At 40.1% G+C, this 127,524-nt stretch overlaps 9 protein-coding genes across 13 annotated transcripts; 4 read left to right on the top strand and 5 right to left on the bottom strand.

Annotated features, from left to right (window-relative positions):
- The first annotated feature begins 14,325 nt into the window (after nucleotides 1-14,325).
- Nucleotides 14,326-22,120, top strand: tspan13b (tetraspanin 13b). The gene is made up of 6 exons (XM_046844341.1): nucleotides 14,326-14,611; nucleotides 16,902-17,069; nucleotides 17,259-17,339; nucleotides 18,266-18,379; nucleotides 20,525-20,635; nucleotides 21,209-22,120. Exons 1-6 carry the CDS (start codon nucleotides 14,549-14,551, stop codon nucleotides 21,281-21,283), a joined length of 612 nt encoding a protein of 203 aa, XP_046700297.1. The 5' UTR covers nucleotides 14,326-14,548; the 3' UTR covers nucleotides 21,284-22,120.
- Nucleotides 22,121-24,694: 2,574 nt separating this feature from the next.
- Nucleotides 24,695-26,472, bottom strand: agr2 (anterior gradient 2). Its single transcript, XM_046844342.1, has 8 exons — nucleotides 26,335-26,472; nucleotides 26,092-26,230; nucleotides 25,940-26,003; nucleotides 25,582-25,634; nucleotides 25,376-25,452; nucleotides 25,230-25,293; nucleotides 25,067-25,150; nucleotides 24,695-24,983 (listed from the first exon to the last, which is right to left on the bottom strand). The coding sequence occupies exons 2-8, from the start codon at nucleotides 26,219-26,221 to the stop codon at nucleotides 24,934-24,936; spliced, it is 522 nt and encodes a 173-aa protein (XP_046700298.1). The 5' UTR covers nucleotides 26,222-26,230; nucleotides 26,335-26,472; the 3' UTR covers nucleotides 24,695-24,933.
- Nucleotides 26,473-33,351: 6,879 nt separating this feature from the next.
- On the bottom strand, nucleotides 33,352-42,639 carry ppp1r10 (protein phosphatase 1, regulatory subunit 10). Its single transcript, XM_046844339.1, is given in 20 exon segments — nucleotides 33,352-33,555; nucleotides 33,658-33,702; nucleotides 33,705-34,016; nucleotides 34,330-34,465; nucleotides 34,563-34,775; nucleotides 34,904-34,979; nucleotides 35,066-35,312; nucleotides 35,405-35,545; nucleotides 35,973-36,132; nucleotides 36,264-36,367; nucleotides 36,450-36,553; nucleotides 36,666-36,771; nucleotides 36,886-37,017; nucleotides 37,163-37,249; nucleotides 37,342-37,393; nucleotides 37,483-37,618; nucleotides 37,704-37,790; nucleotides 38,166-38,278; nucleotides 42,011-42,320; nucleotides 42,506-42,639. Coding segments are annotated over 18 exon segments (2,370 nt in total). The 5' UTR covers nucleotides 38,273-38,278; nucleotides 42,011-42,320; nucleotides 42,506-42,639; the 3' UTR covers nucleotides 33,352-33,430.
- Nucleotides 42,640-45,644: 3,005 nt separating this feature from the next.
- mrps18b (mitochondrial ribosomal protein S18B) lies at nucleotides 45,645-49,850 on the top strand. Its single transcript, XM_046844340.1, has 7 exons — nucleotides 45,645-45,764; nucleotides 45,951-46,113; nucleotides 46,197-46,294; nucleotides 47,464-47,532; nucleotides 47,626-47,692; nucleotides 47,777-47,836; nucleotides 48,743-49,850. The coding sequence occupies exons 1-7, from the start codon at nucleotides 45,684-45,686 to the stop codon at nucleotides 48,937-48,939; spliced, it is 735 nt and encodes a 244-aa protein (XP_046700296.1). The 5' UTR covers nucleotides 45,645-45,683; the 3' UTR covers nucleotides 48,940-49,850.
- abcf1 (ATP-binding cassette, sub-family F (GCN20), member 1) lies at nucleotides 49,849-70,174 on the bottom strand. 2 transcript variants are annotated; one of them, XM_046844335.1, is made up of 27 exons: nucleotides 69,974-70,172; nucleotides 69,581-69,627; nucleotides 69,357-69,434; nucleotides 68,537-68,660; nucleotides 68,390-68,427; nucleotides 66,402-66,509; nucleotides 66,127-66,177; nucleotides 65,726-65,824; nucleotides 65,364-65,426; nucleotides 65,206-65,277; nucleotides 65,017-65,112; nucleotides 64,812-64,934; nucleotides 64,181-64,281; nucleotides 63,516-63,601; nucleotides 63,290-63,429; nucleotides 62,568-62,716; nucleotides 62,077-62,160; nucleotides 55,453-55,577; nucleotides 54,544-54,656; nucleotides 54,264-54,435; nucleotides 53,945-54,019; nucleotides 53,773-53,843; nucleotides 52,587-52,619; nucleotides 51,752-51,920; nucleotides 51,600-51,664; nucleotides 51,411-51,483; nucleotides 49,849-50,505 (listed from the first exon to the last, which is right to left on the bottom strand). In XM_046844335.1, the coding sequence occupies exons 1-27, from the start codon at nucleotides 70,029-70,031 to the stop codon at nucleotides 50,339-50,341; spliced, it is 2,580 nt and encodes an 859-aa protein (XP_046700291.1). In that variant the 5' UTR covers nucleotides 70,032-70,172; the 3' UTR covers nucleotides 49,849-50,338. The 2 variants fall into 2 exon arrangements, with proteins under 2 accessions (XP_046700291.1, XP_046700292.1); XM_046844336.1 differs by lacking the exon at nucleotides 66,127-66,177 and having other exon boundaries at nucleotides 69,974-70,174.
- Nucleotides 70,175-71,006: 832 nt separating this feature from the next.
- On the top strand, nucleotides 71,007-79,248 carry c29h6orf136 (chromosome 29 C6orf136 homolog). Its single transcript, XM_046844005.1, is given in 8 exon segments — nucleotides 71,007-71,159; nucleotides 71,770-71,972; nucleotides 72,603-73,235; nucleotides 74,499-74,587; nucleotides 75,039-75,061; nucleotides 75,064-75,238; nucleotides 75,346-75,415; nucleotides 77,429-79,248. Coding segments are annotated over 7 exon segments (1,233 nt in total). The 5' UTR covers nucleotides 71,007-71,159; nucleotides 71,770-71,873; the 3' UTR covers nucleotides 77,573-79,248.
- bag6l (BCL2 associated athanogene 6, like) lies at nucleotides 79,244-95,472 on the bottom strand. 4 transcript variants are annotated; one of them, XM_046844000.1, is made up of 25 exons: nucleotides 95,317-95,472; nucleotides 94,864-94,948; nucleotides 91,863-91,980; nucleotides 91,455-91,699; nucleotides 91,161-91,232; nucleotides 90,769-90,891; nucleotides 90,520-90,680; nucleotides 89,568-89,697; nucleotides 89,271-89,474; nucleotides 88,964-89,180; nucleotides 88,705-88,764; nucleotides 87,646-87,947; nucleotides 86,804-86,879; nucleotides 85,846-86,141; nucleotides 85,494-85,776; nucleotides 84,463-84,632; nucleotides 83,956-84,009; nucleotides 83,767-83,869; nucleotides 82,807-82,931; nucleotides 82,317-82,451; nucleotides 82,164-82,232; nucleotides 81,879-82,079; nucleotides 81,689-81,796; nucleotides 81,365-81,523; nucleotides 79,244-80,023 (listed from the first exon to the last, which is right to left on the bottom strand). In XM_046844000.1, the coding sequence occupies exons 2-25, from the start codon at nucleotides 94,939-94,941 to the stop codon at nucleotides 79,907-79,909; spliced, it is 3,606 nt and encodes a 1,201-aa protein (XP_046699956.1). In that variant the 5' UTR covers nucleotides 94,942-94,948; nucleotides 95,317-95,472; the 3' UTR covers nucleotides 79,244-79,906. The 4 variants fall into 4 exon arrangements, with proteins under 4 accessions (XP_046699956.1, XP_046699958.1, XP_046699959.1 ...); XM_046844002.1 differs by having other exon boundaries at nucleotides 81,377-81,523; XM_046844003.1 differs by lacking the exon at nucleotides 88,705-88,764.
- Nucleotides 95,473-97,891: 2,419 nt separating this feature from the next.
- On the top strand, nucleotides 97,892-102,600 carry tdp2b (tyrosyl-DNA phosphodiesterase 2b). The gene is made up of 7 exons (XM_046843648.1): nucleotides 97,892-98,152; nucleotides 98,336-98,490; nucleotides 99,076-99,234; nucleotides 99,546-99,637; nucleotides 99,714-99,832; nucleotides 99,913-100,083; nucleotides 101,892-102,600. The coding sequence occupies exons 1-7, from the start codon at nucleotides 98,039-98,041 to the stop codon at nucleotides 102,165-102,167; spliced, it is 1,086 nt and encodes a 361-aa protein (XP_046699604.1). The 5' UTR covers nucleotides 97,892-98,038; the 3' UTR covers nucleotides 102,168-102,600.
- A 10,010-nt stretch (nucleotides 102,601-112,610) lies between these two features.
- tmem64 (transmembrane protein 64) lies at nucleotides 112,611-123,673 on the bottom strand. Its single transcript, XM_046844303.1, has 3 exons — nucleotides 122,303-123,673; nucleotides 113,396-113,551; nucleotides 112,611-113,212 (listed from the first exon to the last, which is right to left on the bottom strand). Exons 1-3 carry the CDS (start codon nucleotides 123,005-123,007, stop codon nucleotides 113,027-113,029), a joined length of 1,047 nt encoding a protein of 348 aa, XP_046700259.1. The 5' UTR covers nucleotides 123,008-123,673; the 3' UTR covers nucleotides 112,611-113,026.
- Nucleotides 123,674-127,524: the final 3,851 nt, after the last annotated feature.

Below are 127,524 nucleotides of genomic sequence, written 5' to 3'. Positions count from 1 at the left end.
ATCATTTGCTGTATTTATAACCTCCATTCTTCTGTTGGATGTTCTAGTAGGTTTACTAAGTATGTCTACTCAGATTTTTGGAGCCTAAGTGATGATACACTGGATGTGATACCATACATGGACGAAAGTAGTGGGACACCTCACTTCTTCCAGCTTTTTTTCCCCAAACGTTATTTTTTTCCTTCACCTAAACTAGGAGACCCAAACCTATTCCATCATGACAATACCCCTGTGCACGAAGCCATCGCCATGTAGATTTTGAGTGACCTTCTATAGAGCTCTATAATTTAATTTAATATAATTCAATTTTATTGTAGCGTGCTTTTAACAATGGACATTGTCCCAAAGCAGCTTTACAGAGATAAAGATTATATAATGTTAAATGTAAAAGTTTGTTCCCTATACGTTTGAGCCAATAGCGACTGTGGCAAGGAAAAACTCCCTGAGATGAAGAGAAACCTTGAGAGGAACCAGACTCAAAAAGGAACCCCTCCTCATCCGGGTTGCACCGAATGTCCATTAATTACAGCTCCATCATTGTTGAGGTGAGCTGTTCAGTGATTGGTGCTGAAATGCAGAACCATTCATGCAACCTGTGGTCCTAAGCCATTGTAGTAACGTGGGTTTGGAGTTTACGTGGGTTTGGAGTGGATAATCTTCTGCTCTATAGCTCTTTAACCCTACTGAACACAGAAGAGTGGAGGTTATTATTAAAGCAAATGAAGACTAAATGTGGAATGGGATTTTTAAAAAGCACAGAGGTTTCAGAAGTTTTCAAATTTGTGTCTATATATTTTATAAATATGTTTGCATGCCTTTGTGGTATATAAAACCACAGGGGTTTTGGGGGACGTTGGTGTCTGACTGATTTGATTTAGGAATGTTCTCATCATGTGGCCCCAGTGAAGAGAGCTTCAGAAATCCGGTCTTTAATTTGTTCTAGGTTTTACATGCAGGTAGTTGGGTTGAAAGAGGCAGATGTAGAAGACAGATGTATGGAGACTGATGATCCGCTGTGGCGACCCCTAATGGGAGAAGCCGAAAGAAGAAGAAGAAGAATTTGTTCTAGGTTTTGATTTCATCGCATGCCCACAGGCGTCATGCGTTCGGAGAGACAAACCGAAACAATTACACAGACATACTAACGATGTGGGAATGATCACAAAGAGCAATTTGTACACACACACACACACACACACACACACTTTCTCTCACACACATCCTCCCTCGGTGAGAGCAAGGAAAGGAAGCCAGCCTCTTCGGCTACCTTTTTTTTGATCAGTGCTCTACAGAGCTGCACCACTGGGCTCTGATTTCGGACTCAAAACTGTAATGATGGAGAAAAGGTGGAAAAGGTGGAGCTGGGCACCGCAGGCTCAGAGGACCTGAGATTGTCAATCATTGTAATGATCTACAAAAAAAACCACAAAGAAGATCTACAGAAAATAGCATGCAGAGGCATTACATCATTGGCAAATGCTAATAAAATGTGCAAGCTGCAGGACAGGACCCACTGGAATTTCCCAAAACGGTTCCTCAATGGTTCTTTGTAAAGGTAAAGGTTCTGAGATTTTGAAAAAAAATTAATAGGATGCTTCTTCTTTTTTATCTTTAGGAGTCAGTTTGTCTTGGTAGTCCTGGGTGGTGGTGGATTCAAAACCTGTCTCAAGAACACTAGACATAAAACGGAAGCCAATGTCTGTAGAGTACACTTATTCACTTCTAGGGAAAGACAATGCAATAATGCAAAATGTTTATGGAAGAAAGGAGAAAACCAGAGAGAACACAGAAACATCTAAATCTCCACCCAGACTTCCAGCTAAGAATCAAACCAGGCAGCCCGGGGGGTTACGAAGTGGCAGCGGTACCCATATTTTAATGAAAACCATCCAACCGCAAATGAGCCATAAGATTAAAACCACTATACCACTATCATGGAGGTTCATCTTGTGCCACCAAAAGCACAAAAGCGCTACAGTAGGATCAGGTCAAATGGGTTCATCTCTGCTCCCAATGAATATCGAGGTTTTGGTGCCTAGGGGTCATTTTTGGTTTGTTTAGTGGAAGTCTCTCAGAGCCTTACTACTACACATCAACGACTGAATAATATAGGCCATATGTACAAACGTGTGCGGACGCCTGACCATAAGACTGGTATGAGCTTTTTGATTGTGCGCCCATTTCACATTTAGTCCCCGATTGCCGTTATCATGACCTCCATTCACCTGTGAAGATGTTCGACCAGTTTTGTTTGTTTGGAGATTTGGGCTTACTTAACATAAAACATAAGGGTGTTAGTAAAGTCAGGTCCTGATGTAGGTGAGTTGAAGAGGCCTGGCGTGCAGTCATCCCTCCAATTCATTCTATAGGGTTATAGAGCTCTATAGCATTCAACTAAACATCTACCATTTCATCTCATGTAACAGTAAGCAACCACCTCCATCCTCCAGCCAATCAGAATCCTGTATTTAGACTGCCCATGCTATACTGATGAACTAGGATTCCACCCACCAACAGGTGCCATGATGAAGAGATAATTACTATTATTCACTTCACGGCTCATACTGTTATAATGGAATAATGTTATGCCTGATCAGTGTAAATCACTTTCTGAAAACTTGCAGACTTTCCACAGAATGCTGCATTGTTTTCTCGGAATAAATAGACGGATAAACGGACCGATTCCTAATTTGTAGCTCAGTCATAACGGGAAGTGATTTGTTTCGCACACGTTTAGCATTTAAGCTATGTATGGATGAAAAGATCGTATGACGTGCCGTTCGAGAGAGAAATTTGCTCTGGGATGAGATTAAATACTTCTCGGATGCTATTTTCCGAGAAAACAAATTTCTTTCATAAAAGCGTATTCAATTTCCAGTCTGCAGTGATCGCATGCTACAAATGGCAGTGGAAAGAGAAAGAAAATCGAATATGTTCCTGGAATTCTTTTGATTTTCGCTTTAAAAACGCATTGCTGCACAGTGATATATTGGGGTAATAAGTATCACTTTCATATACTGCTGCTTTTCCCAAATGTTCCTCGCCCCAGGATGCCTTCAGGAGCAATAATCGTTTCTGACGCTTCTCCACGGTGCATCATTGTTCCCAAACGTGCCTTCCTGGAACCTAACATTGGGGTCAAGCCCTGAAATTGACTGTCTTACCTAATCCTTCCGTTCTGACCTTTCCGTTGGTGCAGCTGCCTCCGGCTGAACCACTGAGTCTCACTGATGTTACTTTGGAAGATGATGTAGACAAGCAGAGCGGCTGAGAATCTTCTCCCTACGCTATCCATTAGCACAGCGCCAAGTCGCTACTCAGCAAACGAGCTGCTTTTCTCTTTAGTTAATTTCAATTTGCACAAGCTTCACTCGACGTGCGCTGATTGGCATTCGTGTCACTTTTTCCACGTGTCCTTCTCTGCGTCTCTGGGCAGCCTGCCAGTGCGTTAAGAGCCCTTTTTTTAATTACCCACGAATCAAAATTAGCTCTTTTTAAATCCTCTCTAACTCCCAGCGATCTATCAATCATTGCAGAGTAGACGTTTAAACAAGTCCAAGGTCTGTGACATTATAGTTCCATAGCTACTCTAGAGAGGTGCTCGATGTTTAGCGTGCTAAAGGTGCTAATTAGCACTGGCAAGTCGAGCGTGCTGGGCCAAAATCTGTAAATCTGTCCTGGAGGGAGTAGAAGTATGATGGAATTCTACAAGGCAAAGAGAGATTAGCTTTAAAAAAAAAACCCAGGACAGAGCACGGAGACGTTGGGCAGCGCTTGATGGTAATCGTTTGTCAGGCGTTTAACAAGAGATTTGAGGACTTGACAGCTTGACCTTGAGTGTGTTTATCACAGACAAGCGCTGCCTCGATGGCGCATACACACGTTTATGCATGCTGTGTGTTCAGAGGACAGGCGAGTAAGGAGGCTGCAGGAATCTAGGATTTAAGATCACACGCAAATAAGGGTTGTAAAAAGGCAGAAGATTTCCGGGACATTTAAGTTCCCTGCTATAGGTTGACCTGCAATTTTGTAAAGTCCCAGTTTATTCACATTTATTCACTTTAATTCCCATGTAAGGTTTTCAGTTTTGAGAATTGCAACCCTACACACAAATATACACACCTATTTATCCAGTGGTCTCCTGGACATTGCGAGGGTTACGTTCTAAGACCCCCACGAAAATCCGAAAGTTTCGAAAATCCACAAATTTTGGACGAACCCTCGCAGCCCCTTTGGAACCTTGGTGAATTCGTCTAGACCAGGGGTCACCAACATGGTACCACATGAGTAGCCCGTGGGCCTTTTCTAAAAAATAGCTGTTTCCTACTTTGTTAAATCATGGTTGATAATTATTATGAAAGATCATCAACATGATCAGTGTCTTCACATAGATGAATATCATTAATTATTAATAATAACCTAATAAAAGCAAATTTGTTATTTCAGATCAAACTGAAAACTGTGTGTATTAAATGTGTATACCTTCATATTAATCGGTACCCAAGAAGTAGCTCTCAGTTTCAAAAAGGTTGGTGACCCCTGGTCTGGACATTATGTCACTTTAATACAATAATGTGTTTTTTACATAATACTTTACTAAATACATAAAATACATAAAATGTTATTTCAAACGTTCCTGAATATTCGGTCCCAAAAAATCCGCAACTTGCTGTGAGTCAGGTTCCAAATGAGAACCCTCGAATTTGCCGAACCGCGAATTATCAGGGGTTGACTATATATATATATATATATATATATATATATATATATATATATATATATATATATATAAGTGTATATACTGTATATATGTTTGTCACCTTAATACACTATAAACCTGGAGTAGGAAAAGTATTAGCTTTTTGTAAAATAAATATATTACGAAAAGCCTATACTCTCCTTTGTGTTCCAGCTTTGCCATTATTCATGCTCTAGCCATCTTAAAAAATGCAGCTGTTAGTGGCGGAGGAAACCTTTTAGAGCCACACACAATCACTCTGCTCCACATTGCAAACGAACAACCTAGAAGCTTCTCAAACGCAGCCACGTAAACGAGCAAATGTTCTCACAGGAGGCCAGGCAGAGCCTCATAATGCGCCATAAAAAAAAAAAAAAAGAACACAACACCCAAGAGAGCCCGAGACGAGATCACACCGAAATAGTTCTTCTCGAACTCCGGCAGCAGTAATGGGCCGACGAGCTCGCTGCGCACGCCGGATCACGGCTCAGACACGAGCTAAGTGCACGGGGAGGGTTAGTCACCATGCAGCTGGATCATTACACACTGCTCCATTTTCCTTTTAATATTTGAAGGGGATTCTGGTTTTAGTATCTCGGACACACCATTCATACAAAGAGAACATTTTTACTTTGCGAGATAGAGACTTTATCTCATCAGTCAAAAAAAGACCATTTAAAGGCTCTTTCTCGACACCAAATTGTTTCTTTAGATGATTTGTACAGTATGACATGACGGTATGAGGATAGAGGAGAGGGGGGAAAAGTGAGCAAAAATAAATTAATAAATACATTAATTCGTTCTTCTAAAACTAATGTACATTTACCTTAAGGAAAAAAACACAAATGTATAGTGTTGTAACATATGCACCATATCTACAAAAGTATTCGGACGCCTGACTTTCACAGCCATATATTCCCAAACTCTTACCTCAAAGTTGGAAGGGCACAACTGTAAGATGTCTCTGGATGCTGTAGGAAGAATTTTTCCCTTCACTTGAACCTGCTCCTTCAAGACAATTCATCCTGATTGGCCCGCTATAGAGCTCTATAACCCCACTGAACTCCTTTGAGATAAATTGGAACGCTCACTGCACCCCAGGCCTCCTTATCGGAAGTACATCAGTACCTGACATTTCTAACACCATAGTGGCCATCATAACCCAAAATTTAGTGGAACATCTTCCCAGAAGACTGGAGGTTATTATAACAGCAAATTAAATAGACGTAGAACCAGCAATGGCTCTTGACCATAGTTTGGGTGTGCCCACTCTGGCAACCCAGTTTTATCTGTCAAGTGCTATGTTTCTCCTCTGAGCTTGGGGCAGAGAAACTCCTGCCCCACTAGGTCTAAGTGCTTGTTAGTCCCATTGTATTGTTCAGAGCGTTACAACAGGTTCAACAATAACTCTGTGGAGCTAAACGAGGCAGGCCGAATGGTGCCTCACGATTGACTGCACAGCATCTAGAAAGGCAAGCAAATCACTGGAACACTCACTTATATCTGTCAAACATCATTACCGTTAGTCGATAAAAAGGAGGTAAATAGTATTTCATTCTGTATTGATTGATTTGATACCGGGGAGAATGTAATGGAGGACGAGTTACGAAGAACTGACAGGAGATAAAAATAGAAACCAAGTAAATCATGATCGTGGAGCTCGAATTGTGCACAGGAGCAGTGTCATGCTGGAACAGATTTGGGTCCCAGAGTTTAGTTAAAGGAAAGAATTTCATGCTACCACATCAAAAAGACATTCTATACAACTGTGTGCCTCCAACTTTGCGCTAACAGTTTGGGAAAGATTCACATATGAATGGAAGTCGGGAGCCCCGAAACGTTTGCACCTATAGTGTACTCTAGTCCGGTGTTGGGCACGCCCCTCTAGTGGAGAATAAAGACATGACAAGTGGGGTGTAATGAACGGCAGAATTTCTATCATCTTCATTTATGATTGTTTTTGTTTAAAATAAATTCCATACACTAAAAAGCATCCAAAAAACAAACAATTAAGCCGTTAATGCAAGTAAATTAAAACAGTTAGTGTGCACTTTTAATTTTCTCTATTTTTGATGCTGTTTTAATGCTATTGATTATTGATATTTTAATAAATTTCAAATTTTTAATCTTGATATTATCTCATGATGGAGTGCAGGTAAAAAGATCCACCCCCGCTACATTGGGGAATGGCGGAAAAAGGTTTGAGAACCACTAGTCGCGTGTTACAGGCGTGAAATCATTACTTCATTTTGCTGTATAGTAAGCGTGAGTGCTAAGCAGGGAGACCTTTGTTCTCACTCGCCTCGCTAATTGGAAGAATAATGCACAGGAGGCGTATCAGCAGCGAAATATAATTAAGAGTGGAAGCGAGATGACAAAAATAGAGTCGGATGAAGAGTCAGAGTAAGGCGTGTGAGACACGGTGGAGGAAGATGAAAGAAAAGGAGCGGTAGAGTAGGAAAGGAGGAAGGGCACAACACGAATTTCTTTATAAAATTCTTCAGACGGTGGCCTGCTAGTCTGCAGTAGATTCTCTGCTGTTATTGCTAGCCTTACAAAACAAATCGAACATTTCCGGAACATTGGCGCTGACTCAGCCACCAATAATGGGTTTATAATCACGTGGTTTATCAACAATGCACCTACAATGCTGAATCATTTCCTTGAAAGTCCAGCGATGAAACAAAGGTCAGTTTTAAACATTTTGATGTGTGTGATATCTCGTTTTTTATCGATTCTCTCAGTAGCATTTCTTTTCAATTTCAAATTCGAATTCTATTTGTCACATACATACATACAAAGTATGACACGCAGTGAAATGCATGTTACGACTGTAACATTTAAACATGAAAAAAGCAATAAAATATATAAAGTATAGATTCAATAATATTCGCAATACAATTCGTACAAACAGCATTGGATTTCGTTTAAAAGCCTGTAGTTTTTTCAAACTCCGTAGTTCATCTCTCAGAAGTAAATATTTGTGTCAATACACATCTCAATGGCATCAAAAGTCATTTTTTGATTGTTAGCAAAGAAGATCGTCAAATCGTTTAGTCGCGTTTCAGCATGATGGCGCACGCTTTCAGTAGTTCCTGATGTAAACTACCGTTCGGATTCCAATGATTGAAAATGCACCAATGTAAACGTTACTGTATGTAAGATATCGCATGCAGGATTCACACTTTTACTATACTGTACTAGCGTTCGTTCGTTTCCTGCTTGTTCGTGCTCGCCAAACGAAGGTTTAAGAGATTGACCTGTTTTAGAGAACTAGTTGATCATTGGTTGATCTTGATTCCATACACTACCCTTTTACATATTGATGAATTTAGAATTGATCAATTGCCATATTATGACAACTGGATTCATTATTTTGCATTCGTATTCAATGAACTGATGCCCAGATGTTTTGTAGATGTACATGGCAAGTACTGGCATGACTCTGAGCCCTTTCCTGTTTGCAGTAGTGATGGACAGGTTGACAGACAATTGTAGTTTGTATAACAGCTAGTGTTTGTGTTTCAAACAAAATATTGATGATATTTATGGTTCCAAGGTCTCTTCTCAGGTCAGGTGATGTGCCAATTCATGCTCCATAAACCACCCATAAATACAGATAATCAGGCATTAATGGATTACCTGCAGAGACACCGCAGGTAATCCTGTAAGTCTAACCCTAACTCCAAACTTTAAAACCACACAACACTGTACTTATCCAGCCTGAAACAAATTCAACACCATCGACTTTTAGGTCTGTCTTTGGCTGGTCAGACTTTCCCACATGGATTTTTTGTTCTGCAATTAAAGGGGTACTTGACCATGTTCCCTGCTTCCACTGTGACTTTTCGAAGGCTGAGATTTCAAATCGCACCACCGCCACTGCAAAAGCCTTGAACAAAACCCTGATGTCTCGATTGTCCATTTGTGTGCTTGGGTTTTATTTTGCCTCGCGTCCTTGTAAATGTCTTCCTTTGACAAATAGGCCGTCTTTATAACCGCAGAATAAAGCGACAGTCCCATTGAGGCCAAGTGATGTCTTTTGGAATTGGAAAATATCACAAAAATAATCCTCCCCCTTGCAATTGGAGGATTCTATGCCCTTTATCTAGGGCCTCTTTTTTTATTAATTTGGACCCCATTTCTTCAGATCCTCATTACTTTTCCGTTGTGCCTGGGGAACCATGAGAACAGACAATACGCCTCCATTTTGCAATTATTTTCAGAAACACAGAACAATCCAGAACAATGCTCCGTTTGTGTAATTTGAGAAACCATGTGAGGGGTATACTTTTTTTAGGCCACCCGTTCTGAGCCGGAGATATAAATTACGATGAAGCACTGCCCTCTAGTGGTGAGAGTAAACAAACCCTGACATAAATATGAATTTATGTTCATTCTGGCATGAGTTGTTTGTAGGATGAGCCAGCAGGTAGAAGACCCTTTATTAGCACATGTACCCAATATAACAACAAATTTAGAATTCACATATAAGCATATAATGTTTCCACAGCTGAGCATGGTTCCATGTGTATCGTCCCCAGAGGTGGGAAGTAACAAAGTACAAATACTTTTACGAATAATTTTCAGACAACTCTTTACTTTTACTCATTACATTTTTACACAAATATCTGTATTTTTTACTGTACTTTTAAAGTAACCGGCTCGTTACTTTAGTTTTAATCCATTGATTTGGTGAAATATCAAATTTTTCTTTTCACTTCAAAATAATTTGAATTTTGACAGCCAAATTTATATATATATATATATATATATATATATATATATATATATATATATATATATATATATATATATATGGCTGTCAAAATTCAAATTATTTTAAACGGCACTAAATGTTATTAACGCGCTAAGGCGAAATTAAAACCTCCAGCAAAACATACACTTATTCACGACGTCCCTTCTTTACTTAGATATAAAATAAATAAATAAACTCCACCGAAAATTATTTTAATCAGTAAACTTTTGTTTCATTTTTGTGCCAAGTCTCAAATCAAACACCAAATCCGCCATGTTTTACACAATTAATCCTCTAGGTGGCGTTTTGTGGGGTTTTCCCTCATAATGGCAAAACGAACTTAAATTACTTTCTTTATTGATCGTACAGATAAAAACAATACATCATTTAAATCTGTAAAATGTCTTTAATTATATATATATATATATATATATATATATATATATATATATATATATATATATATATATATATATATATATATAAAAGCTTCTTGACTTGACTTGAAGAGGTGCACTTTCTCCGGTATCACCTCATTAACTGTCCGTGTGGAAACATAGCATAAGCCCTTGACAGAGGTGGGAAGTAACGGAGTACAAATACTTCGTTACTGTACTTAAGTAGATTTTTCTGGTATCAGTACTTTACTTCACTATTTATTTTTCAGACCACTTTTTACTTTTACTAATTACATTTTTACAGAAATATCTGTACTTTTTACTTCTTACATTTTCAAAACCGGCTCATTACTTTACTTTTAATCCATTGATTTGGTGAAATATATTTTTTATTTTCACTGCGCGCTGATTTCAGCCGAACAACCGATTTCCTGTTACTGCGCGTCTTTTTCAATCCGCTGGTGTATAAAGTCCTGACTCTCACTCTTTACGAAGATAAGAATCAGCAGGGCAGAAGGCAGTAAGAAGTTTGGGGTTAATGTGGATGAGACAGAGGGAGTCAGTGATGGAAACATGACTGAGAACAGACACATTCATGATCATCATCATTTTTTCTCAGTTTAATCAGTACTTCAACTTTTACCCGAGTATTTTAAAACATGAGTATCTGTACTTCTACTTAAGTAATGGATGTGTGTACTTTTGCCACCTGCTGTAAATGGTTTCACATGGATGGTTCCACACTCTGTGCAGCTGAAAATGGTTCAACATGGATGGTTCCCTATCTGTGCAGCTTAAAAAGGTTTTACGTGGATGGTTCCACACTGTGCAGCTGCGACTGGTTCCACATAGATGGTTCCACACTCTGTGCAACCGAGGATGGTTCCACATGGATGGTGCCACACTCTGTTCAGATGCGACAGGTTCCACATGGATGGTTCCACACTGTTTGCAGCTGAGACTGGTTCCACATGGATGGTTCCACACTGTTTGCAGCTGAGACTGGTTCCACATGGATGATTCCACACTCTGTTTAGATGTGACTGGTTTCACATTGATGGTTCCAGACTGTGTGCAGCTGTGACTGGTTCCAAATGGATGGTTCCACACTCTGTTCAGCTGAGAATGGTTCCACATGGATGTTTCCCTATTTGTGCAGCTGAAAAGGTTCCACGTGGATGGTTCCACACTCTGTGCAGCTGCGTCTGGTTCCAGATAGATGGTTCCACACTCTGTTTACCTAAAAATTGCTCCACATGGATGATTCCACACTCTGTGCAACCAAGGATGGTTCCAGATGGATGGTTCCACACTCTGTTCAGATGCGACTGGTTCCACATGGATGATTCCACACTCTGCGCAACCGAGGATGGTTCCACATGGATGGTTCCACACTCTGTGCAGCTGCGACTGGTTCTAAATGGATGGTTCCACACTCTGTTCAGATGCGACTGGTTCCACATGGATGATTCCACACTCTCTGCAACCGAGGATGGTTCCACATGGATGGTTCCACACTCTGTGCAGCTGCGACTGGTTCCACATAGATGGTTCCACACTCTGTTCAGCTGAAAATGGTTCCACATGGATGATTCCACACTCTGTGCAACCGAGGATGGTTTTACATGGATGGTTCCACACTCTGTTCAGATGCGACTGGTTCCACATAGATGGTTCCACACTCTGTGCAGCTGAGAATGGGTCCACATGGATAGTTCCACATGGATGGTTTCACACCCTGTGCAGCTGCAACTGGTTCCACATAGATGGTTTGACGCTTTTTATGGCTGAAAACAGTTCCACATGAATGGTTCTACACCCTGTGTGGATAAGAATGATTCCACATAAATGGTTCTACCCTCAGTGTGGCTAAGAACAGTTCCACATCCATGGTCCCCAATCTATGCAGCTAAAATGGTTCCACATGGATGGTTCCCTATCTGTGCAGCTGAAAAGGTTTCATGTGGATGGTTCCACACTCTGTGCAGCTGCAACTGGTTCCACATGGATGGTTTGACGCTCTGTGTGGATGAGAATGGTTCCACATCAATGGTTCTACACTCTGTGCGGCTGAGGATGGTTCCACATAGATGGAAAGTTGCACACTCTGTGTGGCTGAGAATGGTTCTACGTGGATGATTTCACACTTTGTGCAGGTGAGGATAGTTCCACAAGACCAGCCTAAAGATCCAATGAAGTTACTGAGCAACTCAAGGGCCATGAGGATGAATTTGGACTGTAGTTAATATCAAAACTATGCTACATTGGCTTAGAACTGCAATTTGCATGAACAGTTTTAAAATTTAAGCACCGATCACTGAACAGCACACCTCAGAAATGGTGGAACTGTATTGAATGGGTGTTTTGTGCCAACCAGATGAGGATTGGTTCCCTTTTGGAGTCTGGTTCCTCTCAAGGATACTTCCTCATACCATCTCAGGGAGGTTTTCCTTGCCACTTTTGCTACTGGTCCACCTATAAGGAACAAACTTATAGGTATTAAACTTCCAAACTCTATAACCTCTTTGGGACGATGTAGATTATTGAAACCGCAATATGAATGAAACTGAATTGAAATTAAATTAATTGAATTGATTTGAATTGAATTGAATTGAATTAATAAACCTGGTTCTGACCAATCAGACCGAGAATGCAAAAGTGCTTTGTTTGAACTGGAATAAATCCGATCCAGAACCTTCGACTGGCCGTAAACATTTCATTTAAGAGTTGCATTTGTGATATAATCCCACACTGAAGGGTTATATATAGCAGCCCATCATCAGCTATATATAACAGCAATCCTGCACCAGAGATGCCTCACTCTGGATGCTAAGCAATGAGAGCAACTAGCAACGTCATACGAAAAAAACTGACCAATCAGCTTACACGTACACTCCCTCCTCCAAGCAGGGTGGCCACGTTGAAGGAAAACCCTTCGATGGGTTTCAAGGTCTTAAAAAGGCATTAGTTTGTCGTATTTAGGCATTATGCACTATAAGACTAAAGTTTTGGACCACCTGACTTTTCCAGACATGTCTGCTTCTCCCCTAAATTGTTCCTACAAAGTTGAAGGCACACAATGGCATAGGATGTCTGTGAATGTGGTAGCACAAAATGTTCCCTTCACTAGAACTAGGAGACCCAGACCTGTTCCAGCTTGACCTTGTCGCAAAGCCAGCTCCAGGAAGATATGGTTTACATGGGTTGGAGTGAAAGATCTTCTGCTATAAAGCTCGGATCTCAACCCTATTGAACACCTTTTGAGATGAATTGGAATGCTGAATGAACCCCAGTCCTCCTCAATTAGTACCGGACTTTACACACTGAATGAGCACAAATTTCAGAAACACCCTCTAAAATCTAGTGAAACATATTCTCAGAAAATGGAGGTTATTATAACAGCAAATGTGGAGTAAATGAAGAATGGGATTTTGAGAAAACCATACCATACTTATGGTCTATACAGCCTATGGTTACCCTAGCATACCGATGGTAATACTAAGCATATTAATATACAATTTAGAAATAATTAAACTGACCCCTGTAGATCAAATCTAATTTTGACCCACTGTAGAAATAAGGAAAGTAAGGAATTTTATGCATGGATATCCCCCAAGTTGAGTGACACAAACACTGGCTGTTATACTAACTATAACCGTCCATCAACCTGTCCTTTACCAAACAGGAAAGGGCTCAGAGTCGTTCCTTGATGCAGTCCAACCTTCACCTTGAACCAGTCTGTCGTTCCTACTGCAGACTGTATGACACATTATAATATTATTATATTTATGATTAACATTCAAATGATTGATTAGTTGGAAACTAGTTGTCATGAATGCAGGTGTCCAAAACGCCAAACGCCAATTATCTAAATTAGGATACAATTAAGATATTTGGTATTTTATTATAAAATACATCTTAATGTATCTTTGCCCAACCCTGTATGTATATTATATATACATATTTAAGTGTTCTTTTTAGGCTTGAGAGAAAAACACCTGCTTTAGACAATGTTTTTGTTGATGTCATTGAGACCATGAGACCATGAGCTCCCATCTTTGGACCCTTGAGCAAGGCCCTTAACCCAGGGGACGCCGTATCATGGCTGACCCTGCGCTCTGACCCCAGCTTCCTAAAATTGCTGGGATATGCGAAGAAAATAATTTGATTGTGCTGTAATGTATTTGTGACCAAAAAGCTTTAGATCTTTTTCATTTTGTTCTTCAAAGTGGTCTATGAAGTTGAACTCCGGAACCATTTATAATAATACATTTGGGTTCAAAATCCTTCGTCATGACTCAAACCCCAGTAACCTCAATTGTCCACACACACACACACACACACACACACACACACACACACACACACACAATATTTCAAATATTGATGATTAACTCAGCATTTCACTGGTGGGTCGCTCCCTACCAGGAGGTGCGGTTGGTTTTTTCGAGGATCTGGCAACCCATAGCCATTCATCTGCACGCACAGCGTTTTACCAGCAGTTGCGTTTTTATCCATTCATCCTGCTCGTCTGGACGGGGTTTTTTCCGTTGGAAAGTTGTAGTGGAAGTTAATGTAACTGTGGTTGCATAGAAGGATTATTTATAAGGGATTTTTTTAAGGAAAAACAAATAAAAGAAATCATCCAGGGAGATGGGCTGCGCCGGATTCACCTGCTCCAAGAATTCCCTCTGCGCCCTCAACATCCTCTATGTGGTAAGTAGCAAACACACAGCAACCATATGGACGCGTTTTTTTCCCCTCACTTTAGATTTATATAAACAATAAATTAAAATTTCGACTCGTTTTTGAGCTGGAACATTGGAAAATAATACCCCTTTGTCCGAACAACACGCTTGAATGAATTATTCAGGAGAATTTCCGAAGGCTAGTCAGCAGGCTCTGGTTTCACGGTGCCTGGTTCTCTAATCTGAGGTAAAATTAATAAATAAATAACTAATAAATAAAAAATAAATACCAAGTGTTCAAGCATATTGTCTTTGAAGCGACACTAGATTGTAATAATTTAAAATAGTATTTAAAATCTACTCTAATATTTGAGTTTATAATACTGCACGTCACCATGGCAACCTTGAGATTAAGTGCCCACTATCTAGTGTGGTAGTACACGGTTTGGAACAAAGCCCAGTTTCCTCGTTCAGTCTGACTTTTAACACTCCACATTTAGTCTCCATCTGCTCTTATAATGTCCTCCAGTCTTCTGGGTGGATGGACCACCTGATTCTGTGGTATTTCAGAAGAAATGGCATCACTAAATCCTGGTCCTGATGCAGGTGAGGTAAGGAGGCCTGGGCTGCAGTCAGTGTTGTGATTTATCCCAAAGGTTTTTAATAAGGTTAGAGATTTAAAGCAGGCCTCTCAAGATCTTCCAACACATGTAAAGCATATCTTCATGGGAGCTGGTTTTGGGCAATGGTTCTCCGAGTTTGAGTGAAGGGAATATGCTGCCGTAACATCCATGTGCTGCCATATTCTGCTGCCATAGACACTAACTTTTTCCATAGACATTCACGTGCTGCCATGGACATACTACTCTAAATTTTCTACCATGGACATCCATATGCTGCCATAGGAATGCCGCCATTGACATCTGTGTGCTGCCATAGACATGCTGCAATAGGCATCCATAATGCTGCCACAAGCAACTGCCATAGATATATGCTGCTATAAAATCCATATGCTGCCATAGACATCTTCCCAAAACATATGCATGCTGTCCTATGTATGCTGCCATAGGCATCCATGTGCTGCCATAAAATCCATATGCATGTTGACATATATTCAATATGCTGCCATGGACATCCACATGCTGCCATAGACATTTTGCCGCATCCAGAACCACTTTTGGCTGGAAAAGTTTGGCGTTTAAATACTTTTGTTTATATATAAAGTGTATGTAGTCACATTTGCGTCCAGTATTTCTTTCGTTGTTTACTATTGTTTATGACAAGCTGCTTGTCACATGTTTGAGAGCATTTTACAGCTGTCCTCAGACACCGGGTCAATAACGTTTTATCTTCTCATTATAATTTTATGGTTTGTCACTTCCAGGAAAACAACAAGGTTTTGATGACTCATCCCATACTAGTTTTGCCTTCATCCAATCAAATGCTCTCAGCTAAGCCAATGTCCCGCCCCCAACCCAGTGATTGACATGTCTTAGGTAAAGTTCAGACTCAGCAGCTTATTCTTTGCTGCAATAAAGTGTGTACTCTTTTTGTGAAGAAGAAATTGTGTAGCAAAATAGTACACAAGCACTGGGACACACAACCACGTCATGGATTGTACATATTAAATTCTTCGGGAGAAATGTTTAATCCCTATTTCTTTTTGAGACACTTGTTCCTATAAAGAAACTATTTTTATATATATTGTTAAAAAAAAAGAAAAAAGGTAGATTAAGAGTAGATCATCTCGGGTGGCGTGGGTTGGGCGGTGTTTCAGCATTACAACTGGGATTGTTCCTGTTCATGAATTACTGTCCATGTTCTTCTTGCTCATATGGGGTTCCTGAAGCCTCCAGAAAAACCTGCAGATTAAGATAACTTGCACCTCCGAGGCAACAAGTGTGAATTGTGTCTTGTGATGGACTGGTGGTCCATCCAGGTCATATTCCATGTGCTTGTTGAACGTGTCATTCGGCATTTAGTCCCCCAGTGTCTGCTTTGATAATCTTCAATAGTCTGGGATGATGTTCCACTAGATTTTGGAGTGTACTTGCAGTGTTCCCGTTCATCCCAAAAGGTGGAAAAGTCTCTGTAAATTTTGCTGATTTTGTAAATTTAGCCCCTTACAAAGAAATGAACAGTCTAGAATTTAGGTTTATTCGAACAGAAGAGAAGGAATATCTGAAAAATCCAGAAAAAACGAATAAGTTAATATTATATTTAGTACGAGATCAAATACTTATTTCACTCGATCAAATACAAATGATTATTATTATTATTATTCTCTGCCTTCATCCATTTCGTCTGTCTTCCTGCAGATGGTGAGCATGCTGATGATCGGCATTGCCGCCTGGGGAAAATGGTTTGGCCTGGTCTCGAGTTTCCAGGTGGTAGGCGGCATCATCGGCATCGGGGTCTTTCTGTTCCTCGTTGCTTTGGCCGGACTCATCGGCGCCATAAAGCACCACCAAGTCCTTCTCTTCTTCGTATCCTTTTCAGTTTGCCTAGAGACACGTCAGATCACGTCGGGTCACGTCAGGTCTGGATAGCAGCAAGCATTTTTTATGTTTATTTAGCATTATGGAAAAATACAGACATACTGTACGCGCTTCCCGAAGAATATTCCTCTTGCCATGTGGTTATAATCTTCTCTCACGCTCCTTAATGACTCTCAGTACATGATCATCCTGTTCCTGGTGTTTGTGGTGCAGTTCTCGGTGTCCAGTGCGTGCCTGGCCATTAACAAAGAGCAGCAGGTAAAGTCTGATCACATCATAACACCCATCGGGAGTTTACCAAAGGCTCGAGCGGCTCTCGGAGGGTCACGCGGATCTTAACGCGGATTTTAATGGGATGGGAAAACGAAGTGGCACTCCGCTTGATCAGCATATACTGATCAGTAATATAAAACAGCGCGTCTGGAAAGTGTTCACAGCGCTTCCCTTTTTTTTTTCCCACGTTTTGTTGTTGGTTAATACATTTGCCAAGATTTTAAACACATTTTTCACGTTGTCATTTTGGGGTATTGTTTTTAGAATTTAAAGGAAAATATTGAATTTAATCCATTTTGAAACAAAGCTGTGGAAAAAGTGAAGCTCCACGCCAGTCTTTCAGCAAATGTTATGTTTCAGCAAATGTTCAACACAAATCTATTAATTGAATGAATTGAATTAATTTAATGAGTCAAACACTCTATTCAAATGACAATGAGCCCAAAACCTTTTCAATTACTTTACGTGCAAATAATTAAATTCAGTTCAATAAGGCAACGGGCGTTGTGACAAGTTCGAGTCAGGAGTTTATTCCATCGTTTTTTCATCTCAAAATGTTCTGCTTGCTGTTGAATTGTATGTTCATGCTGTAAACATCACCAAGCAGCGATCAAAGCAAGTTAAAACCAGAGCGTGTGCTCTTCCCTGATTGGTGGCTTGCTGTGTTTTTGACCAGTTAAGTTTTTATCGACTCATAAATAAAAAGGAACACAGAAAATTTACTTTTTCCGACATGAAAGACGTCTATCCAGATGTTCTCCATGGCCATATATTTGTAACGCCTGCAAAATTCAATCAAATCCATGTCTGATTCACGTATTGCAATTCTCCTTTCAGTGGAACTGACAGAAAAGTACAGGAATAAGGTCCTAAATGGACACTTAAATGTCGTCGTGTGTGTATGTGTGCAGAATGAGCTGCTGGAGGTGGGCTGGAACAACTCGCAGACCACACAAAAGGACGTGGAGAAGAGCCTGAACTGCTGCGGGTTCTCTCACGTGGAAGTCAACGTCACTTGTCCTGCTGTAATTACCTCTTTCTCTCTCGTGTTTTCTATTTCTCACACATGCAGGTTTTTGTATCTTTCTGGGAACCTTCTATTAGCTGAATCATTACTGTAGTTTATTAATGCAGAGTCTACGCTTACAGCAGTTCATTACAAAGAAGAGAATATAAAAAAGTATGTGTGTATATATATATATATATATATATATATATATATATATATATATATATATATATATATATATATTTCGTTTATTTATTCTGAAGACCATGCATCGGTTGTACTGACGTTACACTATACAATGTTTGTAAAGAAAATTATTTCTAAGGAAATTTATTTTTGGTCCCCACAAAGGACTACACGTGTGATATTCTCGTACACATACCAGGCATCTGTTCTGTCTTAGATGATGTTCCAGGGCTCTTAATACGTTCTGACATCATTAATCTAACATAAATAGACTAAAAAAAAAAAAAAACAGAACAGAAAAATAAACAAAATATATACAGTACAGACCAAAAGTTTGGACACACCTTCTCATTCAAAGAGTTTTCTTTATTTTCATGACTATGAAAATTGTAGATTCACACTGAAGGCATCAAAACTATGAATTAACACGTGTGGAATTATATATGGAATTATATACATAACAAAAAAGTGTGAAACAACTGAAAAATGTCATATTCTAGGTTCTTCAAAGTAGCCACCTTTTGCTTTGATTACTGCTTTGCACACTCTTGGCATTCTCTTGATGAGCTTCAAGAGGTAGTCACCTGAAATGGTCTTCCAACAGTCTTGAAGGAGTTCCCCGAGAGATGCTTGGCACTTGTTGGCCCTTTTGCCTTCACTCTGTGGTCCAGCTCACCCCTAAACCATCTCGATTGGGTTCAGGTCCGGTGACTGTGGAGGCCAGGTCATCTGGCGCAGCACCCCATCACTCTCCTTCTTGGTCAAATAGCCCTTGATGCCTTCAGTGTGACTCTACAATTTTCATAGTCATGAAAATAAAGAAAACTCTTTGAATGAGAAGGTGTGTCCAAACTTTAGGTCTGTACTGTATATATATATATGTTATTTATTTATAGATTTACTTCTAAATAGTCCATGTTGATCACCAGAACAAAACACTTTCTTGTTATTTGTAAAGACCAGGACTTATTTTTTTTGTTTAGTTTTTACTTTAAATAGGTATTAAATGCGAGGTCAATGGCTGTGTTTATCATCAGTATATTTGTGCCCTGGAGCTGTTTATGAAAGTCCACAATGTTTAGACTTGTTTTACTTTAGTAACCTTGCTTTTTACTGATAAATGGGTTCTCTAGGACCTCAAAGAACGACAAGAGAAAGCATACGTCCCAGTAGGCACACACGGATTACAATTTTCTTTCAGATGAAGTTCTCTGGAGAAGAGAGCTGAGGATGGCTCCACATCAACAACTTAAAGACCTTTGAGGTTACTGCAGAGGGTTAAACAAGACAGATTCAGATTGTAATTCATATAAAAAGTTTGCCGCAGTGGCTTCAGGCGTCACACTTGAGAACCTCAGCAATGATTGAGCGATAATGAATGGTGTCACCCAGATGAGGGCGGTTTCTCTTTTGCGCCTGGTTCCTCTCAAGGTTCAACTAAATGTTGCTCTACTTCTTCTTAATGAAGTCTCGGGCAGTTTTTTCTTACCACTGTCACCATTGGTCATTACCAATAATAAACCTTGGGACTGGTTTTTAATATTGGACATTGGATATTGTCCCAAACGAGCGAGCCAGTGGCGGATGTGGCAAGGAAGAAACCTCAAGAGGAACCTGACTCAAAAGGAAACCCGTCCTCATCTGGGTTGCACCGAATGCCCATTCGTTTACGGTTCCATCATTGGTAAAGTGACTCAAGTTTTTTTATGCAAAGCCACTTACAGTTATACAATTACAAAAGTTCCATAATTTATCCCATTATTCCCCTTGCACATGTGTCCAGCTTGGATCATCCTCCAAAATGTTCATCCTCTAGACTCTGGATGAACATTTGATGAACATTTTAATAATTTATTATCCTGGAATATTTATATAGTTATGACTGTACTGTCAAATCACTTTTCACTACTACTTTCCCAAATATGTCTTCCTTTTATATATATATAATGATGTATTTGTTTCGTTCCTCATGCAGGCGTGTTTCGCTCATTCCACGTGTGACACGTGTGCAGCAAAGATCCTGGAGCACGTCGGGGAGGTTCTGCGCATCGTCGGAGGGATCGGCCTTTTCTTCAGCTTCACCGAGGTACCACTGAACTTTTAACGTACAGTAGGTCGAAAAAGTTCAACAATTTTGTGGCAATATACAACTGCAAAATACACTATGGACAGAAGTGTTGGAGAATTTCTCAGAAGAGTGTGTTTTTTTTTTCCTGTGAGTGTTTTGGCAAAATTGTGGAAGTAATAAGTAATGTCAGTAATAAGGTCATGTCCACACCAATACGTTTTCGTTTCGGGAAACGCTCCTAAACTAAAGTGCTGACGCGGACGCATTTTCCTGTAAGAGAGAAATGCCATCAGCCAATCAGCTTTAAGCAGGCGTTTCACATGATTAGCATTGAGCTGTTGCCAAAAATCCTGATAAGTTTGTTCATCTTTTAGTGTCTTTATTGTAAAATGAAAATGTGTCACTGGAGGCAGGATGTGAAAATTGTTATTTGTGTTCCTTTATTGCTAATTTATTGTTTTGTATTGTCAAACAATATAGTTATTAAGACCTGAGTTTGCACCCTTAAAAATCTGTATTAGTAGAAATATAAAATGTAAATGCACATGTTTGTATGTTTTATTTATTTATTTATTTATTTATTGTTTTTAGATCCTGGGGGTGTGGCTAACCTACCGATACAGGAACCAGAAAGATCCGCGGGCTAATCCCAGCGCCTTCCTGTAAACCCCCAGCGCTGGACACGGCAAACTTCCTGTCCTCCATCCTGCAAACTCCTCTAACCACTGGACTTCTTACTAGAGCTCTGTACACCACCAGAAGTGTGTCTTTTCGCTTCCTCCAAAGCAGAAACTAGGGCTCGTTCTTGCCGCTGCGTGTGATGATCGTTTGGAAAGAGTGCAGTGTTTTCCGAGGCAAAAAAAAAAAAAAACAATAATCGTGTATATATTGTATCATGAAGCTGATTATTTTCTTTTATTATTATTATTTTTAATTGAGCTACAACTACTTCAACCGAAGGAAAAGCTTCGTTTGTTCGATAGTTAAGGGCTAAAAAAAAATTCCTATGTCCTTTCAAAAATTATAAAAAGACCAAACCTGGAGAAAAGCACTCCGATCCATGCCAAATGAAAAGAAAAAAAAAAAAGCCAGACTGATCATGAATGCAATAAATCGATGATATTTTGATTTATATTCCGATATCATGATTTTGATTAATATACATTTTAATAATTCTGCATGACCAAAAAAATAAACCTTAAAATGAACATAATTTTTTGGGAAAAAATAAGAACCGCATGTTTTTTTTATTATTATTTTTTTCTTTTTATTCATAATCCATGCAGCACTGATATGGCCACGTGTAAAGTTTTAAAGCTCTTGGTTTCGTAGCTCTAGCAGCCGATCGCTAATTTGTAAGTGCGCGTTCGTGTGGTTTCGGCTTTTTCGCGCATGAACATTTCACTGTAGCGTACATCCATATTCTACGGTTCTGTGAACTACGCCTTCATCCATTATGGAAAAACTTCTAGATATAAAATGTGTTTGCGTGTGTGTGTGTGTGTGTGTGTGTATAAAAAAAAAAAAAAAAAAAGAAGAATAAAAGGCAGGTATGCCACATTTCTGTTGTCTGGGTTTTTTTTTCCAGCCTAATTGCAGGGTTTATAGAAAGCAGTAGAACGAAACATTTCCTGTTCTCAGGGATTGTTTTTTTTTGTTTGTTTCCTCCACCACCAAAACCTATGAGAAAAATGCAGGAATCGCTAAAGAACAAAACTTGCTTTCGTAAGCAGGTTACCAAGCAACAGGATTTCCTGAAGGAAAAAAAAAACCACCACTTCACCGGTTTCACACTCACCCCGCCTTAAAGCTGAGGGGGCTTCCTTTAACTCCCTTTAGCTTCAGGCAAACCACTCAAGCATGATGCACTTCCTGGAGCTATGCTTTCATTCAGCAGCTTTTCCATAAAATGGGTACAAAATGGTGTCTTGAGCCCTAAAATCAGTCACTGAAATAATCAACCAGTGGCATTTATATTAAATTGGATCAATTCTCTGAGTAATTTCTTCTTGGTGTGTGTTGTACACAATCTGTGATTTATTCTACAAGCACTGAACATTACATTAAAATCCACCTCAAAGACCATTACAGGGCTCCATTTACACCCAGGGTCCAAGTTACCGGAACCATGAAACGTCTTTTGGACAGGTATATAGAGATATCACTGTAGCACTAATTTTATAAACGTGCGAATAATGTCTTCATGTTTGACCCTTTTTTTACAACAATAAATCAATAAATATAAAAAAGAGGCAAAATGAAAACCTTCAGAGAAACACATTTATTCACGATGTCCTTTTTTGCTCAGCTATAAAAAAATTACAATAAACAAGTGAAAAATAATTTTGACCAAGTCTCAATCACCACCAAAATCCTCCATGATGAACACATCTGGCAATCCAAACCGTCCGTGTGGAAACATAGCAAATGTTCTGCTTTAGTGTCCTGAAGACTTATGTCATTTAAAACACCATAATTACATTATTTAACCATAAACATTTTTTTTACTACATAAAAAACATTTACAAGAATATTTTGTGTCAGTAATAATAAACAGCCATCAAAACCAGACAGTTTCAACAAAACCAGACGTTCCTTTTTCTCCATGAAGATGCAGCTCTACCTCTGCCATGTTAATCTGTATTCTATGCGACTTTCAGGACACGCCTCCCTCTCCGTAGCGTTCACATAGCAGCAGTGGTGCTGCGAGAACGCCCTCGAGAAGCAGATTAGCGCAAAGAAATCAAGCTACATCTCAAATATTGGTCACAAATCATTGTTTACTTTCTATATATCATTCAAAACGACGCATCGAGATGCGGATCAGTAAATTACCATCCCCAAAACACCAACCAGTTCATGAGAATATTTTCAAAATGAAACGGATCCACGGTGTATTAAAGTCACGAAACTCGGAAAACTGACATCAAAAGTTTTTTGTTCTGAATGAAAGAAAATGAAATGGACACCTGACCATAAGATTATGTTCTACTTGAAAATATCCTATTCCACACTTTCCTATTCTGGGAATGTTCCAGTAGATTTTGGAGCTCATTGAGCTGGTTAGTAAAGTCAGATAGGTGAAGGCTTGTGGTGCAGTCAGAGTTTCAGTTCATCCCAAAAGTGTTCAATAGAGTTGGAGCGCTACAGCAGGCAACTCAAGATCTTCCATATCTGTTTTATCTAAGGGCATCATCATTCTGGAGCAGGCTTGGGTCTTCTAGTTCGAGTGAAGGGAAAATTTCATGACTCACATATGGCTGGAAAAGTTCTGACAAAAAAATAATCTTCAAATAAAATCTCTGCTAATTTGCTTAGTGATTGTTATCCAAAGTGTTTGGTTTCATACATATGTAAAGCAGGATGGTTAGCTGTTGATCCGGTAGTGAGATTGACACATTCCAGGATTAGTTACAGGATCTCAAATAGTTCATGACTGGTTTTAGCCTGTAAAATCAGTTTCAGGAATCTTTCCAATCGAACCAAAATCGGTGGCTAATTCCCCGTTAATCACATTTGTTTGCTAATATTTGCCAAAGCTTCCCTTTCCTTCATTCTCGATGCAGGAAAATGGAGATTATATATTCATTTCATAATTATGGTACGTTTATTTTTAACCTGTTCTTTTTTTTGTAGTCTAACCTACATTTATAAGCTCTTATAACGTTTCCAATGCATGTCTGTGGTGCCGAATGAAATTTGTTGATAGCGTACCGTTTGTTGAACATGTGCCCATTTTACATTCAGTCCCCATTTGCAGTTTGTATAACCCCCACTCTTCAGGGAAGACGTTCTAGTAGATGCTGGAGGTCACGTGTTATGGAGACTAGCGCCCCAATCCTAATCTTCTTCTTCTTTCGGCTGCTTCCATTAGGGGGCGCCACAGCGGATCATCCGTCTCCATACCACCCTGTCCTCTACATCTGCCTCTTTCACACCAACTACCTTCATGTCTTCCCTCAGCACATCCATGAACCTCCTCCTTGGCCTTCCTCTTTTAGCGAGGCCGCTTATTCGAGTGTTTGCGTTCGAGGCTCGCGTTCATTAAAATGACAAATAAAAACCAGCAGCAGCATGTTTTCCTGCAATTTTCCCTTCTTTATTTATTCAAAACAAATGCAGTACATTGGATGAAAAAGCCGGCGGCTGACAGGCACAAAACAACATACACCCAAAAACAATGAGTTCAAACATTTACAGTGCGTTTTTTGTTTTTGTTTGGTTTTTTTTTTTTACAGAATTAAAACCGAAGAATTATGAATTCTAATGATGAGTGACGATCCGCTCCAGGATGGAAAACATCACAGGGTTGTAGTTTACAACTCGGTTTTCAGGAGCTTCTTTGCTCTGAGCATGTTGTTCAGCACTGTTCAGGAGGAAATGAAAATGTCATTAGGGGGTGGATTTAAAAAATCTCCATTCTGAAGTTATTAGAACGAGTCCACTTACAGAGTTTCATGTCGTTAGGCTCGTAGGCGTACATGCGGTTGGAGTAGCGACCAGTGATGTCAGCACGAACAGTCATTGAAGGATCTGGAGGAAAAGAAAATGGTTATTTTTGGGAGAAGAAATATTTTTTCAAACTGTCGTCATTCAGGTAGAACCTACTCACCGACAAAGATGATCCTGGGAACGTACTGGCCATCAGGAGACAGATGCTTATCTGTGGTTTCATACTGTAATATACACACACAGATTTGACATCAGTTTCATCCTTTCACCCATAAAGCGGTTCACGTTAAACAATAAAACACTCACCACCAGGTTCAGGAGGATGAAGTCATCGTCAGCGATTTTCTGGATCTCTTTGTCTTCAGCAAAAGCTTTCTTCAGGGCTGGTGAAGGAACAGAGCAAATATTTGCTTACCTAACATTTGGCGAAGAGGTTGACCCGGCGCAAATAACCGCTTTAAACATTAACGCAATAGGAAATTCCTGAAGAGCAGGATTATGTCAAAGCTTACCCTGGCTGTGTGGGCACTCGTCCAAGTGGAGGATGACTATCAGGGGCTTGTTCCTGAAGGGAAAAAAGGATTTGCTGTTAAAAAATGTGGGTCCACCTGGATTTAAAATGAAATCGTTCATAGTGGTTAATGGCTTCGTTTCAGCAAATATTAATTGGACAATGAAGTTAATTCCAATTTGTAAAAAAAAAAAAAAAAATCTCATCCTGGATGTCCCATGAGATCTTTTCTAGAATCTGCCTCAACCGACTCCTACCAACACGCTTAGACAATCAGGTAAATTCCAGCACCTCATTTCTAGTCTGAGTAAAGAACCGGTTGAGAAACTCTATTTCAATGCAAGCTAAACATTTCTTACTGTGAGCGTGCCAAGAAGAGAGCCTCCTCGTAGGTCTGAGCCCAGATCAGCTGATCACCCCATCCTGAGAAAGCGAAAATTTTGAGTTACACAAAAAATAAAGAGATGATAAATCCAGACTATTTTACACGATGCAAAAAATCCTTACTAACCTCTGGACAGAGTCTGAGGGATACGTTTCTCCTTCTTGACTGCGTGCTTTTCAGTGCTTTTCTCCGGTTTCGCCATGGTGGTGGCCACGACCACCAGCACCAAGATTGCTGACACTAGTCCTTTAATCATCTTCACAGACTGCTCAAAAGGAGATCAATCCAGTATTAGAAAAGGAGGAAAGTCTCCTCTAACAAAGAGAGGTCTTGAAAGAGAAGAAAAAAAGAAGGGAAAGTCTCTCTCACCTGTTCTCAGGTTTCCCTTTTAGAGTGGTATGAGTGAGTATCTGTGTGTTCAGTCCCTCAGTCCTGCTGTGGTGTCTGTGGTCACCTGGGCTGCCTTTATACACCTGTGCACCTGCAAGCCCCGCCTCTTTTCTCCTTCATTTCTTTAACTATTCCTTTCCATCCTAAAAGAGTTCCTGTTTGCACTCATAATCCCCCTTAAATCCCCCTCGGGGTGCCTTTCTAAACATCAACACAATGCAAATTTTAAACAAAACGATTTATTCAAGGGTTTGCGTTCACATATTTTGAAATTGTATTGATTTGATTAGATTTGGCTCGGATCCAAGGCCAGGTCAGCAGCATGGTATTGAAACTAGGCAAAGCCTTTAATGATTAGGCTTTTTGTGATTGGCTCAGCTCGCAAACGTGATGTCAGGCTTGCGTTAATCCGCTTTCACTACCGGTGACAAACATCATGACGTGTTATTCGGAGTGAGGAAAAACAAAGCACCCTAAGGAACAAAGTCGTGTCATCAAATAGTATTGAAGAAAATGTATTTAATATGATGTGATATAGGAATTGAATATAGGACGTAATTATCATGTGACCTCTTTGAGTGTTTAAAGGCTCTGGCATGGTGGATCTGGTGTTGGATCTGTGATGATCTCAAATGTCCAGCTATTCTATAACTGTATAAGACTGTAGAAAGGACATTACTTATAATCTTGGTTCTTCATCTCCACTGTTCTGTATTGTTTTAAAGACTATAATCACACTCTTAAACTCACCCAGATGAGGATGGATTCCCTTTTTGATTCTGGTTCCTCTCAAGGTTTCTTCTTCATAACGTCTAAGGGATTTTTTCCTTGTCACATTTCGCTGCTCATCAGGGGCCACCTTAACTCACCTTAAGCGCTATAGAAATAAACTTGATCAGTGATGGAAAAAATATTTCCATTTCATTTTATTAAATTGCATTAAATGAAACCAACATGGCTACCATTCCATATGGAATTCCACACCATGCATTTCTCGTTGGAACCGACTTCACCATATGACAAGACGATGACCCGTAGCGTACATCCAAGCTCTGTAGAGAGCAAACAATCAGTTAGAGCCTACCTATCTATCCATCTATCCATCTATCTATCTATCTATCTATCTATCTATCTATCTATCTATCTATCTATCTATCTATCTATCATGGAATGGCCTGCCCATTCACCGCACTTAAATCCTATCTGAATGCTCTGGGATGAACTGGATCATTAAGAAATCTCCAGGGTGTAAAGCTGTTATTCATTCAGTGTGTCTCAAAAACCATAAAAGACCAGATGTTTCTAAACCTTCAGAGGCACTGAATATTTCTAAATTGTGGTAAAAACATGGATGAATCGATGCTGAGAAGCTCAGAAGGGCAAAACTTGATCAATTCGAACAAATCAAATCATGAAATGCGTTAATAATTGATTTATTATTCATTCAAATCCAATATTAGTTATTATTTAAAATATTCAGATGCAATGCAAATGAGAAACGGTATTATTATATACACAGTCAACTCTTTTTTGGAAATATATTTTACAACCATTTAAAGGACGCAATCCTGAACTGACGCTGTAATAAATGCTGTAGTCATTCTACAGGTGTCCTACAGAAAGTAGAGAGTTTGGGGCCGTTTTTTTTTCTTCTCCGATTTTGAATTATTGAAGTCAATATTGTTTTATTTATATATTTCTTTCAGATTTTCGCTGGAACTCCTATCTTAGCACAGTTGTTTGTTTTCCTGGTTAGAACCCGAATCAGAGGAAGGAAGAGGCTTTTCTGGCTGTTAATCTTCCAGCACTTAGAATTCCATTGTAGCACGAGATCCTTCACGTCTCCGCTCGCGTCTAACCGTTTCTCTTCCAGGCTCTGCTCAAGCTTGAGGTCTGGGTGTGTTTTATGTACACAGCCTTTTTTTTTTTTTAAAGTGCTTGTGTCCGTGCTACACAACTGAAATCCTCTATCTGAGCTTGCCCTCGAGGAGGAAGCTGGCTGATCGTTAACACGCTTTTTGGAGCACTGACGTGTCTGTAACTGACTCGTAGCCAATCCTTTAATGACACGTACGGTCAGCGTTGCAGTTTTGTTTGCTACGTATAAACTTTACACACACGTCAGGAGTATTTTCTGTAAGAAGAAATAATCCGAAAGGTGAAAAGTAAAATCTTGGAAATAATTATATGGACAGAAGAAATGGGACACCCGTCTTTTTCCAGCCGTATGTTCTTCTTCTTCAAGATGTTTGCATAAATTTGGAGGAACAATATCGTATGGGATGTTGCGTGAAATTTCCCTTCCGTTTGGATTGTGAGACCCAAACCTGCTCAAAGAAGATATGTCTTACATGGGTTGGAGTGGAACATCTTCACCTTCTATAGAGCTCTATGACCATATTGAGACAAATTGAAATGCTGACTGCTGACCCCAGGCCTCCTCACCTCACCTACATCGATACCACCATCTCCAAAACCTAGTGGAACATCCTAATGTGGACTGAATGTGGAACGATCATATGGTCAGGTGTCCAAAAACTTGTGGCAAAAAAATCACAAGTTTGGATCCAAACATTTTGTAAAAAAAAAAAAAAAAAAAAACTAAATGAATAATAATTCAAATTTAAATGGAGATTTTCAATGGTGCAGAAACAAAGTGTTGGTAAAATCCTCTAAATACTCTCCAGGTTCTCCCTTTTCTTACTACCAACACCTACAGCCTAAAGATCCATGAAGATCCATGAAGTCACTGAGAACTCAAAAACTTTAAGGATGGATTTGGATTGTAATTAATATTACCAGTTCAATTCAATACATTTTTATTTGTATTGCACTTTTAACAATGAACATTGTCTCAAAGCAGCTTTACACAGATAATGTGGTGATAAAAAATTGATATGTTCTTTATAAGTGTAAGTTTGTCCCTGATGAACAAGACGGTGGCGACTGTGTCAAGGAAAAACTCCCCGAGACGGCATAAGGAAGAAACCTTGAGAGGGAAACCCCCATCTGGGTTGCACCGAATGTCCATTTATTACATATAAATGACAGTTTAATGTTAACTACAGTCCAAATCCATCCTCAAAGCTCTCGTTCTTACTCCGGAATTTCATTGAACCACCCAAGGCGTTGAAGAGAAACTGTCCCCAGCTGCACGGAGTGGCCTCAAATCGAAGAGAACACTATCCAAAGGCAGGTCTGGACGACACGGGAAGATCCGCTTTACTACAATGACTCAGGACGCAACAGTTTTCCATTTAAGCGCCTATTAAAATAATGGAACTGAAATGATGGACATTTAGACGATGAGGTTCCCTTTTAAGTCTGGTTCCTCTCAAGGTTCTTCTCAAGGTTTTAGTGTTTTTTCCTTTGCCACGGTCTCCTCTGTTTTGCTCATTATAGAAATTAATGTACAATTATAAGGAATAAACATTTAGGCAATAAATGTACAACTTTGTCTACAGCTTTATTTGTGTGAAAGTGAATTGGATGCCTGGATTATCGTGTCTATGTGATAGACTCGCATCTCATCCAGAGTACGTTCCTGACTCACGGCCAACGTTCCTCAAATCCACCACGATCCCAACTGAAGACCAACAAAAGAATCTTGCTTTCTAGTTTTTTGGGGAAAAAAAATCTAGCCATCCCTGTGGACGTCCTCTAAAGTCGCCATCTTGAAGGGGAACAATGCTGGGGATTGAGGGCCGATTCAAAGCCTGGGATAATGGCGGTCCGATCAATGGCGTCTTTGTTCAGGGATCTCCGGGCTTCTTCTCCAGAGAAACCAAATGCACGATGTGCTTGGCATCATGGGGAGAAAAAATGTATAGCTGAAGTTTGATTAACACACAACAATCAATAATATAAATTTTGTATTTTATATTAATTTTAAGTTTTTAAGTTAAGCATTAGAGTCTTTTTTCCACACAATTAAGCATAAATGTACATTCAGGAAGTCTTTAGGATATCAGAAGGATATCAGGCATGTGTGAATGGGTGTGTGTCTTCAAACCCTGTCGCTCGTGTCAATATTTGCGTCTTAGGGCGGAGTGTTGAGGCCACTCCTGTTCACACACACACACACACACACACACATACACACACGCCCTGAGAACACGGATATGCCTGCTAGGAAGTCAGACGCATCAACGGATGCAACCACATTCGGTCACAGCGACAGGATTACGAGGCCTGGCTCAAACAAAACAAACAAACAAACAAACAAACAAACAACTTTTTATCCATTTTTAGTTTGATCTGGTGATAAAAAGTCATAAAGCAGTCATTTCTTTACCATTCACTCACATTTATGTTTAGGGACCACCATAGTGGCAAGTCATGCAGGACAAAATATTAGAATTGAAACAGATAGCATTATGTATAGTCTTAATACCTTATATTTATTAATATTTTTTTAATTCAGTGTCATTCCCATAGACATTTCCTTTTCAATAATCTTTCGATCATTTGGGTTGGGTTGCCAGGTATACGTTAGAACGCTGATCAGTTGCAGTTTCAAGTGCCTCGTATTAAGAAAAATGCAAGCGCGTTTGGAACATCATCTGGGATTGGGTAAAGGTGCATCAGAGACTTTGGAAAGGGTGAGGAAAGCTTGTGGAGAAGCTCCGCTATCATCCGCAGGAGTATACCGATGGGACAAGGCCTTCAAGGAAGGAACGAGAAGTCAAATCAAAAGTCAAATCAGTGGTCATTTTATTTATTTATTTTTTATTCACATGAAATTGACTGGTCAAACTGAATCAAAGATTTTACCTGGAAGTCCTTGGTCACTCAATTTCAAATTTTTTTTTTACGTGTAACTAGTCAACTTAAAACTTAACAGCATGATTGAAGTAACATTATCTTTATTGGTAATTTAAAAAAAAACATCTGGATAAGGAACGTCATTTTTACAGCCCCTGGCTTCTGGCAACTTTTTCATATTCCCAAAACATGAATCCTGGTTTATAAAGACACCATTTTTGTAGTTTGGGTAAAAGAGCCATTTCCACGAATGCTATAAAGAATGGAAAAATCTTGCGTACACTCACAAGGTGCACACTTCGAAGTAGACAATGTTAATTGTAGAACATCGGTTTCTTTCCTTCAGGACACAATTTTGTATTAAACGCATTCGTTTTAATCTCGTGAAGCTGCATTTGATGCACGGAAAACTCAGATTTATTTTTTAGAACATTTATTAATACACGTAGAAAAAAAACCTTTACAGATTTGAGATTCGCTAATAAATGTATATCTTCGTAATGTACAGGAAAACACAAACCTCTAGAATATAAACCAAACCTCGTCGATATAGAGGTAAAAAAAAAAAAAAAAAGATTTCAGATTTTTACAAAAATTAAAAAATGAAAAGAAAACAACAATGAAGTCCCACAAGAGACACAAAGGCCAATGTTTTCACAGAAAACACTAGAGTTGGCCCAGAGAGTGGTTCAGAGCCTCGGGCTCAGTTTAGCACTGGCCTACGAGCGAATACGTGACTTAGCAGGACTCGTCACAGCTTGAGGGGGTGTGACTGCATGGATATACACACACACACACACACACACACACACACACACACACACACAGAATGAAATGACTAGGTATGAATCATCATAATCGCACACCTGATTGTGAAAATCTGTCTTTTTTGAACAATTTTTAAACGTTAATAGGGAACATTATTATGTTAAGCCATACACACTTTGTGTGTGTGTGTGTGTGTGTGTGTGTGTGGATCCAGCTTCATATGAGCCAGGCAGACGTTGAAATTAAAATGGAGAGGTCCTAGAATACCACAGGTCACAGCGGAGAGGCACTGTGTGTAACCTAGAAAAATAATAAAGCGCGTTTTCTCCTCGTCAATTAAAAGAACAAACAAAACACGGGAACACATTCACACTTCCATGGTTCTGTAGTGCGGAACTTAATAGTTTCGAGAGAGGGAAAAAAAAAAAAGTACCACCAACGCAAATGCGACGCAGTGTAACATGAAAAGGAAGCTGCAACAGTGGTCATCAAAAACAGTGGCACGTTCTTCAGCAGAGTTAAATCAGTGTCCTTCATATGACCACAAAAAAAACAAAAAAATAAAAAGACCGGATATCTACACGTGATCTGAACACTGAGTTAGTTTTTTTGTTTTTAAGCATATTTACACAGAAAGAGCCTATTTACACACAATCACCAGAGGCTGTAGGTTTCTCTCAGGAATAAAGTCTGTGCGTTTTTCATTTCCGTAGACGCGGACGAGAAGAAATCGTGTCTTTCTTGTCGTCTTTTGATCGGGCAGCTGTAAACACTGACGAGGAATCAGACGGTATAGAAGGGGGGGGGGGGGGATTTATGCGCTCTACCGCCCTCTAGTGCAAGAAAGCGGTAGGATCGCGACCAGTCTTGACAAAGGGGCTGCTCTGAGTTCATTAATGCCCGTGCTGGGGGGGTAGAGGAGGACCGTTCACTCCCGGGTGATAAAAAGCGCAGTTGTTTTCATATCTGCAGTTCCCTTTCATCATGAAATGGCGACACACGGGTCTTTTGGACATGTCTGATGAGGAAAAAAAGAGGGAAATATAAATATATTATACGTTCAATATAAATTAAATCAATAACAAAGAAAAAAAAAAGTACCACCAACGCAAATGCGACGCAGTGTAACATGAAAAGGAAGCTGCAACAGTGGTCATCAAAAACAGTGGCACGTTCTTCAGCAGAGTTAAATCAGTGTCCTTCATATGACCACAAAAAACAAAAAATAAAAAGACCGGATATCTACACGTGATCTGAACACTGAGTTAGTTTTTTGTTTTAAGCATATTTACACAGAAAGAGCCTATTTACACACAATCACCAGAGGCTGTAGGTTTCTCTCAGGAATAAAGTCTGTGCGTTTTCATTTCCGTGACGCGGACGAGAAGAAATCGTGTCTTTCTTGTCGTCTTTGATCGGGCAGCTGTAAACACTGACGAGGAATCAGACGGTATAGAAGGGGATTTATGCGCTCTACCGCCCTCTAGTGCAAGAAAGCGGTAGGATCGCGACCAGTCTTGACAAAGGGGCTGCTCTGAGTTCATTAATGCCCGTGCTGGGGGGGTAGAGGAGGACCGTTCACTCCCGGGTGATAAAAAGCGCAGTTGTTTTCATATCTGCAGTTCCCTTTCATCATGAAATGGCGACACACGGGTCTTTTGGACATGTCTGATGAGAAAAAAAGAGGGAAATATAAATATATTATACGTTCAATATAAATTAAATCAATAACAAAGAAAAAAAAAAAAGTAAAGCAGAACATAATCTTACCACCCATGTTGTTGTGCCCACCGCGTGGTCCTCCTCGTCCTCCCGGCCTCTGAATCCTTGATCTCCGCCTCTTCCTCTCCCGCGGTGGAAATGGCCACCCCGGTGTGGTCCTCCGCGCATAGAGTCGTCTCCCCAGTAGTTTCCGTTGTCCCCTCCTCTGCCCTGAGGTCCGGGGGGAGGGCCCATCATGCGTGGACCTCCTCCGCCGAACGGGGGGCCGTGCCCGTGAGGAGGGGGAGGGGGGCCGAAGTGAGGACCGCCGGGCGGCTTGTTCGGTGGGAATCCGCCGTTCATGGGCATCGGCATGTTCATGTTGTTGTTGTTCATGTTGGGGCCGTGGCCGAGCAGACCTGCGTTCACTATTAATAAGACAAACATAATACAAATAAATATGCGATGGAGAGTCTCTACTGGGTTTCTGGCGGTCGAATTTAAGGCTTTTTAAGACCATAAAAAAGGTTATTTAAACCGATATCGCATCAGAAATCACACAAATATGTTCCGTAAAGTCCGTTTTACATCTGAGGCACGGTTTCAGAGACGTTTGTGTCAATAACTGCATGTTTGTATAATACAGCAAATTATATTTGGACTAGTTAAAGAAAGAACTAAAACACAATGGAAGCAAACAAACAAACAAAACACGCCAGGGTTTAATCTGAATCTGCTTACTGGGTGGTGGGTTTCCCTGTTGGTTCTGGTTCTGGTTCTGATTCTGCTGCAGAGATCCCAAAAGCTGCTTGATCTTGTCAGAGAAATCGGGCTGCTTAATGAGGTCCTCCGCTGACTGATTAGATCCATGAGCACCCTGAAAAGAAAGAAAAAAAAACCCCATCAAGGACAAATCGATGAATTATCGGCCACCAGAGACAAACAGGCGGATGAGGGGATGTTCGGAAACGCACCATGATGGAGCTGAGGAGTTCTTGGACGTTCATCGCTGGATTGTTGGGAGGTGGAGTGTTGCTCTGTGCTTGAGGGCTGCGACCGCTGTTCATACTGACCATGAGATTAGCGAGGACAGGAGGCAGTTTGGAGCCCTCCTGGGCTGCCTGGGGGGGACACGACGCAGGAATATCTGAGGTTTCCATGTAGCTGTCATCAGTCATCGCACATTCCTGAACCGTCAAAGAGACAGAGGGCATTCAGAGTTAAATAATTAATCGGCAAACAAAAGATCTACAAAAAAAAATCTATTTTACACCAAAAAGAGGCACAAATTAAAAGGCTTCAATTTAAAAAGTACCTCATCCAGAGGAATGAGACGTGGCGGCATTGGCTCATAAGACTCAGGGTCTGGCTCATGTGGACTGTCTGGGACACTAAACAAAAAGACAGGGACAAATTTAGACAATAATAATCATTTAAAAATAAAATCATGAGACATTTCCACATGAAGGACACTCACCTCTCCTTGTTGAGGAAGATCTCCTGGAGGATGCCCATCTCTCGGTCCCTCTGGGTCATCTTCTCACTGCTGTTGGACCCTGGAGTGACCAAACAACCGGATAGGGTGAGAGGTCTCGGGGGCGTCCAGGGCACCCGCTCTTCCATGGTGTCGTGTGAGAGTCGACGGGCCATCTCGAACGTGTGCCGGTCCATCATCAGCTCACGCTTGGCTGCTTCACCGAAGTCCTTAATCTTATTGACGTTTACTGAGGAAGGAAAGACGCGAGTTATCGGCTGCTTTTATTTGAATTCGTGAACAGGAGCGATACAGGCGGAGACGGGGGCGAGACGGGCTTACCTCTCTCGGTCTCGTCTAGATCGAAGTAAAAATATTCCTTGAGCTGCTCTTCTTCAGCCCAGCGAACGCTCTTCTTTTTCTTGCCTTTCTTCGTCAGGCTTTCTTCCTCTCCGCGTGGCTCTGAAAGTGCGTTAGGTTTGTCTGTGTGAGAGAAAGGGGGGGGAACATTTTTTTTAATGGAGCGAGTTACAAAAAGATCTCCACAATTCGGTCACGTTCAGTTACACTCGTTTAGGGTTGCAAAAGCTTTTCGAGACTGGAAGCCTTTCAAGGGAATTAACGAGAAAGACTGGAAATAAACTGGGAATAGAATTTCAGTTGAATTTCTACCCTGCACATTCATCGATCAGGGTTATTGAGGCCACGCCCCCTACACCTCCCCCCCACGTGCATTCCTCCATAACACAACACATCATTTCTTAAATCCTGCACACGAAATAACAGTTCATATACATTTCTCCGTGGAAAGTTTCTGGACATTTTACACCCCTTTGCAATTCTGTACCCGCTATTAACTGGAAATCCTTGTAATAAGCCTCTGTGATGTGAGCACGGTCGGTGAACTTACCGGTGTCCATAGCCTCGGGGTCCTCAGTGGGGACAGGCGTCCCTGGCTGCTCCAGGTCTTGGGGCTCATGTGGAGGAGTGTGAGATGCAGGAGCCTCAGGGGAAGAAGGCTTGGCCTGGGTGCTTGAGTACGACTGTGGCTTGCTTTCAAACGGACATGGCTGTGGAGAGAGAAAAAAAAAGGTAGTAAAATACATAAAATTCTGCAGTTTAATTTGATTTCGCTTCAAAAAATAAATAATAAATTTACAAAAAAAAAAAAAAAAAAACAAAGAAGGAAACATGATTCTACCTTGTTTGAGGTAGGCGAGGCCGCCTTTGGTTTCTTTTTCTTGATCTTGATTCCAGGCACAGGAGCAGAATTGAGGGCGTCCAGAAAGCCCAGACTCTCCATAGCTAACAGAAGAGACAAAACCAGTTAAACAGGTTATAATAATTATAATAGAGCGTGCATGAGACGCCATAAAGGTATGCTTACGTTGTGGAGGAATAAGCTTGACTTTGATTTCTTTGGCTGAATTGGGGGTGATGTTGAGAGGCTTGTACTTTTTCTCCACAGGCGGCGCGTCTGATGCAGCAGAACTGGAAGGGGCGACAGGACAAGGGATTCAAATTTTAACCATATCACCAGCAGGGGGCAGCAGATGTAACATGTTGACGTGTAAGGAATGTAAATGCAGGGCAGAAAACTTACCTCGGCCTCTTAAGGACAGCAGGTTTGATGTTGTATTTGTCTCCAAGCTGGGGGACTACAGGGACTTTTTTCGTAGGGACGGGTGTTGGAGTCTCTACTTCCAAACCTGTTTGATACAAGATACACAAATTAAATAACAAACTTTAGAACATCACAAAAGAAGAAAAAAAAAGCATATTAAACGAATGCAAAAAAAAAATAAAAAAGCCGGGATACAGACCTGTGGAGCGGATCTTCGCATGACTGGGTGCATGGGCCTTTGGTTTTTCTCGTTTCCTCTCCTCTTCTGTCACTTTCTCACTAGTCTTTACCTCAGGACGCACTTTGATATCCTCCTTCTTACGTTTTTTGTCTGAAAAACATTAACGATAAACATTGGAGGATCCCATAAAGGAAAATACACTTGTATGTTATGACACAATGGTTGAGAATGAAACGTGACGGGGTGTTGAGATCCCCACCATGGATGAGATGAAGGAAGTGGAAGGCTGCGTTACCGTTGGGCGAGGCGCCGCTGGCGACGCTCTGGGATCGGATGATGGCCATCCAACCTTCGACGAGTACCAAGGCGAGCTTTCTCAAATCTGCGAGAACAAACCCGACGGTTAGAACTGTGCAAACGAGGGAAAAACCTCCACAGAGTGGATTGTGGGACTGGGAATTGTTACACTCTTACCTTCAGTCTCTCCGCTCTTGCTCAGATGCTTGACCAGCTTCGCTGTGTTGTTCTAGGATGAGGATAAAAATATTGATTAGAAAATACTTCAAAATGCGTTCATGTAATTAGAAGTGGCAGGAGCTTGAAATAAAGTTCTACCTGTTTGAGATGGTCCACTGTGAGAGGCAATTTTTGCAGAGTAAGCAGAATAAGCTGTAACATCGGGGTATTGGTGGTGGTCTTGGCATAAGTCAACCAAGAATTCAGCAACTTATAGCCACCAACACGGATAAATCTGTGAAGCAGTAAAAATGTAGTTTCATTCGTTTAGAGTACAAAACTGTAGCTATGCATACACGTGTAGAAATAGACATACGTACCGATTAAGGATGTCATGTGACTTGGTCTGCAGTAGGATATTCAGATACATGCACCTGCTGACCATTTTATGGGAGGCCTTCATGAGACTGCACACACAGAAAAAAGGGAGCAATCGTGAGTTTGGCAAATTTGGCCTCTTTCAATCCAACCACCTGCATGTCCCTAAACCTCCTCCTTGGGCTTCCGCTTTCCCCCATACTCATCATTCTTCTCCAGAGGTTTCCCTGTGCCCCTTTTTGCACGTAACCAAACAAAAACGTCCCCTATACCCAACTCAATCCTAATCCAGTCCATCCTCGTCCCTTACAGCATATTCAACTCTGCCTCCTGTCTCTAAACCCTAAAACATAGCAGGTCTCGCCACAGCCTTTCACTCTTACACATACCCTTCTATCATAAATCAGATAGGGATAACCGAGTTAAAACAATTAAATAAATAAATATACTTGTTCAAGTCTCACCTGAATACTTTGGGAACGCCCTCCAGGCTTCGGAGCTCACCATCCTTCCCCAATAGGTTCTCCACTCCTTTCAGCACCTCCCTGGGGTCCACTGGGCAAACTGCCATTGCAGCCTACACACAGGCAGAGAGAGAGAGAGAGAGAGAGAGAGAGAGAGAGAGAGAGAGAGAGAGAGAGAGAATAAGTGACACTTGTGCAGTGACTGAAGCTACACAATAGCTGTTACTGTTGAGTAGAAGCGTAATAAGTGAATCACTTAGGCTTAACCCTAAAGATTGGAAGATGATTTAGAGAGCTCATTGGAACACAACATACTACGCACAAGGCCTGAAATCGACTTTTCATGCTTTACTACAAACTATAACCACTGAAATGCCCAATATAATGATACTGCCTATCAGGAACTTCCAGTCGGCTGGCGTTCTTGTTCCATCGGACCACAAACGCATAGTTTTAAACCTAGTCGAAATGCAAGGAGCTGACTGCTGAGCTCGACTGTACGGTTTCATCACAGCAACAGACCTCAGGCCAAAGTCAATCTCTGATCTAGCAGACACCACAACGATGAAACGCTGATGGGACAAGCTGGGTCATGTGGCCCAAAATCGGCATGACACTTTCCATAAGGTGGTTCGTGAATTTGACTGCTCGAAAATGAAAGCGCTGGCATTTGAATGTAAAAAAAAAGGCACGCAAAAAAGACACACAAAAGCTCCGAGCAACACTGGGTTTGTTTTGGACAATTACAAACAACAAAAACACAATAGTCCATTTGAAAGTCAAACAACTTGAGTGAAATGGAGAAAACGGAGGTGTAATGAACATCACAAACAAAATGACTGCACTAAAATATGATTTCTTTTTGGCAAATTACACTGCTTTTATATATATATATTTATATGATTAAAATATACTTGCATATCATTAAAAACTGCATGTTCTAGGCCTTCGAGAGAGGTAGTGTCTAATACAAAACCCTTGTGTTATTATTGTTCATAACATGCAACATATTTACTGGGGTACAAACTTTGCCTGTGTATTATTACATCCTTCCTCCAACACGTGACCCACCTGCTTTCCTTATCATGAGGGTGTATGTAAATATTTGAAAGCAAAAGCAGACCTGATTCCTGACATGATTATTTTTCTGAGCCTAGTTAAAACTAAAACTAAAATCTTATTTGCGAATTTATTTCATTGCATTTCGGTTACAGAAGAGTTTAGAAAATGACAAGTACTCAAAATAAAAAATGCTTGGAGAAAAATGTGGAGAGAAAAAGAAAAAAAAAAAGCTAAAAACACTGAACAACAGTTTTATTGTTAGTCAGCTGATTTTACTGGACCTGTGATTACTGTGATACTCGTTGAGAGTCACTTCGATTGCACAGATATACTCAGAATACTTGAGTTCTGATCTCTTTCAGGAAGCTTTTGTGGAAAATTGATCATGTTTGGTTGAAAAAAAAAATACAAGTCAAAAAGAGAACTGAAATGGAAATAAGTCAAGTCAAACACAGTGCATTAGTCATTAGGATGTGAAATACACACTGTTTCTGAAGTAAGTAGAAATAAAAACTGGTTAAGGTGAACATCTAATGCTATCTATATTACTACACTTGTATAAAAAAATACTTAATTAAATTGTAATGTGTGTTTGTTTGTGTATATATGTATATTATATATACATATACACACACACACACACACACACACACACACCTTATTAGGGACTCATCATATACATTCATTTACATACATATATTTTTTAAGTAAAACACTTTATGGATTTCAATGTAACAGCTGCATTATGATCAAGACTGTAAAAAAAAAATTATCTATATACTACAGTGATGCCAAGAAGTCAAAATTGTTGATTAATCAATCAATGGAGGTGATTGATGATGTTTACAAGTAGATGGAACAATGAAATCATTCCTTTTACTTAATGACATGAAATTATATGTGAATAAAAAGAAAAAAGGGGGGAAAAAAGACCACCAAAACGTTACTAATCATTAAAAACATTTTATAAAACGTGTATGAGTAATAAAGTATTTGCAAATATATATAAATATATTAAAACATATCAATAAAACAAAACTGTCTATATGAGAAAATCATGCCTCTGTTTTTTTTTTCTCTCGGGGAAGCAGTCGAATGGGCGGGGCGTTGGGCGGAGCAATCGCGCTCTCGCACCGCCCACTCCGCGTTGTCAGGCTTTAAGAGTCTCCTTCGGCCGTTCAGTGTAAAGCAGAACCCAAAGATTTCCGAACACACACACACTTTTTTTTTCTTACACTGCACAATACAAAAACTACACCGGGCTCCATATTAGACAACGACAAAAGGCCTTGTATATAAATAAAACCTATGAGGTAAAGATCAGTATTAAACTTTAGCATGCAAGAAAACACGTGTGTGCTCTAATAATGAATGTATACTATTTTTTTTTTCCGAGTGGCATGAAGGGATTTAAAAAAATAATAAGTACATGAGGAAAATCATGTTGTGTCTTACCCGGAAAAGTGTTGTTGGAGTTTAATTTTTCAGTATCGACCTCCGTTACACGGTACAATACACACTCCTGAAAATGTCACAACTGTTACACAGAGTAAACAAAGCCGGCACGTACTAACAGCTAAACGAGGGGGCCTGAGAATAGAAAGTTTTTATGACGGTAGATTTTGTGGTAATGGCAACCCATTACAGTACATCTCAGAAGCTAAATAAAGGAATGAAAAGAGAAAGTTATGAGGATCGCTATAATCCCTGATTACCACAAATAGGGATGATCTATAATTTAGGTCATTTCTAATAGTATAATAAAGATTAAAAATAAATAAATTGAACATCCAGTAAGAAATCTGCGTGGCATTTTTAAAAAGTAAACTACATTGTGTTTAAAATGTCTATAAAATTATATATATATATATTAATTTATATAGGTGTACATATATAAATAAATATATATACACACATTATATATATATATATATATATATATATATATATATGAAGCCCTGCTGTGGATCTCGCCATGTGTCTGGGTGAAGCCCCGCCCCCTTTCTTCCTTTAACTCTTCGTGGAGAAGGGGCGCATGGGCGCCATCTTGAATTCAACAAACAACCCTTTTCAAAAGGTCCTATTTATAATTAATTCGCCCGGAACTCATTTACACTCGCGAGAAAATCCTAAATTAGGCAAAAAGGACTACTCCGTGAATCGATTCTGGATTTTAAAAACTCAAACAAAAAACACCCTCCAAGGACCCGAACGCGAGCTGCCGCCATTATGCCACACACAAAAAAACGACAACCTGTCCGCCATTTTTAAAGCAAAACTGACAAAAGAAAAGGGGATTAAAACAAAACAAAAAAAAACCCTCGTCATTCCGCAGCTAAAAATTTTCCTAAACCGTATATTTATATGGTTTATTTGACCCGTAGCTACAAAAAATAAAGAACCAAGCCAAAATAATCACATCAATTTATACATCCACAGGCGTCACCGTGTGCAATCTTTATGGGCAGATTGCGCTGAAGTGTCCCAATGAGCTCTCTGTCCCTGTTTTTCAACCAAATTTTGGACCACATCCTGCTGTATGCTGCGGCAATCTTTATGAACAGATTGCTTATGAGAAGCGATCGCTAGCTTTACATTTATTATATATATAGATTATGAATTAAGAGTATAAATCCGTCTCACACACACAAAGAGAAGCAGGGCGTTTGCTGCCTTTGCGGTGTGAGCTCATCCGCTAACCAGCTAACTTCCCTCGCTTGTATCATTAAGACATGTAAAACCGGTTAATTTCGATTCAAATCGGTTTGAAAGGAAACACTTACTATTTATAATTCTCCTCTGCGTCTCGGGTACCTAATTTTTTTTTGTGCTTAAGAGCAATTTTTTTCTTTAAAGACAGTTCAAACTGTCATCATTATTTGACTGAAAATGACTTTTGGATGGGAAATGATGTGGCTAGAATGCTAGCTTTTTCCTTCTTGAATAAATCTGGAGCAAAAAAAGAATAGTAAAAAATAGAAAAAGTCAAATGTCCGTTAATCGAGTAGAGAAAAACATTTTTTTAGGGGATTTTTTGGTCTTGGAAAAAAAAATCCTCGACGTCAAGAGCTTCAATTGAGAGTCGCTTGATACCTGAAACAAAGCACAAAGAACAAACGTCGATTAAGAAAACAAACATTATGTTAGAAATGGGGTGATGTTTAGAAGAAAGAAAGGGGGAAAAAATCAAATTAAGTTGAAATAAAACTAATCCCGTAGGTATTTATAAATATATTTTTTTAAAAATTGTAGTCGCATTCTCCAACTTCGACACTTACCTCAGACAAGTCCAGGAATGAACGAGAAGGGTGGGGAACGGGTTTTATATACCGATGACGTCATCGGGCTTTTGGCGCATGCGCCACAGCTCCCGGGCCGAAGTGAGCATGCGCCAAAAAGCCCCATGACGCTTGAAACGGTCGACCTTTTGTTCGTCAAGGACATTCGTCCCCACCCCCCATCATGGCCCCTGTTCCTTTATATAACAGGAAAACAACAGAGGGAAATACATACAAAGAGCAAGAGAACAGAATCAGTATACTTTTATCTGAGTTCAGTTTTAGCATTCGTCACTTTTAACATTGGGCAATGTTTCAAAGCTGCTATGCAAATGTAACTAAATTATGAATATTCATTACTGTTATAAATCAGTCCATATAAGTTTATCCCTATTGAGTATGACAGTGGCAAACAAAAATGTCTTAAACTGGTATGAGGAAAGAACCATTAAAGGAACCGGGAGTCATCATCCAAAACACTGAATATCCATTCAGTACAGTTCCATCATTGTTAAAGTTATCAAGTGTTCCCTGATCAATGCTTGAATGCAAAAGCAGTTCACAGTTTCTTGTATTCCTCAGACATTGTAACCGCCTGTCCAAATCCGTCTTCATGGTTCTTGTGGTGCTAAGTAACTTTATGTATCAGTGGTACCACAGGAAGATGTTTAAGAATATTATGGAGGAATGGGGTAACAGGGAGAGAGAGAAAACCAGTATGTATACTCATTGTTCTCTTAAAGTTAGAACACTATGCAGAATAATCAGGGTGAAAATAAAGACTCCAGCAGGAATTGATATGACACCATAACTATACCCTGAGTTCAATGATTATAGTGTGATTTCTAGTAGAATCAGTATATCTAAGACGCAAATGATGATTGCAATATATACAATTACGCACGAACATGCCAAGCGAGAGAGTGGGTAAGAGTCTGATGGTCTCTGATATTGTAACGAAGGCCATGGCTGTACCAGTAATTACTGGCTTGGAATATATACACATATAACGTTTTTCACGTATCTGTAATCTTACTGAAGTATTTCCATTTGGGGAGACTTTAACCTGATTACATTTGAAAGTCAAATATTGAACTTTTTTCTCAGCTATATTTTGCGAAATCAGTCGTTCCTTTTTATTTATGAGTGGATAAAAACTTAACTGGTCAAACATGCAGCAAGCCACCAATCAGGATCAGGTGTCTTGGTGGTATCTACTTATAACAAACATGCAGTTCAGCATAAGTTCAACAGCAAGCAGAACATTTTAAGAGGAATAAATGATGGAAGAAATTCTAACTTGCCTTATTTCTAAGAATTACATGGTGTTAAAGTATGGAATGGAAGCCATGTTGGTTCAGTATTCCTTTCACCCAGACTGGGCAAGCCATACCATGATCTATTTGCTCTCGGGGGAGTGGTAGTTTAGTGGCTAAGGTGCTGGGTTGCTGAGAACCATGTTACTTTAACACCATGTAATTCTTACAAATAAGGCCATGGATGTTGTGGCAAGGTGAGCAGCCATTTACACTCTCCACCTCTGAAGTGTGTGCTACCCTGGGCAGTGTGAATGCACAGAAAGCAGCCGGCCCTGATGGCATCCCTGGCCGTGTATTTAGAGCATACGTGGAGCAGCTGGCTGAGGTCTTCATGAACATCTTCAATCCGTCCTTGATCCAAGCAACTGTCCCAAACTGCTTTAAGTCTGCTACCATCGTGCCAGTGCCAAAATACTCCGCTGCTACAGAACTGGGTGTCTTTCGTCCGGTCACATTTACCCCTGTCATTTCAAAGTGCTTCGAAAAGACTGGTCCTCACCCACCTCAAAGCCTGTCTGCCACCAACTCTGGATCCATACCAATTTGCCTTTCGCCCGAGTAGTACGCCATTTCCACGGTACTTAATTCTGTCCTGACCCACCTCGACAACCCCTGACACTTATGCCAGGATGTTGTTTGTTGTTTTCAGCTCAGCTTTTAACACCGTTAGCCCCTTCAAGCTAATCATGAAGCTGAAACAGCTTGACATCAGCACACATCTCTTCAACTGGACCACATTCTGTCCGACTGAACTCCATCACCTCCTCCAGTCTCACCCTCAGCATTGGGGTTCCTCAGGGATGTGTATTGTCTCCTCTTCTATATCCCCCTTTCACCATGACTGCGTACCTGCCTATGCCCTAAACAGCATCGTTAAGTTTGCAGATGACAGAGGTAAAGAGTCTTGTGGCAAAAATGATAATAGGAACATTATAGCCATAATAAATGATGGTACATTGGATACATTTGAGGCAAAAAAAAAAAAGTTTGTACTTTTACTCAAGTGAAAGTTTAAAGAGCTTTTACTGGAGTAATATTTTACTTAATGTATATCTATTTTAACTCATGTATATGGTTTGTGTATTTTGTCCACCACTGCAGATGTGAGAAGTGTTAATATGGCGTTTTTAATATTTTACATTGTGTCTGTTAAATCGGCATACCCACAGTTCAACGATTAAAGTGTGATCATTACTAAAACAAGTAAATCTGAAACACAAATGATGATTACAATCATTACAAATTGTTGGATGTTCACAATAACACTGTGTGCCATATGCATTTTTATTTGAAATAATGTAACAGGATGTAGCAAGAATGGTCGCAGATAAAAAAAAGGTTTTAACAAATAACAAATTGAGTATTAAATGCAGGTGCATCTCAATAAATTAGAATATTAATAAAAAGTTGATTTATTTTAGTCATTCAAAACATACAAAAACTGATAACAAATGTGAGTAAATATACAGTAAATGAACATCTTTTCCAGAAGGCCGATAATTAAACTAAACTAAAAATGATTTAATTTTATTGTTTATTTTATTGGTAACAGTATATATATATATATATATATATATATATATATATATATATATATATATATATATATGATGTGATTGTATAATTTTTTTTTAGGAAAAAAAAAAAAAAAATATATATATATATATATATATATATATATATATATATATATATATATATATATATACTGTTACTACTGTTATTGTAGAATTTTTCATAGAATAAAACAAGTTATACTGTTACTACTGTTATTGTATATATTTGTATATATTTGCGTTACCGTGTGCGCGCGTGCGCGTTACTTCCTGTGTTCAACTTCCGGCTCGTTTGAAGACAAAATGGCGGCGTCCTTGCAGAGCATCGTGAGAGCGGTTTCTCGTGTTTCTCCTACTGTTTTGCAAAGAACTCATCGAGCTCAGGTTTGTCTTTTTTTACAGAAAAAAAATGGTTGCAACACGTAAATCAAGCTTTGTGTAGCGGTTGTAATGTTGATCCATGTTTTTTTTTTTTTTTTAGATCCAATTGTGAAAAACAGTCTACAGACACTGACAGCTGGGACAATTACACAATGTCTTACATATATATTTATTTTTTCCCCTTTCCAGACAATACGCAATGGAGTTAGAGTTCTGTTTGTTAGTCCGGTCCTGAGACACTTTTCTAATTCTGCTCATTTGGCATGTGATGGAGTTGGTGCTCGAGCATCTGAGGCTTTAGAGTCCCAGTCACGTTACAAAGAAATCCCATGGGAATACCTGGAAAGTGAAGGTACAGAGGAACCTGGTGTTTTGGTAACACAGTGTGTACGTTTTCAGTTTGAACAACTTTGTCTCACTTTTTTCTCACTTCAGAGTACATTGAACGCTATGGATCCCGACTTGTTTGGTCAGACTACAGAAGGAACCATAAAGGTGGAATACCTCCCCAGAAGACCAGGAAAACCTGCATAGTATGTATTTTAATGCACTCTGAGCTCCTGTAACGTTGCACCAAAAGAAAGGCTTTAAGGAAGCACTAAAGTCTGTTTACACTTATTCACCACCATTATCTTCTTACTGAGTCTGCGCTTTGGGGTTTCCACTTTTATTGTTGTGCTCCATCCATCCATCCATCCACCCATCTGCACTTTACACATCATCCATCCATCCATCCATCGGCAAATTACACATCCATCCAAAATTCACACATCCATCCAAAATTCACCCATCTATCCGCAATTTACACATCCATCCACAATTCACAGGTCCGTCCATTTGCAATTCACACATCTGTAAAATCAACTTAAACACATTTATAGTCATCATATAAAAGTGTTTATTCCAGCATCCTAAGTAAAGTTTACTCCCTACAGAGACAAAACTATAACTTGGTGCAAAAGAACAGGCAGATATCGCTGCTAAGCCCTCAAAAATTTTAGTCACTGACTTTCCACACAAACTAATAATAAACCCCATAATCGAAATGGACTGATCTAAATGGAACGGAACCAGTGCTAATAACAAGCTCCATCAAATCAACCCGGTTATAAACGAAAGACAAATTAATGAACTTCCGGTTGGAATCCTGACGCGACCGGATTGTATATTTAAGACGCCGTATCGGACGCCCATGGAGGAGCACTTTTCTGTTAAAGAAAAAGTTCTGTTCTGCAGGAAGATGCAGCTCTACCTCTGCCATGTTAATCTGTATTGTGACATGTCATCTTTAGGCAGCAACAGATTAGTGAGGAGAAATCGATCTACATAGAAAATATTGGTCACAAATGACTGGTCACTTTCTAAGTAATAAAAGTAAAGCGCATCTACTATCAATTAATGTATAAATAAATCGTGTTTTTGTTTTTTACCAATGCAAATATGCAAATATCTATTTAAATATGCATAATTTATAACTTCGCCTTGAAGAACTACATTCGTGAGCATGATGAGGTTGATAAAGTTCGCCCAGGGTGAGATGCGACTGGGAGTGTGTGTGTGTGTGTGCGCGTGTGTGTGCCAGAGAGAGAAGGAGGCGTGTCTTCTTTATAGACGCTTTGTAAAACTTTCCTTTTATTCAATTTATTAATAGAGACTTAAAAATATTTTGTAGTGTAAATTTTTTCCTTTGATGTTGCCACAGCGAGGGGAGAAGATTTGCGGCAACCCCTGTCCAATCTGCCGGGATCAGAATATAATCATCCACTATCAGGTTTGTACATCGGACATGTGTTGTTATTTTTGCTTTTTGATTTTATACACTAAAAAAAAAAAAGGGTTACAAATTCAATCCTTGTCTTTGTAGAATGTGAAGCTGTTGCAGCAGTTTATTAGCCCTCACACAGGCATGTTGTACGATTCCACTAGGACCGGTGAGCTCACACGCTCCTCTTATTACAATTGCATTCCTGTGCAAATCAAGTCGTCATTTTATTGATTTGTTGATTTTCCTTCAGGCGTATGCAGGAAGCAACAAAAACAACTCGCCATTGCAATCGAGACGGCAAGAGACCACGGTGAGACACACGTTGGCTCGTTTCTATTGTCCACCTTTTTTGGTTTTATTGAATATCAGATTTAAGCAGCTTTTACACTGTACTTAATTACATTTTTGATTCAGTAGATGTTTTACTCCACTGTATTTGAATTGATGAGCGTTATTTATTACATTTCATGTGAAAGGTAGATGGTCATTAAGGCTCAGCGCTCAGAATCAGGAGCTTTTTTGTGTTTTCACTTACAAGGAATTTGTTTTGATGATTGAGATAAATTGTGTGTGTGTGTGTGTGTGTGTGTATATATATATATATATATATATATATATATATATATATATATATATATATATATATATATATATATATATATAAAATTAATTAATTATTCTCATGGTTCTATGACTTTATTCTCGTAATCTGAGACTTAAAAACATTTTTTTTTTTTAAGGTGCCACTAAAATGCCTGCGCACATTTCGGACCAAAAAGCAGCTCGAATAAATTCCACTTTGAGAACCAGCTTTTGTTGAGGTTGAAAGAAGAAAAAAGAAATAAAAAATCGCCTCCGAGACTGAAGCATCAATTCCCTCAGCTCTAAATATTTACTTTTACTTTATCTAAATGATTTAATTGTATTTGTCCATTGAATATTGATTGCTCTTCTACTTTGACATGAAACTGTAATTTTGTTAGAAGATCCCTTTCCGAGAGATTGCGTTACTTGTTTGATCTTGGTTTCATTTTGGCGTGTTGAAGAGCCTGTTGTGTTGAGGGTTAATGCAGTGTTGAGGTGTATATGAAATAAAACCATCAAATTCGTATTTCTTTTTATCTTCGAGCCTACGTTCAATAATCAAGTAATGTTCAAATCAGATACTCAAACTTTTATGCAAGTTATATTTTTACACCTCTGGTTTTCTCTCTAGGTTTGATTCCCACCCAGTTACCTTTTGTGGACTTTTCCGGAGAGGACTTCTCGAATTCCCATTTAGCAGTGGGACGTACCCCCGTGCCACCGGGTTACTCTCACGGCGAAACTTGGTACGCGTGGTATGGTGCTGTGGAGCCCGATGAACGTGAGCTGGCCCGAGTGAAAAAGCTCTACAAACCTTACCTGAAATAGAGATGTTTCCTCAGTGGTCCATGTTGGGTGGGGGTTGACCTGATCACTACGACTTATTCCAGATGGTTTGCGTATACAGTGCAGCATTTTGGATGCAGTAATATAGTATAGTGGTATACATAGTTACACCCAGTAATACAGGATGACGCAGGGAAATTTTGGAACTAGGAACCTACCTGTTTCAAACCCATTGCCGTTACCTATAATGGAGCGGTTCAGTGTAAAGGCTTTTAGAAGAATGGCGATAGTGCGAGTGCTGCTCACAGGGAATATTACCAGGTAGAATGTTATAATACCAGTCATCATGATGGCAGCTCGAACTGCCTCGATATTCTCTGGTGTTCGGGCCGTTCAACACGACCTGGGGACTTTAAGGTCAAACCTGTTTTCTCGAAATTAGCATCATGATGTCCTAATTCGTAACAACGCCGAAATTCCCTTTGAGCAGCACTCACACTATCGCCATTCTTATAAAAGATATAACTGATCACAAGGGATTCCAAACTGCCGACGCCCCCAGAGGCGCCGAATCCTAATTCCAAAACTTCCCGTTAGCCTATACCACGCTGTAGATCAAAAGGACATGATTAAGAAATGAAGTCAGAGCAGTGTCTACAGGAAGTGGCAACGCCCTGGTTAAAGATCTGGGTTAATGATTTTAAGATCGAAGCCCCAGCACCACCAGTCCTCCCACTGTTGGGCTCTTCAGCAAGGCCCTTAATCCTTCTGCTCCCGGGGCGCTGGATAACGGAAGCTTAGTTTTTCTTAATAAACTGGGATGTGCAAAGAAAGAATTTCAACATGCTGTAGTGTATATGTGACCAAGCTGTTCTATTGTGTTTAAAAACTGGGCAATTCTGGATGCTTGTTGCTGTGAACTCTTCCAAAATAAAGACAAGTACAATCTCCTACTGCAAATATCATTTATTTAGTTTTTGTATTCGCGCAATACTGATTCATACGTTCCTTTGCAGAGGTGCTCGTGTATTTTACTACATACAAATCAGTCTGGTTATAACTGCAGATAAAAGCTGCAGATCTCTAATAATGCGATCTCGCCGTAGTATCGCGAAACAACTTCACCGTGAGCATAAAAAATACGTGGAACATATTTTTTTTTTTTTGCATAAACATGATCTTGCCTAGTGAAAATGTCGGATTCGAATGCGAGATGATTCAGAATGTGCTTTTTTAGCATCGTGTAGGAAAAAAACGCGCTATACAGGTTAAGCGCTGGTGACGTTCAAGCTGAATTTGATCATAAATCAAATCCACTGCACCAGATGGCACACACCAGGGAAGTAGTAATGAAATTTCATTGAAGAGACTGGAAGTTTTTTTTTTTCATGGCGAGTAAATTACGGCACTGGAAAACGAAGCACCCCCCTGGTTTGCACTTTCACTCTTTTTGCTTGTTAACCAGCGTTTCTCCGAGAGCCTCCAGCACTTCTCTCTTGTAGTCTTCGAAGTCGCCGTCGATCTGGATTATCGAGCGGTTTTCCACCACCCAGAGGTGACACTGAGTCTCCGTAATCAAGCGGGCGTCATGGCTCACGATGATCACGGCTGAGGGAAGGGAAAAAAAAAAAATAATACATTTGTATTAATAAATTCTTTAGGCTTTAATTGGGTATTTTTTTCAATCATACATCAGGCAAAACCACACACCCTTCGATCAGGAAGGCGGTATAAAAAAAAAACAAGCTCCCTCCCACCTGTTGATTTATTAGATAGAGATTTGAGACATGGTCCTATTCAAGCCAATGAATTACCCAAAGTAAGATCGATGATAAATTGTTAAATCTGCTGGTTTCCTGAATTCACCTGCAGGTAAATGGGAATATGGTTTACATAAATTGGAGTGAACGTTTCCCTGCTGTAGAGCTCTATAACCTTATTAAACACCTTTAGGATGAATTGAAATGCTGACTGCACCCCATCCCTCCTCACTATTCAGTTAATTTTCATTTGTAGAGCGCTTTTGACAATGTACATCGTCTTAAAGCAGCAGATTTATAAAATAACGTTAAGTTGGTTCCTTAAAAATGTACGGTTGAAAGAAACCCGGAGAGGAACAAGACTGAAAATGAACACCGTCCTCGACACCGAATGACCATTTGTTACAGTTCCACCAATGTTCAGGCGCTGTTCAGTGATAGGTCCTGAAATGCAGAACTGAGCCCATTGTAGCAGATTGTTGATATGAATTTCAGTCCAAATTCATCCTTGAGTTAATTTCATGCATCACCATCTGCCCAGAGTGGTCTCCAATTGAAGATAACTCCACCCAGAGGTAGGCAGATATAGAAGAAAGGGACATGAGCACTGGTACAAACTACCTGAATGAGCTCCAAAATCTAGTGGAACATCTTTCCAGAGGTGTGGAGGTTATTAAAATGGCAAATGGGGAAGAAATGTGTAACGGGATGTGATTAAATGGTTTATTCGTTGAGATGGTGCTGAAAACATACCTCCTTTGTATTCGTTGATGGCTTCTGATAAGGCATCAATCGACTCGATGTCCAGGTTGTTGGTGGGCTCATCCTTTAAATGAAAAACAATAAATTAAATGAGCATGAAAAGAAACCGTAGATGTTTTTTATTATTTTTTTTTTTTATTTATTTATTTTTTTTTTTACTTTTAACCAATGTCCACTCACCAAAATCAGGACGTCTGGTTGGCGACAGGAAAGCTCTGCAAACACAACTCTTGCTTTCTGGCCACCTGATAATTTATGGAAAAATCAATAAAAAAAAATGGTTTGAGGATATTAAACACAAAACAATGAAAAGACCAATAAAAAAAACTCACCAGAGAGTTTGGAAATCTGGATAGTATGTGCGTGGCTCTCTAGACCGAATCGGCCGAGACACTTCCTGCTGTCCTGGTAAGGCAGATTGAAATTCCTTTGCAGATACTCTGTGGGAGCTTCCTCCATGTTCAGCTGATCAGCATACTGCTGGTTGAAGAAGCCCACTTTCTATGCGTATCAAACACATCCATAGGACAGATTTAATGTTATGAAATTCAATGTTGCTCAGTGGTTAAGGTGTTGGGGTTACTGTTCGAAAGGTAGGGGGGGGTTCAAGCATTGGTATCGCCAAAGCGGCCACTTTTGGGCCCTTGAGCAAGGCCCTTAGCCCTCAGTGCTCCAGGGGCGCCGTGTCATGGTCGACGCTGCGCTCTGAACCCAGCTTCCGAGCATAAAAACTATTCTAAATGAACGAAAACACTACGGATTACTGGGTTTTTATACAAATTTTTCAAAGATCACCAATTTGCATACACGCATAGAATCCATATTATTATATTAAATGTTATGTAACGTCCAAGAAATAAGACTGTTCCTGGTATCACTTGTCATAGCAGCTATAAACAGGAGTCATGTTTTTGTTTTCAGTTGTTTCAATGCAAAGCGCATGAAGGAATTGTCCTCTCTTATACTACAGCATATCCATGAACACATTTTTTCCCATAATCCGGTTACTAAAAGTCTTATATTATATGCAGTATTCAGCGTACAAGTCCACGTGAACTAGGCATTACTATGGAACTGATCACGTTTTAGAACTAGCGCATTACTACCAACTTTCTGACCAAGGAGAAAAGATCATTAAACAGTGCTGTAGGAGGAGTTTTTACTTACCAAGCGGTGATTCATCCTCATCTCACCTTTAGTCTGAAATATACATAGATTTGTCATTTACCATTGGTAGGTATTTGGACAACTGACTTTTCCAGCCATATGTGGTTCTTCCCCGAGCCATTAGTACAAACTTGGAGGCACACATTTGTATAATTGTCTTTAAATGCAGTAACACTGCATTTCCCCTTATACCCGAAGAATCAAACCTGTTCCAGCATGATAGCGGCCCACTATAGAGCTCAAACCCTACGAAACGCCTTTGGGACGAATTGGAACCCAGAGTGCACCCCATGCCTCTTTACCACCTCCACTACCTGAATTTATGAACACCCTTTTGGCTAAATTTGAACAAATCTCCTCAAATGTCTAGATCATCTTCCAAGACAAGCGAAGGTTATTATAACAGTAAATGGACACCAAATGTGGAATGGGATGTTCAAAAATCTTATGCTCAAGTGCCCACAAAAGTATTGCCCATATACTGTATGTCAGTGACATGCGGAGGATCCTCTGTGGCGACCCCTAACAGGAGAAGCCGAAAGAAAGTTTAGTGTATGTCAGTGATACTACTTCCATAGCTAGTAGGGATACATGGTATAACTGTACTGGAAAATAACGGTATATAAACAGTATATTATATATATATATATATATATATATATATATATATATATATATATATATATATATATATATATAAAAACCCCGATAATTCTGTATTTCATATACTGCTGTTCCCGAAATTCACATGTAGGTGGCAGTGCTTCTGAAATTGCTGCGAAAACGTTAAATGAATTGTTATTTCAGTTGCTTTTTTTTTGCCCTTCATAGTCAAAATGTTCCTGGTAGGTTTTTTTGGAGACATTTTGTGTTTGCGCTAAAAAGATAATATTTTAATACATTTCATTGAATTACCTTTAGTTACATCAAAATGTAACCCATGTTCCTTGTGGGTTTTTTGTTAAAGTTTGATACAAAGATATTAATATTTCAATCTATTTTTCTTTATTATTTAAATTAAATTGTGTTTAATTCACTTATCTTTTGAGGCTGGTTATTTGTAACTAATTTGTAACGGTTTAATATCGATACTGAGGTATCGTAACAAAGTTATGGTATTGAGCCGTCCCTAATTGCTAGCGTGAAAACTAGGCCACAGAAGAAGAACTTATTGAGACACACTTACAGGAGTTAATTTCCCGGTCAGCATGAGTAGGAGTGTACTCTTTCCAACGCCGTTTGGTCCAACTATACAAACTACAGGGGGCAAAAATTCACAATGACGTCAATCACATGGAAGCAACCGAAAAACAGCGATTGCAATGGGGATTTATTTACTCAGTTTTATCGTGACTTACTTCGAGACTCCATATCGATACCAAAGTCAATATTTCTGAACAGAGGCTTCTGACCCGTGTAGGCAAAGTCCACACCTGAGAATGGGGGATAGAAAAAAAGACTTTCCTACAAAAATCTATAATCAAATATACATTTGGAGAGCTGTCCAGGTGCTGAAAGTGTATAAAGCTGTTATTCATTCTAATGAAAGATTTTTTCTTTTTTTAAAGGAAATAAAGTCTTTATATACACATGACTACTCGATGACTATTTCTTTTGCATTCATGCAGAAGAATCTCGAACAATGCATTCGTTTGCGGTTTCCAGAGATGTACTCACTGTAGAGCCCGAGAATGGGTGGAGAAAGTGGAGGCGGGTTTGGAAACGTGAACTTCACGGTGTATTCTTTAGGTCTTTTCAGGAGCTCCTGAACCTCATGGCTTTCCTCTTCCTGTCCCTTTTTCTTGCCTTTCTGCTGTTTCCTAGTCAGGGCTTCCTTTGTTTGTTTCTCCTGTGAAGAAATGAAATAAAATGAGGGCGGCCACAAAGGATATACACAGTATAAATATTAAGTGATTTCAATAAAGTAAAGAATAAAATAAAATAAAAATCTCCTCACAGCTTGTTTAGTGGATTTGCCTCCAGCTTTTAGGTCTTTTAGTTTCTTCTCTTGTTTCTCATACTGCTTCAGGAGCTCCTTCTGCTTCTGCACATACATCTTCTTGAAGGTCACTACGAAACAAGTTTTAGATTTCAGACTTGCACCAAAAAATAATAGCACACACACTTAGTCCTAATGACAAATTATGAGGTGGTATCAAAAACGTTCGAGACCAGTTTTGTAACACACCAACAGATAGCAGCACGACGCTGCACACACAGTCACAGGAGGCACCGACCATCACAAGTCAGTTATCCAAAAGACCTCGTACAGCTGTGCAACTGGCTATTTTGAAGGTGATAGTGTGTGAAAATAGATAAAGTGCTTTCTTGTAAACGGAGCTAGTTTCGAAACTTTTTGCACAACAACGTCCTTAGTAGATGTGCTAAACTTTTATTATTTACAAAGTGACCAATAATTTATGGCCAATATTTAGATTATGAGCATTTCTTGAGCATGTTTTGTCTGCATCACTGCTGCTACGTGAACATGACGTATCGCGACACTACGGAAACCGAGGCGTGTCCTGAAAGTCACATAGAATTCAGATTAACATGGCAGAGGTAGAGCTGCATCTTCCTGGAGACAAAACAGGAAAAGAACGTCTGGTTTTATTTCATCTTTTTGCACTACAAAGGCCTGTTTGTGACAGGGGCCATGCGTTAGAAGGCGCTTAAGAACGTTTATGATTTGCCATCTGTCTGAACCAATGAAATAAAATCTGTACCATATTGAATTGCAGAGCATCATTTTTCCTGTTGCATCGTTTTGCATAGTGTTGAATCAATTTGAAATCGTAGCACATCGGTAGCTGCTTCGTTTGTATCTTTAATGTATTGTATCGTTGGCTATTACACCCATACTCACAGTAGTTGCCCCTGTAGTAATACAGTTTCTGGTTGTCCAAGTGAATGATATCTGTACAGACTTCGTCTAAGAAGCTCTGGTCATGAGATACAATCAGGAGGGTCTTTTTCCAGCTTTGTAGGTAGCTTAAGAAGAAAAGAAAAAGGAAAGGATATGAGTTTGATGGAGAGCTGATAATTTACGGATGCTTCTCAGTTCTATAATTCTGTTATTCCAGTTAAAGGTAAGATGGATAATAGGGGTGTAAGGGTACATGTATTCGTACCAAACAGGTGCACATGTGTATCGAACGCAAAACTAAAAAAATTAAAAATAAAAGGCAGCAATTCATTTATGAATGAATAAATAAATATCGTTTCTTAAATGCAGATATTTGTTAAAGTATGCTGAAATAAGTGGAGCTAAGTAAAGATAAGTGCAACATATCTTTAAATTTAAATTAAATGTTTAAAAAAAAAAAACATCTAACAAAATGGAAACTAATTACATTTTTTAATTTATGTAATCAATTTATTTTGTGCCAAATTAATCAATTACTAAATTTAATCAATATAATAAAAAAAAAGTGTATTGCATTTATTGGATTTATTCCATTTTAGTTTTTATATATAATTTTTTATTTAAACCAAGCAGGCATTTTTTTTATTTATTTTTACAATTGTTAATAATAATAGTAAATGACAATAATAATAATAAAAAAATGACAAGCAATTTGATGTTTTGCACTTTTTCCCTCAACTGCACTGAAATTTAAATGTAACCGTGACGTAAAAACTGAGATACTGTTAATTTTGTGTATTATACATAATAAACCTCAGCCAGTGTGGGCAGGAATATTGTTTTAGAGATAATGGCCAGACTTGAAGCTGACAGGAAGGGTATATTACCTCGAGTGAGCACTCTTTACAACTGAGGTGAGCAGAAAAGCATTGCAGAATGAAAAGCATACCAACCTAGGAGGCTGAGGGACTCTAACCATTTTCCATTCATTTCTAAAGATTAATATGAACGTTAACTAAAGCCCTGCGTCTGCATGATTTTATGTTTAGCGTTGCCGCCACACGATTGGAATCGTGACTTGAGTGCAAGGGTGTAGGTGTTCCGAATACAGGAACTTGTATCACGACATCAGAAACACACACTCAAATACGTTGTTAGCAACCTGCCTTAACCGAGCCACAAATTCCTTTTTTTTTTTTTACGTCGAGTATCGCCAAATTTGCATTTCCCAAATACAGAAAAATATCTGTGGTACAATCCGAGAAAGATTCAGTAACAGAAAGCTGATTTGCATGTTGGTTTCATAAGTAGTTGTAACACAGCGACAATGTTCCACTGTTTGTTTTTCATTGTTCACTGGGAAAACTTCCGGTGACGTAGCTTCCTGTGTTTGACTTGTTTGCCGCGAGTTCCGTGTTTGTATTCGTGTTTATATTCGTTTGTTTGTGTTTTTCTCTTTTAATAATCCTAAATTGTTTGTCTTCCTGACTTGTGCCTGTAGTCAGTTAAACTCGACTACCACTATATCTTCTCTCACTTTATCTTATTTGTGTATCCGAAATCTGTTCGTGATTATAAGCACTATGCCGGCTGTGTGTCTGACTTTGAGCACAGGTGAGGACTCGTTCGATTTGCAAACGGTGGCGTTGGAGATGGAGGTTTTGGAGAAACAGATTCGCGAGCTGCATGAAAAGCATGCCCGGCTGCGAGAGCGGAAAGCGGCGCTGGAAACATCCCGGGCGGACGCGCACTCGTCCCAGGTAAATTCCGGGTTGAACCTAACGCCCCAGCACCTCAACTCCGCGTGTTTCTCTGCCCAGACCCAGCGCACCTACAACTCCGGCAAAGGTGCAACATGGACCCTGGATGCGGCAGCAGCGGAAGAGACAAGCAAAGCCCCGGTCGAGGACGTCTCCCCCGCCACCACTACAGGCCTTCGAGATCTCGACCGAGAACCGCTTCGCCCCTCTCCGCGAGACGGAACGCGACACTGTGATTCTCGGAGATTCCATCGTCCGGCATGTCCGCGCTACCGAGCTAAAGGTAAGGTGCACACTCGCTGTTTTCCTGGTGCTCGTGTTCTTGATGTCGCTGCGCAGGTACCCGCGGTCCTGAAGGAGAACTGGAGCGGTTGTTCTTCATGCCGGAACGAACGACACCAGGCTGAGACAAACGGAGGTATTAAAGAGGGATTTCAGGATCCTGGTGGAGACGGTACGCAGCACATCACCCACAACGAGGATCATAGTGTCAGGACCTCTTCCCACTTACCAGCGAGGGGCTGAGAAGTTTAGTAGACTTTTAGCTCTAAATGAATGGTTACAGTCATGGTGTCGAGAACATAAACTTCTCTTTGTTAATAACTGGAACTGTTTCTGGGAGCGTCCTAGGTTCTTCCGCCCTGATGGCCTGCACCCCAGCAGAGTTGGAGCAGCAGTGCTATCAGATAACATCTCTAGGATACTTCACACCATCTGACTGGTAAGACATCAGGAAATCTTCGACAATGAGAACACGCATACAACAGACCAAATAGTTACAAGTTCACACACAGCCCAGTTTATAGAAACCGTATCTATCCTCGTAGCAAAACCAAGAAGTAAATACACAAGATCCAGAAACAATCTCATTGAAGTTAAAACTGAAAATGCCAGATAAACAAACACCAAAAAGTTTTAAAGTTTGGTCTTTTAAACATTAGATCACTTGCACCCAAAGCACTGATTATAAATGAGATGATCACAGAGAATAATCTCGATGCACTCTGTCTCACTGAGACCTGGATTAAACCAGGTGATTATATGGGTCTAAACGAGTCGACACCGTCAGGATATGTTTATAAGCATGAGCCCGTCAGACTGGTCGTGGGGGTGTAGGAACCATTTATACTGCTTCTCTTAATGTTAGTCAGATGTTAGGATTCAGCTTTAAATCATTTGAAGTGCTCGTTCTTAAAGTTGTACTTTCAGACATACATAGTAAACTCGCTCTGGTCACCGTGTACAGACCCCCAGGACCCTCGCTGATTTTCTTCAAGAGTTTGCTTGTTTTCTATCAGATCTCTTGATCAATTTTGATAAAGTGCTGCTTGTAGGAGATTTTAATATTCATGTAGATGATGTAAACGATGCTCTAGGATTATCATTTGTTGACTTATTAAACTCTTTTGGGGTTAAACAAAACGTCACCAGACCAACTCATCGCTTTAACCACACACTAGACTTAATAATATCCCACGGAGCAGACGTCACTGATATAGATATTTTACCTCAGAGTGATGACATCACAGACCATTACCTCATACTGTACACACTACCGGTAGAGCAGATTAGCCGTGTTGCACCACGTTATCGACCTGGTAGGACTATTGTTCCAACCACTAAGGACAGATTCATAAATAACCTGCCTGATTTATCTCAATTTCTCACTAAACCCATAACTACTATTAATCTTGATGAGATAACTAAGAACATAGACCTTATCCTCACTAGCACATTAGACACCGTTGCCCCTATCCGGTTAAAAAAGGTTAGAGACCAAGCACCTGCATCTTGGTATAATAGTCATACACATGCCCTCAAGAGAACAGCACGTAATCTGGAGAGAAAATGGAGGAAAACTAAATTGGAGGTATTTAGAATCACAGATAAAGACAGTATGCTCAGCTACAGACGGCGCTAAAAGCTGCTAGAGCTGAACACCTGAGCAAACTTATAGAAAACAACAAAAACAATCCCAGGTTCCTTTTCAGTACAGTAGCTAAACTAACTACAAATCAGGGCTCTGAAAATTGTGTTCCATCACAGTTTAGTAGTGAGGACTTTATGATTTTCTTCACTGAAAAAATAGATAACATTAGAAAAACAATTGTGGCAGTTCAACCTCTTACAGCATCTCCTGAGACAGTGTTACCTTCAACTCCACAACTCCACTGTTTTACATGTATAGGACAGGAAGAGCTGTATAATGTTATTGCCAAAGCTAAATCGACAACATGTCAGTTAGATCCAATTCCTACTAAATTACTGAAGGAAGTGTTATATACAACTGGTGAGCCTCTTCTAAATATTATTAACTCCTCACTATCTTTAGGTCACGTCCCTAAATCCCTCAAGTTAGCAGTTATTAAGCCCCTCATTAAAAACCTAATCTGGATCCAAACACGTTATCAAATTACAGACCAATTTCAAATCTCCCATTTATGTCTAAGATTTTAGAAAAGATTGTCGCTGCACAGTTATGTTCCTACCTGCAAGAGAACAATATCTTTGAAGAATTTCAGTCAGGTTTTAGGCCCCATCATAGCACAGAAACTGCTCTAGTTAAAATAACTAATGACCTGTTTTTAGCTTCAGACCAAGGCTTCATCTCGCTGTTGGTTTTACTAGATCTTAGTGCTGCATTCGACACTATAGACCATGATCTCCTCCTAGATCGCTTACAAAATTACATCGGCATTCAGGGACAGGCATTAAGCTGGTTTAAATCCTACCTGTCCGATCGTTACCATTTCGTAGATTTGAATGGAGAGCTATCCAGGCTAATGCAAGTAAATTATGGCGTGCAAGGTTCAGTTCTAGGACCCCTGCTCTTCACAATATACATGCTTCCGTTAGGAAATATTATTAGAAGGCATGGAATTAGCTTCCATTGTTATGCTGATGATACTCAGCTATATATTTCATCTAAACCAGGCGATACAGCTCAATTAACCCGGATGACTGAGTGTGTTAAGGAACTAAGAGATTGGATGACCCATAACTTTCTACTTTTAAATTCTGATAAGACTGAGATTTTGCTCATCGGCCCAAAACTGGTATACAGACGCTCCAGCATCTCAACCTGCATTTAGACGGATGTTCTGTAACCACTAGTTCAACGGTAAAAGACCTGGGTGTTATTTTAGACAGCGACTTGTCTTTCAAAAATCACATCAATCAGGTTACAAAACAGCCTTCTTTCACCTTAGAAATATTTCTAAGCTAAGAAATATGTTGTCTATATCCGATGCAGAGAAGCTCGTCCATGCTTATGACCTCCAGAATAGACTACTGTAATGCGTTACTAGGTGGATGTCCTGCTTCATTAATAAACAAGCTTCAGTTAGTCCAGAATGCAGCAGCCAGAGTTCTTACAAGGTCAAAAAATATGATCACATAACCCCGATCTTATCGTCCCTACATTGGCTTCCTGTTAAGTTTCGAATAGACTACAAACTATTACTTCTCACTTATAAAGCACTAAATGGTTTGGCTCCGTGTATCTATCCAGTCTTTTAACACGCTACAATCCGCCACGCTCCTGAGATCTCAAAACTCTGGGCTTCTAGTAGTTCCTAGAATAGCAAAGTCCACTAAAGGTGGTAGAGCATTTTCACATTTAGCTCCTAAACTCTGGAATAGTCTTCCTGACGGTGTTCGGGGCTCAGACACACTCTCCCAGTTTAAGTGTAGATTAAAAACGTATCTTTTAGCAAAGCCTACACATAACACACATCACATCATAACCTTGTGCTCCAGAACATCTGATCACATGCACATTATCAACTTGTGCTGTTAATATCATGAACAGCAGCTACGCTAATTCCTCTCCACTGCTTCTCTTTCTCTCCCCATCCCGAGGCATCCTGAGGTTGCTCCAGCTCCAGTCACCTCCCACCTCGTGATGATTACGGACCTTTAAAGAAGTAGATGCCGAACTCACAAACATCCTGAACCATCTAGAGACGTACCAGTGCCATTTGGATCCCGCTACATGTGTGGAGTTTTGACATTGGACCTCCTGGAGTGTTTAAAGGCTCTGGCATGGAGAAGCTGATGCTGGATCTGTGGTGATCACAAATGCTGAGCTTATAAAACTCGAGCTACTAACCATATAGACTGTTTAAGACTGCAGAAAGAACATTACTTATAATCTTATACTCCAGTCATGTTAGTTCCCACTCTCCAGTGTTCTGTATTGTTGAAAGATTTATGATCAAACTCTTGATGTCACCCAGATGAGGATGGGTTCCCTTTGAGTCTGGTTCCTCTCAAGGTTTCTTCCTCATAACATCTAAGGGAGTTTTTCCTTGCCACAGTCGCCACGGCTTGCTCATCAGGGACAAATGCACACCATTCACCATCACTGTTGATTTGTGTAAAGCTGCTTTGAGACAATGTCTGTTGTGAAAAGCGCTATACAAATAAACTTGACTTGACTTGACTTGACTTGACAGCGAATTAAATATGGACTTTAAGGAAACTAACAAACAAAAACAAAGTGCTGCAGGAGCGATTTGGGCATTAGAGTTGGTGTTAATAAGGACATCGTTAAAAAATTAAGACCCGTTTGAAATGAGCAATTTAAGACTCAAAACAGTGACTTTTTAAGACCCTGCAGAATACCCCTGTAATAAAGTACTTACTTCAGGTATATTTTAAATGAATTTTAAAAGCGTACTACTGAATTGTTAAAACATAAGTTTGGGTGTCAGTCGGCATCACTTTGCATGACCTTAAACAACCGCTATTAGTGGTTAAAGTGCTAATTTGCCTGTTTTAGCATCCGGAGGTGAAATAAGTTTTAACCTATGCTTGTAAGGAACAGCTGTAAAGTTTGTACAGAGCTGCAGCGAGACATTACTTGTTAAGCCAGATGACGGCGTTGAGGTCGAGGTGGTTCGTCGGCTCGTCCAGCATGAGCAGAGTGGGCTCCATAAACAGAGCTCTGTAAAACGAAAGCGAGAAAATCGTCATCATTTGATATACAGCTTGATTTTATACACTATATGGACTTGTTTGTGGAGACCTGGCCATAAGACTGGTATGTGTATCTTTTCGAATATCCCATCGCACATTTAGTCCTAATTTCCTGTCCACTATCAAGGGGAAGATATTCCAATAGATTTTGTGGCAGATTTGTGCTTATTCAGCTTTAACTTCCCCTCCACCCCATGTAAACCATATCTTCTTGTGCATAGGAAAGATTTTTGGGTCTCCTAATTGTGAAATGAATGGAGAATTTCATGTTAGCACATCCAGACATTTTTTATGCTAACAGCTTGTAAAAGAACCCCAGACGGCTGGAAACGTCAGGCGTCCTGATACCTGTACAGAGTCAGGTAATTTGCGTACCTGGCGAGTGATACTCTCATTCTCCAGCCACCTGAAAACTTCTTCGTGGGTCTGTTTTGCATTTCCGACGTAAAGCCTAAACCAGCCAGGATCCTGCGGGCCTTCGCCTCTGCTGCCGCGGCTCCGATCGCCCTCAACTCCTCATACACCTGGGGAAGATGATGAGAGGACAGTGTCAACACAGCCACAGCGATCTTATGCATGGGTTGTTAAGACTATGATATATGATGGATTTGAAAAAAAATAATGAACAAATGCATAAATAATGTGAAATGAACAATATATGAATATAAATAAACAGCTGCTTAGTTGTATAAACGAGATAAATGTGAGTCTTGCTGGATAAAAGCATGTGCCAAATGCAAAAAAACATGCAAAAACCATTAAAGTCTACATTAACATTTATTTTGCATGTTTTATTTATCTCGTTCATACAACTGAGCAGCTATTGGGCTAAGAGCCTTGTTTAGGGGCCTGGGAGTGGGAGATTGGTGTGGCTGGGATTTAAACTCAAGACCTTCAGATCCAAAGTTCAATGCCTTAACCACTAAGCTACCACCTCGCCCAGACTAGGTGCTTCTAAAATTACACAGGTTCTGTATGTGGTTGTAAAAAAAACTGTGATCACTGACAAAACATAGCACTGTCGGTTTCTGTGCGGTACATTCAAAACTAAACCCGCTTGAAACAACGAGAAAGAAAGAATAAAAACAGCCTCTGACTTTCTCTAGTCTCTCTGAGACACTGTCCTCGCCCTTCTCAAGCAAAGCCTGGAGCTTCTTCTCCTCATCCAGCAACTTCAGACGCCTCGTGTCCGCCTTCAGCACAGCCTGGACGGCCGGAGTGTCATCGGCGACCACCTCTGAAGATACAAAACAGCTATTTAGTGTAATAATGGGAAAAAAATTGGATTATGGGGAAAAGAAAAAAAAAAAAAGATTTCTATACCTTGTTCGCAGAGCAGCACATCAATGTTGGGAGGAATGCTGAGAGCTCTGTTGGAAATGTGCTTCAGTAACGTGGTCTTGCCTTTCCTATTGGATAAGATAAAATCCGATAGAGTACAAATAAAGTACAAACACAGTACATACATACACACACACACACACACACACACACACACACACACACATATATATATATATATATATATATATATATATATATATATATATATATATGTATATATATATATATATATATATATATATATATATATATATATATATATATATATATACGTATATGTATATATATATATATATATATATATATATATATATATATATATATATATATATATATATATATATATATATATATATATATATATATATATATATATATATATATATATATATATATATATATATATATATATATATATATATATATATATATATATATAGTTCAAATAAAGTAGTAAACAGGAGCTGCTGCAACAACAGGCTACCACTAGGGCGGCGCCATCTTGCATTCAGATATTCTTGTATCAGAAATCAGAGGGCAGAAATGAAAGAACTTGCATTGATTTCATTTTTCCACAAGTCATTTTTTATCATCAAACAAATTCATTTAAGAAAATAAATAAAAAAAGAACGCCATCTACGAACCCATTTGGTCCAACCAGACCATAACGGCGACCGGCTACAATGAGAAGATCGGCGTTCACAAACAGCTCCTTCCCGTGAGCCGAGATGCTGAACCTCTCCAGCTGTGGTGCAACAGAACAAGCTGGAATGTCAGGACTGACAACCGACGTCTCAACTTTAATAAACCTCCATTTTATTTTACATTCATTTATAGATAGATAGATAGATAGATAGATAGATAGATAGATAGATAGATAGATAGATAGATAGAAAGACAGACAGTCTGTAGAGGCACAGATTTGTAGACTGACTGTAAGATTATGTGCTTTCTGAACATCCAATAGCACATTTAGTCACAGTTTGCTGTTCTAATAACCTCTGGTGGAGGAAAGATTGGAGCAGATTGGTTCTGAATGTAGAACACGATGCTCAAAAAGCACAATACTTATTAATTGGTGTCCGCAAACTTTTGCCAATGTAGTGTATTAATAAAAAAAAAAACAAATAGGGCAATAGTATGGCAAAATATTTTTAAAACTCCATGGAAAATAATTTTTCATACTTTTCCCAAAGCTCATAGGAACCCTGTGTGCAGGATCAGGACAGGACCTAGATTTGAACCCTGAGCTCGATTACGATTTTTCTGCATTACCTTGATATCGGAGGCGTTCTCCAGCATGGCTTGGCGTGAAGACATCTCAGCCTGGGAGACGGAGAAATCTCCCTCTGTGGCGTTCTGAGCCCGGACGCTCGCCACCTGCCGCTCGTACTCCAGCTGTGAGGCAACATCGGCGCGGTTACGTCGAATATTCACGTGCCAACTCTGAATTAATCCGTTCTATTTTCGAACCACGTACCTGCTTCTTTTTCTTCTTCTTCTCCTTTTTGCTCATGTTGGCATAGGGGTCTTCCTGCTCTTTGCTTGCTTCTGCAGCCAGCACGTCCTCTGCGCTCTATCGCGAATAATAAAAAAAAAACTTACACATAAATTATGTAATTAAAAAAAAAAAATGATAGCAATAAATGTAATCAGGTAGTGAAGATACCCTCATGGTGTCGTTATCATCTTCATCCTCTTCTTCGTCCTCGCTTGGCGCCTGGCGAGCGGGTTTCCCCTTCTAAAGGGTGAGAGTTTGGTTAGAACGTTTAGCTCACGTCGCATGAACACGTTGATTCTTTTCGATACGCAATAAATCGCTCTCACCTTCGGTTGCTCTTTCTTTACAGCAGCTTTCGAAGTCTTTTCCTCTTTTTCCTCGTCCTCCGCCTGCAAACATTCATTCGTTCGGGTGACATCAGATTGACTTGAGTACATTTTATTATTAGAATAAAAACGCGTTTCTCAAAAGGGTTACAAGGTCGAGCGAAATGTGCTTAATGGACATTGAATTGACGTTTTTCATCTTTAAGTATTTCATTACCATTTTTTAGGGTGATGGGGGGGGGGGGGAAGAAAAAAAAAAAAAAAAGATTTCCGTTCAAACAAACCAAAAAATGTGAATTATATGTGTCGAAAAATGTGAATTCTATGTGTCAAAATAATTGAATAAATACATAAAAACGCACCTTCGACACCTTGGTGCCTGCTTTCTTGTTCTTCTTCACCCCCTTTTTCTCATTCTCATCCTTTTCCTCCAGCTCCTTGTCGGGTTCATCGTCAGACGCCTGAGAAAACAGAGAACAAAAAAAAACAATAAAACACCGAACATGACCTTTGTTGTTTTTTTTTCCATAGGACATCTTAAATCCAAAATCTGTGACCTTTTGAATAACCGTGAATATAGTTTCCCGGGAGTGACGGCACCAGGGAAAAAAACAAACAAAAAAAAAAAACGATAGAAAGATGGTTATGGAAAAAGTTGTTAGTACTTGGTATATATGCATTGATGTTTTCTAACAACATTAAATGGTTAGGAATAAATTTAAATAAAAAAATTGAGATGAATAAAACAATCCCATGTACCCACCTTGGACTTCTTCGTCTTAGCCTTATCGGATTTCTTTGCTCTGGAAACTTCCTGAATTACATACATACACATATTTTGGCACGTATTAGATACAAGAACAAGAACGATTCCCAGGTCCTGCTGAGAGTGAAGGTAAACGGATGCATGGAATTCTGCGGAAAAACTCGGGATTGAATACTGGATTACAGGAATTCTTCTGATTCCTCCGTCTTTCTTCTCCTGAGGTAATCATGTAATACTGAATACTAAAGCAATACTGGCTGAAATACTCTCACCGTCGAGTTGTTCTTATTTTTCGGTTTTTCGTCGTCGTCGTCTGCATCCTCCTCTTCATCCTCCTCATCACTCTGACCCTGGCTCAGAGCAGCGAATATGTTGCCACCCTAAAAGCAAGATATATGTTTATCAAACTAGAGCATAAGCATGCAGACACACACACACACACACACACACACACACACACACACACACACACACACACACAAAACACTGCTTTAAACAAAGTGATATTTCTGGGACAGTCTGGTCTCTGCTCTGTCCAAGTCAAAGGAACCATGTAGCCATGCTGTAATATTTGAACTATTTTATTACATATTTGAATTTTTTTATGCAGTCATTTGGTGTAGTATAAGAGGAATAGGTCCATGTACGTTCATTAATTTTTTTGCTTTTGAAAATACATATTGCATAAAATCATTGTTGGTTTTGAAAAAAATTTACCATCAGTGGCTTCATCCAACTTTCTGGCTTTACTTTAAAATTCATATGGAATCAGTATGTGGTTTGCAAAAGCAGCAAGAGAACGACAGGAAATGGAACACTTCTTACAGTGTTATTCTGCGCACACAAAAGAACTTCACTCCCATTGCAGAACAGCCCATAGCAGCCACGAACAGCCTTGAAGAGCCCCGAACAACCTCATACAGCGTCGAACGGTCCAGAACAGCACTGAACAGAATAGAACATTCTAGAACAGCGCCGAACAGTCCAGAATATCCTTAAACCCGAAAAGTTTGATAAAGTGGACAGCACCAAACTTCCTCGGAACAACACAGAATTGCCTTTAACAGCTCCGAACGGCTTCATACAGTCCCTAAGAGTCTTCAACAGTGCCGAACAGTTTAGAACAGCTCTGAACAGTCTCATACAGCCCCTAACAACCTCTCACAATCTTCAACAGCCCCGAATAGCTTTAAACAGCCCCAAACATTCTCAGAAAACAGACAGCACCAACCAGACAGCACCAAACTTTCCCCGAACAGCCCCAAACAATCTCATTAAGCAGTGTACAGCCTCAAACAGCCCCAAACAGTCTCAAACAGCCCCAAACAGCCCCAAACAGTCTCAAACAGACTCAAACGGCCCTCAAACAGCCCAGGACGGCCCTCAACAGTCCCAGACAGGCCCTCAAACAGCCCAGGACGGGCCCTCAAACAGTCCCAGACGGGCCCTCAAACAGCCCCAGACGGGCCCTCAAACAGCCCCAGACGGGCCCTCAAACAGCCCAGGACGGGCCCTCAAACAGCCCAGGACGGGCCCTCAAACAGCCCCGGACGGGCCCTCAAACAGCCCCAGACGGGCCCTCAAACAGCCCCAGACGGGCCCTCAAACAGCCCCAGACAATCTCGAAAAGCCCCAAACAGCCCTTGAACAGCCCCGGACGGCCCTCAAATGAGATGTTAGATTGGAAAAGTTTTGCAAAAATAGGTCATTGATCCTATCTGGTCTCCTTGTGTGACTCTAATTACTACACTTTGTATAATGAAATAAATAAAAAATTTGTATTTCATTTTCTCTTTTTTGTGCTCAGAAACAATAAAAAGCCGTTTCTTCCATTTTCGGCTTCAATATTAAAGAACTGATGCGTCGTAATTCCGATTTTTGTATTGCGAATCAATAAAATGAATGAATGCAACATACCAGAGATGGAATAATGGAATAAAACACATCCAAACAAAAGAATAATAATAATAATAATAATAATAATAATAATAATACAGTATCGGATAGTTAAAGTAATTTGCTTTTCATTGTTGACCCCAATTATGTTTTAATTCTTTACTCTGAACTCCTCCAACAATCTTCACAGATGCTTCCTGGTGTCCTACATATGAGGAGCTTTCAATCCAAATAAAATCTATTTGTTCCAGAACTACATTCGTATACGACGACTCCCCTAAAACACTTGTTCTATGAATAGATTTTGAGTAAAACTGATTGTTACAACATGCAAACGCGTGTCAGAATGGATCGGCCGTCTCACCTTGTTTTTCTTTCCACCTTTCACAGGAGCCTCGATTACTGTAAGCAAAGTGTACAGCAGGTTCATCAGAACAAATTAGAACACGGGTTTTAATTACAAAAATGTGTTTTAGCAGTTAAGATCTCTGGTAGGGTTTCTTGACATTACCCTCGTCCTCTTCCTCGTCACTGGGCTGGACGGACAGTTTCTTCAGTCTCTGCATGACGTCTTCGTCCTCATCCTCCACGTCTCCGGCTTTCCCTTTCCGCCGGTCCTTTTTTTTCTTTTGAGGCTAATGTACATACAGAGCAAACTATATTAATACACGTATGTATGTATGTATGTATATGGATATACACGTCAATCAATTGAAATATTTAATCACGATTAATCGCATAATTGCGACTAAATAACTCGTGATTAATCGCAACTTAATCGCACATTTTTATCTGTTCTGAATGTACCTTAAACTAACAGAGAGCATGAAAACAAAACCTTCTTGTAAATGTTCTAAAGTAATTACGGTGTTTTTTAATTACGTTAATCATCAGGACACCAAACTGAACTTTTGCTACGTTTCCACACGGACGGTTTTAAACGCCGGACGTGTGCATCATTGCAGGGGTTTTTTTGTTTGTTTTATAGGGATATAAGTTTGAATTCAATTCATTTTATTACATTTTATTCAATCAATTTAATGTTTTATTCCATTTTTAGTTGTTTTAAAAAAATGTAAACTGTTCAAATGTTGATCACAAACTCAAGGCGACTCTGAACACGAGTAACTTTTCTCACATCCCCTTTACATACTGAACTAACACTTGGATTTGAGTTTGTTTTTTTTCTCGGTGAAATCCAAAACTAAATGGTGCAACACTTTCCTTGAGTTTCTTCTCGAACATCTTGCAGTGAGCGAACCTCAGTTTCGCACCGATCATCATGGAGAAATGAAATATTTCTGTGGTTTGATGAAATTTTGAGATCGTACCTGCTTTCCTTGGGTCTCTTTCACTACCGGCTCCTCCATCTTCTCAGCCTTGCTCTCCGAGGACAGCTCATCAAAGAACTATAGGAAAACAGAGGGAGAAATCAGAGGTGGACATGTTCTTTACAACTACATCACATATTACGTTAAAGTGTATAACGTGATGTCATACAAATATATTTGATATAAAAAGGTGTCAAAATGTAAAGCTCATGTACTCCACTCACACTCTTCTTCCCCTTCTTGTCCTTCTTTCCTTTCTTGACAACTTTTTCTAAAAGGGAGGAGGAGAAAAAAAAAAGGAAGATGAAATTAGAAATATCTGAGCAATGATTAATCGAATCTAATGTAAATGATGATCAGGATGATGGTGATCATGGTGGTGAAGCTCATACTAAAGTGCTTTCTAGCACTTCTGTTTACACCACATGATCGACTGTTTATCATCAGCCATCATCCTATTTATAAACTCCACTCTCCAAAATATAAAACCAGATGTATTTGTCATAAAGAAACATCTAACAAACATCTGGATGAGGTTATAACTGTGCTAGTTATCATATGTAACGGTGGCTAATCTCTGATTCCTGATCATGTGCTGTCTGGTTTCAGGCTCTAACCAGTCTGCGGTTCATCGTCTCCCTCCCATTCCGCCACTTCTTTCGATTTCTTCGGCATTTTCTCTAATTTTTGTGTTAATCCAAAGCAAAAACGGTGGTGAATTTGATGCGGAGATTGCTGTGCAGGACAGAAGCGAGCACACGAGGCCTACACGTCCCTACTCCTTACATCACAGCACCACAGAATTTCAAAAGCCGGTAGTTCGGAAAACCACAGCGCCACCACAGGCTGGGTGGGGAAACTGCAGATTTAGATATTGGTGACTGGGGCGTTGGGAGATTTAGGTAGTGCCGACTTTGGGGCATTGGGAGTTTTATGTATGGCTGACTTTGAAGCATTTATAGACATTGCTATGGCGGACTTTAGGGCATTAAGAGATTTAGGTATAACTGGAGATTGAAGATTTAGGTAGGGCCAAATCTGGGGCATTGGAAGCTTTAGGTACTGCCGGCTTTGGGGCATTGGGCACTTTAGGTACTGCCGGCTTTGGGGCATTGGGCACTTTAGGTACTGCCGGCTTTGGGGCATTGGGAGCTCTAGGTACTGCCGGCTTTTGGGCATTAGGAGCTTTAGGTAGTGCCGACTTTGGGGCATTAGGAGCTTTAGGTACTGCCGGCTTTGGGGCATTGGGAGCTCTAGGTACTGCCGACTTTGGGGCATTGGGAGCTTTAGGTTGTGCCGACTTTGGGGCATTGGGAGCTTTAGGTACTGTCGACTTTGGGGCATTGGGAGCTTTAGGTATGGCTGACTTTGAAGCATTCAGAGACATTGTTATGGCAGACTTTGGGGCATTGGGAGATTTAGGCATAACCAACTATTGGGCTTTGGGAGCTTTATGTATGGCTGACTTTGGAGCATTTTTTTAAGCACATTTGGCCAATAAAACTGATTTAGATTCTGATATAATATGGACTTTAGAGATCTACAGACTAGTACAATCTTTATAACGGGTTACAGACTCTTTGTTTGCGATGCACGTACGTCATATCCGGTGACACAGAGGCTGCGGGCGCACCGCCTTTTCTAGAACAGGGGTTGGAGCATGCGCAGTGTTAGTTCGGTGAAGGGCATCGGTACGGATGTGACATTCGCGGAGCGTGATTCCGATGCAGCGGCGTTCGCGTCATAAAAGCCGTTCACCGCCGCACGTTTCACTTATTTCCCTCTGTTTCTTCACACGTCCAGGTGCGTGTTCAGGTGCTCAGGTGCTCAGGTGAAGAAACGATAAAGCTGAATTTGAGTTATGCTAGCGACTTGCTAACAGTTTGCTAACGGCCGGTAAAGCAGAATGAGTCGGGAAGCTAACCGCCTGTCATGGGCATCAACTGCTCGCGTGTAGCAGTTAGTTTGAGCTAAAAATATATATATTTAGAAAGAGTTCCGGTGGTTAAAAGCCTTTTAACCGCATTTATATTATATATATTTTTATTTTCAGTCTTTCTTATTAAAAAAAACTTGGTGCTGTCAGTCAGCCAGGGTTCAGATCACGTGATCTCTTTGGGGCCACTGCAGACGTGTAAATAACAGCAGAGATGTGTGTGTGTGTGTGTGTGTGTGTGTGTGTGTGTGTGTGTGTGTGTGTGTGTGTGTGTGTGTGTGTGTGTGTGTGTTGGGTTTTCATACATTTCCAGGACAAGATTTAGTTCTCTATGAGCTTTAATTATTAAATCATTCATATTTAATCTGAATAGTGTCTTCATTTGGGGCATCATAATATTTTGAAGTGAATAAGGTTTCTTTCTTTTTATGAATATTATTATTTTCTTCACATACAGTCTTTCTGATTGCATTGCAGAGGTGCAGGACGGAAAACAAAATTCAGACATCCTGAGGTTTCCTCGGTTATGGTATTTTGCTGATAATCGAATGCTGGTGAGGATCTTACACAGCCTGTCCTGAATGGCCGTGTGCAGAGGTGGTGTCTCGTTCTGGGTAGGCTGCATCAAGAGCCGTGGCTGCCGAGCGCTGCTAAAGAAGCAGAACTTAAAAGTATGGCAGGTGTGTATAATAAAGTGTAATGTATCACATAATGCTCACAGTCTGGATATTGGATTGGATTTAGAAAAGAAAAGAAAAAAGACGGACCTTCCAGGTTAACACTGGACACAGGATGGCGGCGTAAAGAACGTCACCGTCACCTTCCGGGGGAAAAATTAAAACCCAAGCACCACCATAAACTTACTAGCCTTCTGCTCAGTCATACAAACATAGACACACACACACACACACACACACACACACACAGCACAAGGCATGTGTGAACATGATCTACACACGTTGCCATCCTCTCTCGGCCAAAGCTCATATCGCGACTTCCGGATGCTGAACTGGTTAGCCTGCAGTCTAGACCTTTCACCATTTGAAAAACATCGGGTGCGCCCTGAAACGGAAAATACAGCAGCAGCTAAAGCGTTCAGCAGTTCTGGGTATTCTTTGTTGTATTTTTCGTTTCATGACGCACCCCAATGTTTTGAACTGATGATAGACCTACACATATGGGACAATATAGAAATAAATATAAATGCAGGTACGTTGGATCCTTATTCGTCTCGTAGCTGGTTGACCCCTAAGACACTAAAATGACGCGTATGCACCGATTACTGAAAAAAAGTTTCTTTTCATTTGCAGGTGCCGTTAAATGCACCCCGTAGATCTCTGAGCAGCGGAGCATGGGCCTTGGCTCCTCCAAACAATCTACACTATCAGTCCGTACCCAAACCGTGTCCGCCTAACCCCTTCCATCATGTGTCCCAGCCGAGACGAGACCACTGGAAGGAGACCCTTAACATGTATGTCCTGCTCAAATCCCGGGAAGCAGTTGATCAGCATACACTGGTGGAGCTTCCTGTGTTTGGCCAAGTCAAGCTAAGCGAGCTTGTGGCCTCGGGAGCGAACCGGCCCGCTGATTTCTCTTTCCCTTTAACCACGGTGGATGGAAGACGAGAAGATGATATTAGCGTTATCGGAAAATCAAGGACCGAACCCAAACCGGATCTGGAGCAGAGCTCGTTTCGGAGTTTGTTCAAGGCCGAAGGATGCCCCGCGCCGTTCACGTCGGGATCACCCTTCTATTGCTTTCACTGTCCCAGGACGGAGCCGACGCCCGAGGCTGAGGATAAGCTCCGGGTCGGACACGTTTTTTTCCCACGTCCTGTTCTGCGCAGTTACGCAGAGACCGAAAGCACGGAAAGAGCTTCCAGCAAGAAGGACAATGAGAACGAGGAGAAACTGGCGCTCATGTACGAAAGGCTTAGGATCGAGGTAACACTTTAACCACAGCTCATGTCTCTGATGATTAGGGGTGTAACGGTAACACAAAATTCACGGCCCAGCTCAATTTCTATACCGTCAGGGGGAAGAAATGCAAAAATAGTTTGTCATGGTTTTTTTTTTATTATTATCTTTAATCACATTAATCACTATCTATCTATCTATCTATCTATCTATCTATCTATCTATCTATCTATCTATCTATCTATCTATCTATCTACCTATACTCATATCTATCTATCTATCTATCTATCTATCTATCTATCTATCTATCTATCTATCTATCTATCTATCTATCTGCCTATACTCATATCTATCTATCTATCTATCTATCATCTATCTATCTATCTATCTATCTATCTATCTATCTATCTATCTATCTATCTATCTGCCTATCTATCTATACTCATCTATCTATCTATCTATCTATCTATCTATCTATCTATCTATCTATCTATCTATCTATCTATCTATCTATCTATCTATCTATCTATCTATCTGTCTGCCTATACTCATATCTATCTCTATCTATACTCATCTATCTATCTATCTATCTATCTATCTATCTATCTATCTATCTATCTATCTATCTATCTATCTATCTATCTATCTATCTATCTATCTAAACAGTACATTTTAAAAACAGTATTTTTATGAATGAAATGCCTGCTCGGTTAAATCATCTATAAAATATATAAACATAAAAAATCAAATGTATAAAAAAGGTAACAAATTAAATAAAAGGAAATAAAATATACAAAATCAGTTAGACCCCATTTGGGTAAAACAGGATGTGTATATAAGTGTGTGTGTTTTACATTTAATATATAATTGACTAAAAATATGATCTACTTAACTGTTCAAATTATTTTAAAAAATGTCTTTATTCCTTCCTTCCATCCTTCATTCACTCACTCCCTCGATGTGCGGAACTGTCAGGATTTTCTCCTTTGAAGAGAAATTCTTGAAGCTGTGCATAAAACTTAAAAGAATCCATATTGCTAGCGTTCGCAACGAGCAGGAAGTGGCCACGATTATGCGCGTGCACAAAAACAATGTTCTGAAGCGCACTACAAATCGTATTTTTTTAATACCCCTGGCATTGTTGTGTATGATTTCAGGTTTAATAACATCCCGAAATCTCCGTACTGAAAAAGCGCGGTCTGAAAACGTGTACCGTTACACCCCCTAATGATTTTATTATTATTTTTATCATCATGATCATGTGTCATGAATTTGCACATTGCATTCCAGCTGCCCAGGTTTTTCCTGAAGAATCACGACTACAGCATGTATTCTAACGACGTGGAGTTCATCAACGACCTCCTCAAGACGAAAACCAGGTATCAGACGGGCTTCTCGAATTCGATCGTCTCGGGTTAACCGATTTGTCCAGAACAGCAGCAGTGTCAGAAAGATCGGATCATTTTAGCGACTCGGTTCAATGAATCTCTTTGAACAAATCTTTTTTTGTTGAATCATTTAGTTTTTCAAATCGACACGTCCACATAAAACTTTGACTATATTCCAATCATTTCTATATGTGTGTATATAAAACTGCATAGCGTCTATAGGAGTCACGTGATAAATTAAAGAACCACTCGGACTTTAAGAGTCGAGAGATGAGTTACTCCGTTCTAATGCGTGCATCTAATGTAGAAAATGAACGAATCACTCTTTATGACTCCTCGTTCTTCTGAGTCACGTTAAAGACTCGTCCGAAACGAACTGCTCGTTCCTGAAAGTCCCGTCACCGGAAGACACTCTCTCTTTTTTTTTTTTCTTCCTCCGTAGAGGCCGTGTCGCGTATCAGCTGACCTGACGCTGTGGCGACTCCTTTGCCTGTGCTATTACGCAGATGCGCGGCTGGAGGTCCTGAAGCTGACCAAGCACCCCGAGGACGGCTCCATCAAAGCTCGCTGGAGGGTCAAGGGGTTGCCTTTTCACACGCTTCTCTTCCGTTTCTACAAGAAAGATAAAAGCCAGTTCTACAGGTAGGCCATAGCCACGCCCACGGTTTGATCACGTGACCTTAGAAGATGGCTGGGTTATTAATATTTGGGTTTTTGGTGGTGGTCGTTGTGTCCCCCTCCCTCCACAGGACCTTCGATGCGTTCTCTACCTTCTATCTGGGATCTGATGGACTCATACACCGTCATAAAGTCCAAAAGGTAAAAACCTTAATTTATTCGATTATTTACATTTTCCTTAAATATGTGTTGCATAATTGAGACTATCATCATTTTTTTTCATGTTGGAAAATAAAATGCATATATATATATATATATATATATATATATATATATATATATATATATATATATATATATATACACACACACACACACACACACACACACACACACACACACACACTGGAGATCAAAATTATAGAACAATTTATAAACAATTGAACAATTCTGAAATAATGTCATCTTCACTGCTCAACAGTTGAGGGAGTTTTTGTCCTGTCTATACCATGCTACCAGAACACCTTTTCCACAAAATAACTAAGGCATTTAAAAAAAACATTATTTTGCAGAAAACACACTGATCAAAATTAGAGAACAACAATGACTGTAGCATGGAAAAAGATTACAACAAAATTTTCTGAAGGTTACAACAGTCAGCAATTAGTAGGAAGTGTCCAGGCCTCTGCTCTGAATGACTTCAGCACATCTGCAGCCACAGGACAGCACTGGTCTCTCACACTGCTCTGGTGTGATTTTGGTCCACTCTTCTTCCAGTCTCCTCCACAGTTCGGTGACTGTAGTGGGTTTCTTGGCCATAACTTTGTCACCAAGGATTTTCCAGAGGTTCTCTATTGGGTTGAGATCAGGACTCTGGGCAGGCCATGTCATTATTTCAATGTTTTCAGTTTCAAGGAACTGCTTTACCCGTTTTGCTGTGTGACATGGAGCGTTGTCCTGCATGAACACTGCGGGCTGATTGGGTGATGAACTCAGGGAAGGAACCATATGTTGTTGAAGAAGGTTCTGATAAACATTTGCATTCACTCTGCCATGTAGCTGTATAAGAGGCCCAACTCCTGCTGCAGAAAACATGCCCCAAACCATGACACTTCCTCCTCCACTTTTCACTGACTTCTTTACACACTTTGGGTTCAGTCTTTCTCCAGTTTGTCGCCGAACATAATGTTTCCCATCGGACCCAAATAAATTAAACTTGCTTTCATCACTGAAGTGAACTTTGGACCAGTTCTCCTCTGTCCACACAACATGCTTAGTCTAGCCTTTTGATTCTTTCTGCTAATGAGAGGTTTGGTCACTGCAGAGTGGGCTTTCAGTCCAAATGCTCTTAAACGTCGAGACACTGTATGACGAGACAGATCCTTACCCTGTTCAGCGCTGAACTGGTGAGCAATTCCAGCTGCAGTGTGGAAACGATTGCCCATTGAGATCCTCCGCAGTATCCTGTCCACTCTTGTATTTGTCTTCCGTGGACGACCAGCCTTCTTGGCAGACTTGAACGAGTTTGTGATGTTGTAAAGATTCAATATTCTTGAAATCACAGATTTGGAACGACCAACTTGTCTTGCTATGGCTGATAGGGTCGTCCCTTTGGCCTTCATCTGGACAACCTGCTGCCGGAGGCTTTCAGTCACTTTAGAACGGCCCACCATTTTGCAGAGTCAGTGAAACTGGAAGTTAGGCTGCCAGTTAAATAGGGGTTATCAGATAATCAAGGAAATTAGCACCAGGTACCAGATTAACACCAATAACTGGGAGGTATCTGAAAGTGTTCTCTAATTTTGATCAGTGTGTTTTCTGCAAAATAATGTTTTTTTTAAATGCCTTAGTTATTTTGTGGAAAAGGTGTTCTGGTAGCATGGTATAGACAGGACAAAAACTCCCTCAACTGTTGAGCAGTGAAGATGACATTATTTCAGAATTGTTCAACTGTTTATAAATTGTTCTCTAATTTTGATCACCTCTGTGTGTGTATGTGTGTTTGTGTGTGTGTGTATATATAATATATATATAATCTATATAATCTATTATAAGGGCAAAGATACAAGGTAGTATTAAATAGGATTTCCAGGTCTGGATTATGATTGAGAGGAACAAAAACACCAACACTGAGTATTGAAAAATATTTGCGTTTTCATTAGGGGTGTAACAGTATCAGTATTGGTATTTTATTTTTGGTGTGTGTGTGTGTAGGTCATGGAGGCTCAACCGCCCGTCCTGAACAAACTGCCGTCGCTGCTAGCTGGAGCTCTGGTGGCCCTGGGGCTTCAAGAGGACCGACCAGCTCTGAATCTTCTCCCAATGCTCCTCTCCTCCTTCAGACAGGCTCAAGATTAACGAACGCTTAACGCACGTTGTCGAGAAAGAGAGAGAGAGAGAGAGAGAGAGAGACCGGCGCATTTCTCTACGCCCAAGGACTAGAATCCGTTCTCCTAGAGCCGAGCGATCGATGCGTGAGAGATGTTCCTAACGACCAAGAAGAAGAGCGGAATAGGGGACCCTAAAACACACACGGTCCTCGTGTCCAGTCGGATATTAAGCAACACTGTATCACACGACATCCCAGAAAGCTTTGTAAATTCAATCGCTCCACTCCAGGATTTACTGTACTGCTTACGATCTGTACTGGAATAAGAAGTCATTCATTTTACAAAATAGTCCTGATTCAGTGAAAAAAATTGAAACAAATGACACACACCTTGGCTGTGTCCTGAATGCTGTTTACCCCTTAGGAATATAACCCTAAAAAAAAAAAAAAAAGTACAGCTCTACATGTAGGTTTACGTCAGTTTTTTGTGCGCCTGCCTGTTTCTGAGGAACTGGTCTGGTTGGCGGTAAGACAGAGGAGCAGTTTTACCTTAAATGCCCTCGTGATGTTCCACAGAGCGAGATTGGATTTACCAAAATAGCGTTTGATTTAACATAAAGCACAGACCAGCGCATGGGTTCAGCCAGTCAGCCGTAATACAAGTGGAATTTTTTTGTGTTTTGATGTATGGAAGGAGTCTCCAGTGTGAGAACAGAGGAACGTGGTAGAGTGCAGTCTTTCTGGAATATAAGGAATGGCAGTAGGGTTTCACAGGATGCACTTTGTCGCATAAAACTTTCTGGCTCTATTATTAATAATGTAAATTGATCACCGATCAGGCATAACATAAAAAATAACACATCTTTTCATCATGGCACCTGTTAGTGCGTGGGTATATTTATCAGGCAGCAAGTCAACATTTCTTCCTCAAAGTCGACGTGTTTAAAGCAGGAAAAATGGGCGGAATACGGATTCAAGCGACCAAATGGGACGGCTAGACATCTGGGTCAGAGCATCTCCAAAACTGCAGCTCTTCTCTGCAGGGGGTCAGTATCTTATCAAAAGTGGTCCAAGAAAGGAACAGCGGTGATCCGGCAATTGAAGAAGGTTATGCTGTTGATGCTCGACGGGTCAGAACTGTTTCGGCACCAAAAGGGGGGGGACCGACGCAGTATTATGCAGGTGGTCATAATGTTATGCCTGATCAGTGTACAAGTATTTAAATTAGACACCGTATTCCATATATTCACATAATAACCCTTGTGTGTCTACACACGTGCTGCTTCGTAGCCTCGATCCTCAATGAAGTAACCAAGACAACACTGTAGTACTGAAGTTTTCATAAGAACTCGCCACACAATCTGTTCCTCTGTCGGAACGCATTCCTGAGACGCCGTCTTGTCCATGCATGTCTGTCAGCCGATTTTGGATCCGGAAACGCAAATCGGTGCGAGAAAAGGAGCACAGGGTGCGATTCTGAATGAAACACAGCCAGGGCTTGTATGGATTGATGCCAGTGAGACACTCCAGATCGTTTCCCAGCCTGTCATGAAAAGAACCAAAAGTTTGTGTTTGTGCATCACACCCATAGGCGCTTCATCGTCAAACATAATCCTTACGAGACGGAATCCTCGCTTATTTATTTGCTGTCCGTAACCCAAATTCTGGTCTGAAAATGTAATAAAAGCGTACAGACACTGTTTAACACCTCTTTTGGATTTTATTACATGACTTTGGAACACTGATTCGCTTCACAAGTGGGTCGACACTAGGTTTTGCGGGTTGTTTCGCCGTAGGACGATCACCTTCACGATCAGTAAATTGAGGATGTTGATTAGCCAGAGACAGCACAAATACAGAGGGGGGGGAAAGCTCATTACATAACTAATACTCGTCTGGGTGAACGGGTCTAGAAACAACCTAATGTGTGTGTATACAGAACATCACAAGTAGACTTATTTTTTTTGTACTTCGTGTATATACATGGTGTATATCATTTAACGCAACTACTCAAATTAAAACGCAATACGACATCATTCATAACATTTACATTACAAAGAAATCCTGATGGGCTTTACTATGACTTGAGTATTACACTAAACCGTCTGCCTCGTTGGCGCCTCGTGTGGCAACGTACTTTCATCGCAGGTGCGACAGATCCTCCAGATGCGACTGATGTAATTTAAAGCGTTGGTTGCCGTGAAATTGGACGAAAAAAAAGATTGTGATCTCGAGACACCGTGGAGACGGGAAATGTAACAAGGACTAGCCATCAGTTGCTGCTGAGTGAAGAGTACAAGCGTGAGTCCCCTGCACAGAAGAATCCAGCTCCTCTATTGCCTGACTGTAGAGCGCCTTCCGACTCATTCATCCGAAAAATGGAACGACGAGTCTTCAGAGAACGCTTTGCATGTGTTCGGGAAACGCTGAGAATTGTAGTCGGGATCTTCCTCGACTCTATTCTTTAGGTCAGTCTTGATCTAAGAGAGAAAGCGAGAGAGATTAATACAAAACCTTACACCCATTGAAGGTGCAGTATTCCGGTCTGATTCCTGATCCTAAGAGTGGTCGATGAAGTACACAGGCACATTCATCTATTCATAGAATGATAGTCAAACACTGGTTATCTATTATGATATCTATTAAAATTCCAAAACTTGAAGCTAAACAATTTCCTTTAGAACCAAATGAAAGAGCAGGATTTGTTTTGGTTTAAGGTTTTTCTCTCAAATGTTCTGCTTGCCGTTGAAACAATGCTGAACTGTATGTTGTTGATACGTCCAAGTTCAAATCAGAGCGCGCTCTCGATCCTGATTGGTGGTTTGCTGCGTGACCGGTTACGTTTTTATCCACTAAAAAGGAACGACCGATTTCGCAAAACGTAGATTAAAAATTATTAAAAAATGTGACTTTGAATTAAAGTGAAGTAAATTTCTCCCTAAATGGAAACACTTTACTAAAGTACAGAGACCCGAAAATGCTACTTACGTATAGTAACGAATTACAGTTACGTCTTTACTGTCCACCACTGGATTCCAACATAATCTACGCTAAAGGTAGTAGAATTCGACCAATGGGGGATCATACCGGGTAATCAACCGATCGATACTGGAGAAAAAAAACAAACAGTAAATGCTCTGGCCTTCGTGAAGACGTTTAATGTTGGCCATTTTAAGCACGATTCTGAAGTTAATAAAAGCTATATAAGTGTTGTTGTTAATTTCAACATTTACTAATGCATTTTTATTTTATTAAACTTCAGTTAATGCACTATGAACTAACATAAATGAGGAACAGCGCGGGGTCTTGCGTGTCAAATAAAACAGCATGTAGTGTCAGTGATTCGCCTCTAGAGGCCGCTCTGGTACTGTATAATGAAAACGGAAAAACTATCGGTATGGATTTTTCCGGATAGTTCCAGCAATCGGTCGACTTCTAAAAGGTAGTCACAAAATAACACAACACCAATTGATATCAATAGAATGATGAATTTGCAATATAGCAGACCACCTCAGGCTTTGTGGAGATGAACAACTTATGGCTGGAAAAGTCAGGTGTCCCGATACTTTTGTCCATATAGTGTACCAAGCTTCGTGAGAAGTTTTCATCGAGTGCAGAAGGTTAGTGGAGAGAAAAATAAGTACTTTCCGAACAATCGAATTAATTAAAACATCAATTCAACCCGATTCTCAAATACAAAACTAATATCCCAAATATTAAAATCCCCTGAAATCTGCTCGTCCTGGGCTTGTTATTGCTATCGTGCTTCAGATCAAACCTGGTGTAAGTAAAAAAATAAAATAAAAAAAAACTAGTCATACAGTTTGTTCCACCTGTTGTTTGTAAGCGTCCTGCATCTCTGGTGTGTCCAGCTCCCCCTGCAGGTTGTCTGGAGAAGTGACTGGCCGGGCTCCTACTGCTCGGGCAGCGACGCTCACGGCCTCCGAGAGAGAAAGGTGAGGGCCCTCGCCCTGAGCAGTCTAACAGACATAACACAGACTAGTATTAGTATAAAAAAAATAAACTCACATCGCTAACTTTTATTGCCGATGCACTGATGCGAAACCCTATCCCACACATACGTATAAATATATAAAGGTTGCCAAATATTCAAAAACAAAGCAGTTGAGTTATTAATCGGCTACCTTTCTTCTCTTGGCTGGCATTCCTTGAAGATAAGCGTCAGAAAGGGGAGGCTGAGCTTTTATTTTCCTTTGAGACAGCATGTCATGCCTAATGATGGGCACCCACTCCTGCCACACACACACACACACAACTCTTTGTGATATATATAGTAATCACATACAGAAGCAAGAAACATTGAGCAAGTCTTACAGGTGGTACAGCTGCTGCCCAGGGCTCTGCCTCCATCCCTGACTCCTCCTTCTCATTAGCCGCCATTCCGGCAGGTCCGCGTGCGTTCCCTGTGGACGGCCTGCGACTGGGAGTGAGATCTGGAGCAGGCTGCCTGAAGTTTGTTCTCGCTCCTGAAGGTGCCATGGCCTCTTCAGCAGTGGTTGCGGGTGCTGGAGACATCTGTAACGATATGTCCCTTTCATTAGGCTTATGGAAGTCAGTGTCAAAATCAGTTTGCTGCTCGCCAACCTGCCCTGTTCTCACCTCCACGTTCTGGATCCCGGTCTGCTGGACGGCCTCCGTATTCAACTCCACTCTGACATCAGACTCAGGCTGGACAAGGAAGGATATGAACAAACGTACATTTAGAGCTGAACGTCTAGACGGACGCCTTGGGTGTATTTATGGGACCCTGACCTGTGTGTTGAGAACGTATTGCTGAATTTGGTCCTCTGTGACCGGATTATGGTCCAGGATCACATGCAGTCTCATGGACATCATGCTGGTCAACCAGTTTACTAGACTGGGATTTACTTCAGCAGACATCCGTCTCTGTGGACACACGTCCACACACACACACATATAAGTTTCAGGGAAATCAGGAGAATTTCAGTAGCATTTGCGTATAGATACTAGATGCTGTCAAAAAGTTTCGAATCTAGTTTTGTAACACGCCAACAGATGGCAGCATGGAGCTGCACACACAGTCACAGAGAGCACCGATCTTCATTAGTCAGTGCACATCGGAAGCTGTGCAACTGGTGCTGTTCTGAGGACGTACGCACCCTGTCTGTTTTTTTAGGGTGAACGTGTGTAAATGTAGATAAATCAAGTACTTTATTGGAAACAGAGCTAGTCTCGAAACTTTTGGATACCACCTTCTTAAGTGATGTGAGGGTGAACTAACGATTCGATGGTTGATGACCGACGTTAGCGCCCTCTGCTCTCCTCGTAAACAGTACAGGTTAAGAGCCAGACACTCGAACAGACCCTGAGTGCAGAGAAACAGCAAGCGAGGACCAAACGTGTCATCTGAAAGAAAAAGTTTAGTTGTTGCCGCGAAATTTACGAAGAACCGTAAAAACGTCTGAAAACGAAAGTGTGAACGTGGAGCGTTTTTAGACAGAAAAGCCGTTTCCAAATGGATCCGAATTAGTGTAAACGTAAAAAAAATATTTTCATTTTATATACCGTATTTTCCGGACTATAAGCCGCTACTTTTTCCCCACGCTTCGAACCCCGCGGCTTAAACAATGAAGCGACTAATATATGGATTTTTCTGGGGTTTTTTCCCGGTTTCACAAACTTCAAGCCAAAAAAACTGAGCCCCATAACATTAGACCAATGAAACTGCCGAACAGGTTCAGGTGAACCAATGAAATGTTTGACCTGCCGCTCACTCGGACTGTCTACAGGAAATGTGAATCATTCGTCACGCTGAAAACAACCGGTGTTCTGAGCTGCACAGCATCAGGAGAAAAGCTTCACCGATGGTGATTTTTAAAAACACGACGATGCTAAAAGATAAACTCTGGAGAGAAATTGTTGTGAAAGGAAGGAGGAAGACAGTGAACAATGACTTTCTTGGTAGGCTGCTGTTCAGATACAAGCCGTGTAACAGGCACTGTCTTTCGTTAAAGCCTGTGTAAAGTTCATTAGTTTCAATGTAGACACCTGCGGCTTATAGACAGGTGCGGCATATTTATGTTCAAAATAAAAATCTTTGTAAAATTCAGTGGGTGCGGCTTATATTTGGGTGCGTTTAATAGTCTGGAAATTACGGTATTAGAAAAGCGAATAAAGTGAATATATTTTTCAATACTCGGTGCCTCCTGATCTTAAAGCCGATATGAATAGATGTGTGTACCTGTACACCGGAGTATGTGCGTTGCCATGCGGGTGAACTGCTGTCTGAGGAACGACGTGTTGGTCTGGATGATGTCCACTCCTTCTCGCACTGTGACTGCGGACTGAATCGCAATAACCAGAGAGAACATCAGGTTCCTGTCGACGTGCATTCAATGACGGCTCTTGTATGATTTCAGTGCGGACTTACAAAACTCTCGGCGATGTACTCCTCCAGTCCGTTGATGAGATCTTCAGCGGCGGACTGAAGAGAAATGTAAGTGTCAGTTGGACTCCAGGAACTCTTAAGAGACTGGGAAAAACTAATCTGTTCACAAAATATGCCAATTTCTGAATAAGGTTCAGCGCTGAACATTTCCATTTTCTATTTACTAGGAGACCCAAAGTTGATCCAGCATGACGATGCCCCTGTGCCCGACACAATTTATCTACGATACATATACGATGTGATACGATTAACCCTGTTACGATGCAGTGCAACACATTATTTAAATAAAGCCAGACGCTCTTTTCCTGTTCTGTCTCTGGGATGATGCAGCTCTACCTCTGCCATGTTAATCTGTATTCTATGTGGCTCTCGGGACACGCCTCGGCCTTTAGTGTTGCGATACGTCATTTTCACTACTCTTTCCTTATTGTGTTTAATCCTCCCGGCGTGCTGATGAGAAGTCGAGCAGGTGGAACGGCTTGGACTTACAGAGATATTGGCATCGGTAGGCTCTCGTCCGTTGAGATAGTGCTCATTGAAGAAATTAGTGAGTTCGGGCTGAATCCGACTTAGGGGCTGCGGGTTGCCGTGCAGCAGAACCACCATGTCCACCATAGAGAAACTCTGGCACACAAGAGACAGCAAGTCGCCAAAGAACCCTGCAAAGACAGAGATAATACACCAAATACAACCTTTATACACCGATCAGGCAGAACATCCTGCCTAATGTTGTGTTGGTCCCCCTTTTGCTGCCGAACCAGTCATGACCCATCGAGCATAAATAGCGTTAACGTTTTCAGCAGTCTGTTGGATCGGACCACACGGACCAGCCTTCGCTCCCCACGTGCATCAATGAGCCCCATGACCCTGTCGCCGGTTCACCACTGTTCCTTCCATATAGCACTTTTGATAGATACTGACCCCTGCAGACGGGGAACATCCCACAAAAGCTGCAGTTTTTGGAGATGCTCTGATCCAGTCGTCTAGACATCAATTTGTCAAACTCGCTCAAATCCTTACAGAACAAAAGGTCTCGAATGTCCCGGATGATTCCAACCAATCGGAGAGGTGATTATATACACGCAACGATTAGTCGTTTGTCACGGTTAGTAGCTAGTAGCACTCTTCACTGGACATTCAAAGAATTGTTCAGGATACATTATAAATGTCATTAGTGTGTTCCTTTGGTAACTGTTTCATTATGTGAGTGGATGTTTATACTCATGTAGCCTCGCTAAAGTAGTACGTTTAATTCTCGTTTAATACATACTGAATTTATACTCCAAGTTCTTCAGTGAACTAGACAGGAACCTAGATCTCGCTTCAATCGCGAGGCGTCTCATTCACTCCTGCTGCGCTTCACCCCAGTCCAAATAGAGCAACCTCCGGACCCCCTACATTTTACTGACACGCTGCAATTTTTCCTCTTTGAGGACAAAATTTTGCCTAATATTTCCCGCCCACTAACAGATGCCACGATGAAAAGAGAATCAGTAGTATTCGCTCCACAATTCGCTCACCCACGGCATCTCCAGCTCCAGGAGTGAAGAGATTGCTGGTTTGAGAAAGCCTCTGAATGAACTGGGCGATGCTCTCGCTGTTCCCCTGTCCGGCCCCCAGAGAGCCCATCATGGTGGACAGGACGCCCTGCACGATGCCTGTGAACAGCTCTGGGCTCAGGGTGTCTCCTCCTCCGCTGGGAGGATGAGGAGGGTTTGGAGAAGTCGCTGATGGAGCAGATGGAGCAGGAGAAGCGGGCGGAGGCTGCTGGCTCGGGGGAGGAGGAAACACAGGCTGATTGGACTAAAAGGATAAAAAGTAAAAATTAGTGAAAATCCGTGTTCTAGACATGCTCATTAAATCAACACTGACCTGGATAAACTCAGACATGCCCTGGATGAAGGAAGGCATCCCAGGCATCGTCACAGTTATGGAAGGAGAACCTCCAGAGACACTTCCACCTACTCCAGCAGCTCCACCCAAAAGAGAGCCGAGCAGGTGGGACAGGTTCCCCTCCAGACCCTCGTTCTGTGACTGGCCCATGGGAGCTGTGCTGGTAGTGTTAGAAGAAGTATGTGTAGACGCATTGGCTGATGTGGAAGGGGCAGTAGAGGAAGAGGAGGAAGAGGTAGAGAAGGAGAACGATTGGGATGGAGAGCTTTCAACACCTGGTGAGAAAACCGGAAAACTGTTAGCTTTTCATTCCACCAGTTTGAATCGATTAATCTTGGCCTTTGATAGACAGTTGCTGTCAAAGCATCTTCTACAAATAATTCATCTGCTGATTCTGCATAATTCCACATCATGGTTTGACCTGTGATGCTCATCTTTGGACTGTGAGAAGATTTGGCATTTATGCATTAGAATTTTAAAGGAATAGAAGCTGCCCTATGAGGTGGTGTGAAAACGATACGAGACTAACGGTGCTAACTGGTGCTGTTCGGACCACGTGCGTTACCACGTCTGCGATTTCATCATCAAAGAGCAAACTCTTTGTTTTGAGGCCCACGTGCGTGCCAAGAGCGAAAGAACGTCACTATAAGAAGACCAGAGATCAGGAAGACCTTCGACCCCAACACCCCCATCCGCCCCGCAAAGGTCGCTGTTTAGACGAAGTTTTCAGCGATCCGCTGCGAATCGCACAAGGTTCTTGTTCGTCGAAAAGAGGACTTCCAGGACAGGCTCCAGAAGAACGCTGGGAGCGCTGTATTGCTGTGAATTGCTATTTTGAAGGCGATGGTGTGTACACGTAGATAAATACAAGTACTTTTTTGCGAACAGAGCGATTCTCAAAACTTTTTGACGCCACCTCGTATTATGAGAATCTCACCTGTGTGCATCGGCATTAGCAGCTGGCCGACCAAACCGCTCACCATCTGAGTGAGAGGAGAATTACCCATAGAGCCCTGGGGAAGACAGTGAGAAAAGTTATCTCCTGTTAGCATAACAATACAAACGTACAGTAATACCTCAGCATATTAGATCGCGAACAGTGTGCAGAGCGCCCTTTCGAAAGCGCTCCCTTTTGTGCCCTCTGCACATTTTTACATAATAGGTCCTAAAGTGGTAAAAAATTATCTTGCACCATGCTGTATTATAAACTGTTTGAGTCTCGATTTGTTTTGGGATTTTATCGATAGCGCTAATTAGACGCTATTGTGCTGGTACCTTAATTACCTTAGTCAGCTGACCCCTAACATTTTTTTTATTCTTCATATTCTGTGTGGTGGTCAGTTCACAGCAGTGGCACAGATTCATCTTTTCCAATAAGATTTCCATTTCTTTTTTTTTTTCCTCCTTTATAAAGCAGTGTTCTTTTGTTTTTTTTGTTTTTTTATCTTTTGCATCAAATTCTTACCTTTAATCAGTCAGTTAGAAGAATGAGGCATTTTGGCTGTTCCCAAGCAAATTAAATCTTTTTTTTATAATATTATAATATACAGGGTCTCTGCAGGTTTCACAGTCATATTTAAGACTAAGACAATATGAAATGATTTGAACGTACGCGTTTTCTGCCGCCATAAGTTGAATTTTGTGATCGTTTTAAATGCCTTTTATAGACCGAGTCATGCAGTGAAGAACGCAATCTAAATTATCAATCTATTCGATAATGTCAAATTGCACACCAAAATTACATTATTATTGTAGACTATTGTAACAATTGCTCCTCACCTGAGCGGGCTGTTGGCTGGCATGGGGTGGCCCCGAGGCACGCAGGTTAATCGTAGCTGCCCTGGTGCCAGCAGACTGAGCAATGTGCGGAGTAAAAGTGGGCCGAGTGATAACGACTCTGGCTTGTGGAGGTGGAGGAACAGCCGGGGCTTCTCCATTTGGGACGTTTGGCGCAGGAGCTCCTGCCTGATGGCCGGCTGAGGCTGCGGTGGCTATTGCAGCGGCCTGCTGCGAGATCTGGTGCACGATGGCCTGCATGAACTCAGGAGGTAAGCCAGGGATGTGCATGGGTGGGGCGGATCCTTTGGAGGAGGATGCAGTGTTAAAAACATACCCCCAAAAAAAGAGCAATTGATCGAGGGGTATGTGGCATGTTAAAGCTCCAGCAAGTGAAGCGATCTTCAGTGCAAGTAGGGGTGTAGCGGTACACGTATTCGAACCGGTGCACATGGGTACCGAATGCAATCCTTTTTACGTACGGAACACAGTTCAAATCAGAGTTCCCTCACGAATGCATTAACTGGTGCACCACATACACAACAATGCCAGTGGTATCAAAAATAGAAACTAGAGTTAGCACAGTGTCACTGTGGCTTTAAGAATTTCTCTGACATTTTTCTCTTGTGCCTATTTAATCTATTTCTTGATTTAATTAATATAATAAAAAAATAATAATAAAAAAAGTCTACAGTAATCCCCCGTTTATCGCGGTGTTTAATTGGATGCCACCCCAAAACATTGTTTTATGTATACGGTACTGTGCTGTATTAACATTTTACTTCATTTTATAATGAATAATTCTATTTTTATTAATAAATTTCATTATTTCAGCATAAAACTCCATTAAAACAATTTTTTTGGTCTATGTTTTGCATTTCTTCCCCCTAATTGTATTGAAACTGAAAAACCGAGGTACGTACTGAAGCGTGAATTTTGTGTACCGTTACACCCCTAGGTGCTGCTAAGTCAACACAAACACACTCTAAGACCCCGTTAATTGCTGCATTAATGTTTGCGTGTCTGATTTAGTGTTCGCTAGTAGGAACAGTGGACACTGACCAGTCTGTCCTGCAGCGTTGGAATTCTGTTGGCCTGGGGCCTGAGCTCCACTGCCTGAATCTGTTGCACAGAAATGCGCAGATCAGACGCTAGCCTTAAAACTAACGCCTCCCAGTCCAGGTCTGAGAGCATTCCCTGGTATAGAGATTTCGATCAATAATACGAGATCAAAAGTCTTTAAATCGAATAGTTTCAGACCAGGAATGGATGGCTAAAAGAAAAAAACATGAGGGCGCACATATTTATTGAAAAGACCTACCGTCCAGGTTCATCTGCATCATCACCACAGGTTCCATGGTCTGGTGGGTGATTCTGATCACGCGTGGCGTCCCTGGACCGGGCGTCTGATTGGCTCCGTTGGGTTGAGAGGATGGCGCTTGTTCTTCCGGTTGGCCAGATGGATGAGATGATTGAGGCTGACCTTCACCTGGCTGTCTGGGGTTAGAGCTCATTGCAACCGTGGTTCCGATGTTCATCTGACGATGAAGTTTGAATGGAAGAACGGTGTATAAAATTCAATAATAGCTCTAAACACAATGTAACTGTTAAAACATAAGACGGCTCACTGGTATTGGGATATGGGGCAGACCACTCTGCAGCAGAACGGGTGACGTGTAGTGGGTTATGGTCCGGACCACGTGTAGGTGGCGGGGAGGCTGTGCGGCCAGGTTGCACCGAAGATCGCTCAAAGCCACCAGGGTGTTGCCTAGAAGCCGTAGGGACTCGCCGACTACGTTGAGGGTGCGCTGGTCTTCGTCCCGCTCTTGCGTCTGTCACACAACGGACAGGAAACACGTTTATGCTTAAAATAAGTGCAAACTAAAGTTTCCTGAGGAGGTTCAAAAAGAATAATGGCAGCGTACATTGTTGTTGTAATCAGCAGATTGGGCCGCTCCCAGGATGGTATGAGTTCTCTCCATGAAGGGGCGGAGCCTTTCCTCAACCCTCCGCACTTCGGAGAGCACCTCCATCAGCTCTAATGGACTTGGGTGACTGAGGACCAAGGCAAAGTGTCAAACACATCGTCCTTACACTAATAGTTTAAACACATTATGAAAGTATAGAAAGGATAGAAGTCCATTGGCAGGCATTAGTCGGTCAAACATTTATGCAAAACCTTTTTTTATTACTGGGGAAAAAAAGTAAAAAAGTAAAGTAAAAAAACGAATAAGCAAATTGGAAAAGTGTTTGGAAAGAGTTTTGAGACTCAATACTGCGGCCACATTATTTGTTATAAGGTTGTAAATCTAATGATGTGTTGGTGTTGACACAAAAAGAGCATCTGGAATAAATAATAGTAATGAACAAATCAAAATTGTGCTTATTCAGCTTTTTTATTTTATTTTTTACTGAAAAACATTAAAACCAGTAATTCCTGGTGAAATAACATCTTAAAACATAAAAAGCTTTGAACTGAGACAGTAATTAAGCTCAATTTGCAGGTAAAAAGATCTTTAAGCTTTACTGACTAAGTAAGAAAGAAAAAGAAAAAAAAAGATACTAGCATAATATTTTATTCTTAAAATAAGATCGATATGATTTTTACAGGTAGAAACATGATCGTAAGTCATGACTTTGTATAGGATTAAAAAACCAAATCCAAGCAGCCAATGAAAGCAAACCCATGCAGCTTATATTCTTGACTGTTTCTCATGGCTGAATCTCAAATCTCCAAAAGCACAAAATCTAGAACATCTTCCCAAAAAAGTGGAGGTTCAAACGACTGTTTAAAGTCGAAGCTTTCCTTCCTTTCCGAAAAGTAAAGGTATCTCAGGCTGATAAATACTTTTAAATTCCTCTAAAAGTCTTGCTTACTTTGGTCCGGAATGAGGTGGCCCTTCTGTTTGCGTCGAGGTGGTGGAAGATGAAGAGGAAGAAGAAGCTGGACGAGGAGGTTGGGAAGTGTCCATCGGTTGCGCCGATGAAGAGAAGGAATCTGAAGCCCCCTGTTGCGCGGAGGCTTCACTCGCTGGCCCCTAAAATATCACCGCAACCCGGATTAGCCGACAGAAATACACAGGCTGGATTTATAGTCTAAATATATATACTCTATCAAGTGCGCACCTCCAGTCTATGAATCAAGGATTGGGTCTCTCGCAGCAAGTTTTCCGCCAACTGGAGCCGTATCCTCGGCTCGCTTTGAGCTGACTGGTCCAAGTTGATGTGCACGTCAACAGATCCGTTGCTCTGAAGAACAGTTCCAGGTTAAACTTAAACAAAATACAGCTGTTATCGCTTGGGGTGTACTCACTTTTGTTGCCAGTTATTTTGACAGTAATGGCTGTAGAGATGTTTTCAGAGGACAGTAAATCTGTACTGCTCTACAAGCTGCACATTGATACTCATATATATTCACGGTTCATTTCTATATTATTGTCCCTTAAAAAGATTATACTAAAACAGATGTGAGGGGTGCACTTACTTACACTTTGTGAGATACCATATATGCTACTTACCCCAGTGCTTGTGTTGACTCTGGCATTCCGCCCTCCGTCCCCAACGCCGGCCATCATCTGCTGCACAGACATCTGAATGCAGACACAAGAGAAGACATGCACAATTATTTCTCTCATTTTTTATACAGTGCCTTTATAGAACCTCAGAAGGTATCACCTTTGAGTACTTGAGATGAGCACATCGTCGTAAACCACGCATGTCCCACCATGCTGAAGATATGATTCGTCTAGGGTCGTACATGATCGTCCCTGATTCATCTGAAGGTGTCTGCACCAACACACAAATGTACGAACCTGAATCTGCTGGGGGTCCAGGATGTTCATTGGGAGGTTGAAGGTGCCCAGCATGACGTAGCTGTTCCCGTTGCGGTCGTGCGGAGCTCCTTGGGAGGTGGAAGTAGAGGTGTGATTCGAGCCCGATGATCCTTCTCCTCCGCCGCCTCCTCCTGAGGAGCTGGATGCAGCATCTCCTCCACCTCCGGGCTGCGTTGTTTGGGGAGGAGCCCGCTCGACGAGATGAATGACTTTCCCATCGACGTCTGGGAAAGAGCAAAGACGTGTTTAACCAATATATTTAAACCAATATAGTAGTATCGATTGCAAGAAACCGGAGTCAAACCTGCCAAGAAATCGTTATGGTTTCAATACCGAGCAATCGGATTCTCCTGAACTGCAACTTCGGATAAAATCTGAATCACTCACTGTATTCCGTTAACGTCCGGTCATCCTGCAGCACACGGCCCTGGTAGATCAGCCTCTGTTTATCCACCGGGATCTCAACTGAGGAGGCGATGTGCTCCTTAAACTCCTGCACCGTCCACTGAGAGGAGAGATGGAGATCGAATGTCAGGCAAAAGATCGAATATTCCAAACAGCGTTATTTTCAGATCTTCTCAAACATCCATTGTTGTCTTGGAATGATTTGTGTTTTTATGTTCTGTGGATTGAAACTGATTGTATACACCAGTTACATCCAGTCACATGGTTTTTAGTGTCATTTCAGCCATATTCATACAGGACCCAGAAACACGAAAAGTTTCTTCAGGACCATGGTGCTACCTGAAACTGTGTGTCCAGTACTGTACATGTAAACGTTTGGGGGTTAGGGGTGTGTGTGTGTGTGTGTGTGTGTGTGTGTGTGTGTGTGAAAGAGAGAGCTGTCCCTTTATATTAAGGAGTAGGGTTGCAGACTTCCAAGAATTTTCAAAATTGGAAACTTTCCATAGGAATTAATGTGAATAAACTATGAATTTCTTCTTTTTTTTTATTTATATGTATTCGTTTGCATGTCAGATTATGTCTTTGTTTGGTTATGAAACAGTTATAATTATAATTTCCCCTTAATTCCCATAAATGTGGGCATTAATGGGAATTAAGGGGAAATTTTAATTAATTTTCCAAATTGGAATATTTCCAAAGTTCCCCAGATGAAGTGAGAATCTCCTTTTTTTCCTCTTCAGATCGGCCCGCTTCATCCCGACGCCCCTACCTCTTGATGAAATTGTTCTAAACTAGAGACCGCTCTCTGAAGCTAAGAATGGTTCCACATGAACAACCTGATGATCCATAAAGTTCCTGAACGATTTAAGAGCTTTGAGAATGAATCAATGTTTCAGGACCACAGTTTGCATGAACAGCGCCCATTTAAGCGTCCATCACTGAACAGTACACTTCAACAATGATGGAAAAGTAACGAATGGACATTCTGTGATGAAGATGAGTATCTTTTGAGTCTGGTTCCTCTTAAGGTTTCTTCTTAATACCATGTCGGAGTGTTTTCTTTGCCTCAGTCGCCACGGACTCGCTCATTAGGGATAAACTTATGTGGATACATTCCAACTTTATAACCTCTTCAGCTCTGTTAAGCTGCTTTGGAACAATGTCCATTGTTAAAAGTGCTATAAATGGTCGGCAGCACCCGTGGCTTTGCGGATGCATTCGTATTTACACAAAACAATTACTGAAGGGGGCTTGCAGAAATCAGAGGTAAATATTACTCCAAATTAGGTAACACTGAGCACAAACTACTATATCAAACTGATTCTTTGGCTTTTACCTTATAAAAAAAAGGATTAGTTTTAAGATCTTCACACAATTTCCCCTGCAAATCTTAAATCCCAGTCATCTCTCTCTAATAATCCAACAGTAAAGGGTGAATACATTAAGAGAGCAATTTATACAAATGAGCAATTGAGGGTTAAGGGGATTAAGGCTCTTGGTAGTGCAGGGAACTGAACTCATCAGCTTCTGATCCTAACATCCAATTAGCTACCACTTCTGATCTTCACAGAATGCGACCCGGTGAAAGAAATGACAATGTTTCGAGTGATTCAGGTGAGCAATCGAAGCAATAACCTATAAGGTTGTGATTTCTACAGTACCATGCCGTACATTTCACACCTTCAGTGGGGTCCTGCCTGGAGCAATCCACCTCTTAATACCATCATTATGGCTCCACGGCCACAGAAAAGATCAATGTTATGAAGGAACGCAGTATAACGAAGAGCTGCATCACACACAGGAATCTCAGAGAACGAATGCGGTTAATAAAGCAAGAAAACAATAAACACAATGCAACACGTCTCCTTTGACCGCAGCCACAGACTCAATGCTCGCATAAATCATCTCTAGCAGAAGCATCGATATTAACCTTATAAGAACTGTACACATCCAGAATGAGAAAAAAGCTCAAAGCATCAAGCGCCAGTACAGCCAGGCCCAAGAGAAGTTTCTTCCCCCAGGCAATCCACCTCCTGAACCCTTAAATGCTCTTCCTATTGTTCAATAAAAATAAAAAAGGTGCAATACCACGTTTTAATAATCTTAATCTGTACTTTTCTGCTCAATAATAATACTCAATTTTTCCTTAAATAATTGTGCACTTTTTTAATTCACTTTAATTTATTTTTTTCTATTTTACTTCTATATGCAACTGTCACCAAAACTAATTCCAGGGAAATGCAATCATACAAAAACGCTCTCTTTCTGATTCTGATCAAATGCAACCCGAGCATTTTCTCTGTGCATCACGTTTTCTTTTTTTTTCCTGGAGATTTAAAACGTAGGCAAATTGTGTATTATTTTCTTTTACAGGGAAAAAAAACTTAAAAGTATAAGTGGTACATGAAAAAAAAAAAATGGAACTTGAACTCTTTCGGCCGACCCTTTTCTCACAATTTCTTGAAAAAGTAGAAGTGTACTGTATCTGTGACTAAATTAATTTCTCTTTTGTCAGCCATGGTGGAATGAAAAAAACAAACCAACAAACAGCTATTAAATGTAAACCAACGTATTTAACATTGTGCGGTTTGAAAATTGCAGAAGTAATCGGACGCCTGCTGGATGGACCCCGGTGTCGCCAACTCCAAATCTGATTGGTTAGCAGCTTTTAGCAACACTGTCGATTCTAAAGGTCTCACAGCAGAATCCTTTGACCCCGGCAACAAAACGTAAACACTCCTAGAAGCATCATAAGTTAAAAAATAGCTATAAAATGAAGAGAATATTGGGAATCATTTAATACAAAAATTATAGACAAAAACATATTTGAGTATAAGTCAGGGATTCTGATTCAGGGCCAGTTTAGACCACCATATCGGGTTCACAGCAAAGCACGGTCAATGAAATCGAATATTATGAGGGTAAATCAAACTGAATATACGAAGTATAATCAAGATCATCTCCATCATTCACATGTAGTCACCTCTCCTCGGACTGTATAGGTCCTGCTCTGAGAGTCCAGAGTCTTGACAGTCACAGTAATATCTCCTGACTCCTCCATGGACCACCTGCACATGCACACGCACACGCACACGCGCGCACACACACACACACACACACACATATACATACATACACCATGTATACAGTTAAAATAACACCATTATACAATACTGGCTTATTAGAACAATTAAACATCCCAGTTTTTTATATGAATTTTACCATTAAAGCAAAAATAATTCTGATTTTAATTCATATATAACATCTAATAGATCATCAACACACACACACACAACACACACATACACACACATAACCGGCATCCATTGTGAGCTTGCTAGCGATTTAGCTTAACCAACACAACCGGTTTAAAAGCTCAATTTCGACCCAAATAGGCAACAAGTCAACGCAGAATCGTCCCACACACACCACACACCTTCTTTTCTCCTTAAACCGGAATAAAACAAAGGTTTCGGCTTCCTAATCCCAAAGTTATGCTGCCGGCTAGCTCGCTAAAGCTAGCTAATCCCCCTTTACCGTGGTGTACGCTACCCACTTCGGACCACTCCCAAACGTTTCCATGCTCCCTAGATAGGTTCACTAGGTTCCTTAGGTTGTAATAGGCTCTGTCAATGAAACAAGTGCACTCTTTCTTTATAGCTACGCTGTTTGTACTTTTGCCCATAAGGTTGCTCTGACCTAGTTTGGAAAATGTAAAGTAATCTTTTATACATTTACTTATTTATTAAATTACTCTTACAAAAATAATAATAAAAATTATATATATATATATATATATATATATATATATATATATATATATATATATATATATATATATATATTATTTTTGTATTTTATTTTATTTTTTTACAATATTTATTTACTTATTTATGTATTTCATTCCATTGATGAACTTTAAAAATGTAATCCCCCCCCCCCTAAACATATTTCATATTTATACTATTACAATTTTTTTCTTGCTCTCAAACATTATTATTTTAAAGTGACATTGGGTATTAAAAAAAATTACTTTACACTTCTTGAATAAAATGTTACTAGTGGATGTCAGTGCAAAATTTGCCAACAGATACTGTTCACTGTCACTAAAATGTGCCCAAAACGATTCTCCTTGGTTAGACGAGCGTTTCATTATGCCACACAGCCATGTTCCCTGTTAATTTCTGTGTCACATGATGGCACAATCGAACAATGAACTCTCCCTACTCTGCAAAGCATTTTGATATGTTACATGTCTATGTTGCTGGAGTTTCGTTTTTTCTAACTTGCACCTTTTGGTGGTGGAAGAGATTGTAATGTCACGTGATATCAATATAGTAGCCAGAAATCAACTCTGCCCACTGTGCTGAGTGTTTTGATATGTCACATGTTCATGTTGCTCGAGTTCTGGTTTTAAATTTCGCATATTTTGGTGGTAAATGAACATGTGACGTCACGTGACATCAATATAGTAGCCAGTGCTCAACTCTCCCTACTCTACTGAGTGTTTTGATATCTCACATGTTTATGTTGTTGGAGTTTCAAATTTCGCATATTCTGCTGGTGGATGAGCACGTGACGTCACGTGACATCAATATAGTAGCCAGCAATCAACTCTCCCCACTCTGCTAAGTGTTTTCACGTCATATGTCCATGCTACTGAAAATCTTGTTTCACATTTCGCATATTTTGGTGTTGGATGAGCACGTGATATCACATGATATCAATATAGTAGCCAGAAATCAACTCTGCCCACTGTGCTGAGTGTTTTGATATGTCACATGTCTGTGTTGCTGGACTTTTGAGTTCAAATTTTGCATGTTTTGTTGACGGATGAACAGGTGCCTTCATGTGACATCGATATAGTAGCCAGAAATCGATTTTGCCCTCTGTGCTGAGCGTTTTGATATGTCACATGTCTGTGTTGCTGGAGTTTTGGTTTAAGAATTTTGCATATTTTAGTGATGGACAAGTACGTGACGTCACGTGACAACAATATTATATATTACATGCTTGTAAAAATAATCCTCTCAGAAGGAGGATTTTTTTTCCTTTTTCAGAGATGTGTGTTTCTTCAAACAGTTCCCACAGAGTTGAAGGCACATAACTGTGGTGGTAGCAGACCTGTTCCTGCATGACAATGACCCTGTGCACAAAACCAGCTCCAGGAAGATATGCTCTACATGGGTTGAAGTGAAAGATCTTGAGTGGCCTGCTATAGAGTTCTGAACCCTATTGAACACTTTTGGAATGAATTGGAACCTTGAATGCACTCCAGGTCTCCTCACAGGCTGGATGACCCTAACCCTAAATCTCCACAAGTACACTCCAAAATCTAGTTTATCTTCTCAGAAGAGTGGAGATTGTTATAACAGCAAATGGGGACTAAATGTGGAATGGGATGCTCGAAAAAAATCCCAGATAGGATCAATATTGTTTTGTGAGAATCCATCCTTTCTATACAACATCGAAATACTTCTTAGGTCTCTCAGGAGTCTCACCATCACCATGACGTGAGTTCACCGTGTGTCGGTCAGAAAAAATTGTATTCTGACAAAAATTTTTTATACTAATTATTTATATGGGTTTATGTGACTCGGAAAAACGAGTCGTCTTAAAAAGTGATTCGTTTGTGGACACACATAAGCAAAATCGCAAAATCATCGTAGTTTGTATACAAGAAACCGAATTGAGTAGTTTATCTCTCGACTCTTCTAGTCCGAGTCGGTCGTTCTTTTGTCACGTGACTCCCATAGTCGCTCACATAACAAAAGAATTAACAACACAGACCAGAAGATATCATAATTTGTCTTTAGCTGGATTGTCAAATTTTCTATAACTATAGTCATAGTTCGTGCATGTAAATGTGTTGGGGATATGATAATTAAAAATGTAACATTTAACATTATTTCTGATCAAAGCAACCAAATTAAGTAAATGACTCAAAAAAAGATCCGCTCAATTTTGATTCAAAGAACCGAGTCACTAAGAAAATCCGATCACTACTCTGTTTGTACGGAACGTTTGAAAAACACAGCGGAAAACACACGGAAAGCTATCCCGGTTACACCAAATTAAACGAGAGCGCCTTTTTTTTATATCCGCTTTAATATTATTGATTTTTAGGCAAGCTTTGCGGATAATTGGAAAAAGAAGTGATGGAGAGTTTAGAGGAGACACGGACGCGGTTCTGTGAGCAGTTTGCAACCGTCACCGGGTCGGACAGCGCCGTGGCTCAGTGTTTCCTCGCTGAAAACGACTGGGACATGGAGGTTAGGCTGAAGCCCAAACGCCTCTATAGTAACTACTTTAGTGTAATACATAGGGTGCGAAGTAACAATTCGATGCACACTAGTTAGTGCACTCGTTTACTAAAAGGAAGTAATTTGAGATTTGGTCTGATGAAGGTGATTTTGTATATATTTGAATTAATATTCTTTGTTTTGTTTTTCAAGAGAGCCTTGAATTCTTTTTTCGAGGCGGATATGGAGTCAGTTTTTGACGTCGAGGACACCGAGGAGGAACCTAACAAACTTTCAGGCAAAAGAAAGGAGACAGAAGAAGATGCTCCAGAGGCTAAAAGGAAGATGAATTGTAAACCAGCAGAATGGTAAATGTCTAGAATGGTGATTTAATGATCCACCTTGAACCACATTCATGTATACATTGAAATCTTCCTGATATTTTGTTTAGTTACAGTGGCATCTCAGATTTTCGAAGGCTTTTCAATGATCGTAATCATCACATGCCACTCACGTGGAAAACTAAAGTAGGTATTTTGTCTCAAAAAAGTGATGCAAACTTTTTCCCGCCGTGGCCCGAAAGCATTTGTGTGTACCAGGGATGAGCGATATTATGATGCTTCGTCGATATCGGTATCATCAGTGATCAATATTCACAAACTTCTGATCACAAGTCCAATGTCTGAGCTACCACTTCCCATTCTATCAAACGGAATTATATTGAAGGAAAGTTGCCACGGTTCCCTTCATTTATGAGTAATTATTATTATTATTTTTAGAAAATGTCATGCAGCTGTCACTCATGCAGCTTTATTTTCCTAGTTTGTAACAATGTAGAAACGGTCCCATCAGTGACCTCTGAGAGACACAAAGTTAATTATTTCGCTCCAGATCCTTCTCTCACGTTTTTTTTTTTTTAAAAAGACGCTGACTCGTCTCTTTTGAAACTCTAGTATCGACTTGACCGAGGACGAACCCACTTGCTCCGATTCTAAGCCCGGCCGGGAAGAGGAAGATGACGGAAAACTCTCGCTCATCTCCTGGAACGTGGACGGCTTGGACACGCTGAACCTCTCAGAACGAGCCAGAGGCCTGTGCTCTTACCTGGCGCTGTGAGTAAAATCCCAGAGAACTCGAGAATATCGTGATGTGGGTCGGCATTCGATCGTAAGATTTTCAGATTCGCCTTCTCACGAACATGTCGGTCTGCCGATCGAGGCACCAGATCGGCTTCCAACATCATATTAAAGAATAATGAGGAAAAATAAGAACTAAATGAGAGTAACCAGACTCAAAAAATACACATCATTCACTTCCATTGGAACTGGATTTTCAAAAAGACTGTAATGTTACTGTCAGGTGTCCACAAAGTTTTGTCTATAAAACTGGTGGCATTTAGATTATTATTATTTTTTTTAAACAGATACACACCAGACGTTGTGTTCCTGCAAGAACTTAACCCTCAGTACCTCCAGTATCTTAAGAAGCGGGCCGTCAGCTACCACATCGTAGAAGGTAATACAGCATACGCTTTCCCTGAACGCCGCTTCCCCAGCCCCTTTCTAACCGCTCGTTTCCATTCCCGCTAAAGGAAACGAGGAAGGCTATTTCATCGCCCTGATGATGAAGAAATCACGAGTGAAGCTGCAGAGCAGCGAGACGATTCCTTACCTGACGACACAGATGATGCGAAATCTGTTGTGCGCCAGAGTGAGTGGCCGAGCCACGGTGTTTATACCGTAAAGCGGCGCCGGGTGTTAAACGCGTGGACTCATTTTTGTATCTGACAGGTGAGTTTTTTCGGTCGGGAGCTCTGCCTGATGACCTCGCACTTGGAGAGTTGTAAAGATCAGGCTGCCGAGAGGATGAAGCAGCTCAAGGTGGTGTTTCAGAGGATGAAAGAGGAGCCGGAGAACACGACCGTCATTTTCGGAGGCGACACCAACCTTCGAGACTCTGAGGTAGTTATTTTTATTCTTTTTTTTTTTTAAATCAGCCACGACCAAAAATCGGTTAATTCATGGTTGCTTTTGCCTTTCAGACAAATGTAACCTTTTATGTTAAACTTCTAGTTCCTCCCAATAGAGGTCGCCACAGCGGATCGTCCGTCTCCATACCACTCTGTCCTCTCCAGCTGTCTCTTTAAAACCCACCACTTGCATGTCTGTCCTCACCACATCCATAAACCTTTTCCTTGGGCTTCCTCTTCTCCTCCATCTTCATAAATCACAAATCACTCCTGCTATCACTCTTCTCCACCCACACCACTCCATCCTGCCTGCACACTCTTCTTCACTTCTCTAAGCATTCAGTGCATCCAAAAAGAGCCTGACCCTTCATTTAATTTTGTCCGTTAAAAAACAAAAAAAACAAAACCATATATAAAAATTATTCCTTAATGCATCATATTGTATATTTATCTTTATGCACACTATAAAAAAAAAAGTATTTACATGAAGAGGTCAACCGATTCATCGGTTTTCCCAATCAAGCTATAGTTAATTGCTGAAAATATTGGCTATCAGCAAAAAATCCGATAGTTTTTCCAGGTCGCATCCATTGCTGTCATTACGAGAGCGGCCTCTAGAGGCGAATCACATATGCCACATGCTGTTTGCTTTTACAGGTCAGACTGCATGCTTCAAGGAGAGCGCTATATTATATTTATCATTTGTTTATTTTATAATTATATTTATTTATTCAGATATTCATATTCTTTTTTTTTTTGTAAAAAAGTTCAGTACTATTTTACTACTACTATTTAAGTTTGTTTTTTAATACAGTATCCATAAAAAAACAAACAAACAAATGATCGGTTGATAGTTTTAATAAACGGTTATCAGCAAGTTCGATCCAACCAAGCTTTCGGTATCGGTAAAATCCACTATCGCTCGACCTCTAGTCACTTCGTATACTTACAAGCATAATATTTTCTTTTACTCTGCATACTTGGATTCATACCATTTAAGTATACAAGCTACGAATTCCTGTTTTTAATTATGCACGCATTTTTTTTGAAAGTTTGGAAAGTCTTTTATGTTTTTTTGAGACACATGCATGTTCCTTTTGTTTCTAAGCAACAATGTAGTCTGGGGTTGTTTTGGAGCAGGGACGTTTGGAGACTTATTCCGGTTGAAAGGAGCCAACATGGCAACCGTTCCATATTTCAACACCATGCGATTCCGTCTTCACTGCGGCTCATTGGAACTGACTTCACTATTCGAAAAGATGATGAAGCACATGAAGCTTTACTTAGAGAGCAAACAGACGTCTGGAGTGTCATCTATCACCACACCCAAATCCTATTGAATTCATCTGGGATGAATTGGATCTAAAGAAAGAATTCTAGTGAAGAACACTTTTGGGAAGTTTTTCCAGAGGCACGACAAAGTATTTTAGCTAAATGTTTGGAGAACTGTCCGGGTGCTGAAGGTGTGTAATGCTGTTATTCATGCTAAAGAAGGATTTTTCAGTGAAAAGAAAATCTGTACGTGTTTATATTCGGTCAAAGTAAATCTTCTAACATTTTAATGAGCTTATTGCATACAAACAAAAAGGAACATGCACATGTCTCATAAAAACCATAAAGCTCTAGGTGTTAACAGTGAAACAGGGATTTGTTTAGTGCAGTCTCCTTTTGGAATGTTTGGGCATCACAACACATTAATCCATTGTTAAATAACTGCTTCAGATCACAGAGAAATAGTGTACGGTGTCACGTTTGATACACCTTGTAATTCCCGAGTGTGCACGTGTATCGTACATGCAGGTCAAACAAGTGGGTGGTCTGCCTCCCGGAGTGATCGACGTCTGGGAGGAGCTCGGCAAACAAGAGCACCTCAGATACACGTGGGACACTAAAACGAACAGCAACAAAGGCGTGCCGTATATCAGCCGCTGTCGCTTCGACCGGATTTACCTCAGACCTGGCAACACTGGGGTGAAAATGAGTCCGGAGCACATGGCGCTGGTCGGTATGGAGAAGCTCGACTGTGGCCAATACACCAGCGATCACTGGGGAATCTACTGCAGTTTTAAAACTTGAGCCTGGGGGGTACGACTGCATGCATGCGTATAGTCTGGAAGTCTAGACTTGTTTTTCCCTGGATTTTCCCTTCATTGTGACGTGATCAAAGCGTAATACATGACTGTTTCATCACAATCGCAACAGTTGCTTAATAACCTGTTTTGTCATGGTTTCAGAATGATTTTTATTCATTTTTAATGTGCACTCGCCCCATGTTTCGCAGTCACGCTACCTCTTTCATGTAGGTTATTATTTCCTAAGCCTTATGGCTCATAATTATACACCAATCCGTTTTTGTCTAGACGACTATGTCGACTGAATCACACCAGTATATTTCATCATTACCAATGGAAGTGTTTGAATTGCACCAGTTCACCATTATCCTGTTAGTTATTTTAATCTTGTGTGTATATATAATTGTATAAACATTTAATAAACTATATGAATCTTTTATTTATTCAAATCATTATGCAGATATTGAGCAACTCTCCATCAATTATACAGGTTGTCCCCAAGTTACTACAGTTCGACTTACGATTTCCATTCGGAGAGACTTTAACTACACTTCATTTCAAAGTCAAATATCTTATTTTTAACCAACTACATTTTGCGAAATCAGTCGTTCCTTTTTATTTGTGAGTGGATAAGAATATGTACTACTATTCATTTTATTATTTTATTAATAGTGTAAAGTATTATGCCATAAAGGGTTGTACTGCAGCTTATAAAAAATATGATGATAATAAATTACCTAAGAAATTGGTGGAGAGAGAAAGAGAAAGATGTCTATAGTAAGACATTATAGCCTTAATAAACCATTGTTCTTTGAATACTTAAGTACATTTGAAGGCAAATACTTTTGTACTTTTACTCAATGCCAAGTTTAAAGGGACCCTTTAACTGGAGTCATATTTAAATCTCTACATTAACTCAAGTTTGTGTACTTTGTAAAACCGACACTCGTCTATGCACCCGCCCATACATATATATATATATATATATATATATATATATATATATATATATACTGTAAAGTATATACAGTATTGTACTGTAAATTGCTCTGTTTTGCTAAATGATGTACTGTAATTTCTTCCATTATGAGCAAATTACTCTACACTTCTCCATACTGATCATTCTTTGTGACTCCTGGGTCGACTTGGTTATGTCGACTTATATTTTCAAGTTACAATAGGGTCACTGTATGGTAAGTCTACCTGTATATACGCCGATCAGGCAGAACATTATTACCACCTGCCTATTATTGTGTTGGTCCCCTTTTTCTACGCAAACAATCCTGACGACCTGTTGAGCATCAACAGCTTTAACTTCTTCAGTAGTTTGTGCTACAGGAGCTCGTCTGTTGGATCGGAGCACAAGGACCAGCCTTCGCTCCCCATGTGTATCATTGAGCCTCGGCTGCACACGACCCTGTCGCCAGTTCACCGCTGTTCCTTCCTTGGAGCACTTTTGAGAGATACTGGCCACTGCAGATGAGGAACATCCCACAAGAGCTGCAGTTTTGGAGATGCTCAGACCCAGTAGTCTAGACATTTTTCACTTGCTGCCCTAATATATCCTACTCACTAACAGGTGCAATGATGAAGAGAGAATCAGTTTTATTCACTTCACCGCTCATAGTGTTATAATGGTTGGTCGGTGTATATATATAATACAGATTACTGAAAAATATGATTGGATGGAACCTTGTCTAGAAACACATCCAGGGATTCTCCAACATGAAATGAAATCCTTGACATTTTTGGAAATTTTGCAGTTTCAGGGACGTTTTCCAAGTCAAGCTATTTGTGGGGGTGGAAGTAGTGTTTTTAGTAAAATAAAAGAGGGGAACATGTGATGCCACTGAGGAAAATTACTGAATTAAAGTGGTCTAAAGAAAATAATCGCTTGTGGTAGTGATGACATCACCCTGTTTTTCATTGCTTTCCTTATAACTGCAAAACATCACGACAAGACTTGCTATTACAACATAACAGCAAGGGAGAGCCAGAAGCTAACACAGACATAAGGGAGCTCTGGGATTTATTAAACAGCCAGCCATTGCTCCATCAGCAAACTTGAGTGAAGGCGTGAGAGTGGGGCAGCTACACCATCTAAACATTCCAGTTTATCAAAACATTATAACCACGATCTCTCGAGATCTGCTCCTTTATCTAAGAAAAACTACACAAAAGACTTGACTAAATAAAAAAAATGTTTTTATGCTGAGACTGCGTCTGAGTCGCCAACACTAATTGGCTGTAAGACAAATATCTGCCCCCTGCTATAGTGTTCACAAATCAAGGCACCAACAAATAGCCTGCACCTTTTGATTCAGTCATTGTGGTAAATCTTAATAGAATAATAGAATCTTAATATTTGTATTCCATACTTATTTACCTATCAATGTCAGACTTCAATAATTGTAAAAAAATATTGATAACATTTTTATATACAGTACAGACCAAATGTTTGGACACACCTCATTCAAAGAGTTTTCTTTATTTTCATGACTATGAAAATTGTAGATTCACACTGAAGGCATCAAAACTATGAATAAACACGTGGAATTATATATGGAATTATATACATAACAAAAAAGTGTGAAACAACTGAAAAATGTCATATTCTAGGTTCTTCAAAGTAACCACCTTTTGCTTTGATTACTGCTTTGCACACTCTTGGCATTCTCTTGATGAGCTTTAAGAGGTAGTCACCTGAAATGGTCTTCCAACAGTCTTGAAGGAGTTCCCCAAGAGATGCTTGGCACTTGTTGGCCCTTTTGCCTTCACTCTGCGGTCCAGCTCACCCCTTAACCATCTGGATTGGGTTCAGGTCCGGTGACTGTGGAGGCCAGGTCATCTGGCGCAGCACCCCATCACTCTCCTTCTTGGTCAAATAGCCCTTGATGCCTTCAGTGTGACTCTACAATTTTCATAGTCATGAAAATAAAGAAAACTCTTTGAATGAGAAGGTGTGTCCAAACTTTTGGTCTGTACTGTATATATATTTTATATAGTTGAAGTTTATTTCTATTTTTTTATTCCATCAAAGCAGCTTTACAGAACATACAATTTTTTTATATATAAGTGAATTATGTGTATAAATCCCTGATGAGCATCCTGGGGCAATTGTGGCAGGAAAAAAACTCCCTTAAATGTTATGAGGAGGAAACCTTGTGTGGAACCAGACTCCAAACTGGAACCCATCCTCATCTGGGTAATATCAAGAGTGTGATTAGAAATCTCAAACAATACAAAACACCAGAGATACAAATTTGCAGCTCAAAATCGCTTCCTGTCAAGGCTTTGACACCAGTCAGACCAAATGGAAATATTACAACTGTAAGTACAGAAGAAATACAACAATAGACCGAATCAGTGGATTCAGTTCCTTACCAGAGATCATGAGTGGAGTTTGTCCTTGTGTATTAATGGATTACTATTTGCATGTACTTTGGAATAACGAACTCAAACTCGGAGGCATTTGGCTGGGAGTGGGGTTGTGACACTGACAAGCAGTTCAGACTTGCTTTTGCTTTTCCCATTTGGACGTTTCAGAGGTAGAAATGTATTTCTGCGCTGATTTGTGCTGTAAAAGAAAATTACACTACAAAATCTAATTCGCGATTTTGATAATACACTTTTCTTGGGTTGTATAGAAATTGTAAATATGTGTATATTATGTATATAAATATGTATATATAGAATTGTAAATATGTATATACGTATATACAATTGTGTGTTTCCAAATTTGCGGTAAGAAGCGAAAAGTCAGCTACAAAAAGGGGAAGAAGATTCTGTACAAAACACTGAAATTTCTAATCTTTAATATTTTAAATCGGAACCACACAATTGTACAGAATGTCTTTGGATTTGGTAGAATGAAATTCTTCCTTCACTCAAACTAGGAGACCCAGAGATGTTCCAGGATGACAATGCCTCTGTGCACAAAGCCAGCTCCATGAAAATATGGGCTATATAGTTTAGATTGGAAGATCTTCTACTATAAAGCACTATAACACTTTTGAACACCTTTGGGGTAAATTGGAACGCTGACTGCACCTCACCTCGTCTATGAGGACCTGAGTTTACTAACACCCTTGTGGCTGAATAAGCACTGTGTTTGTGTATTTGCTATCTGGTGGCATTGATTATATGATAAGAAAATCACTTTGGACCCCACAGCCCACTCTCTCTTCAAACTGTTGCCTTCAGTTTGGCACCATGGAACACCGTCCACCAGAACAGCCAGGCACAAAAACATTTTTTCCTGCAGGCTATACTCATCCTGAACAATTAAATTTTTCACAACTATACATTGTCCGTCACGACTGACACATTTATACATAGAATCCGAACGGCACATTTGTAAATAACACATCTGTACATTTATTTAAACAATATTTCAACATCTGTATATGGTGCATTATTTCATTGGCTGGTTTTCTTCAATTTTGTTATATTCCATCAATGTGTAATTCCTACGTATTTCTGCACTATCATGTGTTGTACTTTCTCCTGCGCTGGAAGCCCTTGTCGCCAAGTCAAATTCCTTGTGTGCGTAAACATACTTGGTAATAAATCTATTTCTGATTCCCGATAAGCATCGAGCGAGCAAGCAAGACATCAGTGCGAGGAGGGCCGGTTGAAGGTCGTCTTGTGGTCATGCCTAGCAACACACTTCTTAACAATGACCCCCGTTGCAAAATGCGATCTTTTTCAGGATATCAGTGTCAACTTTGTACATTTTTACCAAAGACGGTGAGAAAGCATTCGAAAATCTCAATGTAATCAGACACCTGGTTAATCAGTGACTAAACTGGATTCGTCAGATTCCACTAACCGGCTTCGTTTTTTCATTTTGGTTTTTCAGCCGAAGGGAAAGACTCGAAAGAAACAGGGCTTGTAGAAAACAAATCAGAGGGTTGTTTACCCAAGCTTAAGTGGACTTTACTCTAAAAAATGCATGTCCCCAGGACTTCTTTTCTTTTTCCAATTAGATTCACAGCCACAAACTTCGTCCATAGCTGGAAAAATAAAATCCTTTTTACGTCTGTGGTACAATACAATACAACTGATTTGCGGTAAAACAGAAAGCTGTTGCATGTTGGTCTCATTTGTAGTTGTGATACAGCAAATTAGATCTGTACTAGCGAAAGACAACTAAAACACCAAAGAAACGAGGACGAAAACAGCCCAAAGTGCTGCGGGGGTGTTTCAATGTAAGCGTTACAGGGATATCGGAAAATTATTCAATCAAGACATGTCATATTATGCATTTTAATTCTATAGGTGACTGTGGCAAGGAAAAACTTCCTGGGACTTCATGAGAAAGGAATCTATATATATATGCATATAGGAACCAGACTCTAGTGGATTCTAGTGACTCCGGATATTCAATCCTAACAGTTTGGTTGTTGTGGAGGTTATTAAATGTTCATCGAAGGACAGACTTGTGTGTAGTCCTTCGATATTGTAGCATATTAATTAGTCCAACTCTATATTTATGGTTCCTAAGTTTTATCTGCAGTAACCTAATGTTCCTCCTCATCAACAGTGAGAAGTTTCCTATTTATGAGAACTTCTATCCAGAAGAAGGGCATCAGGATTGAGCTTTATTTGAACCTGCAAATAGTTAATGTTGTGGAATGGTTCCTGTTCTCGCAATTGTTCCCTCAAGAGATCTTTTTTTTTTTTTGAGGCAACAAATAAAAAACAAAAAAACAAAAGTAAAGACCTCTTCCATAAATCTTAAAATAAATCTCTGAAAATTTTGGGTTAATGATATGTGGCAGGCCATCAGGGTCAGCAATAGGCACCCCCCCCCATGAATTTAAAAAAAAAGATTCCCAATAATCCGTTCTCAGCATTCTCCGCTGCTTCTAGGAATGTTTGTTTAGGTTGGAGTTTTTTTCCAATCCGATTTCACCCATCACGTGTTTCCCGGGGTTAATGGAATCTGCCGTGAGGCCTTTACAATCAACAGTGCGTTCGCCTGTTGCGTAAAGTACACACTTCTCAAACCAATCAGATTTAAGCGACCGCGAGGCCATCCAGCAGGCGTACAATAACGTCGGCATTTTTACGCGCTTTAATTGGATGGTCATAGAGCGCACTAGTCAGAGCTCGCAAATCGCATTTTTAGCAAAGTGCACACTCTCGAAACGCATTCGTGTGGATTTAATGGCCGTTTTTTCATTTCACACTGACTGACAGAGGAGAACATTTGATTTGGTTGCACATACACTTTTACATACAGACATTCACAAGATAAAACTTCATTTTATAAGGTTAATATTGATGCCTGTGCTTAGAGATGCTGTATGCGGGCGATGCAGTTGTGGCTACAGTGAAAGGAATCATGTTGAATTGTGTTCATTGGATTTCTTGCTTTAGTAATAAAATTCATTCTCACTGTATGTGACACGTCGCTGATATACTGCGTTTCTCTACAATATTATATATAGGGGTCATGATGGTATTATGAGGTGACAATTACTACAATTATTCAAAATCGTAGTTTAAACGGAGTTGATTCTAGTGTGTGTCCATCAAAGCTGCTTTTATCACTATCGATGTTGCACATCACTCACCCGCACACTGATTCTTCTCAGACCTTTTTATTTATTTCATAAATAAACACAGAACAAGCGTGATACAGCGATAAATATCTGTTTAACACACTAAGATTCTGTATTACAAAAAATACAGCGGAATTGATAAATGCACTTGATTCATGTTGCGAGGGTGTTGGGGGGGGCAGAGGTTTGAATACAGTCCCTGATTTTGTATTTATCTGAAAACACGTGCACTGGGTATCTGCTGTGCTGTAGCCGTATGTGCAGTCTCAAAAAAAAAAAAAAAAAAAAAAAAAGCCTTCGCCAAGAACCACGTCGCGGCATCCCCTCGTCGGAGTTGTAGAGTTCCTCGGTTGCATAATTGTGTTGGAAATGTCAAAAAATGAAATATTGTGATTATTATTTTTTTTTTACGTGGTGTACGATCATGCCACAGGCTAGTGTCATGTCCTGTCATAGGCAGCAAGAGGTACAAGGCAGGCTGACATCATTACGCAAGACCGGGAATGTTGCATTTTCTCTTCCGAACTCGAGGATGCTTCTGCTTTCCAGTTATTGCTAGATCGAACGAACGCAAAGGGACCATTCCTACATCGGACTGATCTGGACAAAAATATCAGCAAGGAATGTGTTATTTTTTGTTTTTTTCTCCATTTGTATGTGCCATTTCATACAACATGCGAGTGTCAAAACCGGCGTAACAAACTGGTATAGAAGTTCGTAGGCCAAAAGATCTCAGCCGTCGCTATTTCTATGAGCCTGGATAGATAAGTGTAGAAGTTGAAGTGTATGTATATATATATGTGGTGGTGGGTTTTTTTTTTTCGAGCCCTTATCAGCGGTTCAACTTAGACATTGTGGGTCTAAGCAGCAGCAACAACGTTGGAAACAGGATGTCGAAGGAGAACATCACGTGGCGATGGGTTTCATAAACGACAAACATTTTCAAACACCTGTCTAAAATAAAAACAACAACAAAAAAAAAAAAAAACACCCAGGTTTTCCATCTTTTCAATTAGTGTGTTTACGTAAACAGAAAGTGTCCTTATTACGCAGCGACACGCCTTGTTACTGTAACAACATCCGAGTTCCTCGTTACTGATCGCTCACCACCTGCCGCACCACAAACATCTCTGGCTGCGTGTGCAGGTCGAATATTTCCCAGACTGTGTAGGTGGAAATCCCAGTTTAAAACCGGTATAAACATGACTTTATAAGGAAAAAAAGGATTGTGTTCTTGTATACTAGTTATATTGCATGAAATACGGTGTTAGCATTCACTACTGCTGGCTAGTCACGTTTCTGGTCAACTGGTAAAACAAAAAAAAAAAACAAATTAGGTCCGTGCCTTTGTGCACGTATATATAAATATAATATACAGAATTGAAACCTACTCATGTCTCTTGCATAAAAATGTTAAAGTTCTGTTTTTCTTTCTTTCTTTCTTAAAAAAAAAAAACGATTTATCTATGATGTCATTCATTTAACGGCTTTCTCCTGGGCGTATGGCTTTCAAGATCATCGGAAGGCGGTAAAAAAAAAAGGAAGGATTTGCCATCGTTCCTGCTAAAAGAAACTGCCATGTCATAGAATTGATGCTCGAAATTGAAGAAAGAAAAGAAGAAATCAATCAAAAACAAACAAAAAATCAAACCAGGGCACTTGAAAGCAAGCGTTTTCCCTGAACTCTCTGGGGATGGAGAAACGGTGCAAGAAGCTCATTCGAGTGTTGTGTCAGGAGCGGAAAATTTCGGGGAAATTTCCAGAAACGTGATTTGGGAAATATCCCAAGTCACTTACCAGGAATTTCTGGGAATTCATTCGAAAAATTGGGAAAACGTATGTAAACAGGATCACATACAAACATTTGTTGGTTTGATGACACGCATTCAAACTAATTTTTTTACCTTCGCTTTAATTGTTAGTATTATCTTGTTGCACAGCACGATAAAGTTTTAAACATAAATGCATGTAAATCTTTATGTAATTCACATAAACGGGTGCCAAGATGAATTTTGTGACGTACGGGGTTTGAGAAACCATCCGTGTTGCGTTATGGAGGAATGTGCAGTGCATGTAGGGGGGCGTGGCCTCAGTGGCCCTGCAGTAAGTGTGCATGTGATTGGTGAATGTGGGATCGAAATTCCACTGAAAGTGCATTAAATCTAATCATTTAAATTATCCTGCAAAATATCTTTTTTTTTACTCAACTAAAATTTTTTTCCCTGTTATACACCAACCTGCAGTTTTGTCAAGTCCCAGTATATTCCCCGTGAAAATGTCCAGTCTTAAATTCCCCGACTTTCGCGATAAGGGTTGTCAGTCTTTCAGGGCGGGTTTGGGAAGAAGAGTGAATCAATTTGTGCAGATATTTCACCTATATACAATAATAATAATGAATAAAATGCCTTCGGTTCACGTTAGCGAAGGAAAAGTCGCTGTAGTTTGTATCTTGCGAGTGTAAAGCAAACACTGGTGTATTTGTTGGTAAAAGTAAACTGTTCCTGATGACAGAAAGAGCAGCTGAATGCGTAACCTAGCGCTTGATATAAGATGAAAGTATACACACGTGTAGACAGAATGCAGGATTTCAGCCTCATTTTATCAACTGCTCTAGATACGAGGTGATATCGAAAAGTTTCGTGACTAGTTTTGGTAACAAGAAAGTACTTTCTTTACCTACGTTTACACACAATTACCTTCAAAATAGTCCCCTTGCACGGCAATAAGGCGCTCCCGGCTTTCCTGCCACTTCCGGAACGTGTCCTGAAAGTTTCGATCGCGATTCGCGCTGGATCTCCGCAACGGTGTCAAAACGCCGACCTTTGAGCTGGAGGGAGATCGTGTTACTTCCGGCGCATAGCAGATGCACAGGACGATGTCTTTGGGCACACTGGCTTATGAAGGTGCTCCCTGTGACTGTGAGTGCAGCCTTCTGCTGCCCTCTGTTGGCATGTTACAAAACTAGACTCGAACCTTTTGGATACCATGTCGTATATAAACTCACTACATTATTAGGAACCAGTTGCACTCGAACCAAAATTGTGAAAGGGGGAACTAAAAAACACCGGACCACACACGCTCTAGGACCGGTCCAAGGAAACGTCCTAGTTCAACTGTTAGGATGTGCTGCTTTACCATCGGTGTAGCTTATCTACAAAGAATAAACGCGTTGACTTGTAAAACGATCGACTGGCGTCGGCTTTATCGCTCAGGGTTCAGTTTAAAGTGCCACTTGATCTCAGCAATAAATAACTCCTGCCTTTTGAATATTTGCCCATGAACTGATTGTTACTTTGAATAATAATAATAATAATAATAATAATAACAATAATGACGTATCCCACTTAAGCAAAAATTGCGATATTTTTCTTTTCGTACATTATAATTCACCTGAAATATTAACAGTGACAGCCTAACGCACATATTGCACACAAAGAATGTCATTGGAATGGAAAGTCAGAATTAAAAGGCACACACACACACACACACACACACACACACACACACACAAAGATCGGCTTCACGGCAGCCCAATAACGGTGGTAAAAAAAAAGAAAAGATGGCCGACCATCTTGTTCAAGCAACAACATGAAGGCTTGAATGTCGGGGGGTGTTTAAAAAAAAAAATCCCTGTTTGGATTCATCGCGCTGCACTTGGCGGATCTTGGCAGGACACTTAAATAACCTGCTGGGAAATTTGCCTTCCTTTCCATCTGTTCCTTGCAGAAGTGAAGAACTGCAAATGTGATCCTGGGTTTGGTGTGAAAGCAACCAAACCAGGTGGTGTGTATTCTGTAATAATAATAATAATAATAATAATAATAATAATAATAATAATAATCATAATAAACATTACGACTTGGAAAAAAGTACCCAAAGCAAATGAAAAAAGTGTTATTAAAAGCATGTGACAATATTTAGCATTTACACCAGGAGCCGTCTCTTCATTGCACAATACTCTGTAGTGTTCTCTCTAAATCCAGTGCTGGATATTGGTTCTAGATGGGTATAAAATTTCTAATTTAAATCCGTACTCTATAAAAAAATAATCATTTTGAAACGAAAAAAAAAAAAAAAGTCCTAAAAGAAACTATTAGGCTCTTTTTCGTCTCGCAGTACAGAATACTGGCCTCCTGTCCCACTTTCGGAGTTAACGGACTCCCAGAACCCGAGCAAACGTCTTCTCGGGGGAACCAGACCGGGCGTTTCCCTGGCCTCGGATGCCTTTCATCTCAAGCCTGTCGGGACTGCGCCTCTAGAGAAAGGGTTGTGTCGGTGCACTTTGGGACGTGGTTTAGACGATGTTGATCGTCCCGGAGGCCGACGTCCGCTTGCTGCAGTACGTGGAGCTTAGGTGGTTGGAAGCGTTTCCGTTCATGTGCGACGTCTTCATCTCCATCTGGCACGCGGCGATGGCGGCGTTCAGCTCCACCTGCGCCCGGTGCACGACGTAAAACATCAGCCCTATGCTGATAAAAATCTATGGAGGATGAAGAGCAGAGAGAGCATTGCATTAAGTCCAGCATTCTTCCTTCTAAGACAATAGTTGCGTCCTGTACAATCAAAAAATACCCCAAGCATCGAATTCTTACTTGGTGTGAAGTTCAACTCATTCTTTTGAATCCATAATGCTGGAAGATTCCGAACCCTGAAATTCCCTCACCTGTAAGCTGAACACAAAGTATCCGCTGATGCTCTGCTCAGCTATAACGTCCTCGATGGTGCGCAGCGTGGTGCCCAGGTAGGAGTTGAGGAGCTGGGTGGGCAGCAGGCCCACTGATGAAGCCACCAGGTAGTCTGGCAAGGACACGTCAGTGATCTAAATGCAAAAAAAAAAAATTATAATAAACTGAATAGACCATTAAAAATTAAATAAAATAAAAAGTCTGGACAAAAAATAAAAAACAAGCAAATTTTTATATTATAATTATATATAAAATATATATAAAATCGATTATAATTGATGATGAAGTTTGTTGTCGATTAGCTGGACTGTTCAAGTTGCAGGTCAGCGTGACAGCCGCTTGCGAAACGGCTGAAAATACCGGTCAAACGGTAGCAGAATTTATTATTATAATTTTTTTTAAGTCCCAATTCACCCAAGGCACCAAAGAAGACAGTAACAAACAAACGCTAAATCTGAAAATAACAGCAGCAATAAACGATAAAAAAAACTCTGTTGTGGTTCGTACACCAATGCATAGTTTTCCCTTTTTTTCTTAATCAAGCCTGTTAGCTTGCTGCGTTTCTCCATTTCATTCTCTTTATACAGCGTTTGTCTACTGCAACGGTAAATTAGCCGTTTTCAGACGTGATTTCCTGCAACTTCGCTTCGTTCGAATGCTTGTTTTCAGTGTTTGTATATTTAAATTATGCAGATATCATTTAATTACTATGCACAATTAAATGAACTATATATTCTAAAAACATCACAACTGAATGTCATTTTTTAAGAAACAAAAATTGTCAAAACTGTTACATTTTAGTGATTATTTTTTGATGGTTGAGTGAAAACAATACAAACATTGATTTACACAAATTGCTTCAATTGAATTTGTTCAAAGGGAGAAATCATAAAATGTCAAAATTATTGCTTTTGCATAGAAATAAATGTATTATATTTTATTAGAATATATGAATAAGTATATATGGTGGCGGGGTGACGTTATGTCACCACCCTGACCTCACGCTACTCATAATTATGATGTCATTGTTCCAATGACAGTCCAAGGTCTTACTCCTCTTCTACCACAGTATCCAGCCAACGACTAGAGATGAACAACAGAATAACAAAAATGAAAAGAAAATCAGTTTGGATTAAGTAATTTCTGCTACCTTTTCCTTTATTCTTTGTTAATTCCAAGTTTTTAATTACTGAAGGCAGGATATTAAGTTTAAGTTAAAAAGGAATATGGAGGGAGGCGGGGTAATGAAGCAGTAGCAAATAAATAAATAAATAAATAAAAAAATCAGTGGTGAAAACCAGAAAAAAAAAAAAACAATAACGCTATAAAACAGCAGTCGACTCTTTATTTGCGTCGTAGAACAGTTTAACAAATTTTAACCACGCGCATATAATGCAATAACGTAGATATATTACATTTTACATAATCGCATTGTTCGTCTTATTATGCATATAAAATGAAGTGGGAGCTCGATTTATTGATGCGTGGAAAAAAACTGCGATTGAAACAAGTGGAAAATTGGCATAGGTGGAAGTGTTTTATTTAAAAAAAAAAAAAAAAAAAAACACCAAACAAACAAAAAAAACCACCACCACCACACTTCGGAGACAGTGAAAGTCGATGAAATGAAAATAGAAGGGATTTCCAACCACCAGGCAACACAGTTTTTATTCTATGTTCCATTTTGTAGAGACAAGTCGCAAACACTGTAAAAAGCTAGCTCTGTGTTTGTATTAGCACACCTCTCAGAGAGATATATATAAAAACCCTTTATATTTACACATGTATTGGTTTACACTGGTCTGTGCTGTGCTTTTTAAAAAGCTTTGTGCTTAGAGAAAGCACCAAATATTTTAGTTTTATCAGAACAAACCCAGTCAGCGTGAAAAGTCGAGAAGCCCCATACCGACGTTCGGTTTTAAAAATTTTTTTTTTATGTCTGCCAGTACAATGTACACCGTGTCGGGTTACCTGCATAATGCAGAGTATGGCTTTTCAGAGGGGGTTTGCACGACATGCTGAAAGGTAGACGGCAACAAAACGTAAGGAGCAGGCGCAACACAACACTTCAGGTAGAACTCGGCGTGTACGTGTCGCCGCACACAAGGTTGTGGATGCCTATGAAAAATACGGAGAAGTAATACTAGACCAGCCCCGTTACATCCTGTCAAGGGTTTTCAAGGTCGATCGGCTCCGTGTTCTATAAACTGTTTTCTACGTGCCCATGTCGAATTCCAGCCATGACTCGGTGGCGTGGATCTCCAGTTCTTGGAAACAAAAAAGGGTCACGTTCGGCTTCCTTTCAACACTGTACAATTGGCCTGGAATGTCTGCTACGAGTAGCTACATAGTAGTAAAGTAGTAACATCCAGATTTTTCAAAGAAATAACAAATATCAGTGGTTCTTGAAGAAATGGGATCCATGAAGCATAAGCAGAAAGTTAGTGTGTGTATTTTTATATAATACTTAAACTGTAGTAAATGTACAAGTTCAGGGATACAAAAAAAACTATAGGCAGAATATTATTAAACATTTAAATATTAAGATTTATTTCTGGCAGGGAAGGGGTTTGGTGGGGGATATGGGGAAAATAGATGGTTAAGGCTCTGGGTTTAAGCCCCAGTAGCACCAAGCTGCCAGGGGGTGCTGCATCATGGCTAAACCTGCCGATTAACGATTAATCAATCGATAGTTTTTAAAATGGTTCTATAATCTATAATAGAACTGAATTTTATTTAAAAAAAGAAAGAAAAAAATTAAGCAAATATGAATATATTACTCAATATGATTCATAAAAAATAGAATATAGCGCTTTTCTTGCAGCCTCGTGTGTAAAAACAAACAGCATGTGGCATCAGTGATTGTCCTCTAGAGGCTGCTCTCGTAACACAACCCGGAAAAACTACCGGAATGATTTTGCAGATATCCGATAGCAACCAATGAATCGGTTGACCTCTAGTTCTGACCCCAGATGGTTAGCAATGTAAAAAAAATAAAAATAGTTTCACTGCGTTGTATTGCGCTTTTTTGACAAGTAATAGCCTGTGCTCTTAATTGTTGTGGGAAAAAAATATACGAATCTGTGGTTTACATATTTGGTATTTCTTTTGAACCTGCTCACACATCCCTAGCCCAGTGCCTTCTAGGTAAGCAAAGTCTACAGTCATGGTGATACAACCCTTTAACACTAAGAGGGGTCATCTAACAAAAGCCACTTGTAGTAATAAAGTATTGAAACGAGCCTGAAGGAGGTGACGGCAGGAAGATATCGTTTCACCCAGGACACGTTTACAGCCAAAGTCCTGGCTGAATATAAAACCTCCACGTATAAACCTTTTAAGTAGGTCAAGAATCAGTCACAAAATCTAATTAGAGCATAGCTGAAAGAAAAAAGATCCTTGAAGAAAAGACATTGAAGAAAGAAAAGAAACTTACGTGAAATGCAGAACAGTCTCATGGATCATTAGATTTCTTTTAAAAGAACATTCAAAAGAAAATTCAAATGCTCCCAGCTTGTAACTTCATAAGAGAAACCAGGCCTTTATACTGCATTGACCACAGCAGGTTAAAACTGTCCAGAAAACTTTTTATATACACTACGGAGCATAAATATTGGGATATCAGTTTTCCAACCATGGGTGTTCTTCCCCAAACTTTTACCTCAAAGTTAGGGGCACACAATTGTATAAGATTCGGATGCAGTACAATTAGGAGAACTAGGAAACCCAAAACTGTTCCAGCATGACAATACTCCAGTGCACAATGAAGCTCCATGGTCTGCATTTCAGACCTCCACACCTCACCTGCATCAGAATTTCCACAAACGTGAAGGGAAAATTTCATGCTAATGCACCCGAAGGCATCTTTTACAATCATGGCTGAAAAAAAGGCAGGTGTCCCAATACTGTCGTCCTCATTCGTTACTCTCAAGACTAAGAGCTTTTACAGTTTTTCTTGAAGGTGGAGAGCAGTAATATTTTTTACGAGAAATAACTTGAGATTCAAAGAGTATTGCATACACAATTTTTAATCTTGTAATAACTAATCTTGTAAATAACATCAGATCCTGATTAAAGCCTCCCTTCGGTTCACCACAATTCCCTTAATACTTCTAGAATATGCTACATACAGCGCACGCCCTGCAAATTCTATAACTCTATTCAATAAAAACACACGTGTTCATCGGTTTGTTTACTTTAAACCCGAAACACCAGCTTAACCTATTTTTGACCTCTTGACAAATCTGGCAATTAGCCAGCATTGCTAACAAGGCTTGTTTTTTTTTTGGATTAGCACAAAACATACAGATATGATAGAAAGCATATTTTCTGCCTCACTTCCAAAGCGTGTGGAACAATGGTGAAAAAAAACGGTGAGGCGAAAGTATGACATTCATTAAGCAGACTGTCTAGATCAATTTGGGGCAAAGCCAAGAAAGAAAGAAAAAACGAGAAACGTGGTTTTCACATACAAATGAATGAATTGCGATTTCCGCTGGGGGATTTTTGGCTTGTTTTCTGTCTGACCCCTCCCAAAAAAAATTCTTAGTCATTCCCGATAAGGATGTCTGCCAAATGCCCTAAACATAATGGAAATGTAAAAAATTAAAAATTAAAAAATAAACCCTTCATGGCACCCTGTTGTCTTAGAGATACACCACATTAAGTCAACAGGTATGTGTTTGTGTGTGAAGATCCTTCATGGTTACGAAATGGCAAAAATGTTTTACACATTTTACTAAGCTAATGTTAAGTTTGTTCAGATTTGGGTGACAAGTCCCAAATGCAGTTCGATTGGTCAAGCGATTAAACACACCGGCTAAACATAAGTATTTAAAAAAAGAAATACTGTAATTTCCGGGTACTGTAAATGCACCCAAATATAAGCCGCACCCACTGAATTTGACAAAGATGTTTATTTTGAACATAAGCCGCAGGTTCCTACATTGAAACTAATGAACTTTACACAGGCTTTAATGAAAGACAGTGTCTGTAACACGGCTTGTATCTGAACAGTAGCCTACCAAGAAAGTCATTGTTCACTGTCTTCCTCCTTTCTTTTACAACTATTTCTCTCTGGAGTTTATCTTCTGGCATCGTCGTGCGTTTAAAAATCACCATCGGTGAAGCTTTTCTCCCGATGCCGTGCAGCTCAGAACACAGGTGAAGTGTGTGTTTTCATGCCCGGTTGTTTTCAGCATGACGAATAATTCACATTTCCTGTTGACAGTCGGAATGACCGGCAGGTCAAACGTCAGAGGAACATCATCCATATTTATGATGTGGTGCGGCCCGATTCAGTGGGAATGCATCTGATTTAATATAAAGAGTTTCATTGGTCTAATGTTATGGGGCTCAGTTTTTGGCTTGAAGTTTGTGAAACCGGGAAAAACCCAGGAAAAATTTATAAATTAGCCGCTTTACCTCAAGCGCTTACTTGAATTTACCACAAAGAAAACTGAAAAGAAGAAAAAAAAGCAGCTTTTTTAGGCTTCTCCCTCATCGTAGCACCATAACCGATAGCAACCTTGCCATTATTTCCCTCAGAAACCGTTTGAAAACATCAGTTCATATGCAGAAGTAAAACAAAACCACAAGCAAAAAAAATTAAATAAAAAAATGTAACATTTGAAGTAACTGCTCTCAACACCTGTACTTGTAGGTCTGAACATTTTTAAACCCAGCCACAATGCTCCATATGTGCCTCAAATACACTTCCTGCCAAGTCCAGCTTACTAAACACTTCAGAAGGATTGAGGTGCAGCGACTGGGCAGGCCGTTCCGTGATAAATAAAACTCCAGCCAAATGTTTGCTCTCTAAATAACGCTTACAGAGCTTAGACTTGTTGTATGGTGAAGTCGGTTTCAATAAACCGCAGTCCAGATGGAATCGCATGGTGTTGATGTACGGTAGGTTTGCCATGTTGGTACCTTTCACCCAGAATAAGTTTCCAACCTTCCCTGCTCCAAAACAAGCCCAAACTATTAGGCTTCCACCTCCATGTTTGACTGTGGGGGTGAGGCAGTCTGCTAACATCATCTCTCATGTCTCCATCTAACACAAGTTCTTCTGTTAGAGCTAGAAATGTCCCATCACTGCACTTTTTTCGACCTTGCTAAGCCTAACCGGTGCTTCTAGTGTCTCCTGTGTCAGTTAATCAAAAATTTATAAATGCAGGCTATACTTCACTCTGGAGGCTACAATTACTAAGACCAACAGCTCATCGCCTTCATCCTACATCCAGAACGATCATGTCTAGCTTAATGAGATCGCTACTGGATTTCATCACCTGACTACCCCTTAAAGACCAGCCGCTAAACTTTAATTAAACAGATCAGTTGACTGACGCCCTGTGAAATATTCTGAGATCATTTAAGAATGATTGTAAAAGTGCACTGATTTCTGCAGACCTGACGGTGTCAGAATTGGGATTTGTCTTCATAATCAACTGATCAGTATCCCAGAGCCGATATTAAAATCTCAGATACAAACAAACTCTCAAATGACAGGATACAATGACTTATGAGATCATAGTACACAAGGAATAAACCACTTTATGGGGTTGGTTTGGAGAGGTAACAACAATCGGCATCAATTAGCTTGGACCGATATTTTCTAATGACTGAAATCTTGGGGGGGAAGGAAATAAGGTCATTGTATTTTTATCCCTTTAAAGTTACAGCCAATGATGTGGACATCTGCAAAAGATCTGTGAATCAAACATTTCGTTCTCTTTCTCCAGACAGAATATATTCCGGTTTCTCACAGAGGAAAAGCGCCAGAGACTCTGGACATTCCTTCCAAAAATTTCCCTCTAGGACGACGTCTCAGAAATCTTTAGTACAGTAAAACCCTGTTGTACGAGCAACTAATATTATGAGCAAACGGAGATACGAGTGACCTTGCTCGCAAAATTTTACCCTATTTCACAAGCAAATTTCGAAGGCACGAGCAAACCCACGCTGCCGGTTCATGTTTTCGGCCGAGGGTCACATCAGTCACTTAGTTGATGACGTATCGCTCGGTCGCTCTCGTTGTTCAGTGCAGCAAAACCATAACTTTTAGTGTAATTTTTATTTCACTAGAAATCTTGAAAAATGTCTCCCAAGAAAATCAGTGATGGTGCTGGGAAAACGAAAGTAAATGGAATTACCATGGAAACCAAGAAGGTTACCAGCGTGTTGTGCGTCTCACACTCGCAATCAACCACTACCACATGAGTAAGTGTTAAATTATGTTTACATTACGGTAATTTGCAGTGTATTTGTTAAAATAGGCTACAAATACTTTTTAAGTGCAAAAATAAGCGATCGAATGAGATCTCGGAACGGATTAAATCACTTTTACATTCATTCTTATGGGGAAAATTTGTTCGAACGTACAAGCAAATGGACCCAAGAGCAATTTTCAAGAACGAATTATGCTCGTACAACAGGGTTTTACTGTATCAGGCCTTTATTATGGAAGAGTAGATCCTGCTGGGGTGGAATTGGATGTAGAATTCACTAAAGCAGTTTGTCATTGGGACAAAACCTATGAATTATATGACCCATTCAACAGAGTTCATAATATCGTTATAACCTGCAACAAGGTGCTTTTCCTAGAAACCGTCCTAGCCCGTTCCCACTGAGAGAATCGAAAAGAAGACAAAAGAAGTAATTCTGGACCAATAAAAAAACACCACATTTGCTTGCTCTGGCGGCGTAACAAATCTTGTGCAAATCTAAGATGAATGTTCCCAAGATGTAAATTCAGGATGGAAAGGTTGCATTTGATGGGAAAATATGTTCATAGTACACACAGTGACCATCGAAAGGATGGAAACGTCTCGTGTTTTTGGGGTTTTTGAGAGACGCGGGCACGTTCCTTCCATTTCTATGAGAAAAAAAATCCTCCTATCTATCTTTGTCTGTCTGTCTATACTCATCTATCTATCTATCTATCTATCTATCTATCTATCTATCTATCTATCTGTCTGAAGATTTCATGCGTGGCTTAAAAACCATACTGGCTGTTCCCAAACTTTTGATAGCGTATACATTTTTTTTATAAATAATATCTTGAGACATTTGTTCAGCATTTATGGAAGGAGTCTCCAGTGTCAATTATATTCTGCCACATAGAGTATTTTTTTTTTATTTATAAAAAAAGAAAGAGGGAGAAAGGAAGAAAAAAAAGAACGAAAAGGCTGAGAATGATCATTGCTGCTACAAGAAATAGATTTAAAAAAGCATACCGTTCATTTTTTTAATAATCTAATGAGCAAAAAATAATAAAAACAGATTGTGTGGTGGTAAAATAACTATAAATTGGGTCTGGATACATTACAGAATCCTGTGTTTTTTTAATGACAAATGATCAGCAGAGGTGGTCGTGTTCGGCTTTTGTTCCAGACGGGTTAAAAATCACAAACTGTTCGTTATTAGATCAAAAACTGTACTTGTTGGCAAATTCGAGGTGGTATAAGAGCAATAAATCTTTTAGGCTGTACAACATCACCAAGGGTAAAATGCAGCATAGGGGTTTGTTGTGTTTGGTTGTTATTCTAGGAGAGATTGAACATCACATGTTGGTCGTTATTATGAAAATCGTTTTTATTGCATGAGCAAACTAGTGTTTGGTCACACACGTTTTAGCAGGTCATGAGTTTAAATCCCAGCAGAACACGTGATTCATATACTGGATTCTTTTATTTACTAGGTGTAGTATTATGTTCTTTACGGTAATGTTATGAGGCATATAGTAGGGTTGGGAACCTATACTGGGTGTGTTACGGTAATTGTTGGGAGAAGAATAAAAGTTCTGGTAAGAAGTCTTAAGGTTAGATGTTGCACCTATTAAAACGACAGAACACTATGGAAGTGAGATCTAAATGATTACTCACCGAAAACACGGCGTTCTGAAGGCCGAAAGGGATGGGTGTAAGTCGGGCCAGAGCCACCACCTTCAGCCCGCTGCCTCCCTCGACCACGCGGATGACCGCACTGAGCTGCTCGTTGTTCCCTACGCGGTTCATCACCCACCCGGAGAGCAGCCTCCGGCACGCCACGTGCGCCACCGAGGTGCCGATCAGCACGCCCACCATCACCAGGCCCACCCCGGGAACGAGGCCGTACAGGTAACCCGCGGCCACGTTGAGCACCATGTAACCCCAGCCGCACGGGAACGACACCGTGATGAGGCCCACGATGAACAGCATCGCGCCCATGAGGCCGTCCAGACTCTCCAGCCAGAGCAGCGCGTCCTTCAGGTGCCGGCGCACGAGCGCGACAGAGAAGAAGCAGGCGGCGGTCAGGACGCACGCCAGCAGCGCGCTCTTGACGCAGCAGGTCGCGACGCAGCACGGACTACGCGGGTCCGCTGGGGAGAAGGGAGCCGCGGGCTCGCCGGCGCCCGGCGTCAGCACGTCCATCCTGCACACGCCGCCTCGCTCCTCGAACGCGCTACACATCAGCAGGTCCATCTTCTCGCAGTCCGACGAGTCCGGCGGCCGCTGCAGCCACCGGCTCAGCTGGATGTGTCCTCTCCCCGCAGCGTGCTTCACCGATTTCAGCAGAAGCTGCAGCGCTGCCGACGCAAAACTCCACATGATCGGAGGAAAATAAAGTGCACCGCTACTGATAATAATAACGGCGTCGTGAACCAGCGCACGACTCGCTCCTGATCAGCAGCTCGTAGCGAGAAATTTTCTTACGTGTCCCGCCTTCATTCCCGGTCCAAAGACTCGGGCTGCGGTTCAGTCACCAACGCGGTAACGCACACGTTAACGTGACGCCCACCGAGCGCGTCTTCTGCCTCCACCATGTCCCTAAAATAAAAAACAGAGAGAAAATGCACAGTTCGATCCTCGGACCTAAACAGACTTTAATCCATCAGGGGGCGTTTTTTAAAGGTAACAAATCAATCCCTCAACTTTCACGCCCCAAAAAAAGAAAAAAAAACAAAGAAAAAAAAAAACAAATCAGTGTGCCGCAGGGCTGGTGTTCGGGTCCAAAGTCCTGCTGCTGTGATCCATCATTCCGCTCGGGTTCCGCCGCGGCGCCGTCGGTGCGCCACGCAGTCAATAAAAACACACGAAGGAAATACGTGCTGGTTATAAAATACATCCACGAGTCCGACACGCAACAGAGACGCAATAAAACACCGCTGAGGCTCCTGCTAGCGTACCACTGTTTGTTTCCCAGAATGCCACGCACCGCAAACACGTGGTTCAACAGCGCCGTCTACAATCACGTGTCAACTGTTAGTATCGCGAGAGTAGTTCTGGCGAAACACACACACACACACACACACACACACACAATCTATGTCTATCTAAATAGACAAATCTGTCTGTCCTCCTATCTATCTATCTATCTATCTATCTATCTATCTATCTATCTATCTATCTATCTATCTATCTATCTATCTATCTATCTATCTATCTATCTGTCTGTCTGTCTGTCTGTCTGTCTGTCTGTCTGTCTGTCTGTCAATACTCATCTATCTATCTATCTATCTATCTATCTATCTATCTATCTATCTATCTATCTATCTATCTATCTATCTGTCTATCTATCTGTCTCTGTGTCTGTCTGTCTGTCTATACTCATCTATCTATCTATCTATCTATCTATCTATCTATCTATCTATCTATCTGTCTGTCTGTCTATCTGTCTGTCTGTCTGTCTGTCAATACTCATCTATCTATCTATCTATCTATCTATCTATCTATCTATCTATCTATCTATCTATCTATCTATCTATCTATCTATCTGTCTCTGTGTCTGTCTGTCTGTCTATACTCATCTATCTATCTATCTATCTATCTATCTATCTATCTATCTATCTATCTATCTATCTATCTATCTATCTATCTATCTATCTATCTATCTGTCTATTTGTCTGTCTCTCTGTCAATACTCATCTATCTATCTATCTATCTATCTATCTATCTATCTATCTATCTATCTATCTATCTATCTATCTATCTATCTATCTATCTATCTATCTATCATCAATCAACATCAAGAACAGAACAATAATCCAAGTCAAATCAAGAATTTTGGTCTTTGGCTGTAAGCAGCACAATAATGAGTGTCTGCAGGAGCATGGTTAAGGTTTCTTGCAAGTTTGGGGCTGCGATTATTATTATGCAAATGCAGTTGGAAATTAGTTCAGGATTAATACAGAAATAAAGGCAGATACTTACCCATCATGCAGCACCATCATGGAGGCGTCTGATCAGCTCCGGATTTATTCCGCAGAAGGACAACGACCCCAAACATACAGCTAATATCATTAAGATCTATTTTTAGTGTAGAGAAGAACATGAAGTCCTGGAAGGAACAGTTTTGGCCTCCAAAGAGTTCTAATCTTAATGTTATTGAATCTGTCAGGGATTAAATGAAGAGTTAGAAGCAGCCTACGTCCATAGAAGATCTATGAACACCTACTTATAGTAGTCTCTCAATTCTTGTGAGGACCCTCAACTGATAAATGTCCTCCAACAATCAGATATTTAATCCAATCCTAACCAAGAGATAATGACACCCCAAACATCGAAGCTTGGCTTATATTTAATGCCAAGTCTACAGTTAAACCTGAGCCCAACTGTAACCTCTAAACCTGAAAGAAACCTTTGGCTTGTTTGAATGTCCAAGGTTTTGTTTAAAAACCAAAGTTTTTATAAGAAGGACCAAACCAATGTCCTCACATGGTCAAAACAGCTAGATATTCTTATCCTTGTCCTCATGGGGACATTTCTAACCAAGACATATAGACATACGCACATAGGAACATGTTTGTCTTAGTATCCTTTTAAGGAGTCTCTATAGACTTTTGTTTAAAAACCAAACAGTTTTTATAAGGAGGACCAAACCAATGTCCTCACATGGTCAAGACAGAAAGATATACCTATCCTTGTCCTTGTGGGGACATTTTTAACCAAGACATAAAGACATACACATAAAGGAACATGTTTGTCTTACTATCCTTATGAGGACTTTCTATGGACTTTTGTTTAAAAACCAAAGCTCTTATAAGGAGGACCAAAACAATGTCCTCACATGGCCAAAACGGCCAGATATTCTTATCTTTGTCCTCATGGGAACATTTCTAACCAAGACATATAGACATACACACATAGGAACATGTTTGTCTTTTTATCCTTATAAGGACTTTCTATGGACAAGATATAATGCAGCTAATCAATGTTATGTCTACAACAACTATACTTATTCTCAGCAACCAATAGTTTTCTTCATGGGGACCAGACAAATGTCCTCTCGAGTTCAAAACAGCCATTTTTATTCAATGTCAGCACGAGGACAGAATATTTGAGTTTGTGGAGACATTTGGTTCATTCTCAGGAGGCTAAAAGTCTCAAATATCAATATTTATTTTGGAATTTTGCCATTTTGTCCTGACCGAGGTATAAAAACATGCCTGGGCACATCAGTGTTTCTGAAAAGACTTTTTTTCTCCACCATTTTCTAGATGATTTAGATTTCAGCACTTCATTGTGTTACCAGTATTTTTTTTTGGAGTAGTATTGCATATTTTTTTATTTCAATTATTTCAATAAGACAAAATTGTCTCAATATGCAAGGACTTTATGAAATTTTCACTGATAGTGGCACAAAATCATTGGTTGGCGAAATATTTCTCGACCCAGCACCCAGAACAAAAGTCACCTCACCGTGAGATTTGTATGTGGTATTTGAACATCCCATTCCACATTTCCCACTCTTCTGAGATGTTCCACTAGATCTTGTAGTGTACTTGTGGAGACTTGTGCTCATTAAGCCACAAGAGTGGGTTTTATTTTATCCTTAATAGGATTATTGAGCTTTATAAGCAGGCCACTCAAGATCTTCCACTCCAACCCATGTGAAGCATATCTTCATGCACAGGTTTGAGAGGTCCTAGTTTAAAAGAAGGGGAAATTTCTTGTAATCCAAAGACAATTGTGTGCCTCCACCTTTTTGGAAACAGTTTGGGGAAGAACCATGTATGACTTGAGAAATCAAGTATCTCTATATTTTGGTCCACATAGTGTATATCTGGATTTTCTACAAACCCCTGATGAAAGTCACAGCTGCACTGAGAATTATGAGAATTTATCGAGTATATGTTGAAGTACGTAGACGTTCTTGTGAGTGGAAAAGGTCAGAAGAAATCTGTTCGACACTTAAATAACATTTTGTGTAGTAAGATATATTAAATCAACCTTCATAATTTTTCACAATGATATAAAATTTCAAAGAGAACTAGAATTTCCAAAGTAAATTAAAAAAACTTTTCACATTTCATTCATGTATTAAATAAAGATGTTTAAAAAAATGTGACTTTGCAATTCGTTACTGTACTTAAGTAGCTTTTTTTTTGCGCATATGTACTTTGCGAAGTTTTTTAAATTGTGGAGACTTGAACTTCACTACATTTCAAATATCTGAAACTACATCATGCGAAATCTGTCGTCCCATTTTATTTGTTATATTTCTTACGTTTAATAAAAACTGAACTGATCAAACATGCAGCGATCCACCAATCAGGGTCGAGCTGTTTTGAACTTGTTTTGATTGGCGCTTGGTGGTATCTACGATTATGTAGATACCACCAAGCGCCAATCAAAACCAACATACACTTCAGTTCAACAGCCATCAGAACATTTAAAGGGGAATAAATAATGGAAGAAACTCCTGAATCCAAAGTGCCACTACACCCGTGGTTTATTTGCGCGGATTTATTTTGCTTTCATGTTCATTATAATCGAGATCGATCAGTTTTTTTTGCTAATTAATATCCTTTTATTAAACTTAGACTTCAACTGTAAAACCTCTCATGATAATACTGTCATATCTGGTAAATCTTTTGTTGAACAATCTAATTTTTTGTTAAAAGCAATGTCTTTTTAACACGTTTTGATCAACAGAAAGTAAATAGTATCATATCAGGGTTTGGATACAGTGTATCCCTAATGTAGAAAAGGGAAGGGAGATGAAGGGCTGGACATGTTCTGATCAGTGATGGCCAATTCACAATCCAAAGTTATATCATCTGGAAGAATGAACTGAACATGTATCTGCCATTTAATCAAATGAATGTGTTAATTCGCCCCAAAAT

This window comes from Silurus meridionalis, chromosome 29, assembly GCF_014805685.1.
Source record: "Silurus meridionalis isolate SWU-2019-XX chromosome 29, ASM1480568v1, whole genome shotgun sequence".
NCBI lineage: Eukaryota > Metazoa > Chordata > Actinopteri > Siluriformes > Siluridae > Silurus > Silurus meridionalis.
Note: the sequence above shows the minus strand (reverse complement) of the source record. Positions and strands in the feature narration are given on the sequence as shown.

Coding starts and splice junctions, on each gene's coding strand:
- tspan13b (XM_046844341.1), top strand. CDS start 14,549: ATGGGCTGCGCCGGATTCACCTGCTCCAAGAATTCCCTCTGCGCCCTC. Junction 18,380..20,524: donor TCAACGTCACTTGTCCTGCT/GTAATTACCTCT, acceptor TTCCTCATGCAG/GCGTGTTTCGCTCATTCCAC. Junction 20,636..21,208: donor TTTTCTTCAGCTTCACCGAG/GTACCACTGAAC, acceptor TATTGTTTTTAG/ATCCTGGGGGTGTGGCTAAC.
- agr2 (XM_046844342.1), bottom strand. CDS start 26,221: ATGATTAAAGGACTAGTGTCAGCAATCTTGGTGCTGGTGGTCGTGGCC. Junction 25,635..25,939: donor CTCTTCTTGGCACGCTCACA/GTAAGAAATGTT, acceptor TTTTCCCTTCAG/GAACAAGCCCCTGATAGTCA. Junction 25,453..25,581: donor CGAGTGCCCACACAGCCAGG/GTAAGCTTTGAC, acceptor TTCCTTCACCAG/CCCTGAAGAAAGCTTTTGCT.
- mrps18b (XM_046844340.1), top strand. CDS start 45,684: ATGGCGGCGTCCTTGCAGAGCATCGTGAGAGCGGTTTCTCGTGTTTCT. Junction 47,693..47,776: donor GTACGATTCCACTAGGACCG/GTGAGCTCACAC, acceptor ATTTTCCTTCAG/GCGTATGCAGGAAGCAACAA. Junction 47,837..48,742: donor CGAGACGGCAAGAGACCACG/GTGAGACACACG, acceptor TTTTCTCTCTAG/GTTTGATTCCCACCCAGTTA.
- abcf1 (XM_046844335.1), bottom strand. CDS start 70,031: ATGCCGAAGAAATCGAAAGAAGTGGCGGAATGGGAGGGAGACGATGAA. Junction 65,113..65,205: donor ATGATAACGACACCATGAGG/GTATCTTCACTA, acceptor TATTCGCGATAG/AGCGCAGAGGACGTGCTGGC. Junction 64,282..64,811: donor AGAACGCCTCCGATATCAAG/GTAATGCAGAAA, acceptor GTTGCACCACAG/CTGGAGAGGTTCAGCATCTC.
- bag6l (XM_046844000.1), bottom strand. CDS start 94,941: ATGGAGGAGTCAGGAGATATTACTGTGACTGTCAAGACTCTGGACTCT. Junction 81,524..81,688: donor TGCCAGCCAAGAGAAGAAAG/GTAGCCGATTAA, acceptor TATGTCTGTTAG/ACTGCTCAGGGCGAGGGCCC. Junction 80,024..81,364: donor AACAACAGGTGGAACAAACT/GTATGACTAGTT, acceptor TTTCTCTCTTAG/ATCAAGACTGACCTAAAGAA.
- tdp2b (XM_046843648.1), top strand. CDS start 98,039: ATGGAGAGTTTAGAGGAGACACGGACGCGGTTCTGTGAGCAGTTTGCA. Junction 98,491..99,075: donor AATTGTAAACCAGCAGAATG/GTAAATGTCTAG, acceptor TTGAAACTCTAG/TATCGACTTGACCGAGGACG. Junction 100,084..101,891: donor CCAACCTTCGAGACTCTGAG/GTAGTTATTTTT, acceptor TCGTACATGCAG/GTCAAACAAGTGGGTGGTCT.
- tmem64 (XM_046844303.1), bottom strand. CDS start 123,007: ATGTGGAGTTTTGCGTCGGCAGCGCTGCAGCTTCTGCTGAAATCGGTG. Junction 113,552..122,302: donor TTCAGAACGCCGTGTTTTCG/GTGAGTAATCAT, acceptor TTTTGCATTTAG/ATCACTGACGTGTCCTTGCC. Junction 113,213..113,395: donor ACTTTGTGTTCAGCTTACAG/GTGAGGGAATTT, acceptor CATCCTCCATAG/ATTTTTATCAGCATAGGGCT.